This window comes from Glycine soja, chromosome 9 (genome assembly GCF_004193775.1).
Source record: "Glycine soja cultivar W05 chromosome 9, ASM419377v2, whole genome shotgun sequence".
NCBI classification, from domain to species: domain Eukaryota; kingdom Viridiplantae; phylum Streptophyta; class Magnoliopsida; order Fabales; family Fabaceae; genus Glycine; species Glycine soja.
Window position 1 is genome coordinate 5,058,908 of NC_041010.1, and position 144,179 is coordinate 5,203,086.

General features: G+C 31.9%; 10 protein-coding genes and 1 pseudogene across 16 annotated transcripts; 6 read left to right on the forward strand and 5 right to left on the reverse strand.

Moving 5' to 3' along the window:
• Window positions 1-6,516: 6,516 nt before the first annotated feature.
• Window positions 6,517-10,424, forward strand: LOC114425728. Of its 2 annotated transcripts, none has more exons than XM_028392679.1 (3): window positions 6,517-7,011; window positions 8,139-8,374; window positions 9,258-10,424. In XM_028392679.1, exons 2-3 carry the CDS (start codon window positions 8,141-8,143, stop codon window positions 9,924-9,926), a joined length of 903 nt encoding a protein of 300 aa, XP_028248480.1. In that variant the 5' UTR covers window positions 6,517-7,011; window positions 8,139-8,140; the 3' UTR covers window positions 9,927-10,424. The 2 variants fall into 2 exon arrangements, with proteins under 2 accessions (XP_028248480.1, XP_028248481.1); XM_028392680.1 differs by lacking the exon at window positions 6,517-7,011 and adding an exon at window positions 7,071-7,212.
• A 3,343-nt stretch (window positions 10,425-13,767) lies between these two features.
• LOC114367675 (TMV resistance protein N-like) lies at window positions 13,768-14,523 on the forward strand. The gene has a single exon (XM_028324868.1). The coding sequence runs from the start codon at window positions 13,868-13,870 to the stop codon at window positions 14,429-14,431; it is 564 nt and encodes a 187-aa protein (XP_028180669.1). The 5' UTR covers window positions 13,768-13,867; the 3' UTR covers window positions 14,432-14,523.
• A 1,079-nt stretch (window positions 14,524-15,602) lies between these two features.
• On the forward strand, window positions 15,603-19,168 carry LOC114367764 (disease resistance-like protein DSC1). The gene is made up of 5 exons (XM_028324956.1): window positions 15,603-15,607; window positions 16,191-17,289; window positions 17,399-17,531; window positions 17,595-17,758; window positions 17,839-19,168. The coding sequence occupies exons 1-5, from the start codon at window positions 15,603-15,605 to the stop codon at window positions 19,024-19,026; spliced, it is 2,589 nt and encodes an 862-aa protein (XP_028180757.1). The 3' UTR covers window positions 19,027-19,168.
• Window positions 19,169-22,659: 3,491 nt separating this feature from the next.
• Window positions 22,660-23,125, forward strand: LOC114367676 (annotated as a pseudogene).
• Window positions 23,126-28,906: 5,781 nt separating this feature from the next.
• Window positions 28,907-32,437, reverse strand: LOC114367169 (peroxidase 16-like). Its single transcript, XM_028324282.1, has 4 exons — window positions 32,020-32,437; window positions 31,364-31,561; window positions 30,161-30,326; window positions 28,907-29,599 (listed from the first exon to the last, which is right to left on the reverse strand). Exons 1-4 carry the CDS (start codon window positions 32,233-32,235, stop codon window positions 29,193-29,195), a joined length of 987 nt encoding a protein of 328 aa, XP_028180083.1. The 5' UTR covers window positions 32,236-32,437; the 3' UTR covers window positions 28,907-29,192.
• A 5,877-nt stretch (window positions 32,438-38,314) lies between these two features.
• LOC114367995 (putative glucose-6-phosphate 1-epimerase) lies at window positions 38,315-44,854 on the reverse strand. 2 transcript variants are annotated; one of them, XM_028325305.1, is made up of 9 exons: window positions 44,455-44,854; window positions 44,068-44,142; window positions 43,337-43,393; window positions 42,382-42,542; window positions 42,104-42,244; window positions 41,339-41,441; window positions 40,472-40,571; window positions 39,630-39,876; window positions 38,315-38,948 (listed from the first exon to the last, which is right to left on the reverse strand). In XM_028325305.1, the coding sequence occupies exons 1-8, from the start codon at window positions 44,566-44,568 to the stop codon at window positions 39,662-39,664; spliced, it is 966 nt and encodes a 321-aa protein (XP_028181106.1). In that variant the 5' UTR covers window positions 44,569-44,854; the 3' UTR covers window positions 38,315-38,948; window positions 39,630-39,661. The 2 variants fall into 2 exon arrangements, with proteins under 2 accessions (XP_028181106.1, XP_028181105.1); XM_028325304.1 differs by having other exon boundaries at window positions 38,315-38,936; window positions 44,455-44,853.
• Window positions 44,855-46,848: 1,994 nt separating this feature from the next.
• On the reverse strand, window positions 46,849-67,051 carry LOC114367584 (villin-4-like). 2 transcript variants are annotated; one of them, XM_028324777.1, is made up of 24 exons: window positions 66,567-67,051; window positions 64,935-65,033; window positions 64,650-64,749; window positions 64,036-64,104; window positions 63,678-63,914; window positions 63,367-63,544; window positions 63,143-63,275; window positions 62,147-62,309; window positions 61,898-62,045; window positions 61,686-61,786; window positions 60,849-61,004; window positions 60,214-60,282; window positions 60,049-60,117; window positions 59,819-59,956; window positions 59,566-59,694; window positions 55,323-55,470; window positions 55,194-55,204; window positions 53,980-54,120; window positions 50,068-50,193; window positions 49,916-49,981; window positions 48,011-48,347; window positions 47,690-47,892; window positions 47,383-47,547; window positions 46,849-47,272 (listed from the first exon to the last, which is right to left on the reverse strand). In XM_028324777.1, exons 2-23 carry the CDS (start codon window positions 64,988-64,990, stop codon window positions 47,434-47,436), a joined length of 2,892 nt encoding a protein of 963 aa, XP_028180578.1. In that variant the 5' UTR covers window positions 64,991-65,033; window positions 66,567-67,051; the 3' UTR covers window positions 46,849-47,272; window positions 47,383-47,433. The 2 variants fall into 2 exon arrangements, with proteins under 2 accessions (XP_028180578.1, XP_028180579.1); XM_028324778.1 differs by lacking the exon at window positions 66,567-67,051 and adding an exon at window positions 65,370-65,839.
• A 27,606-nt stretch (window positions 67,052-94,657) lies between these two features.
• LOC114367868 (U3 small nucleolar RNA-associated protein 25) lies at window positions 94,658-108,789 on the forward strand. Its single transcript, XM_028325101.1, has 24 exons — window positions 94,658-94,835; window positions 95,106-95,169; window positions 95,711-95,832; window positions 96,224-96,401; window positions 96,826-96,964; window positions 97,466-97,589; window positions 97,925-98,022; window positions 98,100-98,216; window positions 98,724-98,804; window positions 99,966-100,150; window positions 100,923-100,995; window positions 101,597-101,656; window positions 101,785-101,823; window positions 101,926-102,014; window positions 102,464-102,528; window positions 103,008-103,054; window positions 103,918-103,977; window positions 104,649-104,720; window positions 105,808-105,837; window positions 105,932-106,026; window positions 106,176-106,281; window positions 106,883-106,945; window positions 107,457-107,528; window positions 108,240-108,789. Exons 2-24 carry the CDS (start codon window positions 95,135-95,137, stop codon window positions 108,315-108,317), a joined length of 2,028 nt encoding a protein of 675 aa, XP_028180902.1. The 5' UTR covers window positions 94,658-94,835; window positions 95,106-95,134; the 3' UTR covers window positions 108,318-108,789.
• Window positions 108,790-110,877: 2,088 nt separating this feature from the next.
• Window positions 110,878-118,960, reverse strand: LOC114367586 (pumilio homolog 6, chloroplastic-like). Its single transcript, XM_028324779.1, has 10 exons — window positions 118,714-118,960; window positions 117,316-118,016; window positions 115,642-116,999; window positions 115,416-115,557; window positions 115,219-115,326; window positions 114,065-114,277; window positions 113,870-113,980; window positions 112,909-113,103; window positions 112,385-112,553; window positions 110,878-111,339 (listed from the first exon to the last, which is right to left on the reverse strand). The coding sequence occupies exons 2-10, from the start codon at window positions 117,952-117,954 to the stop codon at window positions 111,317-111,319; spliced, it is 2,958 nt and encodes a 985-aa protein (XP_028180580.1). The 5' UTR covers window positions 117,955-118,016; window positions 118,714-118,960; the 3' UTR covers window positions 110,878-111,316.
• A 7,329-nt stretch (window positions 118,961-126,289) lies between these two features.
• Window positions 126,290-137,328, forward strand: LOC114368595 (mitochondrial outer membrane import complex protein METAXIN-like). Of its 2 annotated transcripts, XR_003657366.1 has the most exons (9): window positions 126,290-126,630; window positions 127,065-127,399; window positions 127,697-127,773; window positions 127,918-127,978; window positions 129,915-130,077; window positions 134,577-134,900; window positions 135,006-135,085; window positions 135,319-135,448; window positions 136,686-136,814. XR_003657366.1 is itself a non-coding variant. In XM_028325807.1 (6 exons), the coding sequence occupies exons 1-6, from the start codon at window positions 126,465-126,467 to the stop codon at window positions 136,871-136,873; spliced, it is 990 nt and encodes a 329-aa protein (XP_028181608.1). In that variant the 5' UTR covers window positions 126,295-126,464; the 3' UTR covers window positions 136,874-137,328. The 2 variants fall into 2 exon arrangements, 1 of the variants encoding a protein (XP_028181608.1); XM_028325807.1 differs by lacking the exons at window positions 134,577-134,900; window positions 135,006-135,085; window positions 135,319-135,448 and having other exon boundaries at window positions 126,295-126,630; window positions 136,686-137,328.
• A 687-nt stretch (window positions 137,329-138,015) lies between these two features.
• Window positions 138,016-143,727, reverse strand: LOC114366865 (nitrate regulatory gene2 protein-like). 3 transcript variants are annotated; one of them, XM_028323882.1, is made up of 6 exons: window positions 143,539-143,727; window positions 143,352-143,404; window positions 141,490-142,741; window positions 141,039-141,253; window positions 139,456-139,679; window positions 138,016-138,944 (listed from the first exon to the last, which is right to left on the reverse strand). In XM_028323882.1, exons 3-6 carry the CDS (start codon window positions 142,634-142,636, stop codon window positions 138,233-138,235), a joined length of 2,298 nt encoding a protein of 765 aa, XP_028179683.1. In that variant the 5' UTR covers window positions 142,637-142,741; window positions 143,352-143,404; window positions 143,539-143,727; the 3' UTR covers window positions 138,016-138,232. The 3 variants fall into 3 exon arrangements, with proteins under 3 accessions (XP_028179683.1, XP_028179681.1, XP_028179682.1); XM_028323880.1 differs by lacking the exon at window positions 143,352-143,404; XM_028323881.1 differs by having other exon boundaries at window positions 143,352-143,727.
• Between the last annotated feature and the right edge of the window lie 452 nt (window positions 143,728-144,179).

Below are 144,179 nucleotides of genomic sequence, written 5' to 3' on the forward strand. Positions count from 1 at the left end.
TTTCCCTTTTTCTATAAACTTTGATGAGTTGTATATTTTAAAAATAAAATAAAGAAGAGATTGAGAAGAAAGTAATGGTGGTGTGTGGGACTACTTCTCTTACGGCCTGTGCCTTTGTTAGGCTACAACGCGTGCCTTTCTCGACCCAATGAAGAAACAGCTGCAACTTGAAGTCTATTGACTAGCCTTTATGCTTCCATGTCCTCCCTATATTATCCCACAAGATAAACCGTACACATTTTTGTGTAGTGTAGTTACAACATGGACCACTTCAGAAAGAGGTAATTACATTGCTTAGTGCTTATTACACTTTTTTTAATCATTGGTTAAGAAATCAATAAATAAAATGTTCTTATTGACAAAGTACAATGGAAATTACGAAAGGGTGTGCTATTGTACTTTCTAATAGTAAAAAATTCACTTTTGATTCTTTAACTAATGTCATTAAGATTAGTTAGTATTTTTTTTTTTTTGGAATATTTTTTATGAAAATAAATATTGTTCAAGAAAAATAAGATAAAGATTTTTCTTTGAGTTTTTAACTCAATAACACAATGATTACATACCCAAGACTTGAGACTACGTATTGATCATTAAGTTGGAACAACTCATGTCTATTAATTCATGCGATTGTTTCGTTCGCATTTTCTTTATTTAATTACTTAATTAACGCAATAGTATAATGTCACATGTTCTTATATCGTTATTACTACTATATTTTTTTTTTTGCTGAAAAAAAAACTCATTATTTTTTGTTACAGAAAATTTAGGAAGAAGGAAGGAAAATATTATGAAGTCAAAACATTTAGAGGTATGAACTTGCATTTACTTCCCCTAATATATAGAGTTATCCAACAAATTGCATAACAGTATTTGAGAGATATAATAATGGTTTTTCCTTATCATTATTACGAAGAAAATGGCTAACCATTATTTTAAGACCAATAGTTAAATAGGATAACGATTACAAATTTAAAAAACATGTTTGATGTTATTAATGATTTTTTATCATAATGTTTAGTATAATCTATTTATTAATTCCTGATTTATTGTACTTTAGAGTAATAATAATTAGCAGAATTGATATATAATAATAATAATAATAATAATAATAATAATAATAATAATAATAATAATAATAATAATAATAATAATAATAATAATAATATAAGTTTCTTCACTGTCATCATTCTTTATTCTCCTCATCCTCTCCTTCCTATGTGTCTGTGACTCCAAATGAATCTAGTTGTAAAATGAACATGAAAAGGATGGTTCAGATTACACGTAGGTGGCTTGTCTAAGTTTACGTAGACAAATCAATTTATTTTTAGGACTTTTTATATATAAAATATATGATAAAGAGTTAAAAATAAAATATTAAAAATATTTGTTATATATAAAAATAAAATCTATTAATTCTATTTTTTCAAAAAAATTTAATATTTTTGTGACACATATTTATAGATAACATTTGCTCGGAAGTGCAGACCAAGAAGATTTCTGTACGGAATATTAATGTTTAGCAAATTTTGGTATTTCACAATTACTCGAGTATATCTATCAGATTTAATTTTCACCACAAAAATCAAAGAATCTAACCAATCTAATAAAATAATGGGTATTTGGAGCTATATATGCTGACCTCTCCTTGTAAGTTGTAACATAAAATAAAAATTAAAAAAACAATGGGTATTTATGGGGGCTATGATTTATTATCGTCATGCTGAGAGCAACTCATGACAGCATAGAAGCTATGTTTTTATGTCTATAAATCTCAAACTTTGATTTTGACAATTATTTTGTGACTCCCTCGAATCACTTGGTGATTGGTACACAGGTATATATAAGTATCTCTTTCTCGTATTACACAATTTTTCCTAGAAAACGACAACATGATCACATAGTTAATAACATCATCCATCCATCCATGATCCATCCTCCAAGAAAATAACTAGTGATATCATTCAGATAATTTTAGTTTTGCTGTGTTGTTTTGTGCAACAAGGCATGATTGAATAGATGTGCTGTTTGTTTAGGTGTTGTTGATTGTTAATGTTAGGTCCATTGGTCATGTGAATGCTTCACGTGGCCAACCCAGAACACATCAAGTTCCTAATATTATAATCTTAATATTGCTTGAACCAATCTAATTAATGCTATATTTTGAACAATCCGAAGAAAAGGAGAATAAAGGTTTGACATAACCTACGATATCATATGTTATATATAGAATGGGAAATGATGATCTCAATCGGCCCTACATTTATTTTGCTGCATGCCTTTTGGAATTTTTTTACCAAAACATGGATGCAAATGTCTCATCCTTTTTAAGGTGTTGATTAGCTTCTTAAATAAATTTTGATATGATTTATAATTTTGATTGAATAAAAATAAATCAATGATCAAATATTAATCAGCGATATTGAGCAACTTTTTTTAAAAAATAAAATTAGCCTACACTTTGTCGTTTTGAAGCTTTCTTTATAATTTAGCAGAATTGCCTTTTTTTTTTTAACAGTTGAAATCAAATATAAGTACTAAACGATTGACAACAATTCAAACACATTCTAAGTTAGATCTTCTTCGTATCTTATAATGTTTATTTAAGTTTAAAACAAACTTTTAACATAAATTTTTTATTAAAATTATTATGATCTCTTTTAAAATTTATTCACCAAACGTTTTGAAGCCTAAAATTATTATCAAATCTTCTTTTTTAATCTTAAATAGTATATATGATTCAAGCTTTTTATCTTATGGAAAAGATAAGAAAAAAGAAATACAACCATTTGTTATTATTAGAATAATATGAAAATATAAAAAAAGAATCATATGAAGATAAGAAAAAAAATGTTAATAAAGGAAGAAAATGAAAAGATTGATTTACTTTTTAATAGATAGAAAGACATAAATGATCGAGGCGTTTCTTTTTAAGAAAAATGTTGAACTTTCCTTATATACAAATATTATTTATTAACTCTTCAAAAATATTAATAATTATTAAGTAATTAATATTTTTTTTAATTTTAAACATATTGTTAATAAATAAACACATTTTTTTGTAGCTAACTTACTTAGAAGGCACACTTTAAGGAATATTGTTGATGACAGTAGTCTAAAATTTGTTGCGTTCACATAAAAAAATGATTTATTTAATGAAAGAAGTTGTTTAATTTCATTTGTGTGCAGAGTTTTTTTGAATCAATCATAATTACGTACTACAAACGAGATTAATAATTAATCTCGGACAAAATATAAAAAAAGGAACGCTTTAATTAATTTCTTGTCTTACCCTAATAACCTGGAGTGTCATTTTAAAAAGTATTGTCGATTCGATTGCAATTAAAGTAACATATGACAGAAGATATAACAAATAAATTAATAAATCATCAATCAATACCTTTGACTGATTTAATCATCTGAAATTTTAAAAACATTCAAATAGATGACCTTAGTTATGTTGAAAGGCATGGGTTTGGCCCCGATTTTAATTCAACACAAGGAAGACCAACAACAACTAAAAGAAAATGAGTTAGGATGTCAGCTATATTAAAAGTACATCCGTTTTACATGTATTGATAATTTACTCTGATTAAATAGTATTTAATAAAATTAAAATATTATTATATTTAGATTAAATTATGTTTATCTAATAAGAGTACATGCAAGAAAAAATTAATGAAAATTGAGATTTGATTAAACATCAACAGCTTTTGAAAAAAAGAAAAACAATTAAACCATTGATAGAAACAGAATAGTATCTAGTGTAGCCAATGATCTATCAACTACCCCAGGTAATATATGATGTACTTTCCTCCATATGAACTATTATCCATTTTTAGTTTCTTTTATTTGTTTCTTTGAATTATAATTATTTATTTATTTCGAAGGTTAAGAATTAAGATAATATTATTTTTAGTCGTGTTTCTATTTTTATTTAATTCCTAAATACTTTTGCTCAATTATCGTAAATGAAAATAATAATAGAAACTATATTAGAAAGTTAATAATTTTTAATAATTTATTTTTTTATAATTATTAATACTCTTACAATAATATATTCTCTATTAAATTAAAAAATATAACTTAAGACATTTTATATTTTTATTATTTCTAATTTAATTTTATCATGCAAGGAAGGATTGATGGAGTATATAGATATGGTATATTTCTGCAATAGGCAACAGGAATTCAAACTCAAACAAATAAGTCCCATATTAATGCAAAAATGTACTATGGCACGCGTGTGCATTGTTTTGTGTGCAATTTGTGAAAGCAATTGTTGCATTAAGGCCCCGGCATAAAACTAGAAGGCAAAGTTACCAAGAGGATTTGGATAGGAGCTAAAAAACAAAACAGGACAGACTGGCATGTCCACACCTATGTATGATGAAATGAAAATGTTTGAATTGCAAAATCTATGCATTGCTTAATGATCAGAAGCACACATGGATCTGTGTGGCCATTATTTTTCCGGATCAGAATTTTGGAATCTTGAAGACTTTTGGATTTGTTTTTCATTTTGGATCCTATTAATCAGTATTTAGACACTCCATAAAAAGATTGATTAATTTTTATTATTAATTACATTTAAATCACATTAAATCATGGGGAGATATGTTCATGATTAAAATATGCAACTGTGTCAAATATGCAGAGTGTTTTGTTGTTTATACTATTATTATAAGTCTTATTCTACTAGAATAAAATTGTTTTCTTTGAAAAAATAATACCTAGAGAAAATGGTTGGTGAGATGTGTTGTAACAATATTTTTTTATTAAAAATCATCCAATTCTTTTCTTTAACCAATAATTTAGAGACTTTTATTAACATTGTCCTTTATAATTTTTTAAGTTCCTACAAAGAGCTACTTTGCTCTTGAACTATGAGGGAAAATTATCCATTGGTTGGGAAGTTTCTCATCCTTCCATCATAATTCTTTATGTTTTCTGCAATTATTACAGACAACTCATTAAGAGAGGCTTCAAGTTTCTGTCACTTTAATATTTATTTATTTAATTACTTAATAAGGTTCCTTAGCATGCTCACCTATTTTTTCTCTTAAATATGTATGTGTAAGGGAAAGGGGGGGAGGAAAGCACCAAAAGAGTGAAGATGGGACACAACTGACGTGGGAACATCTATTGGTTGCACCACAGATCATGCTTTCTTTTTCTAGTTCATACATAAAAATTATTTCCTTAAACTAACACATAAAAGTCATCAAAGCCTTTTCCATTTTCAAACAAATTACTATTGTTTTCCTCTTATTCACTAGGAGGAAATTCAATAGAATAATTGAAATCCACAACTTTTTTTTAAGGTTGACGCTGAAAAACAAAACTGCTTTTCCAAGAGAATCAATTTGAATTGCCATGCACTTCATATCAACAAAAAAATGAAACCTAGGCAATATATATATATAACAAGGTATATTTTTCTTCCCTTTTTAAGGGTAAAATATATTTTTATTTTCTTAAAATATCTCTAAAATTGAATTTTGGACCCTATAAAAGTTTAATATTTTTTGGTTAAATAAGAAACACATTTTTAATTATTGATAAGACTACCAAGAGGAGGTCGAATTCAGTTGTGAGCAGAGAGTGTGTTGTTATAAATCTCTAATACCTATTTTTATTTTTATAGATAAAAAAATTATTGATGAGACTAAAATCATGTTTTTGTTTATGAATAATATATTAAATTTTTATAAAAACAAAATTCTAATTTCAAGATATTGTAAGGGGCTAACTATATTTTATCCCTTTTTATTGATGAGAAGGATCTTTCATCTGAAGCAAAGGAAACTTTTTTATGGTTGAAAAATCTGGTCAATTTTATTTTTTTCGTAGTTTGAGAATAGGCATATGCAAGATCCTTGACCCTCACAAGAAAACAATAGAGCATGTGTATGGCCCCCCTCTCCATGGAAGCAGTCATTATCAATTTAAAATCCCAAGCCAATGGAACTTATTTACTGCAGCAAAGAGAAATTCACTACTACACAAATGGAATCCCAATGACCACCTGAACTGAAAAAAAATTGACACACTCTGGTGAAATCTCAAACACAACAGATCTCTAGATATTGTTCTGCATGTACGGAAAGGAATAATCAAATCTTAATCGTTGAATATCCAAAAACAAGCAATTTTTTTAAAAAGGGAAGAGAAAGAAAGAAAGAGGGTGGTATGGTAGGTCCTATAGGAAAGAAGCACTAACTTTCATTGTTCATGCATATCTTGATTAAGTCCTGCAAGACTTTGTTTGGAATATCTTGTTCACCGGCCTACATTGGCTCATGTTTAGGAGTGTCATTTGTTTTATTATTATATGCTACTTTGTGGTCCCCACTGCCCTATCCTTTCCCACATTACAGTGAACTTACAAATATACAAAAACACATTAAATTTTTTGGTTTAATATAAGACTAGTATGAGCTGTAACAACCCACACCAATTGATCCATGTGTTTGATGTTACAAAATACATTAAATTAAAGTATATGTTCACAAATACAAAAAATATTTATATAATCATATTATAACATCCCCTTCCCTCTTCTCTCTCTCAAAATCATTCAAGCAGTCACACACATATACAGACACATTGCAGCTCCAGCTTTTCCCTTGCTTCCCTCTCTCACACAGCCTGTCATGCCTAATTATTAACCCTGTGATTCTCTTGTTTTAAAATTTGAGCCGGTTGTTTTGTTGTTTGTGTCTAACTAAAGGGTTGAACAAGAACAAACAACCAAGAGTTTTTGATGATGTTTCTATGAGCTTTCTCCAAATTCCTTCTTGAAGTGCACTATCTTGGATTGATCCTTCCTTTAACTTTCCTTTTCCAACCATGACTCAACGAGAGCCATAGAGAATTGGCCACTTGTTTTGTTAGAATTGGTTTTATATTAGTGAAACTAACCTATGGGAAAAAATGCTGGCATGAGGGAGGAAGATGCTCAATGAACTTCATCACAGAAAGCTGCAATTTTGGTACTTCTTACAACAGGTGATCTTTTACATCAACTTTAAAGTAGGCATATCAAGTTCTAATGATAAAAGTATTTTTGTTTTCTTAATTTTTTTTTTCTTTGGTGTGGAGTCTCCAAACAAATATGGTGAGAAGGTGTTGCAGTTCTCAGATTTAATGCTTCTTATGCATATCATCAACTGAGAAAATTGAAGGCCTTTTCTGATTGCTCTGGAAGTGGTATTCATGTCCATCCATGGTGATGCATCAAAAAGTTTAAAGAATAACATAAAAAGAGAAAAAAACTTGTTGACGTGTTCATGTCCATGACATTTAAGCTCCTTGTGTTTGTGTGAATGGTGTAGTCTTTTAATTTTCTTGAATTATTTTCTGAGTCTCTATTTCTGTTTTTGAGATTTGAGCTTCATTGGATAAAAAAAACAATTCAGTTTTTTTTGTCTTACCTTTATTTTCCTTTTCTTTTCATAGAGCCTAGCTTTATAAGGAACAATTTGAAATGAACACTTTTCTGTGCCTAATTTCTTAGAATAATAAATCAAGATCAATGATATGGGCCTGACCTTATTGCTAGCGATGCTTTAATTTCATCCCACACAGACAGACCCACATAAATGCCTACACCTAATGTTCATTATTTCATTCTTCTTCAGCATAATGGCAATGCTTGTTTACACTTTTGAACCTTTCTATAAGCAAATTCTCTGTCCCCTCTGTACTTTTGGTTAGTAAAGTTTCCCCTGTTTTGACAAATTTATTCAAACATTAAACTAGTACCTTTGAAATATATGGCTCTATATCTATGCACCTAAAAAGGAAGCAACAGAATCTTGCAATTTAATGTTTGCACATGATATAAAGCTTATATTATGACTAGTTCTTTGGGATTTCGATATTCCATATATGAATTCGCTAATTTCTTCACTTCCAAAGGAATTAATTATGGTATGATTACCTGTTAAACATTGCTTCTATTAGTATTTGATGTTTCCTGAGATTATTAACATTAGAGACAGATAAAAGAAATTATATGTTTCATTCATTTTTCTGTTGAGCATAAGCATAATAAAAGTCATTTTTTCAATTGCTGATGCATTACTCAACACTCACTAGGCACTGAACTTAAAAAGTATTAATTTATTTTACAGGCATGGGAACTAAAATTGAATATTCCATAAATCTTCTAGCATCCTCAGTAGACAGCAACAACATTGTGGGTGGTGTGGATGTCTGGGAGCATTATCAGAACAAAGTAGAGACTAACAAACATTGTAGTATTGGAGTGAATAAATTGCAAGATCCCATGGATAGGATGCTCGACAGAAACAACATAGAGTCCATCAAAAAGACAATGCAGATGCATGAGGAAATCTTCAAACACCAGGTATCACATCACATCCATGCTGCAAGATTTATCTTCTCATATTAACAATACAAAGTTCAGGTTGCAATTCACTTTATACCAGAAAGGTTGACATAGGGTGGATCAAAAGGCTTGCTTTGGTTCTAAATTCATGTTCTTTCCTGATTGAATGTGTGGAAATAACACATTAGTGTCCCACATTGGTTGAATTAATGAATTTGGGTCAATTGGTTACAATCCTAAAAAGTTAAGTGTTGATTGGTTTAAGAAAATACTTTTTTTAAATATAAAAGTGTTACCTAATTTTACTTTTTCTATTTTCTAAAATTTACAAATGAAACACTAAATTTTTTTTTGTTTACTTTTTATTGTGTTCACTATATCATGTATGAACTCTTTTTAAAAACCAAATACCACCCACACTCCAAAAACCCAGCAGAATGGGAAGCGAAGTACTTGTCCCTCTTTTCTATACACTGGGGCTTTATCCGAGTTTTGCCGAGGGAGAACCCTTTTTTCACGGACATGTGATTTCAATCCAACAGAATGAGAGACTTTCACCTTTTTAAGGACACGGTACAATAAATTGCTAGTAATGTACAATCATTATTCTTTTGACTGTGACCATGCTGATGTCAAAATCAATGTAATAAAATGTCCTACATTCTGTTACATCTGTACTGTATCCATGGCCAAACAATTTCAATAATTCTATAAGCCTTACTAATTATTTATTCAAAATTCCTAATACACACCATATGCAACATTATTTTGTCGATTTTGTGGAGATCTCTTTTCACATCCCAATGATATATTTTTATCGTGTGAAAAAGGACAATATGGCATGCTGAAATTTGAAGCTATTACTAGTTGGCAATTAATTATTGGTGTTTGGAATTTGTAGGTGAGGGAACTACACCGGGTATACAGTGTTCAAAAGATGCTGATGGATAACCTAAGAAAGGAAACTAAACAAAAGAAATTTTGGACCCCTATGAATGGCATAGACATAAGCCATTCTCATTTCCTTCAACAACAACAACAAACTACTACTACTACACTAATTTCATATGGGCCTGATTTCCATGTTCGAAGTTTGAGAGAGGACTTATGCTCAAAGGAAAGGAGTGGAAGCTGTTCTGGAGAGAACATAAAGAGGAAAATTGGTTTTGACCTAGAAAGGCCTGCTGAGAGAGACATCTTTGGTGGATCTGATCAGCATGAGGCAGGACCTAGCTCCTACACTGCCCTTGAGAGATGTAAAATAAGCAGCAGCAGCAACAATGATGGATTTGATGAAGAAATGGAAGTGGATTTGACTTTAAGCATAGGAGGAGGAAGTCAAGTTAATAAGAAGAATAGTAGTTGTTGTAAGAAACCTTATCTGCTTCCATTAGGGTGCTCAAACTCACCCAATGGGAAGACCAGGGAGCTAAATTCTTCTGTCTCTTTCCAATCAGATAGGGTGGGAGATTGCAGTGACCCCACCACTCCTATCAGCAGCTCAAGTGTGACATTTGATCAAGAGAGAAAGGGGCCACATTGGCTTTCTCAAGGTTTAAAGCTTAAATAAGAGAGAATTTCACTGCAACAAAAAAATTAAGTTTTCTGATAAAGATTAATTATCAACAAAATTAATGGATATTTCATATCAATGACATGTTATAAGAAAAAAAAAAACTTAAATAGGAAAGAGAGTTTTAACTTTTTTATTGTATGATGATGTATCCTTCCTTTCTCAACTCTACATGGGCCACTGAATTTTTATGGTTCAAGTGTTCAGATTCTTAGACTAGATTTTTTTTTTTTTACTTAATTCCAATAAATGGATAACTTAAACTCCCACTTCTGAGTGTCCCTTTCTGTAAATAGGTAGAGTGAGTTTGATGTGCTTCTTAGTTCTTAAGTTACTTTCTTGTCCTACATATTATTTTCAAACCTAAATGCTATTCATTGTAAAAGGAGAACCTAGTACTACTTGGCACTATATGTGAATTTAAGTATACAAGGAGTGGCCTTTGTCAAAAGACTACATCAAATCAAAATTGTTGAGGTTCCTTTTTGGCCCAAATTCTCTTGCTTTGAAAATGATGTTATTCTGAACCTTATTTTGGAAATAAAAATAAATGCACCACCACCAAGTAGGATAAGAGAATCACATGGCAAGTGGCTACATCTAAAAAATGGATATCAACATCATTCCTTTACATATTATGGAAAATATTTTCAGTCTTGCATGTAATCCTATTAAAAATAAAATCTCAAAATCATGGCACTTAATATGTATAGTTATTTTTTTCTATTTTAAAAAAACAATGACAAAAATAAGAAAAAAAATGTCAAATGATATATGAGGTGTAAATAGTACAGCAGTACTGAAAATTTGCTCCTAGATTGTGTCCCTTGTTTCAAAATATATAAATTTTGACAAAATCCACTATTGTGTGCCCAGAATCAGTTGTATCTTTAATGTGGTAATGGGGTTGTTACTGATTCATTTGTACACTCTCAAATGCAAGTTGTTTGAGATGAAATATTAAACTCCTTAGTCCTTTCTGAGCAAAAGATTTTGAACACTTGCTAATTGATGGGACCTCATGACCCTAGATAATGTTAGACAATTTCTTGTCTGCTAGACTTTGGCCTCGTGTCTTTTCTTCATAAGCCTAACTACACGACAACCCGCAAATACTAATGTGTTCCCAACATTTTATAGAATTTTGGGATCAGTTTTTTTCCATCGAAAAAATTCTTCAAATGTGGGTTTATTTTAAAGTGGACGTGTACGGATCTATAATTTTAAATTTCAATACATGAAAATGACAATGAATGCAATCAATGATAATTATATCCTTACTTTTACTTGCTTGTTTCAAATGGGTCTCATGCTGTTATCCACTAAGATTGACTTAGTGACCGGGAATTTTTGAATAATTTGCATGGGTTATATTAATTGAGTTCTAAATTCTAATCTCAATACTTCTATTTGTATATATAAAAAAAATAATTAATTCTAGTGTTTTTTTTCACCTTGAATTCTCAGGTGATGTTATATATTGTTAATTAAAAATATTTATACAATCAATTAGAATTCATTTTAAATGACTTTTAAAATAATTATTACAAATATTAAGTATTTCACCATACTGATAGTATAAAAGACCATTACTTTATTGGTGTATTTTAATTAAATTCTTTTATTTTTGGGCAAGAAATGAATCTGCAAAATTTCTCCACATAATTGTCAAATTTTGGATCGACTATATCGTACAAAACAAAATAAATGAAAAACTTAAAAATAAAGGATTCAGCACCCAAAACACTCAATTAGTATTTAAATTTCTCATGCCATTATGGAAATAGTAAACTCCCACAATACCATAATGTCGTCATAAGCCAAAAGTCGTTAGTAAATTCGCAAGTCATATAATTATTTGTATGTTCCAACTAAATGATAGTTCATTCTGAGTGTACTGCCCCACATATTGTTTGTGGACATCTAACAATAATTACGTTTGACATGTAAGCTATTGTCAAGAATAGTAGAATGTTCCCACATAAACATCTTGTTTTTCCAATTTTCTTAATTAGTCTTAGGAGTCATATAAAGTGACAGTATATGAAGCCTGCGTCTAAGATAGAAACCGAGCAATACAGCCAAATAAGGTGCACATAGTATGATATCAGACTCTGAAGCACGCTTTCATTTCAACATCTAAAAACAAAGAGAAATATTTTATAAACGCAAGTTGCGAGGAGGGCACGCACCAAACGGTGACACATACAAGTTGGAGGCCATGCACCTTCATGTACAACTAAATCAAAATCAAAATTATATACAATTTTTATCCCACTGTATAAATTACTAGCTCGGCAACTCAAGGGTGGAGCTACTTCTAAGCTCAGGCAATTTTTTTTTAGTTTCTCTTCAGTTTACACGCAATGCTTTTTAGAATATATTAGAGAATAGTGTTTTAAGCCACTGACATTATATTTTCCACACAAAATATAATGTTGTATTAATTACTGTACAAATTGTTGTACATGTATTATTTCTTGAGATGACAAAAAAAAAACTGAGCGTTGAGGATTCAAATCCAAATTTAACATGAATATTTAGTTGTAACAGATAAGTAATGAGTATGAGACTGAATTCATGTCCAGCTATTACTATGTCATTATACAAAGACATACACAAGTCTCAGACACATACTGTCAAAAGATTAATGATAAAAAAAAAATTGATTTGTGGCTGCAGGATGGCCATCAAATAGAATTATATCCTCCTTCCCTACTACTACATTTTATCCATTATACTTCTCTTCACTAGTACCTGCAAGAATTTGGCAACAGTCTCTGCAGCAAGTAAAGCCATATTCTAAATTTACTATTCACTTGATTGATCCTCTTGAAGAGCATGAAGGGCTATGGACTCTGACAACCTTCATGTGTTACCGCTCGCATAAATCATGCCCTTTGATTACCCTGAAAAGGACATTTTCACCAAGAAAAGAAAAAATGGGAACTGCTGAATGGATTATTAGTTTGAATAATCCCTCAAATAATTCTTCTGCTAAATCTTTATATCAGAGCATATCAGATGATGATTTAATTTCACGGCCAACCTTAAAAATAACAAAATGATAAGATTAACAAATAAATCAGCATCTTAAATAAATGAAATTTACTTTTACGTACAAAAATTATACAATCCATTGTCTTCTCTACTAGTATAATAATACGCAGCAAGATATTTCAGTTTATGTTGTTATTTTGTTTTCTTTTCTCACAATTCACAAATTATATTTTTCTTTTCATTTTAATGTCTTGAGTAAAGGCCAACACATGCACATAAATTTTTAAAATACTATTAATTTGACAATGGACACGCTTTATGATTTTTTATGAAGAGAAGCACATTTACAAATCGAATGAAATAAAAAGATATTAATGTGTGCATTCACGTGGAGTTCAAACCCAAATCAAGGAGCGTTACCACCTAAGCTATCGAGAGCCGTTAGCACCTAAGCTAGTGAGAACCGTTAGCAGAAAGACATAAAGAACTAGGCATCTGATGTTGTTTTTTATGGCATTGTAATTTATGATTGATAGATAAGGACAAAAAATCACAGACCAAACACGCGGCGGCTATTGCTAAGACCGATATAGAAAGACAATGAAATTGCTTCTTAAACTGTAAGACCAGCAGGAACATGCATGAGCAAGAGTTCACTGCTTCGATCACCATCATTTCCATTGATCACTAATTCTTTTTCGGTAGATATGAAACCTTTCTCCTTCCTCATTTCAACTTGTTGTAGATGTAGAGTTTCTGTTTTATAAGCTCTATGATTTTTCAACTTCATTTCTAACTTTGTTTTTCTTTTTCCTTTACAGTTACTTTATGTATTCGGGTTGCAGAGACAAATTAAGAAAGATCCAGTCTGCGCTTGTTCCATTAATCTAACACCATATATACTTTGTCTCTTGAGTTATTTCGGAAATTGATTCAATATGCTTGACTTCTTTGTCCCTTGTTTATTTCTTTGTGCAATGTTTTTCTTTGTCTCTCGGTTATTTCCAAAACTGAAGGGTGTAGAGGTAAAGCCCATGTCAAAAAATAACGCTTCTCAAACAAAGTATGATGTTTTTGTTAGCTTCAGGGGCGTTGACATCCGTCGTGGGTTTCTAAGCCATTTGATTGGCACTTTTAAAAGTAAGCAAATAAATGCCTTTGTAGATGATAAGCTTGAGAGGGGTGAAGAAATATGGCCATCACTTATTGAAGCAATTCAAGGATCATCCATTTCGTTGATCATATTCTCACCAGACTATGCTTCTTCGCGTTGGTGTTTAGAAGAACTTGTGACAATACTTGAATGCAAAGAGAAGTATGGACAAATTGTAATCCCCATTTTTTACCATATAGAACCTACAGATGTACGACATCAACGGGGAAGTTACGAAAATGCATTTGCTGAGCATGTAAAAAAATATAAGAGCAAGGTGCAAATTTGGAGACATGCTATGAATAAATCTGTTGACCTATCAGGAATTGAGTCATCGAAATTTCAGTAAGGTCCCTAGACCCTTAAATGTTCAATTCTAGCTCTATATTGTTTATATGCTTATTTTTACAACGTAGTTGCTTAATTTGAAAAAGGATGTATCCTTTATTTGTATCGTAGAAATAGTAATAAGTTCACGAGTTTAACAATCATCCATTATTTTACACTGTAAATCAATAAAAAAAAGTATGATATATTTAACTTTAAAGTAATTTTTTATATAAAAAATTAACAAATTTATTATATTGGATGATTTCTAATTGAGTAAAAATATTTACACTATTAATAAATATAGACTTTTGTTCTACCTAAGTTCACAAATATCAAATTCATTCATATAGTTGATTGTTATTATATAAATAATTATAATAAAATATGTTATAAAATATTAATGTAAGTAAAAGTAAAATTTTTATTTTTATTACCATCAATTTATTTAAATTTTTTTACTTAACTATAGAAAGAATAAGTTATAATAATATAATATTTTGAAAAAAATCCAATTATAAATATATGAACGAATAATATAATATATAATTTATACTAATAGTATATAGATTTTAAAATCTCATTAAAAAAGCTTTAAAATATAATAATTAGGAGAATAAAAATGTGAAAGAAAACGAGATGAGTGTTTGATGAGAAAAAAATATGGAGAGGACTAACACTATTACACATGTAACCTTTAATAACATTTTTTTTCTTACATTGAGTAAAAATGTTGTTAAAAACTTTTTACAACATTTAAAAAATGTCATCAAATATAATTAAGTGTTACTAATATATTTTCATGATATTTTATCAAATATTGTGTATAGTCCATGTCTCTAAAACCCTTTTATATTTGAAGACATTTTTTAAATGTTGTCATCAAAAGTTTTTAGTAATATTTTTACTAAGTGTTAGATAAAAAAATGTTGTTAAAGATCATATGTGTAATAGTGTAATTAGGTGTTTGTTTTAAAATATAACAATTAGATAGATTTTTTTAGAGAAACATAAGCTTATTAAGCTATTAGTTATGCATATATAATTTTAGCCAATGCTACTATGCTAGAATTGTCACGGGAGCAACCATTCTTTGTTATTGAATTTAATTTAGGTTATATTTAGATAAACTTCTTACTTATAAGAGAATAATTAAAAGAGTATTGATATTCATCTATTTCATTTTGGAGTGGATGGGGTGAAAATAAAAAAGAGATAGAGAGAAAAAAAATGGTAGAGAGAAATTGATAGAAATGATAGGTGATGTGATGAAAAATAAGAGAGTGATAGAAAGAAAAATGACATAGAAGTGGAATGTTACAAAGTATATGTATGATAAGTATTATCCTAATCAAAATAAAAAGGTAAAGTTAATTAAAGCTTCTTCCCTAATTTAAAATGATCTTATCATAACTTCAAATCAACTTTTGAAAAAAATAAATAAATGAAAGAGCTTCTATAAACTAATTAGCACATACTATTAATTTTAACTTTGGGAGAAACTTAATTCCATTAATTTTATCTTCTTAGAGAGTGTGTTTGATGCATCATTTTTTTACTTTACCTTTCCTTTAAGGAGAAGTTGGGCTATACAATTTTTATAAAAAAAAACTCTTAAAAGTATGGAACTTATTTTTTCATAGAATAAAATTTGAAAAAATAGCTTTTAATTAAGTTAATAGGGAAGCTTATTTTTATAGCCTATATGGAGCTTATTCATGTAATCCCCTCTTCGAATCCCAACTCAACCAAAAAACACACTTCCTCTCTCTGTCATGTAGGGATGATGATGAGCTACTTAAAGAAATTGTCAAACTTGTGCTGAAAAGGTTGGGTAAACACCTGGTTGACTCAAAGGGACTTGTTGGAATTGACAAAAAAATTGCAGATATAGAATCATTGATACGCAAAGAGTCAAAAGATACTCGTCTTATTGGAATTTGGGGTATGGGCGGTATCGGAAAGACAACCCTCCCACAAGAAGTATTTAACAAACTACAGTCTGAATATCAAGGTTCTTATTTTTTAGCCAATGAAAGAGAACAATCAAGCAAAGATGGAATAATTTCTTTGAAGAAAGAAATTTTTACTGAACTATTAGGACATGTTGTGAAAATTGACACTCCAAATTCATTGCCCAATGATACCATTCGTCGTATGAAGGTTCTTATTGTTCTTGATGATGTGAATGATTCAGATCACCTAGAAAAATTACTGGGAACTCTTGATCATTTTGGAGCAGGTAGTAGAATACTTATAACAACTAGAGATGAGCAAGTGCTTAATGCTAACAAAGCTGATGAGATATACCGTCTTAGAGAATTCAATTTTGATAAAGCATTTGAACTTTTCAAATTGAATGCCTTTAACCAAAGTGATAATCAAAGTGAGTATGATGAGTTATCACAAAGGGTGGTCAATTATGCCAAAGGCATTCCATTAGTTCTTAAAGTTTTGGCTCGTCTTCTTCGTGGAAAAAATAAGGAAGTATGGGAAAGTGAGCTTGACAAGCTTGAAAAAATGCCTCTTCGAGAAGTTTGTGACATAATGAAACTGAGTTATGTTGATCTGGATCGCAAAGAACAACAGATTTTTCTAGATCTTGCATGTTTCTTTCTTAGATCACAAACAAAGATAACGATAGACTATCTAAATTCTCTGTTGAAAGATAGTGAAAGTGACAATTCAGTGGTTGTTGGGTTAGAAAGGCTGAAAGATAAAGCACTTATAACTTTCTTGGAGAATAATTTTATATCTATACATGATAGTTTACAAGAAATGGCTTGTGAGATTGTTCGTCAAGAGTCTACTGGAGACCCTGGAAGTCGTAGTCGCTTGTGGGATCTCGATGACATATATGAAGCATTGAAAAATTACAAGGTTAAAGCCTAAATAAATATAAAATCTTCTCAATAACAAATAATTTTTTTTGTGAAAATGTGGTTTTTATAATGTTTAAATTATTTTTTTTCTTCTATGTTGATCACAGGGTAATGAGGCCATTAGAAGCATACTACTTCACTTGCCAACAACTAAGAAGGAAAATTTAAGCCCTCGCTTATTTGCTAAGATGAACAGACTACGATTTCTGGAAGTTTCTGTAGAAGATAATTATGACTGCTTGGATCAACTTCATATTCTTGGTACCAACCTCTGCTGGCCCAAGCAGCAAAAGACTCGGATTGTTGATATTCTTGCTAAAGGGCTTAAATTTTTGGCAACTGAACTTAGATTTCTTAGTTGGAAGAGTTACTCTGGAAAATCCTTACCAGAGATTTTTTCTACTGAAAAACTTGTGATATTGAAATTACCATACAGTGGAATGGAAAAACTTTGGCTTGGAGTGAAGGTAAATATGTGTCTCATCAGCTGTTATAATTTATGTTAATTTCAGTAACTTAGATTTGTGATATCTTCATTTTATTCCAGAATCTAGTGAATTTGAAAGAACTTGACCTCAGGTGCTCCAAGAAGTTAAAGGAACTACCAGATATATCAAAAGCCACAAATCTTGAAGTAATACTTCTCCGGGGTTGTTCTATGTTGACTAATGTGCATCCATCTATTTTCTCCCTGCCCAAACTTGAAAGATTGAACCTTTCTGATTGCGAGTCCCTTAACATACTAACAAGCAATTCCCATTTACGCAGCCTCAGTTATCTCGACCTTGATTTTTGCAAGAATCTTAAGAAATTCTCAGTGGTATCAAAGAATATGAAAGAACTGAGATTAGGATGCACAAAGGTGAAAGCACTTCCCTCATCATTTGGGCATCAAAGCAAGCTTAAATTGCTACATCTTAAAGGAAGTGCCATTAAGAGGTTACCTTCATCCTTCAATAATCTTACACAACTGCTACATCTGGAGCTAAGCAATTGCAGCAAGCTTGAAACAATAGAAGAGCTTCCCCCATTCCTCGAAACTCTAAATGCCCAATATTGCACTTGTCTTCAAACTCTTCCAGAGCTTCCCAAATTGCTTAAAACTTTAAATGTCAAAGAATGCAAATCGCTTCAGAGTCTACCAGAGCTTTCCCCGTCGCTAGAAATTCTAAATGCAAGAGACTGCGAATCATTGATGACTGTATTGTTTCCTTCAACGGCGGTTGAACAATTAAAGGAAAATAGGAAACAGGTTATGTTCTGGAATTGCTTGAACTTGGATGAACATTCTCTAGTGGCTATTGGGTTGAATGCACAAATCAACATGATGAAATTCGCAAACCACCACCTATCTACACCAAATCGTGAGCATGTTGAAAATTACAATGATTCTTTTCAAGTTGTTTACATGTATCCAGGAAGCAGTGTTCCAGGGTGGTTGGAGTACAAGACAAGAAATTATCATATAACTATTGATCTCTCTTCTGCTCCACCTTCCCCGCAGAGGAGCTTCGTCTTCTGCTTCGTCCTTGGTGAGTTCCAACGGACAGACATAATTAGAACACTTGAATTTAGCATCACTATGAATGAGGGTGAAGGTAAAGAGGACAGTGTCAGCATGTACATAGATTATTTGGGTTGGTCATCAATTGAATCAGATCACGTGTGTGTGATGTACGACCAAAGATGTTCTGAATTCCTCTGGTGTCAGCCCCATAAGGACCTTGGCATATAACAATTTCATTCAACAAATGCATGGAATTTCGTGACTCAATGTATCACATTCATCAAACAAATGGAATCAGGTTGTGCTTCATATTAAGATGAAATCTTAGATTAAGGCTGTGTTTGGCAGCCGAAGTTTTTTTATTAATTTAGCCAGAATTCTACTGTTAGAAATAGTAATTTGCTATGTTTGGTATGCAAATACAACTTTTTAAAAAGCATTCAAATGAAACAGCATTGATCTCATGTGTTTCCAGGAATGCTTTTGGTCCATCTTTTAATTTTATACTAATAAAATTTTACAAATCAATCTTTAATTTGAGTGAATTAATCCGTATGTTTTGTACTAAAAAATAATGCTAATTAATCAGTTAATTAATATTTAATAATTTAGTTGAAAACTTGTTCATATGTAATAAGTAACTTCGAAGATAATTTATAGAGGTATTATATATTATTTACTAGGTTGTGCACCATTTCATAGTTGTCAGAGTCCAATGCACTTCCAGAAGATTAGTCAGGTGAACAGTAAGCTTATTATAGGCTTTATCTGCTGCAGAGACCATTGACAAATTCTTGCAGGTAACAGTGAAGAGAAGGATAATGGGCAATAGACTGTAGTTGTAAAATGATTGGATATAATTCTATTGATGGCCACCCTGCAACCACAAAGTCAATTTTTTTGTAAAAAAAAAGTAGTGTATGCCTTTGTACATTGTCTTATAGTAATAGCTGCAGATGGAGTTAAGTGCCTTGACATATCTGTTACAACTAAATATTCATGTTAAATGCATGTTATGTACATTCCTCCTAAAAGGAGTCTTGGAGGAGGGTGTTATTTGCAAGAAAAATTCCAAATTCATTGCAAGACTGCCAATGTTAATTTCAAAATTATCAAGACAGGAAATGAAACATGTTTCAATTTGATATGCCTTACATTTATTATGAGGTTATAACTCAAACGCCAGGTTTCGAAAATAATCCTCATTAACTCCACTATCATGAAAAACAAATTCGTATCGTAACCACTTGGAAACTCTAAGATCCTATATCTATATGTGAGAAACAAATCAAGCAACAACAGCTCTTCTAATAAGCCAAAATCATGGTCTGGTTTCAAGAAACTATAATCATGGCCCATTTCTAGTTCACCACAATTAATTTCTAGGAGCCCTTGGAAAGACTATGTAAATAACTTGGACCCTATGTTGCAAAAATAATGTTCCCTGCTGTGCTTCTTCCATTTCACTAGAATAGCTACCACTTAGTCCCATCCAATCCCTGTCCCTTGAAGGATTTCATGTCTCTGCAGCCAATAACATCCACAATAAAACTATGTTTAATTAGAAGTCTCTAAAATCGTTACTTGTACTAGAAAATAAAAATAAAAATTGAGAATTTCCTACTCGGTCCTCCTATAAATCATTGAAAAATAATTCAGAGTAAAGAAACTATATTTACATTGAGAAGCTCACACAAAAAAAAAAAAAAAAAAAACTTAAGGACAAATAGCTATGGTTTAAAACAAATGAAAGAGAAGCAAGTTGATGCAACAGTAACAAGCATCTAGAGCTGTTTATATGTTAAGATAAATTCATAAGAAAACAACTGGCCCAGAAACTGTATTAGCCATCATGCTCTTTCCGGAGTTTGCAGCTCAAGATGCATACAGTTTCTAGTTCCTGTTTTTTTGTTGTGGATTTAGGTATTGTGGTCTTAGTTTTAGTGGTTTAATATATCAATGTAAACTCATTGCAATCGTCGCTGTTAGATTAGGTACCGGGTAATGGTTCAATGAAAATATCAAAAGGGTAATATATCTATCAAGGTTGCAATTTCCCTTTTAGCAGCTGTGTGTGTATATAAATTCCTTTCCAGTTTCAGCCGGATTTCTACATCATAAAGGGTTCCCTTTTCATCTTTTTCTACATTTTAGCTGCTACTACTTTAAGCAAATTTGACTTGTTCTATTTCCACTTAGTTACTATGTTAGAATAACTCTAGTTAAATCAATCTGCGGGTCTTTGAATTATTTGTGATTTTTAAATAGGTTTCTGAACCCTTTTTTTTTGTTAATTAGATGCCTAAACTTATATATCAAATACAAGTTCGGATACCCAATTTAAAAAAATATTTCTAAAACTTAACTAAAGATTATCAAATAGGTAAAAAAATCTACGGATTAATTTAACCAAACAACTTTCATGTTGCCACGGAATTGATTAATTTGTTCTAATTATGTTTTTAAAATTTATAACTAATTTTAATTTTATTAATTAACCTATTCCTTTTAAATTTATAACTAATTTATAAACCACTTAAATTTTAAATTTTTCTGGGTTTTTAACTTCATTCTTTTTAAGTATAATCTGACGATTAAAATTAATTTTTCTGATTTTTAAATCTAATTTGAAATATCCGCGTATATATATATATATTCGCACAGAAATATTCTCATGTCTATATGCATATTCGCACAGAGATATTCTTTGAACATATTAAAAATTAATATTTCTATAAAAATATTTTATTAACATATTTAAAGTTATTAAAAAGATCTAGCATTATTTGATTAACAAAAATATAAATAAAATGTAAATAGAAAAATGAGATCAGAATTATTTTAAAATATATTTTAATAATATTAAATATCTTAATAAAACAAATTAATTTAACAAAATTTACATTAATTATATTTTAAAAAAATTCTAACTCAAGATCACATATTTCCTCTAACCCATTAGGTCAAAGATTAATCTTACTTATAATTATTATAATTATGATGGTAGTTGGTTAAAAAAAAATTGAACACGAATTCTTTCCCTGAATAAAGCATTCTCACTCATGTGGATACAAGAACGTATAATATCCATTAACTGTTTGTATTAATTATATTTTTTCAATCTAACAAAATATAAATTAATTTTATTTTTTAATTTAACAAAAATACATTATTTAAAAAAAATAGGTTCAGAATTCGGATTTTGAACATCCAAATTTCTAACCTGTTAAAAAAAAAGGAAGGGAGGAGGAGGTGTGAATTCGGTTTTGCCAGTACCAAATTCACACCTTAAACAGTAAAAGTGGTTAATTAGGCAAATAAAGGGTAAAGGTAGCTGGGGAAATTGGATTTTTTTTTTGGCTAAATAAGAAAATTTGTTAAAAAAGTATTTGTTTTTTCCATCATTATTGAAAATCTGTCAATCAGATTGCTTCTAACTGTAAGGCAGACAATGACTGGTTTGCTGTGATCTCCATCAATTATTCATTTTTGCTCAAAGAAGAATGAAGCCTTAGTTAATTCGAAATTTGCTGATCCAGAAGAATTAAAGCTAGTATTCATGTATTTGTCTTAGACTTCCTCATTTCAACTTGTTGTAGATATATATATATATATATATCAAGCTTTTGTTTTATAATAAACTCTGATTTTTCCACTTCATTTCTAACTTTTTCTTTTCGTTTCCAGTTACCTTGAGGCTCATACGTATTCGGCTGTTAAGACAAAATAAAGACCCACTCTGCACTTTCAACCTACCCTTCAATAAGTTGTATTTCTTAGGCTCTTGTTTCTTTCTTTCTGTGTTGTTTTTCTTTGTCTCTGTTATTTCCAGAACTGAACGGTGAAGAGGAGAAACCCATAATGTCTGACAACAAGGACCCTCAAATAAAGTATGATGTTTTCGTTAACTTCACGGGCAAGGACATTCATCATGGGTTTCTTAGCCATTTGACTGAGGCCTTTGACACAGAAAATAAATGCCTTTGTAGATGATAAACTTGAAAGGGAAGATGAAATATGGGCATCACTTGTTGGAGCAATTGAAGGATCATCCATTCGTTAATCATATTCTCCCCAAACTATGCTTCTTCTCGATGGTGTTTAGAAGAACTTGTCACAATACTTGAATGCAAAGAGAAGTACAAATGGATTGTAATCCCAGTTTTCTACCGTGTAGAATCCACACATGTACGACATTAATATGGGAGTTGCAAAAAATGCATTTGTTAAGCATGAAAGTAAACATAAGACAAAGGTGCAACTCTGGAGACATGCTTTGAATAAGTCTGCTGATTTATCAGGAATTGAGTCATCAAAATTTCAGTAAGTATTTTTTTTTTTCATAAATGCTCAATATTTTCTGATTGTTATTTTGTTTATATGCATATTATTAGTTATTACTTTTGCAAAATATGATTTTAGCTAATGCCACAATGCTAAGATTCTAATGCTTTTTTGGTCCATTAAATTTTACCTTTAAACTAGATTTTATATCTGTGGAATGCACGGGTTCCACTAAATTATATATTTTTATTTTTGAATTCAGTCACTATAATATATATATAGCCTATTAAGTATAAATTATATTAAAATTAAAAAATAATTAAATATATTTTAACTGTTATATATATTATCTATCTCTAAGAAATATTATTCACGTGTTACTATTTTTTTAATATCATTGATTCTACTTTTCATATATTATTTTTTAATTAAATTGAAAAATAAAAAAAATATTATTATATAATAAAAATTAGTATTTTTTTATGAAACATTTTAGAATAGAGAAAAAAGACTACACATGACCGTGTAAAATAATTTTACAATGTCAAACAATTAAAAACTATTATTTATCATAAATTCATTGAGTTTTATAAAATTATTTTAAAAGTTAGTAATTTATGATTGAATGGCAGTGAAAACATCTTAGAATAACTAATGTACATAAGTAGTAATATAATATTTAATGTTATTACTTAATATCAAAATTATCAAATTAACATTAATTACAATTTTTTATTAAATAGAAATATTTAAGCAAATGAATTCTTCATTAGATACAATTGTTAACAAAAATAGATGTGATCAATGAATATTATAAAGTTGAGGTTTTAATCAATGACAAACATTTATTGAAAGTCTTGTTTAGTATAAATTTTTGTTACATCTTGGTTAAAGACTATCTATTTGTTAACATATATTACATTTGTTGTTGTTGTTAAGTACTTAGTTAAACTTGATTAGATTAGATTTGTGAAACTCAAGTATCCAATAATTACTAGTTCATGTTGCTTATAAATCATTACTTTTCAAAATATATTTTAATGATTAAATTTAAAATAAATTATATTGATATGTATAATTACTGATTAATCTATATATACACACATAAAAACACACTCATTAATTTATACCCTTAATTATTACATATTATGAATTATTTTATCTGCATATTTTAAAAATTATTAATATTATTTTCATGAAATATATCTTAAAGTAATTAATTTAAAAAAACGTGCATAGGTAGCAATATAATTTTAATTTTACTATGTAATATGGAAATTAGTAAAATTAAATCTTTAACTAATGACTAATATTTGTTCAAGTATATATATATATATATATATATATATATATATATATATATATATATATATATAATGAAGTTTTCAATTATGCACATTGAAACCCCCATTCCGTTATCCAAATAATTTAATTAATTAAGGTTAACGACATTGATTTTAACACACTTTCTTTCTCTTTCTGTTCCAAATAGAAATCACAGTGTGGTGGTTAATGAACTTATCCAACTTGTCCTGAAGAGGTTGGCTAAACCCCATGATATGTCAAAAAAACTTGTTGGAATTGATGAAAAAATTACAATTGTAGAGTCATGGATAAGAAAGAAGCCAGAAGACAAATGTCTCATTGGAATTTGGAGCATGAGCGGTATCGGCAAGACAACCCTTATAGAAAAGTTACGGTCTGAATATGATGGTTGTTATTTTTTAGCCCATGAAAGAGAAGAATCAAAGAAACATGGAATAATTTCTTTGAAGAAAAAAATATTTTCTACACTACTAGGATATGACGTGGATGCAGTTACCCAAAGATATTGTTAGGAGAATTGGCCATATGAAGGTTCTTATTGTTCTTGATGACGTGAATGATTTACATCACTTAGAACAAAATAGCTCTTGACCATTTTGGATCAGGTAGCAGAATTTTGGTAACAACAAGAAATGAACAAGTTCTTAAGGCTAACAAAGTCAATAAGACATACCATCTTACAGACCTCAATTCTGATGAAGCTTTGGAACTTTCAACTTGAATGCCTTTAAACAAAGTGATCATCAAAAGGAGTACACTGAGATATCACAAATGATGATCAATTATGCCAAAGGCTATTAGTTGTTAAAGTTTTGGCTCGTCTTCTTCGTGGAAAAAATAAGTAAGGATGGAAAAGCATGCTAGACAAGCTTAAAAAGAATGCCTCCTAAGGAGGTATATAAAGTAATGAAACAAAGTTATGATCGCAAAGAACAACAGATTTTTTTAGATCTGGCATGCTTCTTTCTTACATCAACTATAAAGGTGAATGTGGACAAGCTAAAATCTTTATTGAAAGATAATGAAGACAATAATTCAGTGTTTTTTGGGTTAGAAAGATTGAAAGATAAAGCTCTTATAACTTTCTCTGAGGATAGTTTTGTGTCTATGCATGATAGTATACAAGAAATGGTATGGGTGATTGTTCGTCGAGAGTCTAGCCTACCTGTAAACCAATCGGTTGTGGGATTCTAACGACATTGATGAAGCATTGAAAAATGGTAAGGTCAGCCAAGCTTAAAATAATATCGTGTGAATAACAATTGGTTTATTTGTTTTTGTGTGTAATAATTTAAGTTTTTTCTTCTACATTGATGGCAGGGTACTGAAGTCATTAGAAACATACAAATTGGCTTGCAAAAGATTAAGAAGCAGAAGTTAAACTCGGACTTATTTGTTAAGATGAGCCGTTTACATTTTCTGGAAATTTCTGGGAAATTTAATGAGGACTTGTCCGATCAAGTTCATATTACTGATAAAGGGATTCAATTTTTGGAAAGTGAGCTAAGATTTCTTCATTGGAATGGTTACCCTCTAAAATTATTGCCAGAAATTTTCTGCTGAAAAAACTTGTAATATTGAATTTGCCAAACAGCAATGTAGAAAAGCTTTGGGATGGAGTGCAAGTAAATAAATGTCTCATTGTTATAACTTTTTTATTCAAAATTAAGTAATTTAGCCGGGGTGATGTCTTTCATTTTGTTTCATTGTGTTACAGAATCTGGTGAATTTAAGAGAAGTTAACCTGAGGTACTAAAGGAGCTGCCAGATTTATCCAAAGCCACAAATCATGAAATAATGGTTTTCTTTGGTTCTTCTATGTGGACTAGTGTGCATCCATCTATTTTCTCTCTGCCCATACTTGAGAAATTGGACCCACAAGGGAATTCTCAATGATATCAGAGAATCTGATAGAATTGATTTTAGTCCGGACAGAAGTGAAAGCATTGCCCTCATCCATCAACAATCTTACACAACTGCTGCATCTAGACGTTAGATTATGCAAGAATCTTCAAACTATACCAAAGCTTTCTCAGTTCCTTAAAACTCTATTAGCCAGTTTCTCTGAATCACTTCAGAGTCTACCAGAGCTTCCCCTGTCCCTTGAAACTGTTCATGTCAAAAACTGAACTTCAATTTCGACTCTACCACAGTTTCCCCCATTCCTTAAAACTCTAGAGGCAGGAGATTGCACATCATTGAAGACTTTATGGTCGTTTCCTTCAACAGCTGATGAACAATTAAAGGAAAACAGAAAACAGGAAACAGGTTCTGTTCGGGAATTGCTTGAACTTGGACGAAAATACTCTAGTGGCTATTGGGTTGAATGCACAAATCAACGTGATGAAATTTGCAAACCACCACCTGACTTCACCAAGTCACAATCATGTTGAAAATTACAATGATATCATAATTATTGTTCTTACCAAGCTATTTACATTTACTCAGGGAGCAGTGTTGCAGAGTGGTTGGAGTATACGACAACAAAGAATTATACAACTATTGACCTCTCTTCTGCTCCACCTTCTCCCCCTCGACGCATAACTCTACTTGGAAAACTTGAATTTGTCATCACCATAAGCGTAAGTGATGGTGAGAATGAAGGTAAAAGGGACAGTCTTGGAATATACATAGATTATTTAAATACCACTAGTGAATCTGATAATGTGTGTGTGATGTACGATCAAAGATGGTTTGGCTTCCTAAATAGCAGAGCCGAAAAAACAAACTAGGTTTCAAATACAGGTTAAAAAGGAGGAAACTATCTGCAAACTAGTACAGCTGGAGGAGTTTTTAAAAGGATTTGGTGTCAGCCCAATAAGCAGCTTGTCATATAACAGTTTCATTCAACAAATGGAATTGTGTGACAGTGACTCATCAATGTTTTACAATTTCATCAAACAAATGGAATCGGATTCTACTTCATATCATCCCAGGTATGGTATTTCCTTCCTGTGTGATTTGCAATGAAAGCATTTATTTGAACTTTGGAATGTGAGTTTTCCATTCTTGATATGTAGATTTTTTTAAAAAATAGACATTTCCACCAAACATTGATTTCAAGGAATATTAAGTTAGTTAACTTTTACTATCACTACATTGAAAATTATATTAACTAGTATTTCTAGGCCACATATAGTATCCCTTAGATTAATCTGACTCCTACATTCTTATCATACACCCTCTACACCAAATTTCTTCTCCCACTCTCTTTTTATGATCTCTGTAGCCGATCTTTCCCATTGCGGCCTTAACTTTCATGGCAGAAATAATCTATTCTAAAGAAATCATATGTATTTTTTCTCCCTTGAACAAGAAATGTCCGATGCTACTAGAAAATATGCAGCAAAGGGGAGAAAATGCCTGGAAAATCATTCTCAAACTTCAAAAGCCGTTCAAGCTAGATAGAAATTCCACAAGCATGCAGATATTTACACAAACCGCAACATGGTTAAAGGGTATGACACTGATTCTGAAGGTTTTGGGATGTTCGGTAGGGAAAACAATTACACCTCCATTTATCGCCTCCGGTGGCAGTAAACGATGGTCGGCTGGAAGAATTGCTAATTAGTTTCAATGTATTCTTTTTTGACAAGTCTTGGAGAGTACACTAGCATGATGTTCAAATTTCAAATGATTTTGTTAAGCAATTAGAAGAATGACTAATGACTTTGTTAAGTCAAAAGTTAAATTGTAACTTAAAAGAGGAATCATGACTCCTAATTATTTTGACTAAATGCAAATAAATATAGATGCTAAAAGCATTGTATAATGTCATGTTAGATGATTATGTTTGTCTTTACCAACTTTAAGAATGAATAATGTCATGCAAATAAATAAAGTTTTAAAAATTTCTAAAATCATAATTCAATCTTCTTTTTTTTGTGATATTTGTCTTTACAGACTTCATGAATGATTATGTTAGATGATTATCTTTATAACGATGCTTAATTATGACTTAAGTTTAAACAGCTCGAGTTTATGTCCAATTTTTTTAATATTATGTTTAGATGCTTCTAATGTCATGCATGTTTGAATTATTTAAGAGTGAATTTTTAAGTTAGTGTAGTAATTTTTTTAATTATTATTTTTTTATTGATTTATTAATTTTATACTAAAATTAATGATTTTCAATAAATTTCAATCAATCACAAAGAAAGTGTTAGAAAAAGAGTGTCACTAGAGTTCACCTTTAATCTCTTTTAATCCTTGTTACTGGATAAGAATTAAATTGGATTGATAAATTTTGTTTATATGACAGAAAATGACCATAGAAAGGAATTGATATGACTCGCCACAATCAATACTTTAGGTTTTATACATTATAAATGAATAACTTGCATATGTTTTAACATTTTTTTTATCGGTAAGAATTAAAAACATATACAAGAAAGTTTATAACTCACTCACCAACCAATTGCAAAAGAATTTTTTCTCTTTCTTTTATTATTAAAAACTTTTTGCATTTATTCCCCAAGGGAGCTTAAAGTCATTAATAGAGTTGAAAGAACTCCAATTATTAATTCAACTATGAATTAAGAAATATGCAAAATTCATATTCATATATGAAACAAAAATAAATAAAGTGAATAATGTTACTCACTTATGCTTTCACACATTGCTTCATACTTTCACAATTCTCACCCTCATATTACAGCTACTCTCACTTTTTTTTTTCCACAGTTCCACTATCTTCTCACACACTGCTAGTGCCATGTGGTGACTTGAATTTTGGTGTTGTGCACCAAACATTATTCCAAATGACATACCATCATTATACTTTCTCAGTTCACCCTGGAGCAATCAAACCTTATTTCCCCTTGTCTACCTGTTTTAACACCTATCCTTCCCATTTTAGTAATAGCTTCAATAAAAGCTTTGTTAAAAGCTTGTTCATTTGATGCAAATAAGTTGACTGTGCCCCTTGACCTTTCATCTGTAGCCAGCACCTGATCAGAAGTGAATAGGCCCATTCCTTGCTGGAGATTCTTGAAGTATTGGTTGTCAAACTTTTCAGGTGTGACAGGGTCCATGTTTATGGCAATTCTAGAATCAACTCTGAGAGGGCAAGCCTGTCTAAGTTGGAAGGCATATTGTAAGTTAAGTGTTGGGTCAATTAATTTTTGGGGGCTGAAGTTGTAGATCCGTCTTGAGAAATGGTTGCAGTGAGAGAATCCAATTGTATGTGCACCTAACACAAAACACATCATTTTTTAAAAATATAAATTAAAAAAATAAAAAATAAAAATGTAGTTTAAGAGTTTATTGTTCATGCACTGGCATAAAGATATTTATACCGTCGATCAATCAGAAATCATTCTAATTACAAGTTTTAAATTGATTAGATAAAAATCAACAAATTTATCATACATGATAATATGTTATTGGATGACACTTGTAATGGGTTACTCAGCATTGATGTTTAACCTCAGAATCAATATAAAGGACACCAATCTAATACATGACAGGTTGGCTCAATAATGACACATGGCTTAACTAACTTTCCCGCCAATTTAGACTCCTTAACACTATAAATAATGAGACACTAAACAGAAAGGGGCAAAGTAGCAACATAAGAGAATACTCTTTCTCTCTATCTCTCTCCCTCTCACTCTCTCAAACGCCATTTTTTTTGTATCCTGTGGCGAACACCATAGCAAAACTCGATGCATTTTAATTAAATTCATAGTTTAATCATTTTGTTTGATTAATGAAACAACAGAACCTTGTCACTTTGTGTTAGTGAAGTTACCTGATAAGGCAATCATATCTGTCTTTGTGAGGCCATGGAAGCTAAACATGGAATTGAGCTTATCTAAATTGAAATCAGGGTGAGGAAGCTGGCGTTGAACACTAGCAATAGTAGATATTCTTCCGTCAAGCCTTCCCAATTCAACTTCATAAAATGGTCCCCCAGCCTACATTACGCAATTGCAGGACTGTTAGATAATGTGTTGCTGGGTTAGCATATTGAAAAATGTTAAGCATATATACTACCTCTCTCCTAAAATAATTGTCCTTGTAGTTTGTTCTACACATATCAAGAAAATGTAACAAATCAATGAAAAAGAATAATAATTTATAAAGTTAACGTTACACCATCATTGATTCATCTTTAGATTTTGTAGTTAATCTTAATATACAGGATATAACTGGAAAAAAAAATAATTAATGTTACATTAAAAAGTTAAAATGGTAATTATTTTAGAATAAATTTTTTTCTTACACAATAATTATAATGAAAAGAAAGAAATAATATAGTTGAATATCAGTACTTAGACTCAGAAGGCATTGTAAAATGTGTTTAACTTTGATATGCAATCATTGCAAGGATTTTTACACCATCAATAAATTAAAAATTACTTTAAATATGAATTTTAAAATAATTATTACAAAAATGGATAATTATCAATTAATGACCATTCATGATAGAAAGACAGTAAAGAAAAAACCTTTATAGCGTATTCTAATTAAATTCTTGTAGAATATTAGTTAGAGCTTGGCTATTTATGGATAAGACTAAGAACATCATATAGAATCGTTTCACCTTTGTTTCAGTTTGCCGTCTCTGCTCTATATCAGAATTTAGATTAGAGGTAAAATATAGAAGTATTTCATCAGTAACTTCAAGTAGCAAATCATAGCAATGTAATATGATTCCAAATTTACCATACCAATATAGAAGTATTTTATCAGTAACTTCAAGTATTTTATCATACCAAATTTACCATACCAATATAGAAGTATTTTATCAGTAACTTCAAGTATTTTATCATACCAAATTTACCATACCAATATAGAAGTATTTTATCAGTAACTTCAAGTATTTTATCATACCAAATTTACCATACCAATATAGAAGTATTTTATCAGTAACTTCAAGTATTTTATCATACCAAATTTACCATACCAATATAGAAGTATTTTATCCGTAACATCAAGTATTTTATCATACCAAATTTATCACATCTCTAGTAGCCAGAGCAAGAATATCAGCACAAGAGACTTTGTTTCTGCATTGAGGGTCACTATCAACCGCTGCCTTGGCTTTAACAACTGTGTCAAAGCCATCCCCAGCTAGTGAAATGTCATCAGGATGATTTTTCTCTGCCTTGTTGTTTGGAGATGCAAGCAAAATGGAAGCATCACAACCCTGACCAGAAATAAAACCAATATAAGTAACAGTAACATTTTCAAAATCCTTGTAAATTAAAATCATTGAACAATAAATAAATATGATACATGCACAAATTATATAAGGGCTCTTGCATTTTCATACTTATACCAACCCATATGTTTTGGGACGAAACATAGATACAAATTCATAGGTGTCTTTGGTGTTATTCTCCAATCAGAAATTGGTGTTGTCACTTAATGGAAATCTTTATAACTCAAATTATAGAAGTGAAACTCCAATTCCATTTAGAGAATAGTACCAAAAGCACTTAGGAAACTATATCTAAGTTTTGTTTGTCCTATGTTTTGTGTGCATTAGTGAATGCAAAATGAGCATGCAAGTAGTCATTTGAACTCAATCAGCACCAAATATAATTAGTGTGATAAATGATAATGATGATGCCATGAAGTCATGAAATAGATAGGCTTACACACCCTCACAAAGCAATCATGGAAGAAGAGTCTAAGAGTGGCAGGGGCAGTCACAAAGGTTTGCTGGAACTTCTGCTCCACAGCTGAACGAACCAACTGTTCCACATTGGGGCACGTGTTTCGATAGAAGCCACGAGTAAGTTGAGCTGAGCTTGTTTGTGTACTAACTATGAGAAGCAGAAAGGATGATAAGATCACAAAGAAGCTAGTATCTTCCATTACTAGTTGTTCAGTTCTGTTTACTTTTTGCTGCTATGAATAGATTCCTAAGCTACAAATAGTAAGATATATCATATCATATATATAAATATTTGTACATGTATATATCTCACATGTGATGACAAAAAATGGGATGAAATTGAAAAGGATACTAAATTGGAGAATGATTGATGAGAATAAGAACAGAGGTCAGTTTCATGGACAGTCTGGCATATATTTCACATGCTATAACGCAAAATGGGTTGAAAGAGGGGCAATTGAAGCTTAGATGACTTAAAAAATTGAGTTTAATTAATTTTGATATCATGTAAGTTTGTCAACTTTTATAATAATTATTATAGCATAAATAATAATGATTCATGATCAATTAATAATGCATTTTCATTGGATGGGCGTAAAAAGTAACTCTTTTTAGATTGTTAATTAATTAGAAATTATTCTATTTATGACTTTTAATTTAAATCATTGATATGTTAATAATTTGAGTTGAATGAACTATGTATTTTCAGTGTAAAAAAACAAATTAATCAATTAAAAATTACCCTAGTATGACTTTTAAAGCTATTATTATAGTCAATAAATTTACTGTGCATAATGATATATGATTGAATTATAACATAAAAAAGTTTTACTACTATGCATATCCTATTTTTGCTAATAATTTTCTATTATATAACCATCCATGATTTAATGTCTATCTAAAAATGTTACCACAGTTTCACTTAGACCAACTACACGTTGGTGTGCTGTTGAATTCTTTTAAAAAAATTAAATATGTTTTTGATTCTTGGCATATAACTAATAGTATTTGTTTTAAAATTAAATTTAAATTTTCTAACGATTAAAAATCAATCAAATCAATTAAAGTAAAAAATAAATTTAAATTGAAGAAGACATAAAAAAAACTAGATTTCAAACCACATTAACCATATCTACAACTCATCAATCATATTAAACTGAACTGTAAGCTTCTCCTCACAAACTAACTAAAATCAATATTGTCGCAAAACCTAGGATAGAGCAACCATCAATTCTACAATATTTTTACTACGCAAAATGTGGACCAGGGGCAAAAATGGGGACAAGAGGCACTAGATCAAAGAAGGTTTGGTGAAAATGGTGATGAACAAATCAAGATGAGTTCGACCTCATCACCGACATTGCAAAGGATGGTAGTGGAGATGCAGAAGAAGCAACGAACGTCTACCTGGACTAGGCGGTAGGGGCGACGGTGAAGACGTTTTGAACAGCCACAAATCGTGTTATTAAATATTTAACGGACACATCATCGTTTAAGTGATGATATAGATCTAAAGCAAAACATTTCAAATATCAAAAAATAAATGTGAAGAAAAATTTATTGGAAATTAAATACAAAATTATCAAGAATTAAAAACATATTTAAAAAAAAAATAAGACTTGCTCTAGTATAGCTAGGATGCGGATAATACGTTATCACAGTTGCGTGAACCGTGAAGCATGCAAGATGCATTCAGAATGTACTTAGGTTTGATTGGGCGGCAAGAAAGTTTAATTCTATATATACGTTACGATATAAAAATACTAACAACTTGTTGGGAAATGAGCACGAACTAATGAAGGTTAAATTGAATATATGCGCTGATGATCAAAGATAGAGACATTGATCTCTCTTTAACTTTTCTTTTCAGAAGCAAATTATAAATCTTCATTTATATAATTAGAGAATGTCAAGCTGGATAATTTATACTTCTATATGAGATTGTCAACTTAATTGAATTCAGCTATCTTCTAACTACCCTACGGCCAACGTCAGAATTTGTATTAGAAAGGGAAAAGAAGCTTTTATGTAATCAACATCACATGGCACACTTAATTTTCTCACTCCTACACCCATATGTACATACAGGAAACAAATCATGTGGCATTTTGAAGAGGATCAAGTTCAAGGTCAAACACTCAAAAGCCTCATATTTGCATGCGAAATTCAAGAAATTAGGTTCAAGTTGTAATGAGTTATTCATTTATTTAATTTTTGTGTCCGGACTGAGGGAGATCTAGCTGTGATATTATAGTATTACTTTTCAATGCTAACGGGAAAGAAACAAAAAATTGATTGCCATAATCGTGGCTTAGACTTGGACTTGACAGAAAACTTTTGCAAGAAGGATGCAATGGCTTAGAACATAATTCATATAAATTCTATAGTTTTCTCACATCCTTTCTTGTGCATGTATCATATTATTATCAATACATTTGTCAAGGTAGAAGCAATTAATTTGAATCAAATGAATATCTCTTTTTCAAACATCATCACAAGTTGAAAAGTATAGAATTAATTTTTGGGATGACTTGCAGATCTTGATTTTTGGGATGACTTGCAGATCTTGATTTCTCAAGAAACAATTTGATTTAATTTGAACAGTTGGTACTAAGTCTACACAAGTAACACAACTAGATGAATTTCTAAATAACAAACTCAGCACATTTCCTTTGACCAAAAAATAATAAAGGAAGTCATTTTTTGCTATAACGATATAATGAGGTAATAATATGAAGTTAATGAGTCTGCACGCAAGCATATTCTAAATCTATGGGCATTTCAGAATAATTTATGGGCATCCACACACTATTCCTGCATCTTTTATTCAAGTCTAAGCGAACAACAATTGCATTTTGACCATGGAAAATTATGTTAATACATTGGACAGCATGGCCCACATCACATCTAACCATTAATACAAGAAATATCATTATCCTGAAAATGATATTTAGAAAGAATTTTACGCCAACGACTTCCTGCCTGTGCCCACTTCAACTTTAAATTCTATTACTTACCAAACTATTTGGAGAAAATCATTCTGAATAACTACATTTGAATATTTTTTATTGTACTTAAATATATTTTGTAGTACATGAAAAAATTAATAAAATTGAACTTAGTCGTTATAAAAAAAAATTTAAATATGTTTTTAATCTCTGTTAAATATATTTTTTTATGTTTAGTCCCTAATAAATTTTTATTTTGTGATGAGTCTTTAATATTTCAAAAATTTTATTCCAAGTCCTTTTTGTTAGTCAGAGTCCGTTCTCTATTTACGCTAACCAGCCATGCAAACATGTCACCTGTAATTATTGTCTAACTATGATTACACGTATAATTTAAAAAAAACATAAAAAATGATGTTTTATAAGGTGATTTCAATCATTTTGTTTCTCTGTTTTCCTTGGTCCCTTTAACATCACAAAATCATTCTTTAACATTCCGGTGCGTTTTCACAGCAACTTCTCTTCTTCATCATCACCAACAAAGTCATCACCACCCCCCAAAACCACAACAACCCCACTCCAAACCTGAATTCGAAGCATGAACCACCATACCCAAAACCACAACAACCCCAATCACGACAAAGTCATCATCAGAACCCCCAAACATCCAAGCTCAAAATACTCATCATCAACAACCAAACCTGAATTCAAAGCACGAACCACCATGACACGTTCTCGAAGCAGCACTACGACAACAATAACCTCGTTGTGTGGCATCATTGAACTTCTTGAAGGCCACCCTTCACACAATGTTGTCGAAATCATCTTCCACACAAGTTGGGGCCCCAAGCCATTCCCAGGTCGGGTCGAACTAATTTTCAAGGTGCAGAGGGCGTCGCACACCCTGGCGCGGTTCGAGGAGTTTCGCAAGGCAATGAAAGCACGCGCCACCGCGGGGCTCGCCGAGGGAAATGACGATGAGGAGAACACATGGTGCATCGCCGACGGGAACGAGGTCATGTGGTTTCATTGCTTGATTCAATCAAATATCTCTGAGAAGTAGTTCTTGGAGAGGTTAAGGGTTTGGAGGAATGGGAGGTTGTTGTTGTGGTGGTGGTGATGGTTTATGACGAGTGGGCTCATGTAACCCGCTGGGCTGAGGGTGAGTTCAGTGACGTGGGTGGCTCTTGAAATGACGGCATCGCACCTGAAGCCGCAGGTGAACTTGTCGCTAAAGAGGTTGTCGCAAGGGTAGAGGGAGAAGTCCCATGAATAAAGGCACCAGCTTGGAGTTATGGAGGAAAGATCGAGGTTGTTCTTTAGGTGAGCCTGTGTGTCGCTCCAGTGTGTTGCAGGTTCGGCGATGTTGAATAATGAGGTTGCTGAAGCTGTGAGGAAAAGGAATAGGTGAAGATGAAGGGAACTGAGAGAGTGAAGAGAACACATTTGACTGAATCAAGGAATGAATGGGGACCATTGGATGAAGAGATGTGAATAGTTGTTTTTTTCAAATATTAGGGATTTCATTCAAAGATTAAATGAAAAATAAATATTTATCGGACTAAAACCATATTTAAATCTAAAAAAAATCTTTGATTTTAATCCCTCCAAATTTTGAAATTTTGTTATGTTTTTGTCTAAACTTTTATGAGGGACTCCTTAAATGCTTATGTTTAAGAAAAGGTCAAGTGTCTGTCATAAATAACACTTGTTAGTGTCTATAATACAATGTCCGCATGTAATGCCTACAAAACTTTTCTAAACCCCTAAAATAAATATTATTTATCTAACTTAAAATAGCATTTTTTAAAAGGCTTAAAATGAACTTTAGGGACAAAAATAATCATTTCAAAGTTTGGAGACTAGAACTAAAGAAAACCAAAATAAAAATTTTCTCATTTCATAGGAGTCAAAAACAATTTAAATTTTAGAGGTATGAAAAATAAAATAAAAATTATAAGAACCAAAATAAAAAATACAATCATTCTTTTTTGGAACTAAAAATATATTTAAGTATTTTTATTATCTGTGAAACTACAAGGGAAAAATGTAATTGAAGAGGTTAAAAACATAGGGGGAAAAAAAACATGTTCAAAAGTTTTGGAGGGATACAATAATAGTTTTTATTCAATGATAGTTTATTGCACAAGAACTTGTTATATAAACTCTTTTTTAGGGAAATGTTATATAAACTCTTAATAAGTGTTTATTTTTATCGTAAATTTTATTAAAGTAAACTAAAAAAAGAGCATCATAAGTTATTTTTTGTAAATTTAACCAAATATTTTTTATTATACTAGGGAAGAGAAAAACCCCAAAACAGAAAACTACAAAATACTTATATAATATAATATAATCCCAAAACAAATCTTCAAAATTTCTTCCAAATGTCAATGTGATATTACAATTGTTAATTAAAAAATAGAAGTTAATTTAAATTAGGATAACATTCACTGAAAGTATAATTTATAAAATTCTTAAAACTTCATTAATTTTCTATTATCCATGAGTTTTTTTTTACAATGACGGTTTGAATCTAGGACCTCATGCAAATTACCTCAAACCTCCCATCAGTATACCAACCCTAATGGTTATTATCCAAACAAGTTCTTAGTTGACTAGTTAGAAAACTAATGGGGAAAACTTCTCTATAAAACTTTTTAGAAGAAAATAAGAAAAAAAAAATCTCCATAAGTTAAAAATAATTTGGGTTGAAAAAATCATCTTTTAAAGGAGATGTGGAAGAATTTCTACAAAGCTTATATATAAATTAATTTTAACTTATGAAAAAATTTATTTTAATTTTTTTTGTCTCTTTCAGAAAGTGTTTATGGAAAAGCTTATCACAAAACCTAACTTCTAAGCTCTTAGTTATCTTATCAATTACTTTTAAAAAATAGACCACTTATTCCCAGGCCAAATATTGTGATCGCTTATCATTATCCTAATTTTAATGAATAGCCAAGAAATTATTTATAGACAAAAATAACCAGCTGACTAATTGACACCATAATCAACCAATACTAGTGTAGATCTAGTTGTTATTGCAGTGATAACATCATAATTTTAAACTCAATGACAAGGTCACGATCAAATCACATTTCTTTTTGTCTTTTAGTAGACATTAAATAAGTCAAGACTTTTGTGTAACATAAATCAACTTATTTGAATCACGAGAGAAATGTACACATGATCTGTAGCATATCTTGTCATGAACATAGACGGGCTCCATTCACATATGGAACTAGAGGGAAACATGAATATGATTGCTTTCAAATATAAAATGAGGCATGGAAACTTTTAATAACAATAATGAACAGCAAATATAAAATATGATAACAGATGATTGAAGGTGATTAAAAGGAAAAATGAAAAAGGTCTCCTAATTTTATCAGCTATACATTACTCATCCACCAAGACGAACAGCATTGCTTGGTAAAATATGTTTATACGGCGAAGGTAGAAAAAGTAATCATTTAAGCAAACATAGGACCATGTAACAAATAACCCAGAAACATTTAAAATGACCTTTCAATAGTTCTTGTGTTGTACATTCCTTTGGCATTATAAATAAAATACTCTTCAAAAGATGTGTTCATTGGCCTACAACATTTAGAAATAAACAATTTGTAGGGATTTAAGAACCCAAAAAGACTGAATTCAAAAGGAATCCCTCTGGGTCTGGGCCATTCAACCCAACGTGAAAATCTGTTGAATTGTAGGCTGTAATTTTGATCTTCCATGGCAACAACTGTGTGGTCTCTTCAGCTTAATATGCTTTGTGCAGTCTGTTATGACCACACTAGTCATCCATTACAGGGGAAAAAACAAAAGTTTAATAAATTCTATCCAACATGAGTTCATCTGTCCAACACCGACTTAAATGAAACATGAAGGGGCAAAATTACTGAGACACTTTCCTTTCAACATCCATAAATGTTGCAACAGGCTACCTGCAGATAAATCTTCCCTAAGCGATTAGTGAGACATTTAAATGGATTAACACATATATGAAAGACAACCGAGCAATCTAACTAAGACCAAACTAAGAGCTTTAATTGCTAACCAGTCAATCTTAAATATCAAAGCATAAGATAACCAAATTTCAGATTCAAGAGCTACTGTTGATATGCATCATCTAAGCAACAATATGTCATTTGCAGAGAACAATACCCAACCCAATTCACACATTGAAATAGAAAAACGCAATCATTATAGAATATTGTTTCTTAATTCTGCTTTACAGTTACATGGTGCAAAATGAATACACGCGTAACAATTAAAAAAAATGGAGAAAAAAAAAATTGTTAGTAACCAGACTGATTTTGAAGTATGTTTGATGAAATAAAGATGAGTGCAAAACAGCCTCTGTTAGTAAGACCTTAGTTAAAGTTGTTAGAGTTGGCTCTCTAACTAGCAGAGGTAGGACATAAATATAGGGTTAAGTATTAAGACAGTTAGTTGATTTAACATTGTATATTATTCTTGCTTGAGGATACACAAATTTTATATCTTTCTATTAATCTCTCGATTCTGAATCAATATCTATCCATTATATACTCAATTCTTTAGTTTCCAAAATTTAAGGTCATTTTTTTATGGTAATGTGAAAGGATATTTGAATAGAACTAATATGCGGTTATTACCTGTACAGGACACAGAACACAACAATGATCATTCAGCTTCCCAGAAGAACTCTCTGGGGATCAAGTTGTCCACTGCGATAACTAGAGGGCACAGCTGAAAGCTCTAACCTTCCTTTCCATTCTTCTCCGGGTTTCAAAGTGATAGGCTTTTCAATAGCAGCAGCCTCTACACAAAGCATATGCTTGTACTCATCATCACCAAAATCAGCCATGGCCTTTGCTTTCTTATCCCAAGGATTCCACACCACTGCACAGATTAAATAGTAAATGTTAATTAAAAAAATATTAGGCAGGCAGTCACTTAAATGTGAACTTAGAGGTGTCACAACTCAATTGTAATAAAGGGCATATATAATAATCAACTTGGCTCAGAGTTGTTAAGTTTGACGGTTTGTGCCCAATGAAGCTATGAATTTCATGTTTCTGATTCTTCCCGAGTTCATTACTCATTTGTACTGGCTTAAAAACTCTTGCATGACTAGATATAGCCCAAGCTCAAATGTCCCAATCAACACATCCAAATGTATTCAAGTTAAATTAGGAAAATGCAATTGCTAGCTTAAACCTTAGTCTCTCACAAAAGTCATTATCACTATATTGTTACTCGGTATACCTAACAATCTTACATCATTTAGACATAGAAATTAGAAAAGATACATATTTTAAACAATGCCAGGAAATCTGACTTTTCAGTCTGCCCCATTCCATTCTTGTTCATATACACGCATATATGAAGAACAATTTTATATTCTTAAATTATAAAATTACAAATAATGGAAGTCCCAATCAGTACTTATGAGTAGCACAAAATTTCTGTACAAGGTGAACTTAATAATACTCACCAGCATCAGGAAGGCCATCTTTACGCACAACAAATGTTCTCTTTTTTTCATGATCAATAATTGCAATCTTTGTGGGAGTGCTAAGATATATCTTGTCAACCTATCATATCAATAAAAGAATAAGCAACAGTTTATAGTCAACAGAATCTATGAAACATCAGTCTATCGGAATTGGCTACGTGATGTGGCTAGAATGAGTCAACCAATACTAGAAACCATGTACAACAGTAAACAAACAAGATTAGGTACATGTTTTTCTTTCTTTTGTTCCTTTTTGTGAAGATATGACCGGGGGGGGGGGGGGAGAAAAAAGAAAAGCTTAGGATAGGGATTGGGATGGAGAAGAAACTGTCTAGTTGTTTCTGTGAATGAAGAATAATACACTTTTACATCTCTTCATCCTTCCACATGTGCACGCACACAAAAGTTGTCAAACAGAGAGCATTGTTCAAAAAAGTCTATCACTTTCTTTGGTCCATTAAGAAAACAGTTTTTTTAAGTTTCATCTTAAGTGTTTACTTAGATTAAAGTAAAGAAATATATTTAATTTATTTCAGGAGGGATCAAGTTACTACAAGAATAACTTTAAGAGAATTACTCTTCATTCTTTAAAAAAAAGAGTTACTCTTCCTGGCCATTCATTTTCTTGGGATGTGACAGATAAGATCAATTACTCTTTAGAGCTATTAGATGTCAAGAAAATGAATGGTCAAGATGAAGAGTAACTCTCTTAAAAGTTACTCTTGGAGTAACATGATCCCTCCTCTTATTTCAGATAGTTCAATTTAGTGAAATAAATCCACATCCTACATTTAATATCAGCATCCTGCTTCCTAAAACAAAAAAGAAGGGAAAAATCAATCTTACTTCTGATTCAAACGTTAAAGCATCCCCCTGTTCAGTAAAGCGCTCCTTGTTCTGCAAGTTATCAAGATAATCCAGGGTCTCCAATCCCTCTACCCGAACTTCACTGAATTCATGCAAATAAAAAAGATGTTAATCCATGTATAATAATAATAAATCAATGTACAGGAATTAGAGTGTTTTTTTATTCATGTAGTCACCAATAAAATATGTACCGAAATTAAGACAAAAAAAAATATAGAAAAAAAGGCGGTTGAATTAGCATTCAAGTTGAAGAAAAACAGAAACATAAGTGGATTAATGCAACAGAAATATCTAATTCAACCAACCTTAAAAAGTATCAAACGGAAATATTTCACCAAACAAGTCTCATTTTGGTCATGTACATAAGCACCAAAAAGTTAACTGGATAACGTGATAGCATTTGCATACTGCAAATTTAACAGAAATATTTTACCAAATAGTGCTTTGAGATCCCTTTTGTATCATAAATGCACCTGTTGTTATAATGAAGAACTTTGGAATCCAGTAATTGAAGATAATAAATATATGGACAGCTACAATCTTGGTTACAAAATTCACAATTAATAAGATAATGTATCCATTACAAAATTAATGAAATGTTATCACTGAAGTAGACAAATAAAGATTTCAAGCACACAGATAGCAAGTTGTTAAATGTGACAACAGTGTTAGTTTATAAATAAAAACAGAAAATCATTACTAAAATACGATAAAGTGTGAAACAAACATATTTCAAGCACTAACCTTATGTCTGATACAGAGAAATATGTATGATATGCAAAGGTGAACGAAAATGGCTTCCCCTCACTGTTTGTGTTCCTGATCCGGGATGTCAGCATCAGATCTCCTCCTGGTCCCAAAGCTATCCTAAGACGGAACTCAAAACTACAAGCAAACAGAAAGGCATATTATAGCAGAAGGAAACATAATATAAACAATTAAGTATAAAATAAAGAGCTTTAAGTTAAACAAGGTAGTAAAAAAAAAATCTAGACAACATGTAGAACAATTTCTATAAATACCTGTGAGGCCAAATCTTCGTGTCTTCTTCAGTGGGCTTAAGAATCAAATCAACAAAGGCTTTGCTCAAAGTATTTGTTGGAAAAGGAGGAGGGTCATCATCAATGGTCCAGAATCGATTTCTAGCAAATCCATGCTGGTCCAGGGTACCAAGGCCTCCAAACTGAAAACAGAGAGCAAATTTTCGGGATCATGTCATCTAGAATGAGATGATAATAACAGTACTTTTGAGTTTTGAAAGGCCATTTACAAATTTGATGATATTCCAAAACAGATTGTAGAATTTTCAATTACAGGATTTTAATTTTTAATTGATTTCGTAGTTATTTAGGATTTGCAAATTGAGTCTGATCAAGAAAGCAGTAAAATCTAGAAGGAAAATGCTTTTCAAAAAATTATTATTTTGGCATTTTATTTACAGAAGTGACATTAATAATTTGAGTAGGGATTAATGTACTGCTGCAAATTTCCACCCAGCATCTACCCATCACACGTGGTTAACCACGTTTGTAAATATGGTTAATTTTTTGCCTCACAAGTAGTTAAGAATAAATGAATGTGATTGCATACAATTATCACTTATAGTTAAATATGCCTTACAAGTTGTTAATTGTGTCATGAGGTTATTGAAATGTCTAATGATGATTAACTTTGTCTCACAAGTGGTTAAGTTGTGTGTATACAATTATCAATCTCTAGGTGTGGCACTAATGGTCAAATATGTTTTACACGTGGTTAATAGTGTCAAGAGGTTATTGAAATGTCACAAGTCTCCCTCTTTATAATGGTATTAATTTAAGAACATCAGTGCTTAAGTTTTAAGAGAACTATGAGCCAGTAACACTTCACTCTCATCCCTCTTCTTCCTTCTTCACTTTTAAGTTTCTACCTCCTCTAAAATTGCATTATGGTGACAAAAACAATCATGGAAGACAAAATTACGTAAGAAGTACATACTTGTGGAAAGCATAGTGGAATCCCTCCACGAATTGCCTTTGGAGGCTTAAATATAGCCTGCATAAGGAACAAGTATAGTAAACAAGATGGATCACAACCAAAGTCACATAGACATATCAAAGATGAATATAAGGCAGGGTTCATACATTTTATATATTAAATTATAATCAGGATAGAAATTCACACGTGTACAAGCCAATCTAGAGACATTAAATCCTTCTTCACAATAAGATACGAGTTCAGTAGTAATGTTCCATAAAAACAAATCAAGATCTTGAATCACAGAAAGATCCTACAGTTATTATAAGTCAAGTTATTTCTTCAGATCACTCAATGTACAATAGAAATGCATTCAAAGGAAAATGCGACTTTGCAACATGATTCTAAATTGCAGTTGCAATCACGGTTGTTGTTACTCGGCCATCCTTGACATTGCAGAAAATGCAACTGATGCGGCCGTAATTGCGGTAAATAAAAAATAAAAACTTCATGTCACCGCAATTGCGGTCCGCAACCGCAATTTAAAATCATGCTTTGCAAGCCAATCGAGATCTATAGTACAGAATTAGTACTTTATTTTCTTCATTCTATCACAACAACACAAAATGGAAAGAAAAAAGAATACTGAACATTGAAACTAAAACGCAATGGCATAACTAACGAAATTAATGAACTAACAGCGAGAGATGAAAAACGAACACGTTCCAATATTCACACACACATACACACACCTTATTACTGAGAAAAAGCAATTCCTCGCCATGGTCGTTCTTCCAAGAAGTCACGTGGCCACCGTACAGATACACCTGAACAAGATCACAACGCAAACGTCAGAATCAGACAGAACCAGGTACAACACAATCGAATTTTCTCTTTCATTTCTTCATTTTCATGATTTATTCAATTAAAAATCATTGGACAAAGCTAGATCGAGCATCCTAAGCTAAACAACCGCAACCACAGTCCACATAACCTAAAACTCCAGATCCGAAGAAACTCTCGGAAGATCAGCACTCCGCACAAACGTAACCGTAAAATGCGAATCAGGAAGCGAGTAACAACAACTGCAAGCAAATCAAGCGAGAAAACGTGAAAGAGAGGAATAAGAAGATGTTAACCTCGGCGGAGGAACCACGCGATTCGCGGAGGAGAACCTTCTCGAGGCCATTGAAGCCCTTGCAGAGCTCGACGGAAGGAGAAGGTGAAGATGTTTTCTCCTTTTCGGTGCTCATGATGATAAAACGGCAATGATAAGAATAATAATACCTATGAGTAGTGCTTATTGCTGCTTCTTCTTCTTCTTTTTCTTTCTCTCGATTGTGGAAGTATATATATATACTAAGAGATGATGATCATAGAGTGTTTCGATTTCTCGAGTTTTGGATCGCGCGCTCTGAGTCTCAACTTCACCGCCACTTCTCTTAGGCGAAGCTACGCCGTTTGTTTTCTTTTTCTCGTACACTCCCCCGATCTCTCTCTCTCTCTGTACGTGCAACCGCACCTCTCAACTTTTTCTTTTTCTTTCTTCTTTTTTTTTTTAAGTAAAACTAAACATAAACGTTAAAACGTCCACAGAAACTAAAATTAAAACTAAAAAATGCCTTGTTTTCTTAATTTTATTACTTATATAAGTTAATATAAGTTGGAACTTACAAGTGTGCACTTGGATTAGCAATTGCAAAATTAATTTTAAAGAGAATTAACATTTTAACATTAATTTTGGTTAGAAATAATTTTAAAATAATTTGGTTTATGTTTAGATTTTTGTTATAAAAGTAAATTAGAATTAAAAGTTAATATGATTTTTTTTCTAATGCAAAATTACTTAGAATTGTTTCAACTTAAAATTAATTTTTGGCACAATCAATTTTAAATTTTTGTCTAACATGATATTAAATGTGTGAAAAATTATCTAAAAATAATATTTGACTCAAAATCAATTTTTTTAATATTAAACCAAATATATAATTAATTTATCGTATTGTTTTTTTCATAATTATACACTAGTTATATTATTTATTTATTCATATTTAAAAATACTCAATTATTCATTTAATTCTTATACTTAATTTTAAGTTTTATTTTCTATAAAAAGAAAAACGCTAGTTTGAACCCTTGCATCTACATAAAAGTTAAGTTTTGATGTCTGTCATTAATACATATAGTAATATCGTTAACAGTATACACAACACTAATTTAATTTACATGTGTTGCTAATATGATAAATGATGCATATGGAATTGACATGCCAAACACATAATGCTTATGTGGCAGAGGATGTTGATGTCATAACATGACACTACTGAAAATTAATGATCCAGTTTGTATTGTTAATATTACTTTATGAATTAGTTTATATAGGTAATATTACTTTACAAAATAATCTTTATATAAAAAAGTATAATTTTAGTCCCTATGTTACCTTTATTGATACAAAATTATTTATCTCGTTACATTTTTTTAATTACGTCAATCTAATAATGGTTAATATAAGTAGTTATATATAATGCCCTATTTCTCTATTTAACAACTTTCAAACTTTATTTCTTAATTTGTATGTTACTTGCAACTTGTCTATAAGACATGTTTATTATAACTTTTCTATTTTATCTATCTATACCTCCATTTTCACAAAAGACTGAATATCGAGAAGATGTAATTTTTTAAAGTCTTAAAATTTTACACACTTTGAAAAAAAATTCAAAAAGTATGCAAAATTTTAAATTGTATTTCAATTTCCGGAAGTATGTAAAACTATCATGCTTCTAAAATTTAATTTCTAGAATGTTGCATCTAACCATCTATATTTTTGTCCCACAAATATCACCTTGAGAGACAATCATGTTTAATATATGGGTCTCTCTTAATAGAAATTCAAATCTTGATTTGTTAAGTCCTGAGATACTAGTCTCTCATGCTAGACCCCTTAAACAATTGGTATTTAACCATGTATATAAACTGTTGGACTAAAATTCCACCAAAAAAAAAGTGAAAGGGAGTGCTTATGAAAAGGGACGGCTAAAAAGTAATGGCCATAAACAAATTTGGCTATTGCTTTTTGCATTCTCTATTTTTACTATTTGCACTCCCCTTCCCCCAGACACATTTTTTTTATCAATTTGTTAATAATAATATCCTTATACACAAGTATGGTTTAATCAGTTCAGAAATTAGATTTAATCAAAATGTGGATGACTTCTAGACATTAGAACAAAATCATACTCGTATAAAAATGCTACTGGAATAAAAATTAACAATAAAATTGGGGAAGGGTGGAAAGTGGAAGTCTTTGAAACAATAGCAAAATGAAAGGTGGAAATTACATGTTCCAACAAATATTTGGTTAAGTTCTATTCTCCGTGTTATCCAGATGTACTTTTCTTTCTCTCCGAGCTTAGTTAAATTATTTGCAGGAAATCATAGTTTAGATATTATTTGCAAAAGATTATGCATTCAAGTCTCAATTACTAGCTATATTATTGATCTAGGGGGAATTTAGCTCTAAAGTGAAATTGACAACAAAGAATCACACTTTATTTCCAAAACAAATTACGAGTTGACTGATTGTTACACTCACTGTACACACTTCATCCTCAATATCAATACAACCTAAGTAGACCGCATTTGCAAGCCAAATTGCTTTACCAAAACAAATTTTAAATTAAAAAATAAAATGAAGACTAACATGAGACCCCAAAAAATGAAAATAAAAATAAAAAAGCAAGCTCACAAACAAACTCTGCCCTATAAAAAAATTAATGCCACGCAGCTAACTCATCAAAGAAATAACGCTAAACATTCAAACCATTGCAAAGAGATGGGTAGAGGTAGAAAATCTCTAGTTTCTCTTCATGAAAAGTTTCTTGGGAGCAGATGCAGCTATGCTAAAAAAAACACTGATGCTGTCCCTTTTACTTCCACATGTTTAGTTCCTCACTGCAAAAACAGAGAAGCTCCCTTGAGCTCTAAGATACACACTACAAGAAGTAGACATAAAATTGTCAATGAAAGAATAACTAAAATTTTGTGATCAAAATTTCTTCTACCTGCAACCTAACTGCAGGGAGCTGACAGAAGGCTAAGAAAACTTTCAAGAATCAGAATAACTGAACAGCCATTTTGAGTTTGTTTTGTTTCCATTTGGGTAACTTGTAAAAGGCATCCTTGGACATCCCAAATTTCTCTTTGAACTCCGCAGATGATAGATAAGTCTGTACACATCAAAGCACAAACAAATCAAAACTAAAATGAAACAAAGCCTAATTATAAGTTGCAATTACGAAAGAAGGGGAGAATACAACAAAAAAGACAAAAAGAAGTAAAGAGATGTTATAGCTAAATTATCCATTATACCTCTCGCTTAGTCACATCAATATTTGGTACAGGATCTGTGGACATTATTTTAAGGCGTTCATATGGGTAAATCACAAGACCTTCCTCATCTTCAACTTCATCCTCTTTCACATCTTCCTGTATGGTAAGAGATTCCACTCTGGTGCTCACAGAATTCTCCTTGTCATTTTTCTCAGGGTTTGATTTGGGCATTACTGGACTCACTTCACATTGTAACAACCCAGAAAACAGAAAGCATATTTTTAAGTAAATATAATACTTAAAGCATTACTCAAAGGAGGAAAGGGAGGGAGACATTCAATTATCTCATCTATTGTTTACCTTTAAGTGAGCGAGGTATCATGGTTTCTCGTGCTGAAGGTGGTTGTTCAAAAGAAGAACTAAGTGCAGCTATGGCAGAAGATTTTGGCGCCAGTATTGCAGAATCTGTTGTCACAGATTTAGGATACAGCTTTCTAATTACTGGAGGTGGGGTTGAAAGGTTCCTAGAATTAGGGTTCTCAAAATTAGCTGCTAGAGCATTAAAGGCTGGAGACCGCCCCCTCACACGAACACGATCAGGACTGACAGACATGCTGCGAGAGGAACGCTGGGAGGATTTATCTGGCACACTACTCGACCTTCCCCCATAAGATGCTGATGTTCTCCGTTTGGGTTTCTGATAATATACCAGGTATTCAACAACCAAAGAGAAAATGAAAATAGAAACAAAACAGACGATTAAAAGATGAAGAAGATCAGAATGATCTGAGAAGCACCTCAGTTAAAGTCCGAACAAGTAATGGTCATGTAGCAATAATTAGATCTAAAACCCACTCACACTTGTATCCATCCTCTATCAACGACCAGAATCTACACTACACGTCCTCAAATTATATATAGTGTTTTATGTTTTATTTTCTCAGGCGTGTGTAGCTCAACTGTGACTGGCTGAAATCTTACATTTCAAAAATTGGATCTGATATTGATCTCAGACGTTTGATCCACAAACCACCTTTCCTCCCCAAAACACTATATATGTATACATATATAATTTAATTTATATGCATACATATAAATTATACACTCAATAAACCTGTTTTTCTTATTTTCCAAATAATCAACCCGTCAAATTTTACTTTCCAAATAACCTATGTAGTATTAGGAAAGTGTGTATACAAGTTTCTAAAAGCTATAATATAAGATTAGGCAATGATTAACTGCATAAAAGGAACAGTTTTCTAAAACCTATAATATAGTTTGATGATTCTTACCTTTTTTGTCCTTTGAAAGTGATTTTTTTAGTCCCTATAGTTTACATTTTAATTCTCTTTTAGTCCTTATAGTTTTGAAAGTGATTTTTTTAGTCCTTATAATTTGTATTTTAATTCTATTTTAGTCCCTATAGTTTGAAAGTGGTCTTTTTAGTCCCTATACTTTATATTTTAATTCCCTTTTAATTCTTACCATAACAAAATATGAGTAACATTATCAATTACAATTAACTACCAAAATATTAACAAGTAATTCGTAACTAATTTATTGTAAGATAATTTGTAATAAAAAAATAATTGATAATTTATAATTAATTTGTAGCTAATCATTTTTATATTTTTATTTGTATTAAGGACTAAAAGGTAATTAAAATACAAATTATAGGGATTAAAAATATCACTTTCAAACTATAGGGACTAAAAGAGAATTAAAATACAAACTATAAAGACTAAAAAGAACACTTTTAAAATATAGGGATTAAAAGAAAATTAAAATGTAAATTATAGGGACTAAAAAAACCACTTTCAAACTATAGGGACTAAAAAGATAAGAATCATAAAACTATAAGGACCAAATGAGTAATTTAACCATATAATTTATTTTTCTGTTTTTTTTTTCAGTGGAGCTATTAGAACATTAATGCCAGCCTTCCGTATTTAATTTATTTATACAATAGGCACTAAATATGCAAAAGTCAATCACTAATTATGTTACAACATTTTTCCACAGCCTAAATTAGTTGCAGTTATTATGGATCCTTATTATAAAATTGTATGTCATTGTACCTACAATAATTTCCATCAAAAGGGGGTTAAGAAAAATCCTTTAACTTGAAGCAGCATTTCATTCACTAATTTCTAACAAGAAAAGAATATTGAAAACTCGACTTTTGAGTTTGAATAAATATTTTTAGGCAAGAAAAGAATCATTTTATTAGTGATTGTAAGATGGGAGGGGTTAAAAATTCCTTACATCCAAAACTGGAGCACCCCCACTTTTCACAATTGTCAGCTTCCTTTGAAATGAGTTTCCCAGCATCTGCAAATTAAAAAAGGAATTGCCAATAGTCAGGATTTTAAAACGACCAGAATTCATATCACGATCTCATTACATTGAGAACTTACTGCAGCTTTTGCAGAATCCCATTTAAAGAAGCGTGTGAAGAAAGGTGGCTCACTCCCTTCCATGACAACATATATTGGAGCTACACGAGATAATTTTTCTAGAAGAAAATCATGCTCAAGAAATTTCTGTTCAATTCAAAAGAAGAAGTCAATAAATCCACAGCTGATTTTTTAGAAACAATAATATGATGTTAAAAGTCAAATCCATATGATGTAAAAGACATGGTTAAATCCATATGACGTAAAAGGCACAAGAATGCTTAAACACAAATCTTATTATTTTATGATTTTCTAATGATACAGGGTCTTTGATAAAGTGAGAGGAAACAAGAGACAGAGATTAGAGAGAAAACTGATATTATTCACTCTGAAAAGTCGGTTACAAAATTAGTAACAAAGAGGTATATATAAACCTCTGATCCTTCGAACTAAGCAAAACGGGATTAATCATAAGGAGGGAAATTCTGTTAATAGAAGCTAACAGCCTAACACCACTGGGGTGCTGTTAGCTTGCTAACAGCCCTTACAAACTGTTTTCATAGTTATGCAAGCATATACTCTAATACCCCCCCTCAAACTCAAGGAGAAGAGTTTTCAGAGGAAAAACTCTTCGCATTTAGTTTGCCCCTGAGAACTTCAAATCTTGCTGAAGAAAGAGGCTTGGTCAGCACATCTGCCCACTGATCTAGAGCTAGGATGTGTAAAACTGAAAGCTGCGCTTGGCCAGAACTTTTTCTCTAACGAAGAATCCATCAATTTACATTAGAAAAGCATGAATCCATGTCAATTCAGCAGAAGTCTGAGCCAAACTGCAATATTCAGCTTCAGTACTGGACCTGGCAATGACCTTTTGCTTGCGAGACCACCAAGATATCAAGTTTTGGCCAAGAAAGATGGCAGCCCCTGAGGTGGAATGCCTATCATCCACATCAGATGCTCATTCAGCATCACAGAATGCATAAAACGCCAAGGGTTTTGTAATAGAAGCAGGCTGAAGAAGTAACCCATGAGACAAGGTACCTTTGAGATACCTTAAGATCCTTTTAACCACTGCCCAATGAGAGACTAGAGAGAGGACTAGCCATAAATTGACAAACTTTATTGACAGCAAAACTGATTTCAGGTCTAGTGAGAGTAGCATATTGCAGAGCACCCACCACTGATCTGTAGAGAGTTGGGTCATGAAACAAATCAGCACCAAGCCTGGACAGCTTGCAATTATGGGGGAGGAAATAGAATATGCCTCAGCCATGTGAGTTTTGTGGAGTAAATCACGAATATATTTGCTTTGAGTCATTAGTATAGAGTTATTAGGAAAATACTTGATCTCTAGTTCCAAAAAATAATCCAAATGACCCAATTGCTTAAGAGAGAAGGCAGTGTTCATTTTGGTGGTCAGCTATTGAATAAGAGAGGCAGAGCTACCAGTGATGATGATATCATCCACATAGACTAAAAGATAGATAATATGCACCTGATGTCTGTAGATGAACAGAGAAGAATCACACTTGCTTCCTACAAAACCAAACTGGAGCAAAGTAGATTTCAGCCTTTCAAACCATTGCCTTGGGGCTTGTTTCAAGACAGAGAGCCTTGTTAAGCTTGCAAACTAGGGACTTATCTGCTACCTCGAAACCAGGAGGTTGTGTCATATATACTGACTCCTCAAGAAACCCATATAGCAAAGCATTGTTCACATTAAGCTGAAATAATTCCCACCCATGGGAAAGAGCAAGAGTGATAACAACACGAATTGTGACAGGCTTGACCACAGGAGAAAATGTCTCATGAAAGTCAAAACCATGGACTTGATGAAAGCCCTTAGCTACCAACCTTGCTTTGAACTTGTTGATGGAACCATCAGCATTTTCTTTTACTCAGAAAACCAACTTACACCCAATGGCTTGCTTATTAGAAGGTAGGGGAACTAAGTCCCAAGTTCTGTTTTCAGCAGAGCACCATACTCTTGCTGCATTGCAGCAAACCAATCTGAATTTTTCAGGGCCTGTTTAACATTTTTGGGTTCAGAATGAGCAAGAAATAAAGAAGGATGTAGTCTAGGATTGTGAATTCCAGACTTGGACCTTGTTTGCATAGGATGAGTGTTAACAGGGATTGAATTAGGTGCTGGAACAGACTCGCTAAGGGATATGGTGTCTGATGATTGAGGGTGGACAGAAGTAGACTCAACTGAAGGTTGATTGGAGATAGGAAGAGAGACTGTAGGAGGGTTGACTGAAATAGGAGAAAAGCCAGGAGGAATAAGAGGTGCAGAAGGAGAATGGGAGGAAGACAGTTGAGAAGATTGAGGTGTAGGAACCACAGATGGTAGAGACAGGTTAGGATTAAGGCTGAAATAGAAATCAAGATTTTGTATTGAGTTAAAAGAGGAAGGAAATATGTCAGAATAAGGAAACCTCAATACATTGAACAGAACATCTTTCGAAATGTAAATTCTGCCTAGTTGAAGACAGACATTTATAGCCTTTGCGAGAGGAGGAATACCCCAAAAGCAGACACTCTTGAGAACAAAAGTTAAGTTTGTGTGTATGGTAAGGTCTCAACAAAGGAAAGCAAGCACAACCAAAGGTTTTAAGAAACTGAATATTAGGGTCCTCGTTGAAAAGAGTAACAAAGGGAATAGCAAAGTTGAGGGAAGTAGTAAGAAGTCTATTAATTAGATAGACAGTAGTAATAAAGGCATAGTCCCAAAACTATAAGGGTAAGGATGCATGGTGTAACAAGGTAAGGCCCAAACTATATGTCTGTGTTTTCTTTCCACCACACCATCCTGATGATGAGTGTGGGGACAGATGAGTCTGTGAGAGATGCCATAGGAGGTTAGGAGAGCAGATAAGGCGGGTTTCATGACCGTAAAGCAAGGCCTCAATCTCGGCGATGGACGGAGTACGTTTCTTGCTCTCAATGACTGAGATCACCAGCACGTAATCGGACAAGAGGCCTTCAAGGAGCGCGTCAACGTATTCCTCATGGCGAACCCGAACTCCAATACCAACAAGTTCATCAACATAGCCTTTGATTTTACGCAGATATTCATCCATGGATTTACCTTCAAGCGAAACTGCGCGCATCGCAGTTGGCGCGCACAAGATTTTGTATGGAGGCTGAATTGCTCGTGAATCTTTTCCCAAACTTGATAGGAATGATTCAAACCAAGAACACGCAATAGAACGGACTTTGAGAGAGTGGATTGGAGCCAAACAAGGGGTGTTTGGTCTTGAACTTCCCATGCTTCATACTCTGGATTCACATGATCAGCGATTCGATCATCTTCCGTGAGATAGCGAGGTGGAACAACTGGATTGACGACGAAACATTGCAGTTTTTGCGATTTGATAACCGATTCAACATGTTGTTGCCAATGGAGATAGTTCGAATCATCAAGCTTCTTGGCGATGGAATTTGGAAAGGAGTGCGAGACAAAACTCTGAGAAGCGGAAACCATGGGTACGATGCAAGAATCTGGAATTTGCAAAGATGAGAGCACTATGAAAATTTGGCTCTAGATACCATCTTTGATAAAGTGAGAGGAAATAAGAGAGATTAGAGAGAAAACTGATATTATTCTGTCTGAAAAGTCGGTTACAGGATTAGTTACAAAGAGGTATATATAGACCTCTGATCCTTCGAACTAAGCAAAACAGAATTAACCATAAGGAGGGAAATTCTGTTAATAGAAGCTAACAGCCTAACACCAGTGGGGTGCTGTTAGCAAAAGTTAACAGCCCTTACAAACTGTTTTCACAGTTATACAAGCATATACTCTAATACAGGGATCTTATAGGACTTAAGTAAATATTAAAATAACTGAAAAGACATAACAAAGTCTTCAAAACAGTAGCCACTAAATTATACTGAAATTTTCATGGCTTCCAGCATAACCAGTCATACCTCACCAATTGATAGAGCCTGCATTCTACTCTTGGAGTCAACCTGCTGGCCAACCCAGACAAAGATTTCCGAGTGACAATCCAAGACAAAAATGTCTTCAGTCATCAAATCATCCTGGGAGAAGTTGTATACCTCGGTCACCTGAAAATATAGCTTCAGATTAATGAATCACAGCAGATATGAATCCAAGTAAATTAACCCTAAAGATTTTATAAATGTGCTCTTCTAGTAAGGTATTAAAATGTCATCCATAGCACATTGACCAGACTCTGTTTGCATTCTTCACCTGAAGTCAGTCTCAAAGAAATATGACAACCATAACCACTTTGCAGTGCTCAAGCATGCCCTAACACTTAATATTTGCCTTTATAGGTTACTAGTATTAGTTCTATTTTGCTGTTCAAGTGCTCATTATAAAACTAGTAAGGTAATTTTGACTTTGAATTTAATTTGCTGCAGTGTCCATAAACTTTTCAACAAATAATATATGACAGAACAGAACATCAAATGAGTAATCTGACTATATTAGCACACATTATGAATGCCATTATAAAGTGCTTGATCAGCACCTGATGATGTATTTTTCGATGAAACTCAAGTTGATGAGCTTCCTATGCAGGTATATCAGACCAGGAAAAAAGAGATTCCAGTCAAGGCCGGAAATGTATAGGAGTTATTAGAGGAAGGAGAAAATTCAAAAAGAATGGACACATGGTAGCTGACGATAGGAGACAAGGATGCTGGAATCATCGGGCAAGCTTGAATATGAGGGAAGAAGAGGTTGGGGATGAGAGGTGACCGGGAAGACAACTAAGGGACTTAGGGTGGATTACAGGCTTAGGCCTTGGGAAGGAGATAGTTCAGTGCTTCACCAATATCAGTTCTTTTTTATTCTCATACTGATACAGAAGCAGTGTTTCCAGTTTTTCATACTGATACATTATTAATATTAGTAAATATCACTTTTCTCCCTCAGATTTTGTCTACAGTATAACTGATGTTGGATTATGTGTCTTTCAAAACTGTATTTCATCCTTGTTTTGTAGTTTTTCATTGACCATCATCATCATTGTTTAGAACTGGGATTTATTACTTACATTTTTCATTAGTGTCAGGTTGATCAAACTAGCATCTATTTCAATACTAATCATGTGTCACTTGGGCTTAAATCATGTATGCAGAGACTAGAGCTTTAGATCAGTGGGTAAACTCACCTTTAAATTTCCTGCACATTGCTCAGTCAGGCATGGGAAGAAAACCATCATAAGCAAGTCAGCTCTTTGCCTTCAAAAGGGGGAGGGGGGAACAAAAACCATTTTAGCAAGCAAAATATTATCCCTTACCTTTCGAGAAGTGGCAAGAAAATAGGTGAGGATCACTTTCAGGCTCTCTAAGAATCTTTTGACTGGGATATTCTGATTTTCCTCCTAACAAATCCCAAAACTGTTCAGATTCGGAACCTTCCCTTTGTGGTTTGGATTGTAAATTTGGCTGCAGAAATTGGCAGCATAAACAATGTCTGTAAGAAGCAGATAAACAAAGATAACAATTTAAGAAGGCTAAAGGTAAATTACACTCTCCTCCCTTACAAGATGCTAAAATTACAATGTATTCCTCTCTAATTTAAAAATTATACTCTCCTTTCATAAGAGATGGAATGTGCTACAATGTAGTATATTTTAACGTAAATGAATCCTATAATGATGGTGAGAAACTATGAACAAGCCTCCTAGGGAGATATTTCCGCTATGCAACTTTTAATGTCACTGGCATCTAATTTTGAACATCCTATTATTGGTTTAGGGTGTTTAGAATACGAAATGAAATTGTAAATATTTCTACTATCAGCTTCGAAACTACACCTAAAATCTGCATTTCATCTTTTAAAGTCTTGTAGTTGAAAGAGTTCAAAAGTAATTGCCAATGATGTTGACAATCACAAAGAAATAAAAATTGTCCTTCAGAAGCTCTTCTACATCAAAATAGATTGAAGTATGATGCATATCAAGGTAGGGGAAACTAATTTAGTTATTTAATAATAATTTCTATTAAAGTTTTGAAAGTTTAGAAACTTGAATTTTGCATAAAATGTATAGACTAATATAATACTTTTTCTAATATCAGTATAATTTCTTGGCTGAAAGATAGGGACCAGGTAAATGCCACTAGTTAACATCAAACCTAAAACCTCTCTCTGACAACAGAAGCAATCCTACTGCCACTGGGCTATAGCCAAAATGGCAATATTTAATCATAAAGCATATAAAGTGTCACCTTAGTAGCTGCTTGTCTAACACAATTACACAATTTGACCAAATAACATGCTAACTTTCTGGGGTTGGTTTTAGAGGTATCACAATTTTCTCACTAAAAATCCTGCCTAGGGTAGCTTTGCTATTCTTAGCCGGTCCCAAGCCCGGATAAAAGGAGAGGGTTGTGTTAGGCTTTCGACAGCCAACGTTAAACTTTGTCGAATCTCTATGACATGGATCAATTACGTAATAATGTGAATGCTAGGTCGTTGCCCGGAAGCAACGCGCTGTATGGCTCGAGTACAGTGTCAAAAGAGCAAGGGCCGCTGCATCGCCGCCCGGATGTAGTGAAAAGTAAGCAAGGGTTCCCACATTTTCGTGAACGGGTGTGGATAAAGAAGCTAGTTCATGACAGGAGGATTCGCTTTGGTACATGGAATATAGGCACACTTACTGGAAAATCTATGGAAATAGTGGATGTTATGGTGAGGAGGAAGATCAATTTTATGTGCCTACAAGAAACTAAGTGGACAGGTGAAAAAGCGAAAGAATTAGACAACTCGGGATTTAAGCTGTGGTATACGGGAAAAATCAGATCAAGAAATGGGGTAGGGATTATCGTGGACAAGGAGTGGAAGAAGGATGTCGTGGATGTAAGAAGAGTAGGAGATCGTATCATAGTCTTAAAATTGGTAGTGGGACAGGACACCTTTAATGTTATTAGTGGGTACGCACCTCAGGTTGGGTTAGCAGAACACTTTAAGGTAAAATTTTGGGAGGATCTAGAAGGGGTACTTCAGGATATACCCCAAGGAGAGAAAGTTTTCCTAGGAGGGGATCTCAATGGACATGTAGGTAGCGTGGCTAGAGGTTTTGAGGGGGTGCATGGGGGTTTTGGCCTACGGGAGATGAATGGGGAGGGTAAATCCATCTTGGAGTTTTCGGAGGCTTTGGATCTTTCTATAGCCAATACATGGTTTAAGAAAAGAGAGGAACATCTTATCACTTACAAAAGTGGAGGGACATGTTCTTAGATAGATTTCTTCCTTATCAGGAAGTCTGATAGGAAGTATTGCTTGAACTGTAAAGTTATCCTGGGAGAGAGCTTGACTACCCAACATAGAGTTTTGGTTATGGATGTAAGAATTAGAGATAGGGCAAAGAGAAGAAGTCCTCTGGTAGCACCAAGGATCAAATGGTGGCACTTGAAGGGTGAGAAACAAAAAATCTTCCAACAAAAGATATGGGAGGGTTGGTGTGGACAATCACAAGGAAGTGCAAATGATATGTGGAACAAGATGTCCCAAGAGATTATTAAAGTGGCTAAAGAGACGTTGGGTGAATCTAGAGGTTTTGGACCTAGGGGTAAAGAATCGTGGTGGTGGAATGAAAATGTTCAGAGCAAAGTTAGAGTAAAAAAGGAGTGTTTCAAGGAGTGGTCTAGGTGTAGAAATTCTGAAACTTGGGATAAGTACAAGATAGCTAGAAATGAAACCAAAAAGGCGGTGAGTGAGGCAAGAGCCCAAGCTTTTGACGGACTATACCAAGCTCTAGGAACCAGGGACGGAGAAAGATCTATATATAGGCTTGCTAAGGGTAGAGAGAGGAAGACTAGAGATTTGGATCAAGTAAAGTGTGTTAAGAATGAAGAAGGCAAAGTCTTAGTGCATGAAAAAGATATCAAGGAAAGGTGGAAGGTGTATTTCCACAACTTATTTAATGATGGATATGGATATGACTCTAGCAGTCTAGACACAAGAGAAGAGGACCGGAACTATAAGTACTATCGTCGGATTCAGAAACAGGAAGTAAAGGAAGCGTTGAAAAGAATGAGTAATGATAAGGCGGTGGGGCCAGACAATATACCTATTGAAGTGTGGAAAACTCTTGGAGATAGAGGTCTTGAGTGGCTCACCGAACTCTTTAACGAAATTATGAGGTCAAAACGCATGCCGGAGGAATGGAGGAGAAGCACGTTAGTGCCAATCTATAAGAACAAGGGGGATATACAAAATTGTGCAAATTATAGGGGAATCAAGCTCATGAGTCATATCATGAAATTATGGGAAAGAGTGATCGAACGGAGATTAAGAAAGGAGACTCAAGTTACTGAGAATCAATTTGGTTTCATGCCGGGAAGGTCGACCATGGAAGCGATTTATTTATTACGGCGGGTGATGGAGCAATATCGCATGGCCCAACAAGACTTGCACTTGATTTTTATTGACTTGGAGAAAGCGTATGATAGAGTGCCTAGAGAGATTTTGTGGAAAGCTCTAGAGAAGAAATGGGTTAGGGTTGCATATATTCGAGCTATCCAAGATATGTATGATAGGGTATCGACTAGTGTTAGGACACAGGGTGGAGAGTTAGACGATTTTCCCATCACAATTGGTTTACATCAAGGGTCAACCCTTAGCCCCTACCTTTTTACCTTAATTCTGGATGTCCTCACGGAACAAATCCAAGAGATAGCGCCGAGATGCATACTTTTTGCAGATGACATAGTCCTCCTTGGAGAGTCGAGGGAGGAGTTGAATGAGAGGTTGGAAACTTGGAGACGAGCTCTAGAAACACATGGCTTTCGCCTAAGTAGAAGCAAATCGGAGTATATGGAATGTAAGTTCAACAAAAGAAGGAGGGTTTCTAACTCAGAGGTGAAAATAGGAGACCATATTATCCCTCAAGTCACACGGTTTAAATATCTTGGGTCTGTAATACAGGATGATGGGGAAATTGAAGGGGATGTGAATCATCGCATTCAAGCAGGATGGATGAAATGGAGAAAAGCATCAGGGGTGTTATGTGATGCAAAGGTACCGATCAAGCTAAAGGGAAAGTTTTATCGGACTGCGGTAAGACCGGCGATTTTGTACGGAACAGAATGTTGGGCGGTCAAGAGCCAACATGAGAATAAAGTAGGTGTAGCGGAGATGAGGATGTTGCGGTGGATGTGTGGTAAGACTTGACAGGATAAAATTAGAAACGAAGCTATTAGAGAGAGGGTTGGAGTAGCGCCTATTGTAGAGAAGATGGTGGAAAATAGACTTAGGTGGTTTGGGCATGTAGAGAGAAGACCGGTAGACTCTGTAATGAGGAGAGTAGACCAGATGGAGAGAAGACAAACAATTCGAGGCAGAGGAAGACCCAAAAAGACTATAAGAGAGGTTATCAAAAAGGATCTCGAAATTAATGGTTTGGATAGAAGTATGGTACTTGATAGAACATTATGGCGAAAGTTGATCCATGTAGCCGACCCCACCTAGTGGGATAAGGCGTTGTTGTTGTTGTTGTACAATTTTCTCACTAATAATATCTTATGTACATATCAGACCTTTATCAAATCCAGCATCCTCTCAACAAGTTCCTGGTTTTCTGCACTTGTAGAGTTTCCAGACCAAGTAAAGACAGCAGGCCCATTGTGAAGTATGTAACAGTAAGAGGAATTCAAGGAAGATGCAACCTGATTGACATAAGAATATGAAAAAGAAAACATCAATAACATAATCAAATTTGTACATTATGTGTTGCCCAATACAAAATGAGCAGATAGGCATATGGTACTACAAAGAGAAATCAGGGCATACTGGTTCAACTTGTATGGCTTGCATATTGTCTGGTCCAGAGCCCTGGATGCGGAATAATGCAACACCATTCTCATTGTATGTATCATCAGGAATTTCCTTTTGTGCAATGTAAGTCTTGTATCCTTCACTAATCCCACCCTAACAATTAAAGGAATGAAGAGTTAAATCGCCAGTACTTAACACGACTGTATTATTATTTTTAGTTCCCACAATATTAGGACCCCACAAACCTTAAAAACAATGAAGCTTTGAAGGATAGAATGAAATTGAATTGGTTCATTGCCTTCATATATACGAGCCTACAGTCAATTAGTCGTGCATAACATCAGTAAGGAGCAAAATGAGCACAAATAATATCTCAGCAAAGTAAAAACGACAATTTCCAGAAAAATTACCTGGGAAGCAAGAAACTTCATTGACTCAACCATTTTACTTGCCAATGAATTAGCTGAAGCTCGTTCTTCCTGTTTTTAACTAAAAGAGCTTGTAAACAATGCAGGCAATAGATTCACAATACTCCCATGCAAATTTATGGCTAGACTGAAATAAATTCTGTTATGCATTTATTTAACACTTTCTAGTCCTAAAACAGTTATTAGTGCTGTAAATAGTATAATGATATATACAAGGCTACAATTGGCTAATATATGTTAAATTAATCTACAGGATCCAATAATGTTTTAGAATTTTTTTAGTAGGTCCCTATCAAGGACCAACTCTCATAAAAGCTTAAGCTGTTTACATTTCTAAAAGTCCCTAAATTTTAAAATAATAAATGACCCCTTCATAATTTCAAAAACATTTTCAATAGGATCACTGAATCCAATCTGTTGTCAGGTCCCTACAAAAATCCAATTAAAAGAACAAATAATATGAGGACCCAATTATAGTTTTTAAACTAAAGGGACCTATTTAAGAATACCCTACACATAAAGGGACTTGCACATTAATTTAACTGCTAACTGCTAATATATTCTTCAGCTACAGCCTATATGTGAACACTTTGCCACCAGATTATTTGTTATTTTACCTCAACACTATTCTTTCCAATCCACGTTCCTATAAGACAATCTTCTTTATCCTCTCCAGGATATGTATACTGGAAGATGAAGCAATCTCCACTATAAAATTTTGATTGATCAGAAGCTTGAAGAAGAATCTTCTCCTGACCATTCACATGCCAAACCTGTGCAGTTAGAGTAAAACTATTGTCAACAATAGAAGAAATAAAACAGCGTTAGAGTTGTATCACACCATCTCACAACCTCTCCAGCCTAATAAAGAGAAGTATAAAGGATATCTTTTGAATTCTCAATGAATACTAATTATCAAATGCATACAAAGCTTTACAAAACAACAGCTAACATAAGAACTGGAATCATGCATAAAACCCCAAGGTTGGAAACTAAATTCACGTTGATGTCTAATGTCTCAACTATAACTTTGATGCAAGTTACATGTTTCCCATGGAAAGTGGAAATCCAATTGTATATTGGGAAAATTCTTTGGCACAACAAAGCAAAAGAAAAAAATGCAAAAAATATTTACATAGCCTTTTCATAATCCTAAACTCGTTTTTTACAGAAGATATTATGCCGTTACTTAGTTCAATATGAATACCATATACTCAAAGTTTAACATATCGCAAATCTATGATAGAATACAGCTCTAATGTACTAAAAGACTGGGTATTCAACTTCTCATTCTAGATTACAGATGGTAGGTGTCTCAAGGGAAAAAATTCTCTAATTAGAAGAAATCAATTACAGAAGAGATAAAACTGATAAGAAACTGATAAAAGTAAAACTAAGAAAAGTTGCATCAAGAAATATCAGTTTCAAGAGAAAATTTGTAATTAGCAGAGTACCTGCAAATGTCCTGTGCAATCAATGTGGGGTTGGGGTTCTTCCCTCACTGGATCAGCTTTCAACAAGCCCTTAACATTTACTCCTTGACGTTTTAGAAGTGCTACAAAGTACAAAATTGGAATGATATAATTACAACTGAAGATTTATTGTTATAAAAATCACTTTAGGTCACAGTAAGTTAATAACAACTGTAGAAGTATATAACACTTACCTGCTACCTTGCCACGGCCATCTTCAGATACTGTTACATCAGTTGTCTGAGGCCAAGAATCAAATTTGGACCTGAACATCACTGTTTCAAATCCTTCTATCACACGAATTATTTGGGGTTTCAGTTGATCAGTGCCACTGACTATCTCCTGTTTGTGGGTCAACAGCAATTCAACAATAATCAAAACTTATACCAAAACTAAAATTATAGCAAGATGATAAATGCTACTAATAAAGAAATGTGTGTTACATCTGCAACTCCACTTGCGCTTTTTCTTTCATCAAGGGAGGTATTTCTTCCCAACCAGACAAACACTTCAAACCCACAATCAAGAATATAGCATTTATTTGTGTCTAGTAATTCCCTTTTCAAAGAATCAGTCTCAACAGGTTCTGCCTGACCCTTTTCAACACTGCAAAATTGATAGCTTCATTAGAACTAGATTTTAATATAACAGATGAATTTCAACAATGCATTGTCAAAACTCAATAATTAATACAACATCAACAATTCTCAGTATTATCAACTAATACAATTTTAGAGTAAGAGTTGTGGATTTGCATGTCTTCACATTGAATTAAAATTATAGTTTCACTAATCACAAATGAATTAAAAACAAGGGTAAGTTCTAGTTTCACCCTTCAACTTTGGGCGGCATGTAGACTGAACCTTAAAGCAGAAAAAATACATGACCTCATAAATTTTATGCATGCACAAACCTTTCATCAAGCAAACCATTAAAAAACTATTGGAAATCAGGAAATGTCATGTGAGTTACATGCTACATCAATAAAACATGTTTTAACCTCAAACAATAACAAGAAACTGAAAACTAACCAGGTTTTTCCATTTAACTGTTTCAGATTTTCATTTAAATTTTCAAATCATTATATTACCAGAGGCTAAAACGTTTTAATAGGTATCCTCTGCAAGTCATTATATTACTCGACATCGGGGTTTTACAGTCAAAGTATCAAATCGGGGAAGTTTCATTTGGAGGAGAGGGAGGGGGTGTTTCATTTACACCTTTTCAAACTCTTAAGATGTAATCAAAATAGGACTAAAAATTAAAAGGCGTAAGACACAATCTACCTTTAAAACAATAGGGGGCAAAGGAAGATTACAAAACATGTAAACATCGATGAACTTCATCCAAATGACATTTAGCGAAACAAAATAATGGAATACACTGGTAGTGCAAACAAAAACAAAAATACTAGAGATAACACTGAAATAACATATTACCAAAGCAGCTTTGGAGGGCGAGAATCAGTAGGCTTATCATCATCGCTGGCTGTTTTTCGTGGAAGAGGAGCAAATCCCCCAAAGAAACCCCAGAATTCCCCAGTTTCAGGATCAGCCATCAACTTTCCATCCTCTGCATGGAAGTTCAGGTATAGACATTCAATTCACATTAATCAGTAATCACCTTCAAATTTTAAAACACCAAAATATATTTGTGCACTTACCAACAGCAGCTACCTCACATTTCCCTTCATGGTAGGTATCCTTAATATACTGTACAACTTCCAAAGCTTTAGCCCTTTCTTGAATAGACGAATTGGAACCATTAAATTGGAAAATTTTCGATTCGGTATCCAGAACAAAAATATCATCATGGTTGAGTGAAGCTCTGGCAAATGGAACCTATTACCAACACAAATGTTTACTCAAAAAGCATAAAACAATGTTTCTATATATGTATGCGACTGATTCAGTGTGTACATTAATGACCTACAAGACTCAAACTTCAATGGCAAAGAAATAGTCTCAAACTTGCCTCTTTGACATGTACAACATGTTTCCCTCTGCATACAAACAACCGTGTCTTATGTTTTTCAGCCTCAGGATGTTTGAAACCAGAAGAAACTCCACCTTCTTGAGGGATAATACATGGTTTGAAATAAGACAGAAACTTTTCAGTTTCATGGCCTTGTACTTCACGATACTGAACAGCACGTCCTCCAAGAGCTGCATCCAGCTCAACTGTCTTGATAGCTGCAGCACCCGCTTCATCCTATTTTCAAGTTAGTCATTAGGTAACAAGTATACAAAAATTACAACTAATGTTTAATAGAAAAGTGGGGAAACAAATTTTTAAAAAAAATCTAAAAAATATACAAGAAGAAGAAGTTCACCTGACTGGTGTCTTTACCAAGCCAGTAATGGATGTCATGGCGCAGAGCACCACTTTTTGAGGCAGTTGTCTACAAACAAAGGATCAGAAATAAGATAATATTCATACTAGCGAAAAACAGTGTTTCATATGCAATGCAGTATACACAAGCAACTTAATATAAACCTAGCCAATATAAGTTCTATTGAGGAATATGTTGAGATTTGAATCAAAGACCTCATACAATCTTTCTCAGCAAGGGGAAACAAAGCTCATGGGAAAGAGGCCAACAGTGTCTTAACTGACTCATGCTCAATATGATCAAGAGAAAATAATATATTTCATAAATACAGGCATCAAGTTTATTATTTTGAGAATACATGGTGCATCAAAACTGAAAGATGTGTAGAAGAAGCTCCATAATGAATGTTTTCCAAAGAAAAATGAAGACGGAAATTGATCCACATGCCATTACATACCAATATTGTGATTTTTGTCATGCTGGGAACAACAATTGCTTTTAAATTACAATGTCCATGCAATGCAATAATAAACAGAAATAGAAACATCCCGAAACAGAATATACCAACATGAGGCTAACACTGTATGAATAATCACTTTCAAAATATGGCTTACCTTTAAGATCACATAGGAGTCTCCAGTGAAAAATTTCCCATAAGAGGACTTTGGGACAGGAACTGGATTAAAATTCTCAATACGCCATATTTCAAGTCCACTATATATGGTTAAGGAAAATAATGCACAAGTACTGGACTACTGGGAACAGATCAAACGTTAAAGCATCAAATTAAATTAAGCATATGACGGAACCAAATGAAGCAGAAAACTTGAACAAATCTTCTAAATATGAAAATCTTATAAATAGTGAAAAGCAGAATATGTTAACAAGAAGCAGGATACGCCTTTTGTCCAGCTCCCTGGAAAGCTGGATCCAAATCTCTCATGGAAACAGCCATAATATTCTTCTATTAACTAGTTTAAATATTGCAAAAAAATACCCTGAAAGGAAACCATGAATGAAATAATGAATGAATAGAAAAGCAAGATCAAAGTGTTAATTTTCCGAAGCTGACATACAAGTGGGAGAAAAAAAATGCAATGCTTCCCCCGAACCATTTCAACAAACAAATTCTCGCACAGTGATTACTTTATTTAGACAGTAAAGGAATTTCTCAGGAGTTGGAATATATCATAGATAATGTTAGCATCATTAATTTGCAAGGGAAAGGCAATAGAAAGAAAAAAGGAAAAACAGCAACCTAGGCAAATTGTAGCTATTATATATGTTCTTTCATCTACCATTAGGAATTCCAAGTAAATAAAGAGCTTATATACCTAAATTCATGTGCACAAGAAGCAGAGAAGAACAGCAACACATTCTTAAGCACGTCACTGTCAGCAACTACATATTTGCGGTTGTTCACAAACAAGTAAGCAAATTGCACTTTGAATATGCACAAATGCCTTTTCATAGCAATTTCTTAAATTGGACAAAAGCATAACAGAAAATTGCATCTTTTGTCACCATGTCCGTTCTGCATACCTACCTAATAGAGCTAAATATTTTGGTAGCCATCAATTGACACAAGTTTAAGCTGTGTGACACGTACATGAAAAAAAAACACGCATCCTCACATTTGCTTCCAGCATAGGCTTTGCACTGCACTGTGCAAAATTTCACTAATGCGTGGAGAGTTGCCATTGGAAGGGAACCTTATTAATTCATATTCTACTATTCTAAAAGAATTGCCTAACAATATCAAATTACAAAACACACAGAGAAAGAGATGAAAGGAGCTAATATTCACCATTCAATCTTACATGCATTAAATTTTACAAAATTCAATCTTGACCATCCAATGAATGGTCAAGATTAATTCATCTGACCTCTCTCCCTACTACACATAACCACATAGGAAAACTGATCCAACGCCAAAGCTGCTTCAGAAACAAACGCATCCAAAAGATTCTTTTGAAAAGAACACCAAACATCGTAGAATCCCCCACGTAGGTGGCACTCTCCGCCGCATCCGCATGCCACGAAATGCACACACACATGACAGATTGACAGGTACCAAAACCAATTTGCCAAAACGCCACCGTATAACAGTAACAATAACACTAATACACCACAAAGAAACTAACCGTATACCTAGGTAGCTGACACGTATACACTAATAATACACACAATAATACGCCAAAGTATCACTTGAACTGATCCCGAAAACACAGCGACGCTAAAAACTCTCATACTACACTTCCCTACGATGTCGTTCCATTCCCCAAAATCTCGAACCTCAACATCTTTGGATTTTCAAAATAAACAATAATTAAAATAATAAATAAATACACACACATGTACAAATTTCGCAGCATCCGAAAAACAAGAAAAACGCAATGTTCGATTCAATTCAGGTCAATCAAGTTCAATCGCCTTTCAAACCAATCGGAAACTAGATCGAAATTCGAGCAGAGTAAAAAAAAAAACGCAATCGTCACTGAAAAATAAAACGGATTCAAGGAGCTTCATACCTGGAGAAAGAAGAAGAAGCAGAGACAGCAGCAATCGATTTTTGTCTTTATTGGAACAAAAAACCAAAACAGAATAATAAATTAAAAAGAAGCACGACTTCGAGCTGAGAAAACCGAATCGCGAAATTCAAAAAAATAAATTTAAAAAAAAAAGTGGACGAATCGGAATAAATAGGAAGCTGCAGATCCAATCAGAGGCACAAAATCGAAGGGTTTTAGGAGCAGAGGAAAAGGAAGGTGGCGGAAAGTGAGAGAAAGAAAGAAGAGGAAAGTGGGGACTGAAGAAAGAAGAAGAAGAAGAAGAATTTTAGAGAGAGAAAGAAGAATATTTAGGGGGAAAAGAAAATATGAAGTTGAAGAAAGAAAAAAAAATCAAAAAAGCGAAGAAGTGAGGTGTGTGTGCGTTTGAGAGAGAGAGAGAGAGAAAGCGAGGGAATGATGAAATGCCAGGCGTGCTTATCACTAACGGCAACAAAACCCCAACCCCACACCACACCACACACATGAACTGTAAAACTGCGTTTTTAATATTTTTCTTTTCAGGCCAGCCAAATTAAATACTAATAATATTCGTTTTTTTAATTATTTTTTTTGGGTTCATGTTTCTGACTCGTCACATAAGGATGGTGAATTATTTACTTTGTGGAGCAGTGATGATGGTGAAAAAACCAAAAAAAATTATCATTGTGATTGTTGTCTTTGTTTGATGTTTCCCACAGTCTGGTTCAGGTGCCACTTTGTCGCATTTTTCGCTCGAACTCGGTGTTTTAACTTTAAGTACTCGCGGTAAAAGGATAGATATTACTGCTGGTGAAGATTCAACTTACTTACTTTAAAAATAAGTAATTATTTCTTAGATTTTTATGTTGTACAGTTGTACTAGTATCAAGTATCAACCAAGTACTAAGATATTAATTAAATGCAAATAATTAGGTTTAGGCATTGGAGTTAAGAGACTTTTAGATTGGGTCAGTAATAGCATTAATTATGTTCTGATTGCATGAGAAGAAAAAAAGAGATAAAAAAATAAAGAAATTTCACTTTTTAGTTAGTTGAAAAAAGGAAAATTTAACTTTTATAAAATAAAAAATTTAATTCTTTATTCTTTTCTAAAATTTAGATTTTAAAATTTTTTATCCTCCTCTATTTTGTTTATTCTAAACCAAATGATAATTTATGTTATATTGTATCTTGAGCTCAATTTTAAAGACTCAATGGAGGTTATAATAATAAAAATAAAAATAAAAACTCAATCGAGGTAAGACAAATTTTACAGTTCAAAAAGTAGTTATTAAAATACTTCTAAAGTATTCGTTAATAATAAATGAGATTCCAACTTATGCCTTCACTAAATGAATTTATCTTTGTTGACTAGATTACACTCATCAAAATCATGATTTAAGAATATACTTGATTACTTCTATACGTGTTTGGCAAAATGTCAATTAAGTAATAGTTAGACATGATTTTAAGTCCCAAACTATAACTAAAGTAAGATTAAAAAACATACTTTCATGGTAAACCAAAACATTGCTAACTAATCTATACACATCCTAAATCAAGCACAGTAAAAACAACCAAAAGGTAGTGGAAGTGAAACCGTGACAAGTAACCCTTTTTACTGATCACTTAAACAGCATAAAGAAAAGATCCATTCTTCTTTCCTGCTTTTGTTTTTTTGTGGTAGGTGAATAAAATGGGAAATATGCATGCAAACAAGCTTTATTCATCAAATAAGTATTAATAATACACTAACACTATAAAATAATTTCCCATTATTATTCAATCACAGACTATAATATGATATTATTAACTTTTATAAAATTATTTTAAAAGTTATACTCAAAGTATTATGGTTGCAATTTATATTTCCAAAAATTGATCTCTCATTTGGCCACATGGGTCTTTGATAGTGAAATGCAAATTTATTTGTGGGTGAGATGACAGAAAGGGAAAAGGGTTGGTCCGAGAAAGAGAGAGTTTGAGAGTTGGATTAAGGGTTGGCAATGGGAGGAAGCTGACCAATGCATTGCAAGGATTGGACGCCAAAATGGACGAAACTTGGCAATGGTCGGTCACCGGCTAATGCTATTATTATTCATGTAAATTGCCATAAAACCTAATGTGGGTGGGCCTCCTTGCTTGCTAGTAACTTTATAGTATGGGAAAAGTATCATGCCCCTCCTCATTCACCTTTTTTTTCCCCTCTTTTCTATCTATAGGAAAAAAACAAATTAGAATATTTTTGAATTGGAAATCCTATTGGCTTTGCTTTTTCTTATTTCTTCAAATGGGTTTTTAGCCTCTTATTTAATGGTCTTGTTATTTAATGTTGAAACATGGTGGTGTACCCTACCCACAAAGATGAGAAGGCATAAACATGTCATCTGCGGAATTATTTCAGTTAGAGATTAGAAATAGACAAAACTTATACACAATTTTTTATTTGCATAACAACGTTGACACGAAACTTTAATTTTAACCGGAGAATAACACAAATAGAACCTAAGAAATATATTTAAAATTGTAATTCAATACACCCCTAAATTTTATTCATTAAAATATCATTTTATATTAATTTTTCGTATTAAAAAAATCTTCTTAACTAATACCTTTAGGATGGATAATTAAGAAATTAAAAAAAAGTAAATATTTTAATAGAAATTACGTAAGAGCACATTTTAAAATAAGAATGTATTTTTTTACATCCCAATAAAATCCTTTCTTTTTTATTTATTTAACCGTACTTAGCATTTGCCTTAAGAAAACTATTTGCATTAGTTCCTGTACAATTATTTAAAAATGAGGAATAGATTAAAATACTGTACAGTTTTATAATTAAAAAAAATAGAAAATATTTTTTTTCTAAACAGGTCCTTAGCTTAATTTGGTTTATTAGAATTTTTATAACTAATTGTAAGAGACAAATGGCTTGATGGGATAGCATCCAACCCTTCAGGCTTTAGTTTATAAAAAAATAAAAAATAAAAAAGCTCAAAAATGATCATTTGGTTCTAAACTTGCATTTACACATGGGCTCAGATTGTAACATGTTAGAAACGTACAATGCCTAAATTGAAGTTTTCAACACTGAATTTAATACTTCCATAAGTGTCAACCATGTAACTCATACATCACATGAGAAAAGAGCACCCCGATTCCGACATATTGCCAAAACACTAGGAGTGTGTCATTGTTATGTTATGTTCTGGAATTTATATCGTCTCTCTTGCTTGATTTTTTTTTATTGAATACCCTTCATTCTTTTTCTAAGCAAATTAATGGTTTATGACTATTGCAAAATTATTTAAACTTGATATTATTAATTTTAATTATTCTGAATATTATTTTCACCTAGTTTGGATTACTAGCTATTATATTATTCTTGATTTTGTAATTTCAATTCTCCCTCGCGTATCGTGGTTTTATGTATGTTTTATTTTAGTGTATGCAAAAGACGGCTGTTGGGAGAGGTAAAGTTAACTTCGAAGATTTTTAATCCCAAAAAGAATTGATCTTTTCCTTATTTGACTCAACTATACTTTCGGTACACGACAAAAAACTTACTTTTATGTGTTAATATTTTATAAAAATCTCATGAAAGGAAAGTAAATTCAATGGATTTTCATTGACATGTGAAATTTTAGATTCTAGTGAATAACTCTTAATGACAAACAAAAAATGGTTCTTTTTATTTATTTATTTATTTTTAAAAAAGGCTTAGTTGTTACCCTTTTAGATATTTTATCTCTGTGAATCTATAATTTTCTAAACTTTAGTTGAATTAAAAAGTAAAAAAAAAAATGCATGCATAAGCACTGGACTCTTTGGTTGCTATTGACAACTAAAAAAATATTTCAACAATCAATATTTAATTTAGTGATAGATTAAAAATTAAATGAAAAACATCTAAAATGGTGCACCATATGAATCCTTGCATAGGATTAAAGTAGTGATCAAAATAATCTTCAAGCAATTAATTTAGTAATAAAAAATCTTTAATAGACTAAGCTAATGATGAAATAATAAAAGTCTATAATAATAAAAAAATCTTTAAGTTGCTAATTTAATAACTAAAATTTGAAAAGTTTAATGACATATATAGCCTTTGGAGTAGGCATGACAATGAAACTTATACCCGTGTGTATCCGTCCAAATTCGTCTCAATTTTGACGGAGAATATCCGAGTTGACCGGGTACTGGTTCGGGGTTTGGGGATTATCCGAATTTTTTAATCGGGGTCGGGGTCGGGACGGGGATGTCAGTACCCGTCTCATACACACCGTACCAACCCCGATGATGAAATTATTAAAATTTTATTAATTATTTGTTAATTTTTTTTATAATTTAAGATTCTATTCTTGATGATTTTTGTAGATAAATGTTCTGCAAATACAAGTAGTTAAAAATAAATGTGTAATCATCAACTTTTTTTTTTTAATCAGATTTTCAATATAACTTTTTTATAAAAAAATTTTACAAATCTAACCCAGGGACGAGGTTATCCGATACTGGACGGGCACGGGATGTGGTAACAAATTTTAACCAATCAAATACGGGAGACAATTACGAATAGGGATATATATTGGGGAGTCAGAGTCGAAGACTAGAAAGGCAATACCATTCTCGCCCCACCCGGTTGTCATGTATACTTCGGAGAAGTAAATTGTTAATTCTCTTTATACTATAAAATAAGATCAAATAATTTGATTTCATTAATAATAAAATTATAATTTAAATTAGAAGAGAGATAACATTATTTCATTGGTAATCTGTGAAGTAAGATGACAGGCATCGGCCCACCGCCAAGCACAGTCATCGCAGCCATTGTGCAAGTTCGGTTTACTTTCATTCAAAAGTTTAAAAGAATTGGGTTTAGAAAATTTATTAGAGTCAAATCAGGCGTCAAGATCCAATGAATCTTTAAGAAAATACTTATAAATTACCTATCAATGAAGTATTTACATTGATAGTCATGAGAATTAAATTTATGTTTTTATTTTTTAAATATGAATCTTTCACTTACCAATTAGACTAATTTTTATTGGTTTTGGTTTATTCTTCTTTCGGACAATGATGTTTTGGAGGATTTTTTTTTTTTTCATAAATCAAATGCTCCATTTTCTAATTCAAGATTGACCAAAGTATTGGTTCATGATAACGTGCAACTTTAAAAGTTGCACGTATATTATGTCATCATGTTCGATTGCAGTATTGATTTGTAAGTTATAATTTTCTTAAGAGTGAAGTGCTGGCAATGCCCGCTCAAGAGAATTTTGGGTACTATATGTTATAATATGGTTATTTTTGTCTACTTTGCCCACAAGAAGAAACAATTAACGGGTTTGATTAAATTTAACAAATGAGATTTAAATTTAAAAAAGTTAAGTTCGTTGTCAGTTTTTATTAATTAAAATATAATTTTTTTATTTTTAAAAAAATATGAAATTATTTTAATGATGATTTATATGCTATATATTGTTTTTCTTTTTAAATTGTTCCTATTTTTTCAAATTTGAAATTAAACTATCCGTTATTACGAGTTTTTGGGTATTTTAGTAAAATAAGACATATTAAATAAAATAATATTTTTAAATCATATTTTAATTGATAAGTAATATTTGCCTATAAAAATTGATAAATAATATTTTCATAGTGACTAAAAATAAATATAAAATAAATATATTTTTTATTTTGGAAAAATTAAGAAAACTTAGTGTTCTTACAGACTTTTCGAGAAATATTGACCTAACTACAAACCTAACAACCCCCTTCAGTTTTAGGTGTAAAAAGATATGGATCATCCTATTTTACTCAAGTCCTATAAGTGCTATAGCTATACAATGTAAGAGTTCTTTCTTGAGGTGCTAGGCATGAACCTTGCCATGTGTTGTCTCGTCGATGAGTTGGGATATTTGGTGTAGAAAGGACGACAATGATCCAAGGTTTCCTTTTTTGGGCATATACGGGTGATTCGAGATTTCTTAATGCATCAAGATGATCTAGGGTTTCATTTTCTAATGCATTAGCATGAACTTAGGGACGGATTGAAGGGGGCAGGCAAGAGACCTACCAATTGCTAAAGTAATTGTAGTTTTTTTTTTTTGGAAAGAAAGTAATCGTAGCTTAGTTTGTTGCATATGATTTTCTGTTTTGTTGATTGGTTAGAACATAATTAGGTTGTTTTTCCTTATTCTTATGGGACATTTGTTTCACCATATCTTGTTGGAATTTTAAAAATACAGAGATGAAAATATATTTTTCATATTCATTAGATGGTAATCAAAAAGATATTTTTGGAGCTTGTTTTATTCCAAGGAAATGACATTCTCATGCTCATATTATTCTTTCGTATTGATTTGATTCCCATAAAAGAATGATGAAATCTGAATTCATATTTCTATGTGATAGGAATTTATTTATTATGTAAAAATACTATTATATCTTCCCTACTAATATCTACCACCACACTACTTTTTTACTTACCTATCAATTATAGTATTCCCGCTATCATAAATTTTATAATCCGGTTATTGTGTAAATTAGAATTTCATTTTACATCTTCTATAATTCTTCTCATCTTTTTTCCTATCCTTTATGTGAAAATTGTACAACTTGCAAAAACATCTTCAGTTGTATTTTAAGTTTGAATTTAATCTCATATATGTATGTTTGAATGATATAGTATGTTGGCGTCATATAGGATCAATTGGTATTGTCCAATTGTTAATATAAAATATAATAAGTTTTTAATATAAAAAGGATATTTTAGTAATATAGCATATATTTTTAGAAGAAAAAAATAATGTGAACTAAACATATTTATTTTAAATATTACAGGAATATAAAAAGATTTCCAATAATTAACCAAACATATAGTTTTAAAATACTAAAAAATATTATTCTCATCTAATATTCGCAAGAATATTTTTACAAATCCAACAAGATTACGTCAAACAAGCGTTCTCTTAGTTTTGTCCTAATAGTAGCTATTATATTTAGTGGCTTACCTTTCCCACTTGTATATAAATTGGTTTTCCCCTTATTCTAAAAAAAAGGAATAATATAAATTTCCCGAGAGTTATTTTCTCTCTTCTTCAAACCTCTTAATGATTGATTCTATAGTTTCTTTTAGATATATATTTGTGTTAACGTGATTATTAATTATAAAAAAATTGATATGTGATAGCATAATAATAAAGGTTGCATAATTACATGAGATTATGTTCTTTTATCTTTTCACAATCACATCAATTAAATTGAACTTATATATTTTCCGTTACAAAGGAGTGTTCCACTCTCTACTTTCATTGTGTATCTACTTTCTACTATTATTTTTGTGCATACTTTCTACTTCAGCTTTTTTTTTTGTTGTTGTTAAAAGTAATTATTTTATTGTATGATGACATGTGTGCTTGGAATCACACAAAGAAAAAAGAAAAAGAAAAAGTTCAACACCCTTTGACAGAGTTTTGGATCCGTCTTTGATAATCTAAGAGGCTACAAGTGTTTAGGCACAAAATAGCTTGAGAGTTAGTTCCGTTTCATTTGTTAAAATTTACTATAATAGACAAGATAAATATTTTTGTTTTATGTTTGATTTGAAAAAAATCATCCAACAACACAAATTAATCAAAAAATTATGAGACAATTTTTTATCTCAAGTATAACGAATTCAAAAGACACATATATTCTCACCTCTAGTTTTTCAAACATTATATGTTATCATGCCATATATTTTGAATTTATATTATCTACTAGCAGAAATTTTATTGTCATTTATTTTGAACTTACATTATCTATTAGTTACATTAATATGATTATGTCATGTATTTTGAATTTATATTATCTATTAAGTGCAATAAATTTCATCATTATATTTTGAATTTATATTATCAAATAGCTAACTTGCTTGTATATTTTTTTATATATAAAATAAAGTTTAGATAAGTTGGATAAGGGGATTCACTAAGGTCATAATAGACTTCAAAACTTAAAAAACGCTTAAAAAGATAGTTACATATATCACCTGCGAACAAGGTTCTTATGTCACCAGCAAGAATTAAAACCACATATTTTGAAATATAAGTTAATTCGTTACCAACTAAATCAACTTTTATTAATAGCTTACTTGTATATGTTTTGTATTTCAAATTCTCATTAAATAGAAGAGTAATGTAAATTATACTTAATATTAAAAATAATATTTTAATAAATTTTATATTATTTTGCTTTTACTTGTCATTGTTAATCAAACAATGCATATGATACAAAATTATCCTATAATTCAGATATTTGTTTTATATTATTCTCTTTGTTGGTGTTTTGTACGGTAGTGTATTACAAACAAAACCTAAGTCGTTGGTCTAAGAATTTGCCTATAACAAAATCCTGAAAGATACAAGTGCTTGAGCACTAAGTAGCAAGAGTCAAGAAAATTGTAGCTCGTGTTAACGTAATTTCACACAAACTAATTTTAAAAAATCAATAAATGACTTAAGGGAAATATTCAATTAGAATTCTAAAGGATTTAAAAAAATATTTATTTATTGAGTACTCCAAAATATTAGTATTTATTTATGGGAAAATTTTAAATAAAATACTTAGTAATTCATTTAAAATTGAAGACAATCATCAATATATTTTTTATATTTTTATAAATGCTAAAATTAATAGCAATCAATTTGAAATGATGGTTGATATATACTTTTCAATCTCCACCCTTTAACTCTCAAAATATAAACCAAAATTGAAACTGTTGACCAAACTTTATTCCTTATTATTTCATCTGCAAAGATCTCATCATCAACTAAACAAACACTCCTACATCCCCAAAACCCTAAAATCAATGCCCTATTTTTTTTTTCCACTAACAATAGTAGGTACATTGACAAGTATCATACATGGGATCTCCAACACTATAACATAATCCAGTAGCTCCCTTGCCCGGGTACTTATGACCACAATCAAGATCACATTGGGTATTATCACAGGCCCCAACTTCACCTGTGCCTCCTGTGCACCTTTTAGGTGTGCAATCATAGTAACACCAACAATCATTGACACCATTGATGGTCATGCACTCCCCAAACCCACCTTGGAACCTAGTGACACATCTCGAGTTGCAGTCAGCAGTGCAAGCCCCAACGTCTTCCTTGCACCTGTCACTTGCCACCATGTCCATCATAATACCTTCGGACAATCACAGCATCAAGATATAAGATGAATTGAATAATGAAAAAAAGTCATAAATTTTATTTCTTGTAGTAACAAAACTAATGTGTGCCGATAAAAGGAAAAAAAAAACCATAACAATCATGATGAAGCAATGTACATGTCACAAGTTAGATAAAATTAAGAAAAATTTCCTAAACAAACAAAAAGTAGAAATGTTTTATTGGAAAATATTATAATAATACATTCTTTGATGATTTTCAATGAACTCTATTAATAAAAAAAATTATTTCTCCATTTTTTTAATCTATTTTAGGACATCGATTAACAAGACTCAAAATTTTTAAAAAAATGTTAAACTGTAATTTTCAATGTTACATGTTAAAAAAGATGTTTAGTACATTTTTTTTATTCTTTAATTAGAGTTCTAAAGAAATTATATGATTGACAATGCCTAAAATTTAAAAAGGAATATATTATACGTGGAGTGCATGAAATAGGGGGGAAAGAGATAGAAGGAAGAAATAAATGAAAAAGAGAAAATTTGATAAATACGACAGAGATATGAAGAAAAAGGGAATATAAATGAGATGAAAAAAAAAAGTTTAACATATAAATATGATAAAAAAAATTGTATATGTTGCAGTAAAAAGAATGATATAAATATGTAGTTAGGCATTATAAAAAAAACCTATAACTAAGGGCTACCCTTAAATGAAATTAAGGCATGTATGCAAAACAAAACCTGATGTGCACAAGAGAAGGAGTGTGGCATATAATGAAAGCTTGGCCATTCTTGCTTCTGATTGCTTTGGCTACAATGTATATGATCCGTTGTCTGTGAATTTGTCGTTCTAGTTGAGAATATATATAATGATAATGGATTGTAACATCTGTGCCATGTAAATAAATAAGGATATATGACAATTAAATTAATCAATTAGTGAGATTATAGTAATTTTTTGTAATCAATAAAATAAATCAATCAAATTTTAAATTTAAACAATAATTAAAATATTACATACCGATAGCAATTATTGTAATTTGTTATTGTTTTATTTTAGTAGGATTTTACAATTTTAATTTAATCTAGTATATTATATAATTATATTATAAATGTATATTATATAAAAAAAATTATCATAGTGTTGGTAAGGAATAATTCATATTATTTGGTTATATGTTATATGATATAATATTTATAATTATATTATTATTATTATTATATGTGTAAATAAGATTTTGTCTTCATATATATTAGATGTAATCAATTAGATTTTAATTTTGTATTAAATAATATCCCCATAAGAATATCTTCTAATTAAATAAATCAATTCAATCATTAAATTGATTCTGATAATTATATATTATAGGATATTTAATTTATTATAATTATGACAACTTATTTATTATCACGATTCTTAAAAATTTACGTATATAATTCATTTACAGGTTATATATATATATATATATATATATATATATATAGTGAAAGCAAGTATCTCCTTAGTCGAAAATAAAAGTTATTAATGTGTATTTTTAAAAAATATAACTAAATTAATATTAATTATAAATTTATAATTATAATAATATATATTTTGTAAAAGATATGTATGGAGAATTTGTTGTAGTCAATATTTCTTTTTTAAAAGTGAATATTAGATATACTTGAAAAAGATACTATTAACTTTTAAAATATATTATTATCTTTTAATGTATTTAAAAAAGCTTATAACATAAATATTAGATATACTTAAAAAGGATATTAACTTTTATAATTTTGCAAAAACATTTATAACATAGAACACTGCAAATTTTTTCATTCTGTCAATTGCTTTCCTTCTTCTGGTACTATTGTTTCGCAATTGCCATACACTCATTTTTTTTCCATTGCACATTTTCTTTTTCTGGATTGATTGTAATTTCTTGTCGCACCTTTCTTTCGCAATTGTTGTACCCTTTATTTTGTGAATTTTTTCACTAACACCTAATTCTGCAATCTTTGTTGTCTCATTGCTTTGTTGTTATTTCTTCAAGTAAGTTATTAAATTTAAGACTTTCTTATTTTCTTTTCATATCACACTAGTCAAATTTTTTTTCATTCTTAAATTTTGGTTGAACTTGTTCGATATATATGTGACTGTTTATCTCTGATCTTTTTTTTAAAGAAAAAAAAGGTAAGAGTAACTTTTTCTCTAATTCTTGTGCCCATTATTTATTTTATATCCATGAATTTGCTTAATGATTAAAAAACATATTATCTTTTTACATACATTCAAAAATGTATATGGTGTTTTACTTTAGATTTGCTTTAAGTTTTTTTTTTTTTTATGGATTGTAGATAACACTATGGGAAAATCTACAAACTTTTTACCAATATACACTATCTCTCCTAAAAGATTTTCAATCTACACTACTTTTAACATTAATTTGTGAAATACACTAATTATTTTTTGTTAGAAGTTGGATTGGGCCAACCAAACTTCCCACATTTTTTAAATGTTATTTTATTAAAATTATTTTTTATATTATTTAATTTTTTAAAAATGATAACATTTTTTATTTAATAATTTATTAATAGTAATAAGATAAATAAATAAATAGAAGGCAAAGTGATTTCAAAATGTTTACGGATGTACACTACCTCTCTCCTGAAAATTCTCAATCTACACTAGTTTTGAAATTAATTTTTAAAATACACTAATTTTTTTTAGTTAAGAAATCGGGTTGGACCTACCCGACTTTCCACCTGTTTTTAATGCTATTTAATAAAAATTATTTTTTATATTATTTAATTTTCAAAAATGATAAACAACTCAATATATGTCTCAACCAAATTCAAATAAAATTAAGTCTTTTAAAACAACAAAAAAGTTCATATAGCTTTCACTACAAATTTTTGTCATCGTTCACATAACTGATTATTTCATTATCACTCGGTGGATGACTTCATAGGTAACATTGTATAGACATGTTTATGTGAGTAGTAGAACCAAAATCTACTCACTAGCGTCCTTTGGTACAAAACAAAATTAACTTTAAAATAAACAAAAATCAGAAATTTATCATTCTTTGCATACTAAATAGTGTAATTGGGACCTCTTTTTTATATATATATGTCTCATCCTACAAAAGCAACAAGTAAATTTCTTATCTTGTTCTCTTGTTTCTTCTCTAGAAAAAAAATAAAAAATAATGCAATATCTTCAACTCTCAATTGACACCCTTCAAATTTTAAATTTTATACATGCAACTTTGAGATTCAAATAATATGAGTAATTTAAAACGTAATAGTAACAACAACAGCAATTAAACAGAACAATAAACATACAATGCACAAATAATCTTTATGGTAAATTTCAAGACTCAAACAAGATATCTAGCACACCATTAATCCTCAACATTTGGATTGAACAAGATTAACTGCAAGTAGTACTCTCAATGGATTGATCAAACATTGGTAATAAGTCATGTCAAACAAATGTTATCTTTGAACACTCCATTGCTCACATGCAAAACTTATATGAAGATTACTCTAGTCAAATAATGATTGTCTTTGGAAATGTTGTTTCAATCGATTTAAGCAAAAAATACTAGACAATTTAATATAACAAATGAAAGGTCTTAAAATTACACAACTTTCACATATAATTAAGTTGTATAAAAAGACAAACTATTATTTAGATGAAAACACCTTATAATTTTCACACATTTATTATCATAAGTACAATATTATTTGACCAAATTGCATATTCAATAATTTACCTTGAGACTCAGGTTTATGGGTTTTCTCCTTACTTATATGGTATTCAACTTTTCCACTTCTACTCGATGTGGGACTTCACCTCACACTTACACTCCAACAATCTCTCCCTCAAGTGTGAGTCTCTTCCACATAGTAGTCTCCCCCTCAAGTGAAATTCATTATCATCCACGAGTATTTCATGGTAGTCATTAGAGCTCACATGCTCTAGGTATGTGGGGTAGTTGCGCCGCCGTATTTTGTGTTGGGTTTTTTGGGCTTCCTTTTTATGTGGAGTAAAGGACCAAATAAGAAGACCCATTTTGTCTCACTTATTTAAGTAGAGAGGGGTCAGATTACGAAGAGAGAAAGGAGAGGGAAAATCATTGTGATTTTCGCACACACACCCAAGAGCATTTTTCAAATTGCAGTTGTAGATTCGTTCACCGTTGGATCAAGCTGATTTTTTGGCAGTAGATTTTGCGCACGTGATACTTTGAATTATGCGGTTAGATCGTCCAATAAAGTATCTAAAGATATAAGTGTTTCGGATTCTCTACTCTATATTTTAGGGTTTCATCTTCTTGTCTCTATTGTAAGCCTCGGGGTCTATTTTGATTTGGTTATTTATAGCATGTTTCAGTGTACTTATTGGAGACTCTCTTGTATCTTTGTTGATTATAGTGAAGTTATTTCTTTGGTCTGAACGACCTATGGTTTCTACCCTTGCATCAAGGGGTTTTGCACGTTAAACAAATTGTGTCTATTATGTTTTTTCTTAATTTCTATTTTGCGTTCTATTTTTATTGGTGCTTCTAATAGATTCTTGCAAGTTTTTGGGAAATTTATTTTCGCTGCCTATTACTCTATTATAAAGTTTATTATTATGTTGACATGTTCTCCCCATCACTTCGTTTATCTAACATTGTGTATATTCTCTTTGTCATCAATTAGATTCTGCCTTGTTTCCAATTCATTGTAGAACTTCCAAAAAAGTGATGTATCCCACACAAAATAGCTTTGTAAGTACAAAGTTCAAAACCAAAATAAAACAAACTAAAAACAAGATGGACACATAATTTTGCACTACCTCGTATTTGATGTTAACTAAAAAAAATTCCTTAGAATTCCTCCTCAAAATTTCATGGGCACTTAATTATATATCTTCAAAGTGAATGTTTGACCATGAAGAACCACTTCGTAAAATTGTCTAAAAGCATTGCAGAGAGAACAAAAAAATATATCAGTGAAATGATCACATTTGTTGAGGCAGAGATGATATATATAGAGGAAGAAACAACGAGGTCGGAAATGTGTTATTGCAAACTGAAATTAATGAGACAAAATAAAAAGAAGGCTTGAAATAAGTTGTTATACTTAGAAAATATACTAGATTACTACTTAATATTCTTTTTTTTTACAATTAAGTACCTAAAAAAATTATTTTAATTTACTACTTGTCATTAGTTTCCTTTCGTTGAGTGATAACGTGAAAGACGAAGTGTTACATCTTCATGTCTTATCACTGACACTTCATCGTCACATTATCACCTTTAATAACGTGACAATGACATATCAGTGATTAGGCTTGATGATGTGACACTTTATATGTCACATCATCACTTAACACAAGAGGACTAACGACATATAGTAAATTAAAATAGAAAAAAAAAATAGGTAATTAGTTGACAAAAAATGAATTTTTTAGGTAATAATCTGAAAATGACCTATTTTTTATATATGAAAAACATATATAAACCATATATAATTCGTGTTTTGCCGTCTATGATCAATGTACCCAAACTATATGTCTTCCCTCACTCTTCATTTACTATTCTCTAGATCCAAAATATATATCTTACCATTTGATCTTGTTGGATTCTCTTTTACTTTTGTCCAGATATTAAATGTGTGTATCTTAACTCTTTAATTTCACCTTTAACACTATCTTATTAATCTAGTTCAGTTGGTTAACATGATAAATTGATAAGTAAGTTATTGTAAATTTCAAATAGTGTTTTTTTAATTCCTACCAATTAAAAAAATATCTCATTAATTTAATGCATTTATTAGTTTGAATGAGTAATTATCTTTAAAAAAATAAACAGGATAAAATTTCTTAAGTCTATATAAGAGTAAATTACATATATGTTCGTCAAATTATTTTAATTAATTTTTAATTTTTACAAGTTTACAAATTTATTTGATCAAATAAAAGTATTTGAGAAACGTTTTTTTTCTTATTGACTTATAAGATTTGCTTTTACTTAAATTTATCATTACCATTTTTATTTTTATTTTCAATAAAATAATAAAATTTATCATTTATCATTTCATCTAAAAATAAATTATTTATCTTAATAAAAATCCTCCTTGTCATTTGTTAAATAAAAAATTATTTTTTAAATTGGTTTAAATATGTTTTTCATATATGAAAAATAAGTCATTTTCATATTACTACCTTAAAATTCATTTTTTTGTCAAATAACTACCTAAAAGATTTTATATTTCAACTTACTATTTATTATTAATCCCCTTCCATCAAATAATGAAGTGAGAGCCACAGAATCACGTGGTCATCAAGCCTAATCATTGGCACATCATTACCACACATCATTAAAGGTTATAATGTGATAATGACATATAATAAATTGGAAAAAAAATATCAAATAATAACAGACTATTTTTCAGATATGAAAAACTTGATTAAACCTAAAAAAAATGATCATTAGATGATAAATAAAAAATAGAAAAATGTAGAAGAAAAAAAACAATTTTTTGGGTGATTGATTTCTTTAGAGTAAAAGACAATTTTGCACAAAAATAGCTATTAGGCAAGAAAAAATTAGTTGCAATACAACTTTCTATTTCACAATTTATAGAGAAGTAGAAAAAAAGGAATTTTATTTTTCGAAAAAAAGTATCTGAATCATTAAGTAATTCAATTAAAGTTTAACGTACCAAAATTTATTTATGGAAATAATTATCTATTACATTCAATTTGGTCCATGAAACTGCAGCTAAAATATTGCCCTAAATTACAAATTGAACTATCATAAAGGTAAGAAAATGTGTAGTAGTTACTTTAATTAAAAAAGTCAGTTAAAAAAAAAACAAATTCAAAAATTAAATGTAGATGGTAAAAGGTAATTTTTGAAAACCTCGTAGATATGAAATTTTGGTTACATTAAAATATTAAATTTGTGTTGATCTATTTATTTTAAAATAATTATATTTGTTACATTAAAATATTAAATGTACAAAATGTACATACACAAATTAGTCCTAATAATATTATTAAGACTAATTTGTGTTGACATATACTTTTCAAAATAGTATAAATATATATATATATTATAAAAGACGGTTTTATAAAAAAAAGAAAATATCATGTGGCATCACGATAGTGATTTTTTTGGATAAAAATATTTCTATATTATTTTTTATTTTTAATTCATAAATCATTAAAATATATATATAGTAATTAATTTGATTTCATTGAGTATATACTTATAATTACGGTAATTATGGTAATATGTTTCATTATAATGTCATCTTCATTATATAGTAATATGTGATGCACGGATTCTTTTAGATTATATAATTCTTATATTTATATTTATTATTTTTGTAAAAAATATATGTTTACATAAATAAATTAATTTTTAATTAAAATATTTAGTAGCAAACTAAATATTAAATATAATTACTTTAAGATTGAAAAAGATAGATAATTACATTTTTAATTGAACAGATGTTGCATTCACTAATTAATTTTTTATGGTCTCAAAGTATATTTATTTTTAAGTAATTATATTTATTACATTAAAATATTAAATGTACAATTTTTTTTTTCGTTTCATCTATTAAATGTAAAAAATGGACATACACAAATTAATACTAATATTATTAAGACTAATTTGTGTAGACATATACTTTGAAAAAAAATGGAGGTTGCATTTTCTCTTGGCAAAGAATAAGGAAGACCCATCATCACATAGGATAACACACTCATCCTTGTTGAAGGAGATATCATATTCACCATCATATAAATGATTTATGCTTAGTAGATTGTGTTTAAGACCTTCAACAAATAAAATGTTATCAATAGAGGGATAGGAGTGAATGCTTATCTTACCAGCGCTGATTATTCTGCCTTTTTTATTCCCTCTGAAAGTGACTATTCTACCATGATAGGGAGTTAGGCATTGGAACATAATGTGTTATGAGCAACCACTGTCCATGTATCATGATAGACGTCTATTTCCTACTATAAAGGATATCTATAATAGAAAAAAAATATTTTCTTAGGTATCCAATTTTTTTTGTCCTTTTGTGTTAGTCATGAAGGGACTGAGTGAACCCTTCTTAGGACGATCCCTGGACATCATGTGTCCAATTTTTCACATAAATAACATACAATTGTGTCTTCATCATGAACATATACCTTCCCAATATATCCATTTCCAGATTTGTCACAAGAACTTCTATAGTATCTCCTCCCGGTGCAAGACAGCTTCTAAACCGTTAGATTTTTTTAATTTTCAATCTACTGGCTAAGATTTATTCTTTTTTGTCTTTTCCTCTTTTTTCCGCTCTCTTTCCCATCCTACCCCTCCGCACCCACCTTTCTTTCTCTCTCTCTTCCTTCCAATGCCGTTCCTTAAATTATGGGTTTTTAATTTTTTATTCTAAATTATTTTTTAAAAAAAAATCAATCAATCAAGAATTTATCATTATTAAAAATAATCTTTGTTATTAATGTCTTCTGTTGAATTATGAAGTGTAAATAAGACAAATTAAATGTTACATACATATCGTGAAAGTTTTATTATATTTAAGTAAATAATTAGAATATTATGTTATTAAAATGTAAAAAAAAAAAAGAACTCATAAAAGTACACCCATGAGTGAGGAGATCTACCATATGAAATAACAATTCATCCTCCTCATTTATAATCTATGGTGATATTCATGGTCATTTAAGTAAACAACTTAGTACTTAACAGAAATTATTAACGACAAGAACTATTTATAGTAACAAAAAAATCTTTAGGGATCAAATTTTTTTTTAAAAAAAAGGAAACAAAATTTCAAAACTGTCATGACTAAAAACTTAAGAGTGTGTTTGGATAGGGTAATTTAATTAGGTAATGTATTTTTTATAGGGAATTAAATTCTTTTTTTATTAAAAGTAAGATATTTTAGTAAAAGAAATTCAAAATTTTAGAATTTTAAAAGGGATTTTAGTTAGTTGAAAGAATAGAATTTCAAATTCTATCTTTCAGAGAGTGAATTTCAAATTCTCGAAAGCAAGTTTCTCTTCGACTACGACGATTCAAAGCTCTAGTTTCCCAAGCAAATACCTCCCAAGTCAGAATCTCAGACTCCAGCAGTTACCGCCGTCGTGGACTGCGTCTCCGCAATCAAGAACCAATGCGGCAAGATATGCTGCCGAAGAAGAAATCTAGCGACCAGAACGCCACCATCGTAGACTACTTCGACGTGGTCGCCGGCGCCAAAGCTGGCGACATCTTCACGGCGATGCTCTTCTCCATCAAAGTCCTCGCAAACCTGTAAGAGAATAACCACCGCGATTTCCTTTTGTCGATGCGTCCCAACCTTGACAATCTCCACCAGCACCGGCGCGCCTCCTTCCTCCACCAGTGCCGCCCTCGCCTCCGGTACCGCCACTAGCACGCTCATCACGTACGCCGACTTGTCCACCATGTTCGACTCGAAGTCCGCCATCAGCTCCACCAGCACCTTCATGATCCCCGCCTTCACCGCTCTGATCTTGTTCTCCTTCACCATGCATAGCGACTAAAGCGTCGTCGACACGTCCTTCTTCGCGTAGAACCCCCACTCTCCAAGAGGCTCACCGGTCGTGGAATCGCGTCGGATCGCCTGATCGTCGCCTTGCTCTCCTCCACCTGCGAGAGTCTTAGCAGTGTGCATGTCGCGTTCTCCTTCGCTGTCGAGCTTCCCGCGCGCAAGTGCAATGCTCTTTTTCACGACGCTTCAACTTTTAATAGAGGAATCCAAACAAAGAATTTAAATTGGAACATTTGAAATTCTCATAATTTAAAATTCTTTATAATTTTAAATTGTCTCATCCAAACATACTCTAAGATTATAGATGACTGGTGTCTATGATTTTGATCTTTTTTGAGATATGGGTGAGAGCACCATAAACTTGCCCACACCATAGTAAATTAAACACTTACCTTTGTCTTTCTTCGGTGTTGACATTGATGATAGCCTTGTATTGTATTACAGGCTTTTTTGAAAGGGCAACATGAAGATTAATTTTAATTGCTTGAAATTATACAAATTAGAATACTAAAATGGTTGCAGGAGAATTCATCAATTTTTTTCATCACAATAATGTTTATTGAAATTGAAAGTCTTTAAATTTGGACTCACCAAAATTTCAACAATGGTAGTCTATGAACACCAGTCTTCAAATTTGAAGTATTTTTTAAATTTACTTTGGTGTGGACGGGTCTATGATAGTCTTGCGCATATCTCGAAAAAGACCGAAATCGTATGCACTAGTTTTCTTTCCCACAGTGGGCGATTTGCTCATGCCACCCACCATAGAAGTGGTTTTGAAACTTATATTCATGGACCAACAAAGTAGAGGTCTGTGGAGGTATGAACAGGTTTTCGAGTAAACATGGGCAATGTTCACTGAAGATTTGCAGAAGCGGGAAAGCACGATTAGGAAAATGCAGACTCATTTGTTTTTTATTTTAATCTTTTATTCCGCACATGTCATAATATTATTTGGTGTGTCTATGCATAATGTCATGGGTGTGTGCCCATCCAAGACTTTCACCAAGGACAAATAAAAATGGAGGCTGTGAAGAAAAGGGATTTTTTTTTATTTGTTTAGATGAGTGGGTCTCGGAACTCACCAGAAGTCAAAGTAGGCTTGAAGGCTCAATATATAGATGATAAAATAGGTTTTCGACATGTGGGATTGAGGTTTTTAATTATTTATTATTTGTCTCATTTTTACCCGCTAAAAAATAAGTTCCCAGGAAAATAGAATAGGACTAATCCACCAATCAATTTTTTAAAATAATATTTTATTTTGATATTTTATGCATATATTATTAAAATTTATTTCATTTATTTTTTTGTCTAAAATGAGTTAACCTATTTTATCACCTTTAACTCACATAATACTTACAAAAATACTTATAAATAGAGGTAAAAGTAGATCAAATCATCCATAAGAGTCCATATCTTGCCTAGAGATGGACCCGGATTGGGATAAGAGGGGATCAATCACAAAAAATAAAATACATTCAATTTATCATTAATTTTTATGCAAAACAATTATAATTTGATGTTCCAATACATTAAATACATTAAAGAGAAAAATATTATGCACTTATAATGTAAATTTTTTTACACGATAATCATAACTCATCATATATAATAAGTTTGTTGACTTTTAAAATAATTGTCTTTAAGTAACTCAAACGGTGTGATTTACAATTGAATGCCAATGTAAACCTATTTTACACGGCTAGTGCATTAAACCCTATGATAAATTATATTAATAATATATCAAAACACATAACAACCTATCACCACAAAAACACACATAGCATTTTTCTTATATGTCACATGAATAATCAATAATTACTAGCCAATTTTCAACAATTGTATTTTGAATGCATATTAATAAATATTAAATAAATAATTTATCTTTCATCTTACTACGAAATATAATATTATTACTAAAACATTAAATATAAAATATGAAAAAGGAAAAAAATTTCTTTCATGAGATGCAGTGTTTTGTTGTCTTGTCTTTTCAATTTTGTTGATGTCACAACTCGTTAGACTAGACGTTAAACTCTACGTTAAATTACATTAATAATATATCAAACCACATACGGATCTATCACAAAAAAAAAACACCCATAACATTTTTCTTGTATGTCACATAAATAATCACTAATTAGTAGCTAATTTTTACAATTTTATTTTCAATGCATATTAATAAATATTAAATAAATTTTTTATCTTTTATCTTATTACGAAATGTAATATTTTTACTAAAACATTAAATATAAAATATGAAAAAGAAAAAATCTTTCTTTCGTGTGGTGTGATGCTTTATTGTCTATTCAATCTTGTCGATGTCCTGACTCGTAACCACATCATGCTATTGTGCGCTTACTTAATTTGAAACTTATAACATCCTCAATTAATCCAATACTTGTTTATATGATTTGAGAATCAAGAACTCCTTCAATTGTAAAAAAATATAATTTACAATTGGATATTAACAAAGCAAAAAAATGGATTATAATAATAACTACAATTTAATGAAATATAATATTTAGATAAAATTTATTTAAAAAATTAATATTAATATATAATTTAAAATAGTTAGGAGATAAAAACTGGTTATAATAACTAAAATTTGATAAAATATGATATTGAGATAAGATTTTTTTATAAAAAATACTATTGATTTTATTATTTTACAAAATAAAGCTGAGAGATAAAATTATTTATATAACAATTTAAATTTTAGAAAAATATAATCAATTTCAAATCATCTTCTTTACTTAATAGAAAAATCAAACTTCCTTAAAATAACTAAATGATATTAATATATTAAATTAGGAAAAGAGCAGGGGAGCCTAGCCCCCTTTACTCCTTCTAACATAGGTTTACCCTTGGCTCATCCCATTCGTAAATCAAAGTAATCAATCTAGAAATGAGCTTCTCAAACAGGTATATACGGGCTTCGGGTTAAACAAGAGGGAAAATGGTTAAAAGCCAATACAATTGGGCGTGTGCGAGTGAGAGAAAATAAACCCATCGATACTCGCACCCTGTTCGAGAATAAAAACCACCTTTTACACAAAGTCATCATTTTTTAAATGTATAATAGCATCTTTAGTAGTAGATTTCAAATTGGGATCTTAGACCATTTTGTGATGGACTTCACAATGTCACATAGAATTGAAGATTTCTTAACATCTGTGTCATTTTTTCCTTTAGTGATAGATCTCATTTTGAGATCTTAAACAATTTTTTGTAGGTTCCACATAGATCCCACTTTTTAATATTTTATTTAATTATTTTTTAAATTAAATATAATTAATTAAGTAATTAATTTTAATGAAACATTGAAGAAAAAATTAATAAATATTAATAAATAGAAAAATAAGCATAAATTTAATTATTATTTATGACTAAATGTTAAAGAAATGAAAAATACATAAATTAGATAATATTTTTTTTTGAAAAACATTAATGTCAAAGAAAATTAAATTTTATTATTGTTGTGACGGTAACATTCTCAAATATGCTCCACCAAATCGGCTTGAAGTTGTTGATGAATTTCTCTTGTATGCATAGCGTGTCTTCTTTGCAAGTATGTAGCAAAATCAGGAGAAGTATCACGAGATACTTCAACATTTGAAATTTCATTTTCTACGTGATCATAATCAACATTGGCATTACCATTGAACGTATCTTGTTTGTCTTCGACAACCATGTTATGCAATGTCAACATTATATCTTAATTGTATTTATGTTCTAGGCACGCGATGTACCACATATAATTGCGAATCGAGACTTGAGCACACCAAATGCTTGTTCCACATCTTCTTGACATTTTGTAAATAATTTTCTTCTAGGACCTTGTGGCATTGGTATGATCTTCACAAATGTGGGCCAATCTGGATAAATACCATCTACAAAATAGTACACTATATTATATGGAGTTCCATTAATTGTAAATTGTACTGGAGGAGTTCGACCTTATAAAACGTCATCAAACATAAGTGATTGATTTAACACATTAATGTCATTGTTTGAACATGCAACTCCAAAAAATGCATGTCAAATACACAAGTCTTATGAAGCGACAACTTCAAGTATTATTATGGGTTTGCGATGATCACCTCTACGATATTGATCGTGCCATGCTACTGGACAATTTTTCCACTCCCAATGCATGCAATCAATAGAACCTAACATACCTAGAAACCCCATGCATATTTAATTTGTAGTAGGCAATTGATGTCATTGTTGTTGGGTCTTCTCAAGTACTTTTGTCCAAATATCTCATTGACACCCCTTACAAATTTTTGTAAGCATTGAGTTGTAGTGCATTCGCCAATTCTAATGTACTCATCCACATAATCAGCAGGTGATCTATATGCAAGTATACAAATAGATGCAGTGCACTTCTGTAATGGTGAGAGACCCATTCTACCAACAACATCAGATCTCATTTGAAAATACTCATCGTGATTAATAAGAGTGTTGACAATTCAAATGAATAATTGTTGTCGTATTTGGAACCTATGCCAGAATTGAGCCTCGATGTATATTGAATTTTCTGAAGTAGTCATTCATCAATTGTGGATGTTCATCTTAATGATTGCGATTAATGACTTTTCTACCTAACAAATTAAAAACTAGATTTCTAATTTATTCTAAATTATTTTACAAAAGGCTTAATGGTCTTTGAGTTGTGTTTCAAACATTGTAGAAATGTCCTTTATTAGAATGTCGTAATACTCATTTTTCAATTATTTCTCCCTTAAGGTTGCTAGTTTGGTGTTGACAACATTTCTTTCCGTTATTGCACGAATCAAATCAACATGATTGATGATGTTCCTACTCATTTTTCCTTGCTCTTCCTTTTTTCTACCTTTTGCCCTATTGGTCGGACAATTGGAGACGATGTGTCAGCTTCAACATCTTCGATCGATGTTTCTGGATTAGATGATGAAGAATATGCCCCAAATGCCGAAATCTTCGTCCTTTTAGAGAAATTTTTAGTAAACTGCTCTAACTATTTCAATTGATCTTTCAAAAGTCGCCAAGCATGTTCTAAACCAAAATCAGTTCCTTCGTCTTCCTTCCAAATGGCATATGCATTAAGCATGACATTATTATCCGTGCAACCACTTTTCTTCAATGATACTGCTTGCTTGTAATGACCCTTGAATTTTTGCATGCCCATATTAATTTTTTGTCATCGTGATTTCAATTGATTAACTGCTCTTTCGCAGAGTTCACCTTGAAATTTGTTATAATTTTCCATGACTTTCAACCAAAATGCTTCTTTTCCTTTACCAACATCAACAATTGGATCGATTGAGATGTTGAGTCATGAACTAATGAGGTGTGTATCTTCTTCAACTGCAAAGGCTACTCAAGGCTTCCTTTTTGTCGAAGACCCTTCTATTTCGTCAATGACGATCTCGTCTAACCAAATTTGGGTAGAAAATTGAAGAAATTGCGATCCAACGTCATCATTTGAAACCATCGTAGGATTGTTTGCTAGGATTAAAGGGAATGTTTGTGAACTTTGAGAATTAACTGTAAAAGGGGTTTGACTATTTGACATAAAATAATTTGGTGATGGTGGTGGTAAAAATAAAGGGGAAAAATGAGGACGATTTTGTGAGTTTTGGGTTGAAGGGGCATGTTATAATTTTGTAAAAAAATCATATAACTTTGTCAATCAAATTGATTTTGATCCATTTGGAAAAAAAAATTAACTGAGTTTGAATTTGGAAAAAAAGATAACTGAGATTTAATATGGAAAAAATTTAATTGAGCTTGAGTTTGAAAAAAAAAAATAACTGAGATTGAATATAAAAAAAAATTGAGCTTGAATTTGGATACTAGAGGTTCAAATAAAAAATGAGAATGCAAATTGGGTGTATAAATTTTTACTGTTTGAACCAATTTATACTATGCATAATCACTTTTCGATCATTCAATTTTTTTTTCTGGTCATTGTACTATGCAAAACGCTTAGTGTTCGCGCTTTCTTCATCCATATTTTCAAATGTCATCGTGCAACGTTCACTCCCCATTCAACCTTTCTCCCCTATTGTTCCAGTTTCTCCTTTCTTCTTCTTTTTACTTTTTCCTCCTCCCTTTCTTCTACTTCTTCATCTTCCCCCCACACTCCACTCATCTCCTTCCCCACTCAATTTTTCCCCTTCCTCTTCTTCCCTCTCCCCCTCCCCCTCCCCCTCCCGTGACGCCCAACGCCCAACGCCCACTCGTGGAATGTATGTTTTTTTCCTTCTTCCTCTACTGTTCTTGCATTTTCATTCTTGTTTTTTTTCTTCTCGTGCGTTGGTTGTTGGTTGTTCTATTTGTAATTTGTTATTTTTTTAAAACATTGTGTAGAGATCTTCAGGGTGTGTTAAATAGTCGAAGAGGATTTTTACCGCCCATAATGGTGTTAAACAAGCTTGTCTCTAGTAAAAAATATCTTTGGTTCATACCAAAGATGAATTTTAAAGATCAATTGAATTGTAATAGAAGTTCAAGGCGACTATTTAAAAAAAAATAGTTTAGACTTCATTCATAATAAATTAAAAAATTATGGTGTCTATTTATAAAAGAAAAGAAGTTTAGGAGAGTTCAATACTCTTTTCCCTTTTTATATGTTAAAATTTTCAAATATTTTAAAGCATTGTTCACAAATAAACATATATGTCATGCATGGCTAGCATCACTTGAATTTAAGTTTGAATTTAAAAATATATAGTTAAAATATCATTTCATAAGAATATCTTGTGTGCATATCAACTATTGTGTCAAATACTCGGAGGAAAAGTTTTGAATTTAAAGATATATAGTTAAAATGTCATTTCCTAAAAATATTTTGTTTTCATTTTTTTATAGTAACTAGAAACTCTTAAATTATCATTTCACAACAATTATTTAAATTACTACCTTATCTAATATGATTAATTTTTATTTCTCTCATTTTTATATTTTAAAAATATAGTCTACTAGATATATAATAAACTATATATCTATAATTTGTACCAAAAAACTCATATATCTATAATGGAAAAGGATAATTAATAATTAAACAATTTATACTAATTACAATTAATTCCAAATACAAATTAAAAAATATATATTTAAAATATTTTTAAACAATGTTACGGGTCATACATTCTAGTTTATTAGATAGAAATAGGAAAAACTAATAAAATAAGAATTAATGCATTGTTAATTTAAAAATTAAAAGTTATATTTTAAAAATATTTCTTTTACTTTCTTATAATTAATTTTTAAAATAATTGTGGTGTAAAATTCATTTAATTTCTCATGATTAATTTAAATTGTGAATTATCAATATCTACGTAAAGTTCACTTGAACTTTTTAGAGTCATTGATCATAATTTTAAGTTTATTATAACGTTGATTTTAATCAATCTAATTTAACATTAAATAACTCTCACTAATGCTCTTTATTATATAAATTATGCACATATTTAGAATATCTATTTTATAAACGTATAAATATATAAATATTATAATAATATATAATAATAATAGTTAATATTATATTTATAAAATAGTTTAATTAAATACATTAAAAGAAAAACCTAAACCTAAACCTAAATGTAATATGAGTAGTACGTAAAAAAAAAAGGTGATATGAGAAGAAACAAAACTAATTATTTTATTTTGGCTACATCCAATATTCTAGGCAATTGAAAAAACTAAACCTAGAAAGGAGAAAAGAAAAATGCAAAAACTAAACCGAGAAAGGAGAAAACGCACTCCCTCTTTTAAATTATCTCTTCCCATAAACTGAGTAACGTATCACAATTGGTGTGTAATCGCACCATTTTCTCCCACATTTTATGATCAACGCTTTTTTGTGCATATATATCTAACAATGTATATGCACATTTTACAAATTGTAAAAAAATGTTACTTCAAAATTCTTTAAGCCTACCCTCATCTGGAGCATGGAAGCCAAAGAATGATTACTTGAATGATTCTGATATTGAGAAAATAATTTTCCTATCAAACAAAGTCAATTGACTAAAAAAAGAGAGGTCCACATGGACATATTACAAATAATGTAAACGTTGTTGAGAGATGAAACTCAAGGTGTATGCAAACAAAATGTCCTAATCCTGTGCAATTCTCAATTTCTATAAGTATTTCTCTTATTATTATTATTATTATTTTTTTTTTTAATTTTGGCATCTCCTTTCAGAATTTGAATTTAGTCTCTCTCTGGAGAAAAAAAATAGATTTTGAAATTATTTTAAAATATTTTAAATTTGTCATTTTTAATTTATACGAACACATTTGAAATATATTCTTCCTATAATAATTTTCAAATTTGTCATTTTCTTTGTTTTTTGTGATTTAATTAAATAAACATGAATACAAAAAATTGTCTTAAAAATATTATTATGTGTATGTCCATTTTGTGTATATATTTAGCATTTTGATGTAATAAATATATATGCCACAAGACCGTAAAAAATTATTTTCTATATCTAACATCTGTTCAATTAAAATTAATTATCTTTCTCAATTTTAATGGAATGATATTTAATAATTTCTAAATATTTTAAATTTTTAAACCATAGAGCTATCTATAATCTTAAGTTTTTAGTTATGAGAGTTTTGAATTTTTATTCCCTAAATTATTATTTTTTTAAAATTTGATCCTTTAGAATCTTTTATTATTATAAATAGTTTTTATCGTTAATAATCTCTATTAAATACTAAGTTGTTTACTTAAATAATTCATCACAAATATCATAATAAATTATAAATAAAAAAGATGAAGTGTTATTTCACATAAATCTTTTCATGGATGATTGTTGTAATAGCATAATATTTTAATTATTTACATTATATGTATGTGATATTTAATTTGTTTCAATTATACTTTATCTTTTAACAAAAAATATTAATGACAAAGATTATTTTTAATAACAATAAATTTTTTAGGGATTAATTTTTTTTAGAAAAAAGTTTAGAATAAAAAATTCAAAACCCCACAAGGATTAAAAACCTTAATTAATCCAAATAAAATACAAATTTTTTCTGTGTTTTTATAAAGCAAAGAGAGTTGGAGAAGGAAGTGAAGTTGAGTTGCCCACTTGTGTTGGGTTCCCAATTACAAGCCGCTAACAGCGTTGGAAGGAAGAGAGAGAGAAAGAAAGGTAGGTGCGGAGGGGTAATCTGGGAATGAGAGCGGGAAAAAGAGGAAAAGATAAAAAAGAATAAATCTTAACCACTAGATTGAAAATAAAAAAATATCTAACGGTTTAGAAGCTGTCTCGCACCGTGAGAGATTTAGGCTAGTGATCCACGCTAGCTTACGTCTTATAAGATATACACTATACATACTTCCTTTCCGCGGCAAAGTGACTGACATAGCCTTTAAAGGTTTAAAGAACCTCCCTTGCCGCCGCCGCGGAACCCTAGCCTCAGCTCCCTCGCCACCACCGCGGAACTCTAGCCTCAGCTCCCTAGCCACCGTTCGCCGGAGTATCACCCCGACGCCGTCGTCGCTGGTGAGTTGTTCTTTCTCGTTACCACTTGCCCCTAAATGTTCTTCTAACTCAGAAATTATGGAACATTTTGCACACAAGTCTCACTTCGCTTTCAAAATCATCCTCTGTCTTGTTCGATTTCTCCCCAAACCTAATTTCTCGTTCAATGCCATGGTTTTGAAAATTTCAATACGAAAGTGATTTTTTTTTCTCGGTTGCTGTGTCTCTACTGTTAATTGCTTTCAGTCCCTATTTTGTTTTTCGCTGCTCAATGACTTTAACACTATGCAGAGAAATCATCCACCAAAAGGCCTAACGCTATGAAGACGCCGCAATCTGCCTCTAAATTGAAAAGGTAATACAAATTGTTTTGTTTGTTCTAATTGGAGTTAGTGCGTGTTTTGTTAGCTTATTTTGAAAAAATAATAGCTTTTTGAGTGAATGTTTTAAGAACAAGCAATTATTCCTAGAAATAATCTCTTACGATACTGCACTTATTAGGTTGATTATTAATAGGGTCACCTTGTGAAAGCTCTCTTATTTGTATATTAATGATGAAATAAACCTCTTGTTTACTTTCATTACTCTGTCAAGTAACAATGAAAATCAAATTCAAATACTCCTAGTTCACGCTGCAACTTTCTGGTTGTTACTTTATTTTGGCTTTCATTCAGGTGGGGATTTTTTTTAAATAAAAGAAATTAAATTCATGCTATGAATTCTGTTTCAGTGTGTTTGTCAACTTTGAGTTACAGTGGTTCCTGATAATGTACTCCTTTTTTTTAAATGATTATATACAATTAAATGTTTTTATCAGGCTTCTATAAATCTTTGTTTTGTTTTGTCGGGAGTTGATAAAAATAAAAAATTTGCTTTGCTCTCTGCCCCTTTTGCAGGAAAAGGGAAGAAGGTAAAGGTAAGAAAAAAAAGAAAGCAGGTAACAAGGAGGAAAAAAGGAAAATTACAGACATCCCTGAATCTCATAGCATGCTGGAGTATGACCATGATGAAGGGGAAGGTTAGATTAAACGTATTTTAAAATTACAATTTATGTGGAAGACAGGAACTTTGATGTGTGGCGATGATTTACTCTGGTTTTCATTATTTGTTTCTTTTCTGTAAGGCTTTATTGTGTGCTTATGATCAACTTCATAAAGTTTTCTTATTAGTTTTGGCTTTTTATTCTTTAATTAGATGCTGTAGTTGAATTCTATTTTACTTTATAGAAGTTTAAACAAAATCCTTTCGTCAGGCTATTGTTATATAGATTTAATTATTTGTTTCTGATTGCATGCTCTGCCACTCTCTGACTGATTATTTGTTTTTCTGCAATCTCCCCTTTTTCATTAGCATGAGATAATTATATAATTGTATCTTTTTGATGAAGTTGCTACTCTTTGTTTTCTTAGGGTTTGACCATGAGTCTCCTAGAAGCGAAGTTGTGGAAAGTTTGTGGCAAGATCCTGATGTCAATGATTCTGGATTAACAGAAGGTTCTGAAACTAAAGAAGATGTTGGGTTTCGTTCAGATGAAGAGGATATTGGAATTACTGGCCAACCAACTTCTGAAGATTCATTGCATTTGAGGTTTGTTAATATTAATTATCTTTTATTTTTTTCTTTGGGATAGAAGAAGAAATTTTATTAGAGATAAGAGAAATACTAAAACTAGGGGGAAGGATAAGATATCCTCGGAAACATAGAATTATATATAAAGAAGGGCTAAGCGGCTATTAAATGCATCTGAACTCTTTTCAATCTCTATGTACATTTTTTTGAATTTTCTTATAACTGGGTTCCAGGTTATTTTTTTTATTAACTGTGTCATTTATAATTTTGACCTCTCTTGCATGTTTTGTGATTTGTTTTTCAATGAATCTTGTTACTGGTTACTTGCCACTGCCAGAGTTGTTTTTTGTATTACTTGATCCTTATACATCAATCATATGTATTTTATCTTCTTTTTGCTTGCTTAGCGATCCTTTAATTTGACCTTGTTTTTTCCATGCAGCTCTTTTGATTTACATTTGGAACATAATTTATCCAAAGAAGAAATTGACGGCCAAAGGAATAGGAAATTTAGCTGGGAGACTCCAGCCATTGGCATGTCAAATTGCAAGTGGATAGGAACTGGAGAGAACATTTTGGAGGTATTTCATGTTATTTACATTTTTTTTATAATGATTGTCTTTCATCACTTTCTTCCCTAAAATAGATAATGCCATCTTAGGTGAGAAAAACCAATTATTAGGTATTGAGTGTGGTCAATACTGATGCCCCTTATCCATTGCTTTTATTTTTCTGAAGTAAATAGGACTAGCTGACTTTTTGTTTGCATCCCAATTTGTGAGGTTACTTTTTAAGTTGATAAATTTAGTTTGACTCAATATTATGTTGTTTACTGTCTTCTTGAAGGTATTTATTAGTTGCTCTAGCAGTTAAAAAAAAATGGTATGTTTCAACTGGAATTGGCATTTTTCCTTTGTCATTGACATCAGCCATATCTTGGTTTTGTTGTAATTTTATATTATGTAAAATGCACACATGCATACAAATTCATAATCTTACATTCGCTAATAAAAGGTATGTTCATCCTTCAATTTGCCAAAGGCCTTGAGTGTATATTACATTGTTCTCTCTTTCTCGTTTAGGATTTGGATATCAATTCTTGTCATGGTCTCAAATCAAAATTGTCCGAGCATTGGATGGATGTCTACAGGACAGCTGGAGGCAAAGATATTAGTTCACCTAAACAGAAGATATTTTTCTCCCTTTGTAAGTTGATTTCAAATCAAAATGATCAATTACATTATGAGCTTCATGCATTTACAACCATAATCATTAAAAGCCTAAATCCTCCCATTTTAGATTTTGATCCTGAATGTTTGCTTCACTATGGGTGAGTTTAAGATCCTGTTTCTTCTAATATTCTGAAAATTTTACTATTTCTTCTATTTACTATAAAAATTTATGGTCTGATAGGGGATTATGTTGGTTATAATGTTCTATAGGGAAATCACAATATTCCAAACAAAGAAGTAGTAAATGACTTTCCCCTAGATTTTTTTAATCATTTTATGGGTATTGACTTCATGTTGACTTGGTTCCAGGCAGCAGTTACCGGGATATACTTTACTGTAACAAGAGGCCTTTCTATCTCAAAGGTCTTGAAGACACAAGCATCATGGATGCATACATAATGCATTCTGTAAGTATATTTCCCTGTCATTCTATAAATAAATATGGAGTTTGTGAACGTCTTTGACTAGTGATTATTACACACAGCTCAATCATGTCTTCAGAACTAGAGACTGTGTGAAAAAAAATGATTCCAAACTGACCAAGCTTAAAGAGAATGCTGATAGTGATAAATTTCGAGATCAGGGTTTTACTCGTCCTAAGGTAAAGGAGTCTTAATTGTCTCCTTATGATGTTTTTTTTTTTAATTTTTATATATTTATAATTGCATTTCCCCCTTCAAATCTTTAATCAGTGTTCTGCAATTTATTTTTCCATGTAGTCCTTACTTCGTCATATGAAATATTAGGCTTGTAGAAAACAAGTATACATTATTTTTTTAATATATTTAATAGATTAATAGATTTGGTATTCCTTGAAATACACATTTTGTAGTGAATTTGATAATACTCTCCCTGTCTCCCTGATCTTTGTTGTATGTTTAATTGTTAAACTTAGTATTCCTTTGAAATGGACTTTAAGTTAAACATAAGCCTCTATTTAAGAAATGCAAAACATATTTTATTTATCTTTTTTCCTGTCTCATGCTGTAGGTAGTAGGTATTGATAAACTCAGTATTCCTTTGAAATGAACTTTTAAGTTAGAAGTAAGCTCCTATTTAAGAAATGCTAAGCATATTTTATGTATCTTTTTTCTGTTTCATGCTCTAGGTTTTAATTTTATTGCCATTGGCAAGTATTGTGTACCGTGTTGTGAAGAGGCTTATACAGCTTACACCTTCAGCTTTCAAGGTATGTTGATATTCTCTTTTTCTAGTTTATATTGAATGTTATGTTTCCTCTTTGTACTCATTGGGTGTACTTGTGTTATGAGCGACTTCTAAAGAAATCCTATTAATTCTTAGAAAATAAAGGTTACTCTTAAAGTGAGTTTGAGCCTAACTCAACCCCAAAAGTTAGCTTATAAGTTAGGGTTGCTCCCCACTTATATACTCTATCTTGACACTATTTCTAGCCGATGTAGGACTTGAGTTTTTCCTAATGCACCCTCTCATGCCCAACACTTTTGAGCTTGGTGCGTGGATAATATGGTGGGTGACCTGTTAAAGAATCTGGGATAGGCTCTGATACCATCTTAGAATGTGAGTTTGAGTCTAATACAACCCCAAAAACTAGTTCGTAGGGTGAGAGTTCCCCCCATGTATATACTCTATCTTGGCATTATCTCTAACCGATGTGGAACTAAGGTTTTTCCCAATTTGTTTCCTTTTATTTAAGAATATTTATGTGATACTATTATTATTGTTGTTGTAATTTTGAATAAGGCTAGCTATGGTTGCATTGGGTTGGTCCAGAAAGTGAGAAGGTGAACAAATGTTTGTATAGTGTTTTTTTTTTCTCAGCAAAAATATATATTATATAAATAGATTAGTACCAGTGGTACTTAAAATACATAAGGATAGATGTGAGTCCAGCTTTCCCAGAGTTATGACTGAGAAAGAGCTAGAGACACAGTATTATGTTACAAAAATCAAACCCCACCTACCCCCTCCTAGCTCCTAAATCCTTCCTTAAGATTAGAGGACCATTGATTGAAATGAAGAGTAAAATCCTTGTCCATTGCTTTGATCCATGACCATTGATTGAAATGTTTGTATAGTGTATATAACTCCAATTCACATTATTGATTTTAATGCATTTCATATTCCCTTGGTAGTGAAATTCTAAGAGCAACAATAGATGTTGTAGTTGAACCTTCATTTGAACTTTGTAGGCTGAAATGACTGCTGCTACACATAACTTTCAACTTAAGTTTCTGGCTGTTGACTCATTGTTGCTATTGTTACTTATTAATATGATCCATCTTATTGTATTGTATTGCATTTTCCTTGAGCAAGAATGCAAGATAAACAATTCTGTAGGTCCTTTATGATAATTGTGTTTGTTTCACAGGTCAATGTTGAACATATGGATCGTTTCTCCACTAAATTTGGAAGTGAAGAACATAAAGGTAATACAGAAAATGACGATGAATCTGAAAATGCAAAACCTCTAAAGTCTTCCAAAGCGACAGATTTTCAAATACTTTTTGGTGGTAATAATGAGGATGACTTTATGATTGGCATCAAATTTACTAGGTAATTATACTCTTATAGTGTAGCAGTTTGTTCTCCGGTGTTATTTATGGTTATTTTTTCAATTGGTGATTGGCTGATGCTGGGGATTGATGTGGCCATTGTTGGGGTTCCAAACAACAACAAAGCCTTATCCCACTAGGCAAGCTTGGCTGCATGAGGGTCACTTTATGACATTCAGCAGGTTAAAGACCAAATCTTTAGAGATATTATTTACCATGAGATCTCTCTTAACAGCTTCTTCCAATGTCGTTCTTGGTCTCTTTTTCCCCATTTGCATAGGACTAAAAACCATGCAATCTAGTTTTCTCACTAGTGCTTCCAATGAGCTTTGTATGTGTGTCCCAATTACCTTAAATGTTTTTTTGTTATCTTTTCCTCAATTGATGCTTCAATAATATCTCTTTATATACAACCGTTTTGTATCCTGTCCTTTCCTTTTGCCAAAATCAATTTGCCCACTCCCTTTTTTTTCCACATTGTGATGAACACTTTTATTGCATTTAAATCATCTTTTTATGTTTGTATATTTTCTTAAAAAAAGATGATTTTATGCAAGTTGTGAACATTTTTAAAAAATTATTTCAGACATAAAAGGAGTTACATTATTTCCTGTATTAGTACACTGCTTAGTTACATACTTACATATTTGCGATATTACTATACTATCTCAACAACCCATGGGAAGCTGCTTTTATCGAATTGTATTAATTGTAACATGCGATATGAGATGATTTTCATTTCTAATTTAAGTTTTATGCTTTGTTCTGTGCAGGAAGACAATCAAGTTGTTTAGTGATTTCCATACCTCTGACATTATTATTGCTTCAGCACTTTGCTTGGTTAATGTAAGCAGTTTTTGCCCCCATTTGTTTTGGTTTCTTTTATCCATATTTGACTCTAGAGATTTGTTTTTGCTCCCTTTCGATTAAATTTTCAGTTTTGTAATTGATCATCAAGTTTCCCTTATATTTTGGTTGGACAGTTATTTATTTATTTATTTTAATGTTTTTGAATGAAGAATTATATTAATACAGAATCCAAGTACCAAGGCATAGGGTAAGGCATCCTCTTCAAGGAAATAAGGGTGAATATGCGAGTGTATAATTCCTTTTCTCTGTAATTTCAAAGAGTAAAGGAGTTATACACTCACAGAATAAAAACCCCAAAGTAGAGAATGTCTTGAAAAAACAAGGAGAGGAGTATGTTGCATACAATGAGCACTAAATGCTGATATTCTATTATAATGTCTTTTTCCTTTAAGATTTTCTAATTACCACATCTCATGCCATTTCTTCTTTGAGCATGCTGCTCTTGAAATGAAACCATTGCCATGTTACCATCAACATTTCCTATGCCAATAAAATCAGATGCTTATGAAATTCTGCTTAATCTTTTTTATAAATGTATTACTTATATATTCTAACACCAGTTTGTTCAATATTCTAGAAAATTGAAGAGGCTGGGAGTAATAAGGAAAAAGATGTAGATTTTCTTTCCTCCATAGAGGTAAGCTTCCCTACTTGTTAATGTTAGATCATATTTAATAAATAACGAATCTATCTCAATATGTAGTTACCCTGCATGTGGGTCAAGAATATGGAGTTGACAAAGTATGCATTATTTATTCTAAACAGGTTCTGATCATTGATCATGCAGATGTAATATCAATGCAGGTCAGTAGTGATCTTTCTTTAAATTACTATAGGAAATTGATTTCCCCATTATTTTGACTACAATATGAATGTTATTCCTCATTATTGTTGAAAACTTGCCAGAATTGGTCTCATGTGCATACAGTTATTGAACACTTAAACCGCTTACCATCTAAGCAGCTTGGGACAGATGTAATGCGCATTAGACCATGGTACATTTTATAGTAACCTTTCTGTGTTGAAGTTGGTTTTTCTTGTGTTTATCGGCCCTAGATTGGTTTTAATGTTGTACAATTTTCTTTTTGGTATAACCCTGTATAGGAGAGTATACTTGCCCAGCAGTAGTGTCTTTTCTTTTTTATCTGTTAGTCTGGTTAAGCTAATCACAGTTTTCCTATTGTTAGTTTTCTGTTAGGAACTAACTCAAGGTTAGTTAACAGTTACAGTTGTGTAACTGTCTATATAAACAGCTTTGTAAACTGTTACTCATTGGGTTGATTATATCAATACAATCTCCTTTCCCTCTCTCTCTCTCTCTCTCTCTGCCCCTTTTCTCTGAATCTATTATGGTATCAGAGTAAGGTTGATCCTAGGCTAATTTTTCATGGCTTCCGCTTCATCACCAGAATTTTGAGATTTGTATGTTTGTATCTTTTTTTAGGTATCTTGATGATCATGCCAGATTTTACAGGCAAACAATAATACTGGGTCTTTATTCAAATCCAGGTAATGATCCTTCCTTCTTGTAGCCATGTCTTTTGAGAACAAATTTACATTATTGTTTTGCATTTACCTTTTTTAGAGAAAGCTAGAAGTTATTTTGAACATGTGCACTTGCATTCTTTTTCCTTTTATTCTGTTTATTAAATGGGGCATTGGTGAAATTTTGTTTTTTGAATTTGCCTTTTATGTTAGAGTGATTTGATCTATTTATATTTGCATTTGCATGTGAGATTGATATTGATTTGATCTTATTCATATTTACATTTTACATTATAATCATCATGGTAATCTGTTTTCCTATAACGTTGGTGAAATTTTGGTTTTTGAATTTGCCTTTTCTGAAAGATGGTTGGTAAACTTATGCTCCATTTCACCTTATATGAGTGTTGAGTTATACCCAAAGTTTGCTATCGAATCCATTTTTATGTGCACTATTGAAACACAACCTGGTCTATTATAACCTCTGCATTTCCATGTTGCAGATGTAAATGCTTCATTCAATCATCAGTGCCTTAATTATGAAGGGAAGGTATGTAACATATCTGGTCGGTGGTTACACTGCCTAGCTTTTTCATAGATTCAAGGTTTGTGCACTGTTGCCAACTATCAGTTATGGCAGCGCCATAGCACTATTGGTTTGTGCACTTTGGATTACTGGATTTTAGTAGAACCGCAATTTTCCATCAATGGCATTGTGCTTTTCACTATTCTTCTTTTGGCAGCTGAAACTGCCACTACACTATAGCGGAGGATGGTCATCTGAGTTCTGACAGATTGAATTTATTTATTTTTCCTTTTTTTTTTATAAATTCCAATATTCTAGGGATTTAGAAATAGGAAGCTGCATCCCAATATTTTATGGGATAGGGATTATGTACATGAAGTAGCAATACTTTAGGGCTTTGCTCCAGATGTAGTCTGCAGATGTACCTCCCCTTTTTTGTTCAAAATCAGAGTCATTGGAGAGCCTTTCTCTTCTCTCCGGCAATCCCTCTAGAGAATGTGACCCACTCCAGTACTGCCTCTGGCGAGCAACACAACACACACTTTTGCTGTTTACCCACAACATGATCTGGCACAAGGCATAGCCGATTTTTGTTTTTGTGCAATGGACTTCTATTTTCTATTGACAACTTTTAATAATGGAGGGCTTAAAGATGCATCATGACTGACATGAAAAGTTCTCACTATATTAGAATATCTTCAAATTTCCCCTGCTCTTTTAGCCTTTTTTTATGGAGGCATTGCTGATATGCCTCGTGAAATGAAACTGCAATCAAAATGTGTGCATGCATGTTTGTGTCCCCTCCCTGAAGCAATTACACCAAACAAAATAATTGTTTTTGATTTTTAAATATTTTAGTGATCAGTATTTTTATTTGACATCTGCAGGTGAAATTGATCAGTGAATATAAAGGTGTCTTACACAAAGTGGTACCCGAAATACGACAAGTAATCTTTTACAATATTGCTGGCTGCTTAATAAATAATCTGCATTTTGGTCCTATGCTATTGTGATGCAGTTAAGGTCTAAGATAATGCCTAATGTTTTAGATAGGAAGGAAACTGATTCGGTCTATATGCATTCTGAAAGTTTAATTGATGATGTTACACTTCAATTTCCTTGGATCTTATTACTAGTAGCCATTACACGGGAAACTTATTCATTGTTGTATTATTGGTTTATTACTTGATAGCTCATGAGAAAAATGAGTCAGCAATAATATTATCAACCTTACTATATATTTTATTGTTGTTATGCTATATTTTCTGCTCATAAATGCAAAAGAAATAATATTTTTCAAGATGTCTTTATTTTGTCTGTAAATAATTAGGAATGACTGATATTAATGATTCACAAATTAGCATATTCATGGACGTCCAATAATGTGAAAAGTAGGATGCTGATCATATACTCTCACTTGTTTCAAGGAATTGCGAACAATGGGTCTTGTTATCATTTTTTGTTGAATATACTAGTGTTCCATCATTATTATTTTTTCTTCATTATTGAGATCAGGCAATACATTTATGTTTTATGTTAATTTTTTATTTTTATTCAGATTTATCACGCCTTACTCTAATATTGAGCTAATACTTTATCTAATTCTTGAACCTTGTAGATTTATGAACGATTTAACGTAGACTCTATAGTAGAAGCTGATGATGCTCGATTTGATTATTTTGTTAAAAAGGTATGTATTTTGTACTTGTGATCTTGAAAATATTATGTTATGTTGAAGTGAACAATATAACCTTTAAGAGTGAAAAAAGTTGCTCGAGTAAGCCTGGATGACAAAATTTAATCTGGACATCGATGGTTACTAAAATTGTGAGGTTCGTTTTTGCAGCTGCATAATTGCAATGTTATGAAGACACACTGTCCAAGTCCTGTCTCCCTGATGATCAATGAATATATTTTTGCAGCATTTTCTTATTTAATCACTCACATTCTAATTCATTTCAACCCAAAGACATCTTTCTTCCACCATTACTTTTATGAGCAGTAGGAATGTATATAATCTGATTTTTTAAAACTCAATCTTGGGTTTTATCTTTAAATGTAAATTTATGATTTCTTGTACCCGTATTTAACTACTTATTAATTTAGCCATAGGGTAAGCATAGCATCTCCCTAACTTTTAACTCAAGTCAGCTAATTGTTTTTAACTCATGGCATTGAGTTAATACTGCAGTTTAAAAATAAGTCATGTAATAAAAAATGATATAAAAAAAGTTGGTTTTACTTTTAATTGCAATTGTCCATGATATTATTGGCATTAGAGGACTATTGCTTTTTATCTTTGGTCTTTAACCCAGTCGAATGGCGTCGTGTGATACTTTTATATGCATTCAAAATAAGAAGCTACCTTGATGGAAATCCTTAACAGTAGCGATTAATGAACAATTATGTTTTTAATTGGATCATAAAATGTTTTCACGCAGTTGCTTTTAAGGACGTAGCAGGTGACATTTTAGAGAGAAATTTGTTATTCACCGATAATATTTGCCCTGCTTGTCAAATGTCCTTATTATTTGTGTTTAATAATGGTTCATCCGTGTCAATTGCTAAAGCTAATCTTGATGAAAGTTTTGTCTATTTATGCATGTCGTTTTGCTGACTTATTAGAAATTGTGAACAAAATTTTTTTGTTGAGTTTCTTTAAACAAGTGCCTTAGGACCAGTCCAAACAGTATTAACATATATGTGCCTGTTATTTGTTATTACAAAATTTTGACAATTGGGCCTTTTAAATAATGTCAATCATTCTTGTCTTGCAGGTTTTTCCCAGAATAAAAGATTTAGATCAGGTTACTTTTTAAAAAAATTCCATATTATTTTTAGCTTTTATGCATTTGATAATTTCAATTCATTCACTAAATTTTTTGATTTTCTTTGATGTAGGGAGGGACCATGTTGTTTACCAATTCTTACTTTGAATTTATTCGAATCCGAAATTTTTTGAAGTCACAAAATGCCTCCTTTTGTCTGCTTGGGGAGTAAGGATCCATTTCCATTATCATGCCATTATTGTTCTTTATTTTATAGTTGAATGTAATTATTTGATAGTAGCGATTTTTTCTAAATTTATATAAGGTAGTTCTTATGCTGCATTTTGATTTATGAGTGGTCTTTTTTGTTAATTTAGGTATACAACCCAAAGTGATATTTCTCGTGCGCGTCTTTGGTTCTATGAAGGAAAAAGAAAAATTATGGTTTACACAGAGAGATCTCACTTTTACCACAGATATAAGGTTGTATAGATTGAAATAAATTATTTTTCTCTCTCTTTCATTCTTCCTTGTCATTTTTTTCCTTTGGTATTTAATAGCTTGTATGTTTTGTGAAAAAATAAAAATGAATAGATCTGCTTCTGGTTATTTGTCAAGTTAATGAGGTGTAGTAACTTAGATGCTGAAGGGTTAAATATATAATTTAGTTCTGAAAGTGACAATTTGTGTTGTTGTCCCCGGAAATTTTGTCTATAGAAATTAGTCTAGAGAGGTGCAATTGTATACAAATTGACAACTTGATAGGATAAACTTGTTAGCAAGTTAATAACTTTTAGCCATAGGGACCAGTTCTCTTGTAGACATGTGCTTTCAGGGATGAAAGCAACTTATCTCTCAGGAGCCATTTTACATTTTTAATGAACTGTTGAAATTGATTTTTTAGAATGAAAATCATATTACTCAAAATAAACAATTTAAATCAGTTAGGACCATGTATACTATAGACTGAAGTGTTCATGATCGAGTACTGACTTACAGAAAATTGTGCAGGCATAGTTTATGTTTGATAACTGAAGTTATGACTGATATGAGGTGTTATTATCCTCTGTTTTCTTGATGACAGATTCGTGGGGTTCAGAATTTAATCATTTATTCACTCCCAGAGAGGAAAGAATTTTACCCTGAGGTAAGTAGGCTTGTAAAGTCTAATATTTTTTTACTTTCACTCATAAAGAATACAATCTTAATTATAAAACTGATGAAGTGGCCTCCCATGGCTACAAAGATGTTAAATGAAAGAAAATAAGAAAATGATCTATTCAAAAGAACAATATAGTCCTATTGCATGGCCAACCTTTGAAAACTAAAAAAATCCAATATGCAAAACCACATAAGGAAGCTAAGGAAACAAGCCTGTCTCGTAAAAGGTGGAGAAGGGTACTTTTATGGCTAAAAGTTTTAGAATTATGCTCCAGCATAATCAACAGACACCAAAAAAGCACAACCAAAAAATGCCTCATTTGGTTATTGTTATTTCTTAACTGTTTTCTATAAGATATGCACTTCATCAAATTTTTTGTTTATGATTTCTTTTAAATTTGCATCAAATGTTATTCTTATGTCCTTGTGAGTGACACTGAAAACATAATGTAGATTAGTCTTTTTCTTCCTTCATTGCCATCCTTTTCCTGTTGCAGATTGTGAATATGCTTGATGGGTCGGACAATATGACATGCACTGTCCTTTTTTCCTACCTTGACAAGCTTCGGGTAATACTTTATTCTCTTTGATGTCCCTTTATATTGTGTTACTTGCTGGAATGTTTTTTGTGTGGGTTTATATTTGTACTTGCTTGAAAAAATGATTGGTAAAGATTGGGATTTAATGGCTTGGTATATTATTGCTTCCTAATTTCTTACCGCTAGATAATAGATGGGCTTTTTCACCAGCACAGCTCAACTGACTTTGCTTGTGTAGAGCTATCTGTTTTTTTCTTAAAAACTTTCGTTGACAAACTGCAGATTTTTTCTTTAACTAATACCAACTGCTTAGACCATCTGGATATTTTCTCATACATAACATCTATGGATTTAATTAATGGCATGGTAGGGCTTATGGAGTTTATAAGGTGCACACCTTTGGAAAAGGGAAAGGGAATTGATATTATGGCAATGTATTTAGTTTTTTTAAAATGATGGTGCTCTTAATTGAATGAGAATTTATTGGTCTTCTTTCTCTGTGATTGACTAATTCCTGGTGCAAATTAAAATTGTCACGAGTGTAGTGTTATTCTGGGAATGTGGGAGCTGTATATTTTGATTTGGTAGTGACATTTCGTGTATTTTGGTTTTCTGCTGGACTGTAGTCTTTTGCACTATTTGTTTATAATATTTACTACTACTCCTGTAATCTTGTTTTCATATTTCTCATCATAATTTTTAATTGCATTATACTCCTATCTTTTTTGGATTACATTTCAGCTGGAAAGAATTGTTGGAACTACTCCAGCCAAAAGGATGGTGGCTGCGGAGAAAGGTGTTTTTGTTTTCTGCCATTAGAATTCTGCCTAGGCAACCGTGTGAATTACCATGGTCACCATGGTAGTGGCATCATTGATTATTATATGTGACCATGGATGCCAAGAGGCTCCCGAAAACGATCTTGATGATACAATGAGTGGAAAATAGTGTCGAGGATGCTTGAAGGGACACTGACTGTCTAGAAAAAAAATCATGGAGGAAAACTCTTTGGGTTGGTTTTGTTTTTCTATTAGGCCCCCCATCACAAGTGAATTCAGTTTAGTTCAATGATAGAACTGTAAATGTAATAGGGGTTATTTTTTATGATAGCAAGCATTCTAGAAGTAGTACGAGGGGTTATAATTCTGATAATAGTATTATTTTTTTGGTCAGCTATATTGAATGATGTCAAATTGGATAGTCATGTTTGAAGCAGTTTGTACCCTAGAACGGGGGCATTAAAATGCTTTATCCTTTTCAATGAAAAGTCTAGAAGATCTTCTATATGCAACAAATGCAACAAGAATCAATTCAAGAATTTCAGAAGTAAAATAAGATTGAGTTGAGTGAAAAGAGAGGACTAAGAATTTTTATATCGGCCTGATGACCACCACTCTGATCTACATTCAGTCCTCAACTAATCCAACAAGGATTTCTCACTAAAATCACTGTACACAGGCACAGGTCAATACATGACATGACCATACCAATATCTACAAATCTATAGCAAGATCTTCAGCCGACACATGTAGAACCACTATCTACCTACTAATTGAGAAACCCTATCTCAATACGCAAACAAATTGGTTAAAGAATGATATCATTTGATGTGATTAATTCAAATCATAATACTTCTATCCTTTAAAAACTTAAAAGCATTACCATGGCTTCTCTTGAATGGGTTTTTTTTTTCCTCAATGGAAGTTATTCTCTTAATTTGGTGCTTCTTTTCCTCTCTTTTAGTTTCTCATAGGTCTCCTCCTTTGAAGATATCGAGACATGTCGGACACTAACAGTGGATATTTGAATTTTGGACCATGGCGTTATAGGAGACTAGCCACTTTTGTTAGATGCAATCTCCATTGGTTTCTTCTCCTCTCTTTCAAAAGATATAAAAGTGACCTTTTATATACTTGAAGGGATGAGATAGATAAAAAGTTTGTTTTTCCTTTTTTTTAAAACCAATTGATTATTTTAATCAATAATCGATTAATGTTTTATTAGTAACGCTTGGGTTGAAATTTAGATCAATATAATTGATTATGCTTACCTTGTAATTGATTTAGTGCAAACCTCTATTTTTGTTAAACATTTTAAAGACCTAGTAATCAATTATATTAAGGGTAAATTTGACTGATAAAGGAAGGGTAAATTTAATAATTTATTATTGTCGAGACTGTATTCTTGAAAAACTAAGTAGAAGTCGAATAATCGATTAAAATAGTTCATAATTGATTGTTGTTAAAAATGACCCTTTTCTAGAAACTAAAGTTAGAGCACAATAATCAATTGAATCTTTGCGTAGTTGATTACGGTGCATCCAACATACATTATTTTAAGTATACTATCATACTTCTAACAATTTAAAGACAACTAAGAATTTTTTTCAAACCACCATCATACCAACAATATTTTATGTTAATCCTACTAAATAAGGAAATCCAAATGATTTAATAAACTTTACATATATTTTACTCGATAAGAGAATGTTGCAAATAAAATAAATATATTTCTTGTATTCATGTAATTTGAATTAATCATTGATTAATAAATGTATTGTTTGAGTTATCCACTTATACAATTGGTTCACGTGAGTTTAATGATTGATTTTTAATGAATAAAAAAACATAATCAATACTATTCATAGTGTGGAATCTAATATACTAAAATGGATGCATGCAAGAGACACATATTCTCATTGACCTTCTGACTCTACCATGTCAAAATGTGTTTGGAAAATTATTTTCAACAAAATGCCAATTTATTCTTAGAATTCCTTTTACTTTCAATGCACTAACACAAAATCTTCTTTTGAACATGGTACAAATGAATTTCCAAACAAGAAATGCTACGATACTCTGAACACTTTTTTATCTAATACTACAATTGACTAAAATTTATTAAAAACCATCCATTTTGATGAATCTCATTTCAATTAGGAGTCATTAAATGAGAAGTGAATCTCACCAAAATTGATGATTTTCAATAAATTTCAACCATTCATAAAAAAAGTATTAAAGTGTCAAAGAAAATGCTACTAACATTTCTCTTTCTCTTTCTGGACACACTTAGTCTTTGCTCATACTTTTACTCACAAAAATAAATCAAAATTATCACTTCCCATATTTCTTCCAAAGCAATATGGGAAGTGTAGGAAGCAATTCCAGAAATGCAGGGAAAAAAAACACCCTGCAAATTACTGCACTTCCTTGTCCGAAAACAAGTGTTTTTTTGTTTTACTTCTGCTTTATTTAAAATACAAATGCCATTCAGTTTCACTCTTCTATAAAACTAATCGAACCAAAACCAACCTTTCCTGTGGTCCGCTAAACTTGTAATGCAATACCAATATCTGCTATCAGATAAGTATATCCCACAATTAGAGTTATAACCAACATTCAATGTAATCATTCCCAATTAAAACATGCATGACAAGGACCAGGTTCTAAGTTGCCAAGGACTAGTTGAGTTTAAGAATTCTTGAATACTTGTATCTCCAAGAAAACCACACACTAAGCACGGAAGACCCAGTAAATTATACATCAGGAAGGGAAGGGTTTCCTTCCAAATAATTATTCAAATAACTTTTTCAAACAATTATTTGAATGACATAATTACATTGAGTTTCAAAGTATAACCCCTGAAGCCATCAATGTGGAAACTATCACGGTGCAGGTATGAAGTCAGGAGTAAAAACAACTGGAAGCTATCGATGTCTCAGCTATTTTCTGTGATCAACATAACATATGTTGATGCTGCGGGGTTTGCACGTCACAGCAGCATTGCTGGAGACCCATGGCTTCGTCTCTCTATTTTCATCATGAGCTGGGTGTTTGATTCTCTGCCAGCAAAAAATAAAGTATAAGATAAGAAGGCATACAAGGCAAAGAACATGGATATTCCTTCATTATCCGGGTACGAGATTGATTCTCTTGCTACTTACAATATTTTATTTTATTTTTGAATTTTGAGACATTGTTGATGCATTTGGACACATCAAGCAGTGGCTTGTTTGCTGAACCGTCTGGTGATATTAATTTCCAAGAAATTAATATAACCATAATTTGTACAAAAAAGAAAAAGGTAATATCGAAGACAGGAAACCTAAATGTTCCATATGGATATCTAAAGTGTGCTTGGTTAAGTAGGTGGAGAGTGAGATGTAAGAAAAAAAGAAGAGATTGAGGACGTCAAGTCTCTAGGCTACAGGCAACATAAGGCACTTTGCAAGCATATTACTGGTTTAGGGTTCAAATCCAGTAAAAGTGCCTCTTTACTTGTTTTCACCACCCATCGATACTACCTACATGTCCTATTATGGGTGTGGTTGGAAGAGCTTATTTACAATTTATTTGAACTGACAACATAAGCACTTGTGAAAGTAATTTGGAGAGCTTGTGAAAGTAGCTTATGATCTGTCTGTAAGTTGTTTTCAACTTATTGCAATAAGCTCTTTAGGATAGTTTATGAACATAGTTAACAACTTATATACGAACAGTTTAACCTTATTTTCTGTTTTATAGAAATAATTTATACATAAGCACTTATTTAATGAATGCTTAATTAAGTTATTTACCCAAACAGGCCTAAAAATGATTAGATTGTCCCTGCCAATGCTAAACAGGATCTATCCCCTCTGATGGTTATAAGGATACTTCGAAGGTTGAGCCCTTTTTTCACCAACTACGTCAAGGTCCTTCACTTACAAGTTTGACAGAGAAATCACAATACTTTGGCGTTCCATGATCCATGATTTAATTTAACATACAAAAACAATAATATTTTAGCATGAATACCCTACCTAATCAGTTATATGTGTGACAAGAATTCAAATTTGTTCTACCAAAGAGAACTAGGATTTCTATTTTGTCAACCAATGTACACACCTCCAAATTGATGTTCCAACCGAGCCACAATGTGTTTTCCATAAGTGTATTTCTTCAAAGCATGAGCATGAATTCTTACGTGAGAAAGCAACATTGCTCGCTGATTTTCAGAACAGATATCAATGACCTTCTGGACCACATAATTCGCAAATTGATCTTTCATCATTGTCTACAATGAAAATCAAAATACAATTAGTTACCAACTTAGCATTGTTCATGCTACATTTAATGCTCAAGAAATTTAAACCTTTGTGATGATTTAGAACCTAGAAGACCTCATATCAAGTAAGAAGGGGTGTTTAGAAACTTTGAAAAACAGCATCTGGGTACAATAAGGCTGGTTTTTAGATTAGGGTGTTTGGTTATCAAAACTTATTTGACTACGCATCAACTAAATGCTATCCATTTAGTAATCAATAATACAGCAGAAAAGTATGGTTAATTTCAAAGAAAATGAGTACATAATATGCTTCTGTATAAAAGATCAATTAGAGCGTAATTTTCCTTCCCAAGTTTAAACTTACCAATAAATTATCACATTTTTCATCATGCCCAAATATCTCTGCAACTAGCAACTCCCGTTCGGTGGTATCACCATACTCCAAACATTTTTCTACAACATTTGAAGCAAACTTATGCTGGCTTAATTGAACAATATGTCCTGACAACTTGTTGATAATTTGACTCCTTTCTTGAGGCTTTCCTCTCTCCAAGACATGCTGCGATGACATAAGGAAAACACTATAGCTTAAGAAATTAACAAAATTGACATATGGATGGACAGCAAAACATAAACACAAATATTGAGTCCAAAGTAGCTAACATCAACCATTTGAACCCCAGAATTAATCAACATCAATTTAGGAATTCATAAACAATTCTTTACGAGGGATATTATGTATGCTATTGTTAATTACACTTGCACCCTTTTTGATAGGAAAACAACATCAATCTCCCTTGCTTTATTATCGTTAAGGGTACTGTGTAATTTCTTTAAAAACAAGTGTAAGCAAGTAAGAATCATATATAAAGTACGAAAGGTAGGCACAATTTTTCAATAAAAAATAGTGTAAGCATAATTAGTGCAGATCTTGAAGGAGGTCAATGTGATTAGCCTTTTTTGTAATGTGAAATTCATAACAAAAGTAAATGGAAAGTAGAATAAAAAGGATGAAAAATAAATAGAAATTGATCTATGTAGCCCTTGCTGAGACTGTCACAAATCATGCCATTTTACAGCAACGGCAAGACTATTAAAAGATTTATTCATGGCATGTGGTAGCTTGTAGCCACAAGCCTGGCTAATTCTGCAATGTAGCTGGTGTGCAGATTCTATAATTTATAATTTATAGCATGTATGATGAAAGGACATCACGCTCATGTAACTACCTTCAACTTGTAACAGTTTCTTTTAACTATGAACCAATAACATCAGAAGCTAAAAATCAAAGTATGCTAGTATAGGAGAGAATAGTGACTAAGTACCTGTGTAACATAATTACCATACTGATCCTGAGCAAGAGCACAGACTGACTCCAAGATTTCATCTACAATAAACTGGCATTGACTCTCGTCTGTGCAATGTTCTAGAACTCTCTATAAGAAATACTATCATAGGATTAAATGCAAAACAAAAAAACAGAAATTTGTTTAGGAAGAAAGGGAATGCAATAATTTTACCTGCATGACTCGGCATCCATAAGGATGCATTGATAGAGTAGCAACTTGACCACGAAATGCAGATAGTATAAAGCTAATCTTTTTGGTTGGAATAGATTCAATGCACTTTTGAATAACATGGTTACCATTTTGATCACGAACACATCTCATTACATTTCCATCTAGCTCATGAACAAGCTGAGCTTTCTGTTCAAGCTCAATAACCTCAAGTGCCTGCATGGACATAAAATAAATAAATAACATTTCTAATAGTTGAAGAACATGTTCAAAGCTCGGAGGAAATAGATATGCTTCAAATTTCTTGTGTAGCTGGAAAGTAAATAAAACTAAGTACCAAATTAACCAGGTAAACAAACTTGACCACAATATGTGCACTATACAACAACCAAGCCTTTTTCCACAAAGTGGAATTGGCTACATAAATCAAATGATGCCAAAATGTTCTACGTGAATGACGATTATTGACGATAGTTGTCAATCCCAAAAGTCAAAGCAGATCAGCCAACCCCAAAGGCCCAAATCCGTTGTAGAGAGATAGTAGGTGGCAGGACAGCAAGTATTCTAATGTTTTGATATGCACATTAAACAATTCAATCTACACACATAAATGCTCAACAATTAAAAAAATGAATTTTTTTTAAAAAAACTAAAGGGTAGAAGAGAACACACAACAGAGAAAGATGAAGGACCTGTACTGTAGCCTGTTTCATGTGCTATACAAATCAAGGTATCTATGACTCAATCTAGACACAATGGATTTGTAATTACTTGGAAACTATAGTGTGGCTATGGAAGAAAGGTGGATTTAGAAAATAAGCAACTAATCACAGAATGCAATCCCAGATTTTAAGTTTACCGCAAGATGCTGGTGGGTGCAGAAAAGGCAAACCAGGTTAGACGACCTATTTAAGAACATAATTTGTTAAATCCTCGATGCCTAACTAGAATTTGGATGTGCACAAAGCATTAATAAATCTCAATTCTAAATGTTAATGCTGTGACTCAATGACAGAAACAAAGTCTTAGAGACAAAAATCCATAATCAAAACATCCACACAGATTTCAATAGCTGTGGCCTGTCAAGCATACCAATGATATAAATGTATACTAATGTCTAAAGCTATGCTAATCATTATAAATTATAGATTATATACCTTTTGGATTACACGACAGCCATACATCTGCAAACTTAAAGGCAGTATCTGGCCAACAAGTCGATCTGCAAGTTCTCTCCTCTGCTCTGGGCTTCCATACTCAAAAAACTAAGCACATGTGATGGGACAAAATTAGACCAGAGCTATAAGAACAACTCATAAGGTTAATGACAGTATACTTCACTTAAAAAACACACCTTCTGTATTACGTAGTTACCAAAAACATCAGTCATTAATTTAGAAGCATGTGGAAGAACCTCTTTAAACACTAATGTCTTCTCTTCGACACTACAACTTTCCAACTTCTGCTGTATAAATCGACTCCCATGCTGATCAGAGCTGGAGTAAAAATCACATGTAATTATCAAAGCCATGAAACTGATCAATTAGACAGCTGGAAAGACAATTGAAAAGGTTACTTGCCTAAATTCAACAATATGTCCAATAATATCAGATAGTTCAAATCTTCGACTTTTGCCAGATTTTAAGTCTTCAAGAAAATTAACAATTTTGGGGTCATGAGCACTGTCAAAAGATCTCTGAACTTGCCATCCAGATATTATGCCTCCATTTCTTCCAGAAGCCGGGGAAAGATTTATTTCATTCCTAACTCCTGGAAGGCCTGGACTTCCTTCTGGGTATCCAGATAAAACTGGACTAGGAAGTGGTGAACTCGGATGCTGCATTACAAAACCCATGTTTGGCATGTGTCCAAAATAACTAGGAATTGATACTCCACCTCTTCTAGAGGTCATATTAGCAGCAGTTCTCTGATCAGGTAATTTTTTATCATCCAAATAAGCACCAGTACTGGGCCTTTTTTGCGAATCATAAGGACTAATTTGGCTAACACCACTTGCTCTAGGTGCCAGTGGATCAAAATGACCAGAAATACCATATCCCTCCACAAAAGGTTGCTGATGATATTGCATGTACATAGGATCACCAAAAGAAGGCTGTGGAGGAAATCCAAATTGCCCAAGGTACTTGTTTGTCTGTACCATTTCAGCTCCATGCGAAATGTTTCCCCCAATTGAAACCCCCGGTGTTAGTGGAGTATAACTGGAGCTAGTAGCTCCATCAATGACAAGAGGTACAGCACCATGAGGAGGATAAGCAGTAACATATGGAGGAAAAGCTGTGGGATTTACAGTGTATCCGCCAACATATTGTGGAGTATATATACCTGACGCCTGCATATTAGTGTAAAATGGATTGGCTGAGGACATATAAGCAGCTGCTGTGGCATATAGGGGAGGTGTAAAACCAGATGACTGCAGTAGTGGCTGGACATTGGAGAACTTGTTGGAATTAAAAGGAAATTGTTCCCTACCAGCATACACAGAATTTACATTTTGAGAGTTGGCACTAGGAACATCATATGGATTGTTTTGTTGCTGGAATCCCTGGCGTTGCATCAAATTGTTCTGGTAGCCGGTCTTCCATTTCTCTTTGTAACTCAGACTTTCTGAATTTGGTGCATTAGATACACCAAGAGCCTTTAGTTGATACTCAACAGTTGCAATGTCTAAGTCAGTAACACCAATGCTGCCAGTGGATTCAAGAGATGATGAGCTTGCAACTGGGGCATGGGTATCGACACTTGATGACACCCTTATGTCATCTGCACCTACAGTATGTTTACCAGCCTCTATTGTAGTAACAGAGGGGCCATGAGAAGAGCTAGAACCAGCATCTAAATCAATTGGTTTATCTGCTAGTCCGTGACTTACAGAAAGAGACTTATTATATACAGGCGACATGGTGCGTGGAAAATCTTCCTGAAAGTTTGAGTATTGAACAAAAATAAATAAATATGATTCACAATCACAATTTTTTATTCAGGGGGTAAAAAATAGTCAAATGCTTGACAACTTGTAAAAAAATAGAAAAATAAAATAACATATTTGTGGGATTACTACCCACTGCAGTAAGCAAAAGGCAAAAAAAAAAACTAGAGAAAATAAATGGAGAAAAAATATGATAAACATGCTATTTCATATGAAAGAAAATATAAGGGACTTAAATATATATATTTTATATGCAGAAAACTGAATGTATTTCACAAAATTGAGAAGTTAATGTCAATATAATCACCTGAATTAAATCAACCATATTTTTGTGCTGAGATGCCAATGAAGTTGCATCAGGTCTACGCCATATTCCACTTGCCTTAACTAATTCATCGTCATATGGCTGTTGGGCTGAATCATCTTCAGACTCCTCCTTGTGTGTGGAAAGAGTCCTTTGAGTCAAATGTACAGAACTTTTACCGCTATCATCTGCAGAAGACATTCTCCAATTATTTCTAAAACTGCCAATATGTCGTCCCAGATGGCGATTTTCCCAGGACGTAAGCGGGGGAGAAAGTCTAGGGTTTAGGTTGACATTGGAATTGTAATATGCCAAATAAGCTGGATCAGCTCGCAATTGTTCTTCAGACTCGCAATTTTGCATAGTGCTGCTTAGATTTGCAAAGCTTGCATTCTGGGCGGTGTTATGCTGGGGTAAAAGGTTTTCTATGGCCAGAAATGAGCCTTCAATGCTGGGAGGTGCACTGCCACTGCGATTGGGTGCCGCATCCTTTCCACCACCTTGGAACCTATGGCCCTTCAGAAGTATACCCAAATCCTCCGTCGCCATGTTACGAGACGATGAACCAAAAGCTGCAGCTTCCTTGTGAGAAGGCCATTTACCCCCAGCTTCCGAGATTCTAATCAGACTCTCAGTTGCCATACTACTGAAAGATTAGCTGTCCCCTTCTTTTGTAATGAAAATTACAAATATCACATTGTCTCCTAAAGACCACCCAAAATCGTCAAGTCAGTATGTATTACAAGAAATATAACTTAACAACATTCATTGCTAAATTACACAACAAAAGTAAACAGTTTAGTAAAACAAACAATAGCTCCAATCAATTAATACCGCGAGTAACGGTAAAATCCATTTAATCGAATACTTCGCATGAACTTGCAAGAGCATTGCGTAAAACCTCAATTTCGCCGAGGCCACATACTAATTAACACAAACCAAATAACAACCATATCACATCGCTTAAATGCACGACATCACACAAAATAGGAACTTCAACTGTTATGCCAGCCATCCATGCACGACAACAACTACCATTTAATGAAGCCATAATTACTCAAACACGTAATCAGTCATTAAAAAATCATCAAGTGCAACCAATTCAATCAAAAAAGAAAAAAACAAGCACCCATTAAAAAATTCAAAACAAAAAAAAAAGCTTTGTTTTACTGGTCAAAACAAAGACTTATTATGAAATTCATCTCGTTGACCAAACAAGCGCGAACTCGCACACAGTTCCTCAACCTACCACGATCATCAATTCATCCTCACCATAACACACGCACGAAAACAAGGTGAATCCCATGCAACACACACAATCATAGAGAGAAAGAAAAAAAGAAACGCTGGAATCAAAAGCGAGAAAGAAAGTAGTTGAAGAAATAACAGAAAAGAGAGAACCTGAGGTGGTGAAGATTCACTGTTTCAAAACCCTAATTCATAGCAGAGAGAGAGAGAGCGAGATGTTGATGGGTTTGAGTTTCGGGGTGTAACGTAAGAGTGCAGTGAGGAAGAGAAACAGGATTTTTTTTTCTTCCTTAAATTTAAATTCTAAAAAAGAGAGAGAAGAAAAGAAACAAAAGCTGCGTGCGTTTTTTGTTTTTTTTTTTTTCTTCTCTGCGAATGGATAAAAAAGAAAAAAAGAAAAGCGCTAATTCCACATTCCTCCTTTTGCTATTTCATAGCTTCGGTCTCTGTCGTCTGAGGCAGAATGGGACAAACATGGAAACTCGACTAAATAATACCACTAATGCTACCAATTATTGGTTTTAAGAAAACAATAAATAATTCTACTAATCAGGAAGGTTTTATTCAAAGCATAATATTAATGACAAGAAAAAAAAATTCCATATGTTGTTTTGTTGTGCATTGTCTCAAAAGATATTTATTAATTCTTTGATTTTTGTTCTCAAATAGTGTTGCGTACAAGGAATGCTTTAATGTTTTTGAATGAGTAAATAATAGTATATAAAAAATTATTTTATTAAAGAATATAAATTAATTATATATATATATTTAAAATAATTTAAATTTATACATTATTAAATTTAATAAATTTTTATAAGTCAATTCAAATACTATTAAATATATTTAATTATATTTGAATTGACATATAAAAATTATTATATTTAATAGTATATGTTAAAATTATTTTTTTATAACATAATATTAATGTTATTGTGTATACATGACAATTAATTAATACGAAATAATAAAATATTGTAAATTGAAAATAATGTATTATGTATCATATATACATTTTAAAATATATACTGTATAATAATTATAAAAAATGTGATGCCAAATATTGCTTTAAGGAAAAGAATAAATAATTCAAATAGGAAGCTTTTATTAAAAGTATACTATTCAAAGAGAAGGAGAAAAAATCTATAGGTTTTGTTGTGATTTATTGAAAAAATTACTAATTCTTTAATTGTTATTCTGAAATAGTCTTGGGTATAGTAATGCTTCAATATTTTTGAATGACTAAAATGGAAGTAGAAGGTTTTCATATTCGTTATAAAATTATATATTTTCTAGCATAAAAAATTCTTAACAATGTTAATTTTTAATACAATAGTGTATGCATGATACATAATACATTGTTTTCTGTTTACAATATTATATTATTGCATATATTGGAACTTGTGTGTGTATATTTTTTTTCTTTGAAGGATTTGACGTATGATGAAACATTAAATATGAATATTTCTTTCACTAGAAATTAAAACCATGATTCAATATATATATATATATATTCAAACATTAATCTGAATTTGTACATTAATAAATATAATATTTTTTATATCTCAAGTCTAATATTATTAAATATATTTGACTAAAAATGAGTCTAATAAATATTTGAATTGGCATATGACAAATTATTAAATTTAGTAATATAAATAAATTTGAATTGTTTATTTTCAAAGAATGTGAAATTAAATTTATATTTTTAATAAAATAATTTAGCATTAAATATAAATAGTTCTTATATATCAATTCAAATGATATTATATATAATTGACAAAATATTTAATGATTTTTGAATTGACATATAAAAATTAATTACATACATGATACATAATACATTGTTTTTAATTTACAATATTATATTACTTTATATATTGTATTGATTAACTTTTATAATATATATATATATATATATATATATATATATATATATATATAATTATATGTGTGCGTCAATTTTACATTTAAAAAAATAATTTTATATATACATTCAAATATTATTATACATATTTGACTAGAAAAATTAAATTTTATATATAACAATCTATCATATTTTTTATTTATTTAGACTATAGGTATAATTAATTGGAGGCAATCTTGTTATCCTCTAAATATTTAATGTAATTTTGTTCCTAAAAATCAAACTAGCCTTTTGTTAGTTGATTTATGTACTCAATAGTAATTTTTTTTTATGGATAGAGTCAGGTTTAACACTTAATAGTAATTATTTTAATTTATGCACTCAAAATTCTATGGATTTAGTTGGATTGAGTCTGTATAATTTTTTTAAAATCCAAATCAATCCGTTCATAATAAAATTGGTTTAAGTTGAATTTACAAGTATGAAAAATTAAATTTATCTTAAATTTAAAATTTTTTAACCAAAAAAAGTGAAATAAAAACAAATAATGATACATAATGCATAGGTCCAAATCCACATTCTATTACATCTCAACACATGAAAATCCAACCATCATATGATAATTATGACACTTATACCTAATATATTATTTACTGTAATTAATTTGCAACATTATGTGCAACATGAGCTTTGATTCTATCCTCAAAATATTTTTTGACCTTACACAAGAGATATGTAAAGAGTTCCATTTTTTAAAAAATAAATTAAAAAAGTTTTTATTTAAAAATAAATAAAATTTTAGAAAAATGATGAGGTTTTTATAATTAAATAAACAAGGAGAAATAACTTTATTAATTAAAATAATGATTTGAAGAAAAATAAATATAATATTTTATTTATTTATTCGATAGAAAATAAAATATAATTCTTTTTTATAGAAAAAATAAAAAAAGAACAATAGAGTAAATTAAAGGCCAAGAGTACCCTAGATATAAAAAGAGACGTAATAGGTCACTTTTTATATTTACGACAGGTCTTTTTTTTTTTTTTTCTCTCAAATCCGTTTTTCCTTATTCATTTTTCAAAATCCTCTTTTTTTTCCGCATACACTCAAACTTATCTCAGTAAAATGACAATTTCAAACTCGTTAACCATTGGATCATCATGAAATTTGAACTTGTGATTTGAAAATTAGTTTTGAACACACCCACCGTTGGAATATTTGAAATAATGTCTGTGGTGGAAAAAATGTCCCTTGCACTGAGTTTTCTCTTTTCCCATAGACATCCAAAATTTGCCCCATTAAAACAACGATCTCAAACTTGTCAACCATTGGATCGTTATGAAATTTAGACATCGTGTAGGGAACCCATTTTCTTATATTCTCACCGTTGGGATTTGTGAAATAATGTTTTTGTAGATAGAAATTTGTCTTACACGTTGATGTAAAATAGAGACTACAATTTCTTCCTCTTCTCTCTAACTTGAAAACCCTAAGAAAACAAACTAAGGAAATGCTTGAGGAATCTTATGGAACTGCTAGAGATACCGCTATCACTGTTGGACTACACACGCGAGCCCGCTTAGAGGTAAGGGATGAGTTTATCACAATTGGATTAGAATAAACATGTGTAAAGATCCTTAGAGGATTAAATTGAGGTTTATTTTGTGATGTTTAATAAATTATAATTTTCCTTTAGGATTACAAATAAGATATTGTTGTGTTTGACAGACCAATTGATGTTCTAATACGAATTTGTTGATAAAATTGTGTGCTCTTAGTGTTTTTATGTTTTTGACCTATGATTTTGAACCATTGATTTTGATATAATTGTATGAAATTGTTTGAGGGGTTTTACTCCTATGTTGTGAGAAACATTTTTGTATAATTTGTTTCTATTTTGGACAAGATTTTACTGGATTAGAATGATAAATTATTATATTGGGATCATGAAATTGTAATTGAAAATGTGAGTAAGTGATAAATTGAATATGTAATAAATTGTGAGATATCCATGTATTGAGACATTGTATGTAATTATGTATTGAGTTGTGAGCTATGAACTGTGCAATCACATAATTGTAGGATCCTTTAAGGGCGACGAGTTTTTGCATGACGAGTATTGTGATAGGATTCATTGTGTGAACTTGACGAGTTGAATCACTTTGAGGCACGACGAGTTAAAATGATTTTGAAAACAATTGAGTAGTTGTGCGTATTGCATGGTTCATAGGTAAAGTCTATGTACGTGTCATGTATATATTAATATTGTGTGATGCATATATGATTCATGACGTGTGATAACATGTTGCTTTGTAATTATACCACTGTGATTGAGATTGAGTGTATGTGATAAATTGAGTATGTATTGAATTGTAATATACATGTGTATCGAGATGTTATGTGCATTAAGTTATTAGCTATGAGCTATACAACCACACGACTATAAGACCCTTTAAGGGCGACGAGTTAATGCACGACGAGTATTGTGATAGAAACTAATGAAGGGACCCGACCCGACGAGTTTAATCACAAGCACAACGAAATAAAATTATTTTGAGAATAATTGAGGAGTTGTGTTTTATACAGTTCATAGATAGAGTTTGCGTGCTAAAATATTTTATGGGTTGGACCTGAATCAGGAGGGAGAGACCCTGACGGACTCTTTGGAGTGTAAACCTTGGGAGTAAATACACTCAGTTTGAATGTTCCTTGAAGCCTATGTTGATCCCATATGGTTGGAGTGTTCTTGCAAAACAGAGTGACCTTGACTGGTCTCCCTATGATTTTACCTAGTAAGAATGACCTGACTTACTAGTGTGTGATATATTTTGTCATGTATTCCTAGGTGTCCAACAAGGTTTTAAACTGACAGGGTACCATGTTGTATATAGGATTGAGTATTGGTATATTTGTTGCATAACGCTGTGTATTGATCGATATTGATTGGTTGAGTGATATTGTGTTTTAATTCTTGAGTGCGTGAATGATGTGCAATAACTCACTCCCTATGTGTTGTTTGTGTTTGAATCATGTGATAATCTTGAACCTTGTGTTCGTGGGAGCAAATGATTAGATGTATAACTATGGAGAACTTCATGCTAGAGGATGATGGAACACAATGCTTTGATAGGACGTGACATTGAGGCATGAACTTTTGTTTTAAATGCATGATATTTTGAGCCGAAAATATTTCTAACAAGTTTTATTTGTAATGGTGAAGTGAATGTGAACATTTTACCTACATGAACTCTGTTATGTTTATTGAATAAAATTTTATTTTATGTAATTTTGTATTTTCATTTATGTTATTATATAAATATGTATATCAGAGTAAATGGTGTCACAATTGTTATTTTTAATCCCTAATAGTGATAATTATTATTTTTATTTTATTTTAAAAAAGAGTCATAATGTGACTCATACATGAACGTTTTGAATGGATTGAGTTGAATGTCATGACCCAACATTCATTTGTGATCGACACACAAACCATTACTCATGTCTGACAAGTCTTAACTATAATCAACTCCATTTACAATAGCAAATTTAAGACTAATTTATAAAACCTACATTTCAAAGGAATTTCTATTGAAATTTCGACAAAACCTTCCATAAAATATGAACATCCCAAATATTATATAAGTATGTATAATCACCATAGTATGATATCAATTAAGACAGGGCCACAAATAGGTCAAATAGATTTGCATATAACTATTACAAGTCTAATTGACAATGTAACATAGTTATTACAAGATAAAATTGTCCAATCCTAAAATGACAAATTACAATACACTTTTAAATGACCTTGTTGGCCCTTGAATATAACAAAAGAGTTTCATCCAAAAATATAAGCCCACTACTAGGTTCTACCCGAGACTAAGGATTTGAAATAGACTAGAAAGACAATGTGAGTCATCCTTAGTGAGAAATTAAGAACCCAACACGTGAAAACATGACAATATTGGGTATAGGACAATTATAAAGATAAAGTCTCAAATTCACTAAATGAGTTAAATAAAGTTAAAGTATGATGATTTAAGTGGAATACTACTCAAATAAAACTACAATAGGCTTGTCACCTGAAAATATATTCCAAAATATCTCTCTACTTATAAATATCAATGACAAACTCCCCGCTTATAAGTAAATACCAATATAAGTAAATACCAATGATAGACTCCTTGCCTAAATAATAAGTCTTGGTACACTAGGGCTAACACTTATTGTTGTTAGCTATAATGTTCCAAAAAAATGTTTTTCCCCAAACCATTCAAAATCTAAAATCATAATTTATATTTGTAGAAAGGTTCTTAATCGAGATTCAACACAAAGATTTAACAATATAATTATATTTTTTAAATCTCATAACAAGCTAATGACTCAATGAAGCAAAAATATACAAACCATATGATCACTAAATTCATAAACTAAAAAAGTCAATCTTCTAAATCATCATACCATAACATACTATGCATTTATATCTATGACAAAATATATTACCACGCCCCTTAGAAAATAAATATTTTGAGTAAATAGCTTTATAAATTTTCAATTTGTGATTTTGTCGTAAAGAGAAAATTATTAGATAAATCATAAGAAATAACCAATTTAGAGAAACAATTTAGGACTTATTATAATCCCTATGATTTACTCACAAAGCTTCTACAATGATGGAGTTGAGCTCACGAACTAATAGTAAAACATACACGCTCAATTTAACATATGATAAAATTAATTAGAACTCCAAATGAAAATATGCCTATAAATATTTTTCTAACTCCTAATAACTCTAAAAATTGTTAATGTCACAAATTTAAAATTTCCTATGATTTTTAATAAGTTTATAACACTCCCTAATATATTTAAAATTAGTATAATTTCCTATCCACGTCAAATAATAGTTGAATAAGAAAGAGTATACATATTAATTTTTCACCCAAATATCAAGTGCTAAAAAATAAACTTTACTAATCTAAAGTTTGCTATTATCTCATTTACACTGAAATAGAGCTTCTAACATGTGAATATGACATAATATCAACATCTCACTTAATAATTTTTTTCACAATTAAAAGGAATTTTACCTCAAATAGAAACTAGTAATCTTTACTAATTAACTCATTTCAATGACTATTTTAATAAACTATCAATTTGACGCAAAAGAAATGAATTTCAACACCTTTTTTATTTATTTGTGTTTTTAGTCCCTAATTTACATTTTGATTGGTTAAAGTCTTGGACCTTTTTTCATTTACAACTTTTGAAGTATTACTATTAATTGATGATATAATAACGATGTTGGTTATTTAATGACTTGTGACATCATTAAGTAATTTTTTTATTGATAAATGTTAGTATATTATTTTGTTAGTAAAGGAGTTTGAGACCTTTTTCATTTTTTCTTTTCTTTTAACTAACCGATCCATTTTATATCTCTTACATCATTAAGTAATTGATGATGTTACATTGTGTTTTTAATTTTTTAATCTTTTCATAACAAGATGTTAGACTAATTAATGAGAGATTAAAAATAGTTAACAAAAAAGAAATTACATATAAACATTCTATTAAATGTTGTAATGATTTGATAAATTAACATTCTATTAAATATTTTTAATGAAGTGATAAATCAATGAGTTGTTAATATTGTTAGTTAATATTGTTATTTGACAATAACATCTAAAGTAACAACAAATTTTTTTTTATCAAAACTTTCACACATCAAAATTTTGATTAGGAATTAAAATTAAAAATTCAAAAAAGTTTAGGATAAAAAAATAGTAGTTTTTTTTTAAATAGATTGGATAACAAGATTGAGGATAGACCCAAACCCGGATGCAAATTGTACGGATCCGGAATGGCCTTGTCCATTCACCCAAACAAGGAAGCCTCGTTCTCAAGCCATAGTCCGTAGTATCCTAAACCCTGGTTTGGTTACAAAGTCTTGTTTGTTGTAGCGAACAAACCTTCCCCTTTCAGCATTCAGTTTTGAGTTCACCCATCACAGTTTTCTTCTTCTTCTTCTTCTTGTGCATGGCAACTGAACCGAGTGAGAGCACACAAAGGAACACCCTTGTCGTTAGAAAGCCATGTTTTGGCCTCCCAACAGGTTGCCCTCAATGCCTCTCTGCTTACATTTTTCTCAAGCTCTCTCAAGTTCCCTTCAACTTGGATTACCACCCTAACTACCCTGATTCTGGTAAACCTCAATCTTGATCTCTTTTATGTTTAGAAAAGAAAATTTGATTATTTATTTACTATAAGTATAATAGCCCCTTTATTTATTTTTCTTCAAAGTTTAGGCCTTTTAGCCATTTGATTGCATTTGAGGCTTCTGGGTGGGTAATCGTACTTACATTCACACCCCATCTGATGAAGTTTCTTTCTTTTTACTATTTTTGTTCTTTTTTCGCATATGGGTGTTTGAATTTGTTTGATTTTATGTTTTTTTTATGAATTTTATTTTGATTGTGTTTGAGGCTTTTTGGTGGGGTAATCTTACTTACATTCCCACCCCATCTGATGAATTTCCTTTCTTTTTGCTATTTTTGTTCCTTTTTTGCATAAGGGTGGTTGAATTTGTTTGACTTTATGTTTTTTTTTTCTTTGTGGCTGTGTTTTGTGGTGTTTTAGATCAGATTCCTTACTTTGAGGATGGTGATTCTGTGACATACAATAATGAGAAGGAGGGGATCATTGAGTGCTTGAAAAGGAATGTGGGTGGTGATTTAGATAGTGAGGTTTCTTCTCTCCCTGATTGGATACCAACCAAAGTGATGGCCACCACTTGGCTTGCTGATGCACTTGAGTATGAACTGTGGGTGGGATGTGATGGTTCCTCTGCTTATAGCATCTATTATTCTGATCTTCCCTGGCCTATCGGCAAGGTTCTCTTTTGGAAGAAAGCTTATTGGGTAAAGCAGAAACATGGGATAAGTGAAGAGAATGTAGAAGTAAAGGAAGAAGAGGTTAGTTACTTAGTTGCTCTTGATACTTGCTCTGATGACACTTGAGAGACTATGAAAAGTTCTTTGTTCTGTTCCATTATAGGATTTTTTTATTAGTTTCTTACCTTACCTTTCATACATTGAGGGAGCTTATCAAGTGAGAATATGAGAGGTAAGAGGATGGACGATCGAGATTGTTTTAATTAGCATCCATATGCATTTGCTCCCCTCACCTCTCACGCTCTCACTAATATGCTCCCATTATACATACATTCTATGTGATTTTGGTAATCGTATGTAGCTGTTTTTGGTCAACAGATTTATGGGAGAGCAAACTCTGCATATGATGCTCTGTCGACTTGGTTAGGGGAACAAAACTACCTTTTTGAAAACAGGTGACTCTGCTGGTGATGTTATATGTCAAATTATACATTGTTGGAGCAATATGTGCTACTATTTTTGGTTCTTTTCATGTCGAGATCTAATTTTGACTTTGAACTCCTGGCAATGTATTCACATGTTTTATTCTGTTTATGCAGGCCATCGAGCTTGGATGCTATTTTTCTTGCACATGCATTAGTTGTTCTTCAAGCTTTACCTGTGAGTTATATTATCAATCATGCCATGATTCTGATATATAATTTTTTTAAGATAGCATGAATACTCTGCAACTAATGGGATGTCTACTTGGGTGAGAAGTCCCCAGTTGATAAGAATTGGACAAAGAATCTGTGTTGTGGACTTGTGGTATATTGGTATGAGTCCAAAGGAACTCACAAGCGCTAGCATTTATTTGACTGATGATTTGCTTTAACATAGGAAAGATTTATAATCAGTGAATCTGTAAGTACCAGAGTTTGGACCCCAGAATTGTTGAGCACAAGTCTAATAATAGGACTAGTAAAGTAATTCATGGTTAAGCAAACTTACAGCTGAGTTGAGTATGTGATGAAAGATGAACAGCCAGCCAGAGTTTTAAAGTTGCAGTGGTGGGTGGCCAGTGGGCTTCATGAAAAGCTAATATTTTTTTGTGGTGCTGTAAATTTGATTGCTTGAACTGAGTGTAATTGGTGTCTTGCTGATACCTTATTGTCCCCTAACATTCACTGCCATAGATCATTGCTGGTCTTACATCTAGTTTGATAGGAACGTTGTTACCACAAATTGTGCCTGAAAACATTTCTTCGTTTCATCCACTCAGCATACATCATGTCTGTTACATCCTCCTTGATTCCTCCAATCACTTTGTAAGATAGATACAAGATATTAAGATACTTCAACTTCGCAACTGATTTTATGACGTTCTCTCCAAATTTACACCTACAAAACATTGCTGACTTGCTTCTTGCTGAACTTATATTCCATATGCACCTTCTTACTCTTAATGAAAAACCCTTAATTTCAAAACTTTTCTCCATATCTCAACTTTATAATTTCCTTCTTCTCTTAACTCATCAGCCTGGACTGTATCATTTGCAAAAAAATGCACATTATTAACTTGCTCTTGAATGTTCTTAGTATGTCATTACTAAGGTAAAAAGTTATGGACTAAAAGTGAATTCTCAGTGCCATAGAAATTTCCATTACCTAGTAATTATATGAAAGAAAGATACATATACAGAAGAGGGGTTATGATTAGGAATCCAGCTAGAAAGTATCACTATATAAAGTATGTCAAAGAGTTTTGATACCTAATTTTGATGTGTAATGAAGAGAATTGTTTATTTATGCTGAAGGAATTAATGTTAAAGAAGATCTTATCGAAAAAGGGACCTAGGGCACCTGGCTTGCAAGTCCTACCTAGTTGGATCAGGGAGGAAGGGGGATTTAATATATGCAGCATTACCCCTGAAAGCCAAGAGGCCGTTTCCAAAATGTGAACCCATTCACAAGGCAGCAACCTTACCATTGCACCAAGGCTTGCCCTTAATTATAAGTTCTCTAAATCTAAAAAACACTATTTCTGGAAACAATTAAAGAATGGGCATAAACTGTCAGTTTGCCTGCCAACTTCAATTTCACCTTTCTTTGCTTGATGTTATTATCATGTGTTAGGACTAAAGATGTAATATTATTTTTAGGCTGCAATCAGCTCTATTTGGAAGTTTTTGGACTTGAATACTTGTCTTTGGTATAAGAAATGCAAGAAAAAAATATAAAAAGTGTTGTAAACAAAGAGCATTGCAAATGGGAGATTGATTATTTGTTATTCATTGTTTCTTTTGTGTTGGGAAATGTTATTCTTGAAGCATAACTAGATACTGGGAAATACTCTTGAATGAGGAACTCATGCAATTAATGCTGCCTCAAAAGTGTTGTAGTCCTTTTAGTTGTTTTTGCATTGTTCTACCCTTGAGATTCTTGACTTCTCCACTTAATGAACATCATAAATCATATGTTTTACCTTTTCCATTTTTGCTCCCGAGCTAAGTGCTATTGTGTAACTGGCTGGCGGCAATTGTTTACTAGAAGCACTGGGAATTAAATTTTTGAGGCAAATTTTTTAACTTCTGTTCCTGCATTTATTTACTACCAGGAATCATCAATTTTGCGGACCAATTTTTTGGAACATGCCAATTTAGTGAGATATGTGCAACGATGTAAGACAGAACTTATAGTAGCTGGTACTTCTGCTTCCAATGATCCATATTTTCATGCAGACCCATCATCATCAGCTTCTAGAGGTCGTTCAACTTCAAGTAAGATATTTTTAGGATTTTATTTGATTGATTTCCTTGACAAGTGTAACCAGTGCATATTTCTTTTCCTTTTACTTTAAATCACTTCGACTGAACTGCTCCCTCTCTCTGTTTGAATTGCTTGTAGTAATGATTTTACTAGAATACAGTGTGTTGGAATATGCTGGCTTGATATTCTAGTTCTAGCAATAGGATAGTATCGTTCATATAACTACTTTGAAATATTCCTGGTATGGACTGGAATATTCTGAAATGTGTAGGTTTCCAGTTGCTGAGTGTTATAGGAATGAGTTGAGTATTCTTTCAACTTTTCTTGATGTGGAATTTCATGATAATTAGTTGCCATACTTGTGGAACAAATGAAACAAGCTATGAACATGATGAATGATTCTAGGTTTGTGATCTTATTCTCTGATCATATGCTTTGCATACTATGAGTTCCCTTTTAATTTCCTCTAATATCTTCCTTGGTCTTCCTTCTACCCCATACAAACTGCTCTCCTCATTGGTCCCTCTAGTGACCTTTTTTGCACTTGTCATAATCACCTTAATCGATTTTCTGTAGTTTTTTCTTCAATAAGTGCCACATCAATTTCTCCTCTATAACATCATTTTGTATTTTGTCCTTTATTGTTGGACCAAACATCTTTTTTAACATTTATTTTTGTTATTCCCACCTTTTCTCATCCCTTTAAAGCTCAACATTCACTACCGTAGAGTATAGCTGGTCATATTGCAGTATAATAAACTGTCCTTTTAGCTTGGTAGGTACTTTGCAGTCACAAACATACATTTAGGGATAATCTTTTGTATGTCCTTGGTAAGCACATCAAAGACTAGACTAAGCAAGTAAAAACTCAAGGTTGAACTCTAATGTGAACCTATCCTTGTTGGAAAGTTAAAGGTCTTGCTTCTAGGAGTTCTCACACTAGTAGTTATTACATTATACATTGGCTTGTATTGCTGTGATATAAGTCACACGAGCACCTTTCTTTTCCAAAGCCTTCTACAGCACTTCTCTTGGCACTTTATCATACTATTTTTTCAAGTCAATAAAAACCATATGTAAGCCTCTTTCTTTGCTATGGTACCATTTCATCAACCCTCATAGAAGGTAAATAACTTTACATGTAGACCATTCTGGGATAAATCTTAGTTTCTTTGCTAGCCCATATTCACCCTTCATATGCTTTGCATCATAAAACTTAAAAATAAATGTGCATGCTAGTTGCATTTGATTTGATGCTCTAAGAAGCCATGCAAGCTTTGTCCTGTGTAAATAGAATAAGAAAATATGATTCTATTCTATTTATATAGGAAAATGTGAGGTTTCATTTCAGAATGCTCACTATGAAGTATGAAGTAGTGTAAGTTTTATAGCAGAAAAACTATAATAAACAAAGTAGAAGAGAGACAATATGTATGTGGAGGAAATAGAATGATTTTATTCTAAATCAAATTGTTCTGAGCAGCAATACAATAAATAATAAATTAAAAGCAAAACAGAAACTAATCACATAACAAGATTTCAGCAAAACAGAAAATTAAAACTGACTTGCTCCTAAAGTATATAAACCACTTATTGACTAGGCTAATCCATAACTGAAACAAAGAAAAACAAATAAAATATGCAGTTACAAAAGTAATTTAAAAAATTTAAACAATCCTTGCTTTAGGAATTGTAAACTCCAATTCTTTGCCTTAAGAGTTCAAATTTGTTGATAGGCAGCGGCTTTGTAAACATGTCAGCCAGTTGATCTTTAGACTTGTAGTAAATTAAGTTCACTTCTCCACTTTGCTGCATCTCTCTCAAAAAATAGAGCTTGATGTTGAAATGTTTAGTCTTCCCATGATACACTGGATTGTTTGCAATAGTAATGGCTGCCTAGTTGTCAACAAAGATTCCAGTTTTGTTCTTCTCCTGCAAAAATAAATGACATAGAGTCTTCTTCAACCATAAATCTTGATTTACCGCTACTGTTGCTGCTATGAATTCAGCCTCAGCAGTGGATTGTGCTACAATCCCTTGCTTCTTTGTGCACCATGAGAAAACTCCTGAGCCTAGGCTGAAACAGTATCCTGAAGTGCTCTTCATGTCATCAACGGATCCAACCTAATCACTATCAGAGAATCCATACAACTTGAATTCTTGACACTTCTCAAATTTGACACCATAATCAATAGTGCCCTTAACATACCTCAATATTCTCTTTGTTGCTTTTAAATGTATTTCACTTGCACAATGCATAAAACGAGACAAGAGACTTACAACAAATAGAATGTCTGACCTTGTTGCAATGAGATACATTGGACATCCAATCAAGCTCCTATAATATCCTTCATCAATTTTATCAGCACCATCTTCCTTGCTGAACTTCTCCTTTTGATTCATTGGTGTGCTAACAGATTTGCATTCCTCCATTTGAAACTTCTTCAAAATTTCTTTTGCTTATTTCCTTTGATAGATTAACACTTTGTTCTGACTTTGCTTGATCTCAATTCCAAGAAAATAAGTCATGAGACCAAGATCAATCATTTCAAAAGCTTGCATCATTTCTTGCTTGAACTCCTCAACTAGTCTTGCATCATCTCCAGTTACTAAAAGATAATCAACATTGAGAGAAACTATGAGAAAGTTATTTCCCTTATTTTTCACATAAAGAGTGGACTCAGATAAGCTTTTTGCAAAGCCTATGCTCAATAGGTGATCATTTATCTTGCTATACCAGGCCCTTGGTGCTTGTTTTAGGCCATAGAAAGCCTTTTTGAGAAGATAAACTTTATCTTCTTTACCTTGCTTCACGAATCCTTCTGGCTGCTCTACATATATTTCTTCTTGTAGTTCTCTGTTTAAAAAAGCTGATTTGACATCTAGTTGGAATATTTTCTAGCCATTTTGCGCAGCCACTGCTAGCACCAATCTAATTGTATCTAATCTGGACACTGGAGCAAAAGTGTCAGAATAATCAACACAAAAAATTTGTGCATACCCTTTAACTACTAGTCTAGCTTTGTGCTTGTTGATTGAGCAATCTGCATTAAGCTTTGTTCTAAAAACCCATTTAACTCCAATGACTTTTCTACCTTTAGGCCTATCAACAAATTCCCGTGTTTTGTTTTTCTGTATCATGGACATTTCCTCCTCCATTGCAACTTTCCATTTTAGATCCTTTTGTGCTTCCTCACAGCTAGCAGGTTCACAAATTGCTACATTACATCTTTGATAAACATCAGAAAGCAGTCTTTTGCCTCTGACTGGAGGGTTATCTTCTAATTCATCTTGCAACAACTTTGTTCTTTGCTGGCCAGGATGATTATCATTAATGTTGTCAAATAGTTCAATTGTTCTTTGTGAGTTGTCCCATTTACATTGCTGAGCTTCATTGAAGTGCACATCTCTAGTAACAGTCATCTTTCCAGTTTGAGGATGATACACTTTGTAGGCTTTTGAAACTGAACTGTAACCCACAAAGATGCCCGAAATTGCCTTTTTGTCAAGTTTGTCATGCTTAACCTGTGCAAAACAAACTCAACCAAACGCTTTAAGAAAAGTTAGTGAAGGCTTATAGCCATACCAGACTTCAAATGGAGTTTTATCCTTCAAGACTTTGGTTGGAAGCCGATTTTGCAGAAAAAACTGTTGTGTTAGCTACCTCCGCCCAAAATGTTTTAGGCAACTCCTTCTCATGCAACATGCATCTAGCCATCTCCATCACCGATTTGTTTCTCTTTTCACTAACCCCATTTTGCTCTGGAGTGTAGGGGGCTGTGAGTTGATGTTCAATTCTAGCTTCTTCACAAAATTGATTAAATTTTGCTGATGTATACTCTTTCCGATTATCAGATCTTAGACATTGAATCTTGCAGGCACTTTGAGTTTCCACCATTTTCTTGAACTTCACAAATACTTCAGCCACTTCATGCTTGAATTTCAAGAAAAAAATCCAGCACATTCTTGTAAAGTCATCTATGAAAAGAATAAAGTAGAGACTACCTTGTAGTGATTATGTTCTTTGATGTCTTGCCACATCAGTGTGAATTAGCTGCAACTTTTGAGAGGCTCTCCAAGCTGATTTGGGGAATGATTCTGTTTTGTTTACCAAATTGACAAGCATTACAGTTTGGCAAACTATCAGAAAGTGTTGGTAGACCTTTTGACATGTCCCTTTTTTTTATGTTTAGCATTATTTCAAGATGGCAATGACCAAGTCTCTTGTGCCAGAGTTCCGTGGGTGTGACTTGAGTGAAATAGGTTGCATGCTCCTCCTCTGTTGGATCAAATGAGAAGCTTTTACCTCTCATTTTAACCCTTAGAACTTCCCGGCCAGCAATGTCATAGATAAGGCAGTGTTGATGTTCAAAGGACACTTTAAATCCCTTTTTAATCAACTGACCTACACTTAGCAAGTTTTGATCAATATCAGGTACATAAAGAACATCTGATATTATTTTGGTACCTGAACACATTGAAATTGCAATGATTCCTTTTCCTTTTGCAGAAATATAGCCACCATTCCCAATTCTGACCTTTGAGACATTAGTTGGCTTCAAATCCTTGAATAGAGTCTTATCATATGTCATGTGGTTCGTACAACCACTATCAATCAACCAACATTCAGAACTACTCCTCATTGAATAGCATGTTGCAGCAAAAATATAATCTTCCTCCTGCTCAACAACTTGGGCATTGGCTTCATGCTGCTGAAATTTGCTTCTACAAATTATAGCTTCGTGTCCAAGTTGATTGCACTTGATGCACTTTGCGTCTGGTCGTTTCCAACATTTGTATGGTGGGTGACCCAATTTTCCGCAATGTTGACAAGGTGGATAGTTTTTCTTTTTACCCTTACTTTTGTTTTGGTTGTTTGCACTATTTTCATTGCTTGTTGGTTGGTTCTTCTTGACATATTTCTTTCTACTGGATTCAGCATGATGGTGCTTGGTTGGTAAAGCACCTTCAACTGCACAGTCTTGTCTCATCAACCTCTGCTGCTCTTGGGACTGCATGGTACTTACAAGTTCTGCCAATGTAATCTTTGATAAATCCTTATTATTTTCCAATGAAGCAATAGAAACTTCAAATTTTTCAGGGACAGTCACCAGTATTTTCTGAACTATTCTTGAATCAAAAAATTCTGAACCTAGCAACCTCACCTTGTTAGCAATGCTAAGAAGTTTGTTTGCATACTCCTTGATTGTTTTTGACTCCTTTATTTTTTGCATCTCAAATTCTCTAATCAGATTCATGGCTTGCATTCCCTTGATCCTTTCATCTCCTTCATATTCATCCTTGAGGAAATTCCAAACTTCGAATGCTGATTTGATTGTCATGATTCTGGTGAAAATGTCTTGTGAAACAGGAGCAAATAAGGTAGCCTTTGCCTTTGACTTTCTAGTTTTCCTATCCTTTTGATTTTTAATCTGAGCCATAGTTGGATTGACTGGTAAAGGAAGAACTTCGTAGTCTTCCTCAACTACTTCCCAGAGATCATTTGCCTCCAGGTGAGCCTCCATTCTTGCTGCCCAGATGTGATAATGATCACCATCAAACACAGGCGGTGCTAGTGCTGTGTAAGGAGTTTCAGAATCCATCTATTTGATGAATTGAAGCAAAGTTTATAGGCGTTGTTTTTTTTTTTTTTGTGTGTGGGTTGTACTGTGTTCATTCACAGGTTCTTCTAAGAAAAAAACTCTTGATACCAATTGTAAGTTTTATAGCAGAAAAACTATAATAAACAAAGAAGAGAGACAATACGTATGTGGAGGAAATAAAATGATTTTATTCTGATCAAATTGTTCTGAGTAGCAATACAATAAATAATAAATTAAAAGCAAAACAAAAACTAATCACATAACAAGATTTCAGCAAAACAAAAAATTAAAACTGACTTGCTCCTAAAGTATATGAACCACTTATTGATTAGGCTAATCCATAACTGAAACAAAGAAAAACAAATAAAATATGCAGTTACAAAAGTAATTTAAACAAATTTAAACAAGTAGTTTATATAAGTTTAGTCAAATGCACCTAAAGGCATGCCTAAGGTGCTGAGGCAAGGTGCCAGAAGGGGTCAACACCTCTTGTTGGTTGAGGTGCACCTTTCTGTTTCAGAAATGGCATGCATCTAGCATTTTGTTGATAAATTTAAAAAATAAGTCCAGTCATCTTGGTAATGGAGATGCTAAATGGCTAAAATACTCAGAAAATTAAATGGTAACTGTGTGTTTGGGAATAGGTTTAATAACTTGAACATTTGAACTTTTTATTTTACTATGAATGTTTATTATATTATGCTTGTTCACTTAGTTCATATTGAAATACAAAATACAAAATAGTCAGACATTTTACTGTTCATTCCTTTTTTTGACATTAACTCCTTGAATTAATTTGTTGTCTCCAAGGCACCGATACCCTCGTGTGCCTTAAATTCATCTTTCACCTCTTTTTTCTATTTATGATGCTTCTTTAGTTTTTGGAATAAAAAGTATTTGTTCCACTGTTAATAAATACTAGTTAATAGTTATGTGAAAAAAAAGTTTCATTTGCTATTTTAAGATCATATATTCTGTCATTGTTAATGTAGTTTGATTTGTCATTTTTTTCTTAGGTTCAAAGCCCAAGACTAAACCCAAAAGGCAGCCGCCAACAAAGGAGGAGAAAACCTTGAGAAGAAGGGCTAAATATTTTGTGGTAGCACAGCTAGTTGCTGTTGTTCTTTTCGTCAGTGTCTTGTCTGGATATAGAAATAATGCTGCTGACATGGAGTTAGACAATGACGACTTGGGCTATGAATGAAAATACATTCATTTGTTTATCTTCTCAATGACAAAGCCTAGGCTGACTGCATGTTGAAGATGCATCCCCGTTTCTTGTGTATGATCCAAATATAGAAGCACGGAAAATTATCATTCACTTCAAAATTTCCTATCATAGGATCCATTTTGATAATTTTTTAAGAGTAGTAGCTTTACATTTTCATTGGAATATGGTGCAGGTTTTTTACTTGTGGTAAATGAACCTTGGTTTGAGAGGATCTATGGGTCTGTTAGCCTTGTACATGTAAATTTTGGGAGGGGTATGTTTACAATTATCTTGTGCTGTTGTGCATACTGTCAGATGGAGATGCCAAATATATCAGTCCTTTTATGAGAGACAAGCCTACGAAGGATAAGTAACAAATAAAATTAATTTGAAATGGATTTATTGTACCAAGAAAGATCACATTTGAATTCTCCAGGATGATTTTTTTAGTTGCATGAACTAAGTCTCTTTTTTAGTTGTATGAACTAAATTTTAGTAGATTAAGTAGAGATTATAATCACGATATATGTCAAATTAAACCAGTGGTCAATATATCTTTTATTTGTTTGATTTGGAGGAGTTAATCCCATTTGATAAAAATATTGCTATTCTGTAACAGGGAAATGGTAGAATTTAGTTAGAATTATTTAATCAAATGTGTTTTGTTTTAATAAAGTCACGATGGAAAATGTGTTATTACTATGTGTGCTTGATTTTACCTTTAAAAATTGATTAAGTCAAAATTGATTTTAGATAAACTTTTATATATTTAGTTTTATGTTAGAAAAAAGTTCTAACATTATTTTAGATTCATAATTAATTTTAAATTAAAATAATTTTGGATAAATTTTATATTGTATTAAAAATTTTATGCTAAATTTTACGCTTAACACACTTTTATAATAAAAATATTTAAATGTAAATAACATTCACTTTAAAACTAATTTAATAAAATTAATTAAAGTCAAAATCAATTTTAAGATCGCTCGTCTAAAATTCCAAACACTTTAGCATTACCCAAGAAAAAAAATCAATTGGAGTCTCACAGCAAAACGTGTGTTGTCATCAAGATATAAGAGGGAGAGGCCTTACAAAATTGGTATAGGCATGAGGGAGAGTTATCTGCCTTTTAAAAAAATGCTAGTTGAAATTAATTGAGGGAAGCTAGGGATTTAATGTGGCTGCAGGAGAAGGCAGAAACAGAAAAAGAAAAAAGAAAATCCACTTTAACAACATGGGGTGCAATTTCCCTTGCTATTCTACCTTTTGTATTGGTTAGTTAAATACATAATTACATTCTCATACACCCATTTCTAAACAAGCCTAAACTAATTAACACAAAATGTGAGACATTTATGTTCTAGTCTCACTAGAAGTAGTATTTTGACACTTCCCATTGTCCCATTGCTTAACAACTTCATTGTACCCCTCAGAAGAATCCAAAGCAAACTCTGCCAGTGAGCTTATAGCAACAGACATTCCAGCACAAAGCACCTTGATAGCAACTTCAGCCAGTTTCTCTGGAGCCATTACCTCTTCCACCTCACCAACTTCCACCATTTCCATATTCCCATTGCTTTGTTTTGATCCAAATGAGTTTCTCCTAGAATCTTCTCTTAACTGATGTGCATAGAGGGACCCCATTCCAGCTGCAAAAAAGTCTAAGCCATCAAGCACTGCCTTTTCTTGTATTGCATCTAGGCGCCTTGACCACTGAACACATAGTCCAAACAAAGGGTGAGTGCTGCTGGACCTACGGGGAGAGCATGGTAACTTTGATACGTCAGGCTCAAATCTCATGCACCGAAGAAGCCATCCGGTTAGTGCATGAATGTAGGATCTCTGAGAAGTGATCCATGACTCAAAGGCATTTCTCCAGTTCCTTAACTCGAATTCAAGATTGGAGGCTGAACGGGCCAGTCTGTTTGGATCAGTCATTGAAATGGAAGACTGCTTTCTGGCACGTGATTTAGAAGGAGTGCCAGCTAGAAGAATCTTAGCCTCATCTAAGGTTCTCTTCTGTGTCTGATGGCATTCTGCCATCACTTTCCACATCCTTTCCAGCCTGCCATTTGTATAATTGAAGAATCAGCAAGCATAATGTAAGTAACTAAATGCAGTGCCAGTGTGATATAAGATATATCTGCATTTCATAAGGCAGATGTAGGCTCTTTTCTTTTAAATGTTGCTCATGTAGAAAGTAAAATCCAAGAATAGATATCATATATTATGGAGGTCCTAGAAACCTAGACAAGATATTTGATGGCTCCACTTGGGGTTTTGCTCAGGAAGTTGATGGCATTGAGTGACAAAGGAAAATTCTAACACTAAGTACATCAGCAGGTAATGAAACATTTCAGAAATTCACTATATAAGTCATTCAGAATGACTTTATCAGAAATTGTTATTAGTAGCAAACAAAGTCTAGCAGTCCTATATTTCTTAAAGGATCAAATGAAATTATGAAAACATTCCCAATATGTTTGAAGTCTGAAAATACTGCAAATTATGGCAGAAGGGGGTTTAGTTCATCAAGAAAACAGAGATCTATGTGGGTATTTGACTTTCATACATACCCTTGCACCAATTCAAGAAGTTGGGGATGCAACTCTTTGTCCCTTAGAGTTTCGATTCTCCTTGAAATAGCTTCAATTGAGTGTATTGAAACTGTTATCTGGGTATCTAGTTCTCTAATGGCTGCTCTTGTTTTATCTGCACAAGAGGGGTCCTCTCCTTTTACATCAAGGTTCCTGAGTTGCTTGCATTTCTTTTCATATGCAATTCGGACACGTTCTCCAGACTGTTGCAGAAGAAAGTTGCCACAGTAACTTATAAGTTTCCCAACATTAAAATAAAACTGTATGTGATCACAAGCATAATGAACTGTAACAATAATAAAAAAAAATTAAATTGCACCAAAAGAAAAATAACAGAATATAATTTAAATGGTTGAAGTTGACCTCTGTTGTCATTTTTTCCCAATTCTGTCAAACATCTAACAGAAAGGTTTATGCTCATTACTATTAGTTAGAGGTTATTTTACACATAATGTGGAAGCTGGACCACTTTTATGATTACTCATACACAATTACTTTGCGAAGTTATTTTATCTGCTATTTCTAGTAATAACCATATGTGTATTTGCCATTGATAAATTCATAACATGAGTGAATCATTGATTTTGATCATCCCTCAAGATTAAGAACATAAGAATCCGAAGGATTTTTCTACATGAGGAGTGCTAAAAACACTCTCTAACACACTTCTAACATACATTCTACTCTACTATTGGTTAAAATTTATTGACAACTATAAAATCAGGAGAGAGACTCATTAAATAAGAAATGAGACCCACACAAAAATGTTAATCCAATAAATTTCAACTAATAGTAGAGTGTTAAAAAAAGCGTGCTGCTAGCATTTCTCTTTTCTACTTAGTCTTGGATAATTGAGAAAATGGGCAAAGGACTTAAAGTTCTGAACTGATTACAAGATGGAGCATAAGCACCGGTCTTTTTAGATTATTTTAAGTAGCAATTATATGGGCCATATGTTTGGGGAGGAACAAAACTGTGTTTCATCAAGTTTTGTTGGAAGTTTCAGAGATTTTTTAGCACATGCAGGTACTATCTTGGAAGTGGCCGCGGTTCCATAAAAAAGGCTTTATTTATCCTTTATCTTCTTGGATAAATAATCCAATTCATTGTATAACCGATGCCATGAGAAAATGATTTTGGAGACTGATTCAGCTGTGTTTCACGTCAGGAGCAAGCTCGGAGATAGGTTCCTGTGGCTGTCACGAGAAAATGCTTTCGGGGAGTATGAATTGTAAATTGTTGTGGCTCCTTGCTGGGTTTTCGGGCTTCCTAGAAATAGTTTTCTTTGTTGCAGTACCGGGACTCTTAGCTTTAGTACACACTCAGGATGTTTTCGTTAAGTTTTTTACTTCTTTGTTCTATCTTGATGTATTGTTGTTTCAGGGGTAGCTTGGTACGTCTTGTACCTGCTATCTCTGGTATTAATAACAGATGTTTTGCTTTTGTTAAAAAAAAAAGTAGCAATTATCTGTTTCTAAGAATGTCACCAAAGGGAGCTTCATTGAAATCTTTTTTTAGAAATTTGACTTCCACACAGATATAAGATAAGTTCAGTAACATACCCTGACTTCCTCATAGAGCTTCTTCTCCCATGTATTTAATCTATCCAATGTGGCATGGTGACTACCGGATAACATACAATGTTCCGCTGAGAGATCCTTAGTGCCCTCACCACAACCTTCTGCGCTAGTGCTCGAACAATTCACCAAAAATCTAGATGAAGAAGAGCGTGAAGAAGCTGATCGGAGCAGAGCTACTGGGTTCAACAACTTAGATGCTGCAAACAAAATATAACTCAAATTAATATTTCAGAAAACTTACGACTGAAAGAAACAAGATTAAATAGAATTGAATGAGGAATTGCAAACATGAAAGTGGATTTCTAGATATATAATACAAGCACATTTTCATAGTGAGATCTCCACCATAAATAAGATTTTTTACAATGAAAGTATGAGCATGAAAGTACACTTACAACAGAATGAAAATATAAATTGTTTGTTTCCATCAAACCTGAAAGCTCATTAGATGTCAATAAATACTGAGATTTCTTGGCCTCTAACAATGCTGAGACATCATTGGCTGCATTGCAGACAACTGTGAATTGAGTTTCAAGATCATTGATCACTTCTGCCATGCTTGTTGGCCTTCTGTTTACATAAACAGTAAAACCTGGTGTATCTTCCACAGCTTCTTGTTTACCAATTGTCATTTCCCTATGTCTGGATTCAATATGACCAGCAGCTTCAGCTTTTGATACTTCAAAACTTGCACTACCATGAGCTTGTGAATCTTTGGCATTGTGCTCAGTTTCAGTTTCATCTTCAATGTCTGTTTCTTCCTCCTCCTCTTCCTCCTCCTCCTCCTCCTCATCATCATCATCATTAAAATCTTCAACAATAACTTCTTTGGAAGAATTTATATCGTGCCTAGTTCTTTCTTCTGCTACATTTCTCTTTCCAACACAATCTTCATGTTCAGTTTCATCTTCTTCCAGGTCTGGTATTCCCTCTTCTTCTCTAACCTGCCTAAGTCCTCTGTATTCATCATCCATTGCAGTTTGCTCAATGCTACCTCCAGAAGGATAACCATAACTGTCCAATGATGAAAAAGGGTTCCAAAAGAAATCCCATTGGGAATGAGGTGAAGGGGGAGGGATAGTAGTCCTATTATTGGGAGAGTAAGCAAAAATTGAGGGATTCACTGGTGAGGATTGCATGTTGAAAAATCCATCAATGCCATAGTACGTCTCAACCTGAACCCTTTCCGGGGATTGAGGCCTTTCCTCAACTGAAATTGCTGGGTTACCACCAGGCCTAAGGTAATTCACTTTCAAAGTAGAGTTTGGTCCGATCCCAAACTCAATTGCTCCTGTTGTAGCAAAGGGTTTTGCTGATATGGGAATGAATCCTGAGCCAGTTTTCCTCTTCACAGGCGTGAAAGGTGGGGTGATGACTGTGTCTAATGAGAACTCGCGAGGCTCATCGCCTTCAATGTAATTGCGAAGTGCAGCTGAAACCCTTTTAAGAGATTCTATGTATGCTATGTGTCCCGTGGCAAATTGAGTTCTTTGTTCAACAGCTTGTCTGATGAACTTCTTTCTGTCTTTACAAAGCCGAACTGCCTCTTCATCATCCAACCTTGAATGTGAACATCCCATCTCTTCTCAGTCCCCTATGAATGAATGTCTCAAGCTTGCATTGAAATGGAAACAAAAGGAGAACCTTTCTCTATGTCTCACCAGATTCATAAAGAAATCATAAATCTGTCACCAAAAATAGAGAATTTCAACAACATACTAAAATTCTATCAAGCATGAGTTAACCCAAAAAACAAATATGCATAAGATAATATTATATTTGAAACAAATAAGCCTAACAGTGTTAATGAAGTTTGATGCTTTTCTTCATTTCCAAGCCAGAAGAAGGGTGATGAAAATAAAGGCATGCTTAATACTAACAGAAAACCCTTCCCTCTTATGATTTGCAGAAAACCAAACTATGCTCTACCAGAATGCAAGAAGAAAACACACTGCTTTGCATCTGGGAATTTTTTTTCCAAATGTATAAATTAAAAAGAAAAAGAAAATCAGCTTAAGCCTCTAAGTAGACCAACTTCAAATGAAAAAAAAAGAAGCAAAAACAAAAGGCACACACTAAAGCAGTTGCCAATTAGTTAAATTAACAGAAGAACAAATGTAAAAAAGATAAATATTAATTTAGAAAAATTCATATAGCAATTAATTAAAAGAAAAAACCTATATATATACACACACACACACACAAACACAACATAAGAAGAAAAGAAAAAACAGAAGTGTAAAATACTTTAACAATAAAAGCATAGAAGAGCTGATAAACATAAGAACAGAGTACCCGTTTTCAGGAAGACAAAATTTTCAATGACACCCTTTTTGAATTTCATGCTTCTAACACCCAAAGAAAGTGTATATGTTGGTTACAAGTGGAGAATAACCAGTACAAAGAAAAAAAAAAATGACAAACACATGTTAACATTGGGTTAAGAAGAAAAAAAAGTGAAGGTTAGAAGGGAGAAGCACACCTTACAATGAGGTTGAAGGAAAGCGACAGAGTTTTGATCATGAGGTGTGTGTGGAGAAGGAATCAGTGAGAGAGAGAGAGAGAAGTGTGTGTGAACAGAGAAAGACGTTGAGAAAAAAAAGGCAACGGTCAAAACACAAGGAGGAAGAAAACAAGGTATATTAAAAGGAGAAAAGAGAGAAAGAAAGGAAAAAAAGAGAGACAAACTTAAAAGCTTAGTATCAGATTGAGGTTGCAGAGCTAATAAAGGGAAGAAGGAGAGTGTGACAAGTGAGGGTGACTGCCCTCCATGTTGCACTTATTTTCATGACTGCCACAAGTGAATGATGGACAATTTTTTGGTTGAACCAAAATCACAAATTTTGTTTTTTTACTACTTGGAAATTTTTTGGGGAAAGGGACTGGTCAAAATGTGTCATTAATGGGACCCAACTATATCATATGATCAATAATGTTGTTACCAACAGAGCTATGCAGGTTAGCTACTTAGCTACTGTTGCTTACGGTCAATTTGGTTCAATTAAGTAAGTTTTGTTAAGGGTTGTTTGATGTGAAGAAAAAGTTATGCTTTAAAGTCTTTTAGAAAATTACAAAAAAAAAAAACATTATTAAACTAATTTGAGATAAAAGTGTGCTAAATAT

Excerpts from the sequence above, each read along its gene's own strand:
- LOC114425728 (XM_028392679.1), top strand. The coding sequence starts at position 8,141 with ATGGGAACTAAAATTGAATATTCCATAAATCTTCTAGCATCCTCAGTA. Across the intron at positions 8,375-9,257 it reads AGGAAATCTTCAAACACCAG|GTGAGGGAACTACACCGGGT; the intron begins GTATCACATCAC and ends TGGAATTTGTAG.
- LOC114367675 (XM_028324868.1), top strand. The coding sequence starts at position 13,868 with ATGCTTGACTTCTTTGTCCCTTGTTTATTTCTTTGTGCAATGTTTTTC.
- LOC114367764 (XM_028324956.1), top strand. Across the intron at positions 17,290-17,398 it reads AAGCATTGAAAAATTACAAG|GGTAATGAGGCCATTAGAAG; the intron begins GTTAAAGCCTAA and ends TGTTGATCACAG. Across the intron at positions 17,759-17,838 it reads AACTTTGGCTTGGAGTGAAG|AATCTAGTGAATTTGAAAGA; the intron begins GTAAATATGTGT and ends ATTTTATTCCAG.
- LOC114367169 (XM_028324282.1), bottom strand. The coding sequence starts at position 32,235 with ATGGAAGATACTAGCTTCTTTGTGATCTTATCATCCTTTCTGCTTCTC. Across the intron at positions 30,327-31,363 it reads CTAGAGATGTGATAAATTTG|GCTGGGGGACCATTTTATGA; the intron begins GTATGATAAAAT and ends TGCGTAATGTAG. Across the intron at positions 29,600-30,160 it reads AGATATGATTGCCTTATCAG|GTGCACATACAATTGGATTC; the intron begins GTAACTTCACTA and ends GTTTTGTGTTAG.
- LOC114367995 (XM_028325305.1), bottom strand. The coding sequence starts at position 44,568 with ATGAGCACCGAAAAGGAGAAAACATCTTCACCTTCTCCTTCCGTCGAG. Across the intron at positions 41,442-42,103 it reads TTCTCTGTATCAGACATAAG|TGAAGTTCGGGTAGAGGGAT; the intron begins GTTAGTGCTTGA and ends GCATGAATTCAG. Across the intron at positions 39,877-40,471 it reads AGATGGCCTTCCTGATGCTG|TGGTGTGGAATCCTTGGGAT; the intron begins GTGAGTATTATT and ends TAATCTGTGCAG.
- LOC114367584 (XM_028324777.1), bottom strand. The coding sequence starts at position 64,990 with ATGGCTGTTTCCATGAGAGATTTGGATCCAGCTTTCCAGGGAGCTGGA. Across the intron at positions 60,118-60,213 it reads TGAAGTTTCTTGCTTCCCAG|GCTCGTATATATGAAGGCAA; the intron begins GTAATTTTTCTG and ends AATTGACTGTAG. Across the intron at positions 59,957-60,048 it reads AAAGCTTCATTGTTTTTAAG|GGTGGGATTAGTGAAGGATA; the intron begins GTTTGTGGGGTC and ends TTTAATTGTTAG.
- LOC114367868 (XM_028325101.1), top strand. The coding sequence starts at position 95,135 with ATGAAGACGCCGCAATCTGCCTCTAAATTGAAAAG. Across the intron at positions 101,824-101,925 it reads CAGATGTAATATCAATGCAG|AATTGGTCTCATGTGCATAC; the intron begins GTCAGTAGTGAT and ends AAAACTTGCCAG. Across the intron at positions 106,282-106,882 it reads ACTTTTACCACAGATATAAG|ATTCGTGGGGTTCAGAATTT; the intron begins GTTGTATAGATT and ends TCTTGATGACAG.
- LOC114367586 (XM_028324779.1), bottom strand. The coding sequence starts at position 117,954 with ATGGCAACTGAGAGTCTGATTAGAATCTCGGAAGCTGGGGGTAAATGG. Across the intron at positions 115,327-115,415 it reads GTAACTACGTAATACAGAAG|TTTTTTGAGTATGGAAGCCC; the intron begins GTGTGTTTTTTA and ends ACATGTGCTTAG. Across the intron at positions 113,981-114,064 it reads ATGGATGCCGAGTCATGCAG|AGAGTTCTAGAACATTGCAC; the intron begins GTAAAATTATTG and ends TATTTCTTATAG.
- LOC114368595 (XM_028325807.1), top strand. The coding sequence starts at position 126,465 with ATGGCAACTGAACCGAGTGAGAGCACACAAAGGAACACCCTTGTCGTT. Across the intron at positions 127,979-129,914 it reads TTGTTCTTCAAGCTTTACCT|GAATCATCAATTTTGCGGAC; the intron begins GTGAGTTATATT and ends ATTTACTACCAG. Across the intron at positions 130,078-136,685 it reads TAGAGGTCGTTCAACTTCAA|GTTCAAAGCCCAAGACTAAA; the intron begins GTAAGATATTTT and ends TTTTTTTCTTAG.
- LOC114366865 (XM_028323880.1), bottom strand. The coding sequence starts at position 142,636 with ATGGGATGTTCACATTCAAGGTTGGATGATGAAGAGGCAGTTCGGCTT. Across the intron at positions 141,254-141,489 it reads GACATCTAATGAGCTTTCAG|CATCTAAGTTGTTGAACCCA; the intron begins GTTTGATGGAAA and ends TTTTGTTTGCAG. Across the intron at positions 138,945-139,455 it reads CTTCTTGAATTGGTGCAAGG|GCTGGAAAGGATGTGGAAAG; the intron begins GTATGTATGAAA and ends TACAAATGGCAG.